This window comes from Muntiacus reevesi, chromosome 4, assembly GCF_963930625.1.
Source record: "Muntiacus reevesi chromosome 4, mMunRee1.1, whole genome shotgun sequence".
Taxonomy (NCBI): domain Eukaryota; kingdom Metazoa; phylum Chordata; class Mammalia; order Artiodactyla; family Cervidae; genus Muntiacus; species Muntiacus reevesi.
In genome coordinates, this window is record NC_089252.1 from 56,678,680 (window position 1) to 56,822,858 (window position 144,179).

Below are 144,179 nucleotides of genomic sequence, written 5' to 3' on the forward strand. Positions count from 1 at the left end.
GAGCTTACCCAGGTCATTTATGATTCTGCCACAGCCTTCACTTTCAGCTTGTGCTAAGCCTAGAACTTGGGGAAAGCGTCGGGTCTTCTCACTCTTCCTACCGTGGACTTGTACATGGTTTTCTAAATGTCTGGTGTATGACAGTGCATTTCAGTGCCCTAATTTCCCATCAGAACTCTCTCCCCAACTTTTTCTTCCACACTTCCCCAGAACATCTCTGTTCTTTGCTACATCTGTAATCTATTTTCTTAGGCAATAGCTAGTTATTCATTTGCCTTACAGTGTCACAACGAATATCCTCTGCATAACAACTTTTCTGCCCTGAGAGGGTTCCTAGCTAAATAAAACAAAGCAAGTGCCTGTCTCAGTCCTTTAGACAGCCCCCAAGCAAGTCAAAATAGGCAAACGTAATTCTTCATAATTTTGTTGATCCCCTTGGGCCGGGAATCATGGCCCACACTTGGAACATAGGTTTTCCAAGTCCCAAGATCACCTCTAAGATGGGGAGCGGGTGGGGTATGGCAAGTAAAATGCTGTAAAGCTTTCTTGATTTGGCATTTATCTGATTGCTGTTAACCATTAGCTACTTTCCAGCCTTCTAAGTTGATTTTTATAGCTTCTGCTCAGTTTTTGGTGTTTCTGTAGAAGAGTGAGCCTTTGAAATTACCTACTGTATTATTTTCACCAGCATTCCAGAAGCATCATTCTGAATGCAATATTTGCAGGGAAACATTTCTGTAACTCTACAATGATAGTGTTTTTAGTATAACCAGATTTTAATATCACAATGACCACAATGTCCTCCAATTACATGTACATCTATATTAAAACACTTATTGTATGTCTGTATTATTATAGAAATGGTTGCCAAATTATTCAAATAGAAGATTGGAATAAGCAGGTAATGAGCTATTCTGCTACCAAAAATGAGGCAGCCTAATTATGGAAGCGACGTAGAAAACCCCAAAAACCCTGGGTTCTGGTCGTAGCTTGTAGCTTAGTGCGCTGTTTGACTCTAACCTAGCCCTTTTCTTTCTCAGACACTTCACTTGTAAAATGAAATTATTGGATTTCCTGATCTGAGAAGCCCTTCTCAGTTCTAATTTTCCATTGAGTGTCAGAAGAGAAGATGCAATTCATAGTTTTAAGCTAAATATGCTTTACTACATATGATTTATTTAAGTGACGATGGAGCAAACTTACATATAAATACACATGTAGTAGTTTGGGTAGAGAAGTTCATGGCATGTCTTCATACGCTTGTTATAGAAACTGGGGTTGAATACTAAATGTTGCCTTGAGTACATTCAACATATTTTCTAGTAGTCTGAAATGAATATTTTATTTGAACTGTCAATATTAATTAAAAACAGGCCACATTTGCATTTATAAACATAGAAAATATATAAATAACAAATTTTGAAAGATTTAAAGAAGTCAGTGGGTTTTTTAAGAGAGAGAACATGGAAATGTGGCCTCATTAAAGTTAACTGATATAAAATTAAGAAGCGAGCAAATGCCTAGTCACTTTCAATTTTTTTCTTATTTGAAATTGAACCTTTTATTCCGTCTCCTGAAGTCCAAAAGGATGATTCTCAGATTTGTAGATGTGTAAAATTCTATGGGCTTTTCTTCCCGGCTTATAATTTATCAGATAAAAGTGTGTTAACTTAGAAACTGAGCTCTGACTGCACAAAGTTCTGCAAACTATGAGAGCCTCAAGCTTGATGGCAGTCTGCCAAGTAAAGTAATATATAAGTTATAGAATTTAGTGAGGAAATTGTTTATTTTCAGAACATTTTCTGAAAGTATGTGCTTCTTATATACGTAAGATTACACCTAAGGAGACGTTCTTAAGGGAAACAGATAATTAAAAACTTGTATTCCACATCAGTTTTGCTCACAGCTGGTATTAAACATAGAATAGCATCAAAAAAGTTCCCACCTTTTTCACTCCAATATAAAATGAATACCAGATTGGTCCTTGCTGCAAGATTTAGTCAAATGTGAAGCTTCTTTAAAACACAAAATGGATTCCTTTTACGTCTTTTTCTGCTCTGATTGCTGTGGCCAAAACTTCCAACACTATGTTGAATAGTAGTGGTGAGAGTGGGCATCCTTGTCTTGTTCCTGATTTCAGAGGAAATGCTTTCAATTTTTCACCATTGAGGGTGATGCTTGCTGTGGGTTTGTCATATATAGCTTTTATTATGTTGAGGTATGTTCCTTCTATTCCTGCTTTCTGGAGAGTTTTAATCATAAATGAGTGTTGAATTTTGTCAAAGGCTTTCTCTGCATCTATTGAGATAATCATATGGTTTTTATCTTCCAATTTGTTAATGTGGTGTATTACGTTGATCGATTTGCAGATATTAAAGAATCCTTGCATTCCTGGGATAAAGCCCACTTGGTCATGGTGTATGATTTTTTTAATATGTTGCTGGATTCTGTTTGCTAGAATTTTGTTAAGGATTTTTGCATCTATGTTCATCAGTGATATTGGCCTGTAGTTTTCTTTTTTTGTGGCATCTTTGTCTGGTTTTGGAATTAGTGTGATGGTGGCCTCATAGAATGAGTTTGGAAGTTTACCTTCATCTGCAATTTTCTGGAAGAGTTTGAGTAAGATGGGTGTTAGCTCTTCTCTAAATTTTTGGTAGAATTCAGCTGTGAAGCCATCTGGTCCTGGGCTTTTGTTTGCTGGAAGATTTTTGATTACAGTTTTGATTTCCTCGCTTGTGATGGTTCTGTTAAGATCTTCTATTTCTTCCTGGTTCAGTTTTGGAAAGTTATACTTTTCTAAGAATTTGTCCATTTCATCCAAGTTGTCCATTTTATTGGCATAGAGCTGCTGGTAGTAGTCTCTTATGATCCTTTGGATTTCAGTGTTGTCTGTTGTGATCTCTCCATTTTCATTTCTAATTTTGTTAATTTGGTTCTTCTCTCTTTGTTTCTTAATGAGTCTTGCTAATGGTTTGTCAATTTTGTTTATTTTTTCAAAAAACCAGCTTTTAGCTTTGTTGATTTTTGCTATGGTCTCTTTAGTTTCTTTTGCATTTATTTCTGCCCTAATTTTTAAGATTTCTTTCCTTCTGCTAACCCTGGGGTTCTTCATTTCTTCCTTCTCTAATTGCTTTAGGTGTAGAGTTAGGTTATTTATTTGGCTTTTTTCTTGTTTCTTGATGTAAGCCTGTAATGCTATGAACCTTCCCCTTAGCACTGCTTTTACAGTGTCCCATAGGTTTTGGGTTGTTGTGCTTTCATTTTCATTCGTTTCTATACATATTTTGATTTCTTTTTTGATTTCTTCTATGATTTGTTGGTTATTCAGAAGCGTGTTATTTATCCTCCATATGTTTGAATTCTTAACAATTTTTTCCCTGTAACTGAGATCTAATCTTACTGCACTGTGGTCAGAAAAGATGACTGGAATGATTTCAATTTTTTTGAATTTTCCAAGACCAGATTTATGGCCCAGGATGTGATCTATTCTGGAGAAGGTTCCGTGTGCACTTGAGAAAAAGGTGAAGTTGATTGTTTTGGGGTGAAATGTCCTATAGATATCAACTAGGTCTAGCTGGTCCATTGTATCATTTAAGGTTTGTGTTTCCTTGTTGATTAACTCTCGCTGTTTGCAGATGACATGATCCTCTACATAGAAAACCCTAAAGACTCTTCCAGAAAATTACTAGAGCTAATCAATGAATATAGTAAAGTTGCAGGATATAAAATTAACACACAGAAATCCCTTGCATTCCTATATACTAACAATGAAAAAACAGAAAGAGAAATTAAGGAAACAATACCATTCACCATTGCAACAAAAAGAATAAAATACTTAGGAGTATATCTACCTAAAGAAACAAAAGACCTATACATAGAAAACTATAAAACACTGATGAAAGAAATCAAAGAGGACACAAACAGATGGAGAAATATACCGTGTTCATGGATTGGAAGAATCAATATTGTCAAAATGGCTATTCTACCCAAAGCAATCTATAGATTCAATGCAATCCCTGTCAAGCTACCAACGGTATTTTTCACAGAACTAGAACAAATAATTTCACAATTTGTATGGAAATACAAAAAACCTCGAATAGCCAAAGTAATCTTGAGAAAGAAGAATGGAACTGGAGGAATCAACCTGCCTGACTTCAGACTCTACTACAAAGCCACAGTCATCAAGACAGTATGGTACTGGCACAAAGACAGAAATATAGATCAATGGAACAGAATAGAAAGCCCAGAGATAAATCCACGAACCTATGGACACCTTATCTTTGACAAAGGAGGCAAGGCTATACAATGGAAAAAAGACAATCTCTTTAACAAGTGGTGCTGGGAAAACTGGTCAACCACTTGTAAAAGAATGAAACTAGAACACTTTCTAACACCATACACAAAAATAAACTCAAAATGGATTAAAGATCTAAATGTAAGACCAGAAACTATAAAACTCCTAGAGGAGAACATAGGCAAAACACTCTCTGACATAAATCACAGCAAGATCTTCTATGACCCACCTCCCAGAATATTGGAAATAAAAGCAAAAATAAACAAATGGGACCTAATGAAACTTAAAAGCTTTTGCACAACAAAGGAAACTATAAGTAAGGTGAAAAGACAGCCCTCAGATTGGGAGAAAATAATAGCAAATGAAGAAACAGACAAAGGACTAATCTCAAAAATATACAAGCAACTCCTGAAGCTCAATTCCAGAAAAATAAATGACCCAATCAAAAAATGGGCCAAAGAACTAAACAGACATTTCTCCAAAGAAGACATACAGATGGCTAACAAACACATGAAAAGATGCTCCACATCACTCATTATCAGAGAAATGCAAATCAAAACCACAATGAGGTACCATTACACGCCAGTCAGGATGGCTGCTATCCAAAAGTCTACAAGCAATAAATGCTGGAGAGGGTGTGGAGAAAAGGGAACCCTCTTACACTGTTGGTGGGAATGCAAACTAGTACAGCCATTATGGAAAACAGTGTGGAGATTTCTTAAAAAACTGGAAATAGAACTGCCATATGACCCAGCAATCCCACTTCTGGGCATACACACTGAGGAATCCAGATCTGAAAGAGACACGTGCACCCCAATGTTCATCGCAGCACTGTTTATAATAGCCAGGACATGGAAACAACCTAGATGCCCATCAGCAGATGAATGGATAAGGAAGCTGTGGTACATATACACCATGGAATATTACTCAGCCGTTAAAAAGAATTCATTTGAATCAGTTCTAATGAGATGGATGAAACTGGAGCCCATTATACAGAGTGAGGTGAGCCAGAAAGATAAAGAACATTACAATATACTAACACATATACACGGAATTTAGAAAGATGGTAACGATGGCCCTATATGCAGGGCAGAAGAAGAGACGCAGAAGTACAGAACAGACTTTTGAACTCTGTGGGAGAAGGGGAGGGTGGGATGTTTCGAAAGAACAGCATGTATATTATCTGTGGTGAAACAGACCACCAGCCCAGGTGGGAGGCATGAGTCAAGTGCTCGGGCCTGTTGGGCTGGGAAGATCCAGAGGAATCGGGTGGAGAGGGAGGTGGGATGGGAGACCGGGATGGGGAATTCGTGTAACTCTATGGCTGATTCATATCAATGTATGACAAAACCCACTGAAAAATAAAAATTAAAAAAAAAAAAATAAAAAAATAAAAAATAAAAAAATAAAACACAAAATGGTATATAGTTTATTTAAATAATAAGGCAATGCACAAAAAAAGCAGTGATAGAGCTGGCTAATATAAGAGCAACCCATTTTTAAAGAATTCCTCTTATTAATATTAACAGACTCAGCTGTATGTCTATTTAGACCTCACAAAAATCATGCAAAGCAGTGTAATCACTATTTTACAAGTGAAGAAACTAAGGTTCAATGAGCAAGGTCATTGTATGAGCATCAGTACACAATTTGACAGAAATCAGAACAATGAAATGCAGAGGACCAGCCTGTGATCCAGGTTACACGGGCTGCTTGACTTTTATAAAGTGCCTTTTTTTTTTGAGCTTCAGTTCTGTACCCCCATCTATACAATGAGAGCAGCAGCACCAACTCTGTAGAATTGTCCTGAAAATTAACTAAAATTCCCATGAATGGCTTGATATATGAGAGGTACTTAGTAAATGATAGTAGTTCTTATCAGAGCAGCAGAGAGAAGAGTCAATCCCAGATTTTTTACCTTGAAAGCATTTTTCAGTATGCCATTTTGCTTTTTCACTTATAAACAAAGCAACAAAACAAACAGAATCCCAGTTTTGCTGCCCACTACAAGGTCACATAGGTGGTGGCGAGGTCGCTAGGCTTGTCGCTGGCAAAAGTATATTCTTTCCTTAGCCGGTTCCCATAGGAGTTAAACATCTGTGTATGCTTGGAAACTTAACTTCTCTAAGACATTAGTTCTTGTTCTGTAATAAGAGGCTGTAATAGGATTTTCCTTGGCCACCTAACAAAGTTAATATAGGTGTGAAATAAACATAAGAAATATTAAAATACAAGGTATATAAAATAAGGAATTATTATACAATAATCATAGTTACATAATTGTTTTCAATTTATGAAAATTATACATTTTTCACTTAAATTTGAGACAAAACATGAACTAACCAAATATGAGAACCAAAATGAAAAGCATTCATTTCGCTAAGTGACCTTTCTTAAGTGTACTCAGCTACTGATAAGAGTCACGTTTATTGAGTACTCACATGGGCAAGCGCTGCTCTAAATGTTGCTCTAAATGGTTTATATGTATGTGTTCATTTAATCGTATGCACATACCCTTCTAAAAACCCGAGTATTTAGCTTTCTCTTATAAAATATCAATGAAACTTGGTAAGAGTTGTATATTGTAGCATGCAATGGCTTGTTGCATCTAGGTAGTAGTTTGAGGAACCAGAGCTGGGCCTGATTTATTAGTCCTATTGAGGTTACTTTATAAATTGACATCAAAGGGGCACCTTTCTTTACATGAGCCAAGATCTTTCTCACTCTCCTTCTAGAGTCCATCAAGATAGATGCCGACGGGTCACAGAGAGGTTCTCCAGACATATGAAGCAAGCATCTGAGAGCACAGTCAAGGTCTCCATCATCAATTTGTTTTAATGACAACTTTCTGGCTGAATGACAATGAATCCCAATCACAACTAAATTTATCTTCAGGATTGCAACCACAGGCTTAAACTTGTGGGTCGCTTTAAAAAGATTAGGTTCTGCAATTTGAAAATGTGTATTATCAGAGGTAAAGTATTAACATTGGCTATCAAACATGATTTTTATAAGTTATAAGGCAGTTTGAAAAAAAATTTCTAAATGTAATTTCACTATAATGGAAGCTAGACATACTTATTCATACTTAGGCAAGTTCCTGAAGGTCAAATGAATTGTTTTTTCTACTGTGAGAATATGGCCTCTTTTAACTCAGCAGCCTGGAAAAATCAAGACCAGGATTTAATCTCCTATAGTCCAAGGGCAAAATATGATTTAGTAAGTTTTAAATGGAGGTAAAAACATGGGAAATCTCTTCTCATTAGATCAACAGAGGTTGGACTATCTATATTCTTGCCTTAGTAGTTGCCTCTATGCCCATCTGTCCATCACTCATATTTTGGATTTCTATCATGCACAAGATACATACAGAGATCTAAGTGCTGAGAGGTTCAAACAAGAAATTCAATGCCCTGCTTTTCAGAGATCTGGTAAGGCATGGAAACAATTGGGCCTAATACCACCGCACTCTCTTGATGATATGATTTCACAGTTCCTCAATGTGAGTTCAGTGTTCAGAATTCTAATTACCTAGATACCATGGTATATCAATATTGTTTTGTCTAATAGAATATATCACTGCTTCTGTTATGGCTCTTAACACTCTCTCATATCCTTAATATTTATTTATTTACATAAATAAATATTTTTAGTTAGTTCATTTATTAGCCTGCAAGCAGAAGGGGATTCATTTTTGTAGTTCCTAAAACAATTATCCCAATGTGCACTGGAGATACTAAAAAATGATTTACTCAATTAAAGAATGAAAAAAAAGAAACTAACTGAATTTAGGTTAAATTTGTTGCTAGTAATATAATATTTATTACTGCTACTACTTAATTCTTCAAAGGTCATTTTTAAGTATATAAATTAAAATTTATTTTATACCATTTTCCTAACATTAGGCTCTAAATGTGAAATATTTTTCAAGCTTGAATTTATAATGCAATTGTTTTTAATAAATAATTGATCAAAGCACACATAATGGCAAACTTAGAAAAAATATGCTCAAATGAAAATTTATTGACAGTGCATCTACTAATGAGATGGATGGAAGATTATGATACCTGGATGACTGGAGACTTCCTTTGATATTTTTAGTTACTCTTTAGTTTGGTATTTTCATACCATTATGCATCATGTAGTACTACTCAGAATGGATAATAGTTTGGGCTTTCTTTTGTTTTTATTTTTTTTAATCCAAAGTCTACTCATTTTATTTAAGGCTGATGAGTTTTTTATTTGATCTGAAGAAAAGCCAGAGTATTGGGCTGATGAGTCTAAAAGTTCACGGGACTCCCCTGCTGATCCAGCAGTTAGGACTCAGCGCTTTCGCTGCCGGTGGCATGGATCTGATTCCTGGTCAGGGAATTAAGATCCTATGAGTCACACAGTGTAGCCAAAAAAATAAATAAATTAATTAAAAAAGAATAATAATTTTATGCCAGAAAAGCTAAGAAAAGTTTTGTGAGAATGATTTTTTTAATATGACAAACATGGTGAACAATACATAAATCTGGTTGAATATGGGGTAAAATTTACAGATTGTTTCATGTGAATCAAGAAGTAAATTTTTTTTCTAAAGGCAGTTCATCTATTTCCTCATATTTTCACAAAATTATAATTAATTTTTCACTCAATTAACAGGAAATTATTACCATGGAAATTTGTTTTCAGTCGCTCAGTCACGTCTGACTCTGTAACCCCATGGACTGCAGCACACCAGGCTTCACTGTCCTTCATCTCTCAGAGTTTGCTCAAACTCATGTCCATTGTGGTGGCGATGCCATCCGACCGTCTCATCCTCTGTCATCCTCTTCTCGTTTTTTCCAGTGAGTTGGCTTTTCACATCAGGTGGCCAAAGTATTGGAGTTTCAGCTTCAGTATCAGTCCTTCCAATGAATATTCAGGGCTGATTGCCTTTAGGATGGACTGGTTGGATCTCCTTGCAGTCCAAGGGACTCTCAGAGTCTTCTCCAACACCACAGTTCAAAAGCACCCACAGTATTTGGTGCTCAGCCTTTTTTATTGTCCAGCTCTCACATCCATACATGACCACTGGAAAAACCATAGCTTTGACTATACAGACCTTTATAGGCAAAGTAATGTCTCTGCTTTTTAATACACTGTCTAGGTTTGTCATTGCTTTTCTTCCAAGGAGCAAGCTCCTTTTAATTTCAGGACTGCAGTCACCATCCTCAATGGAAATAACAATCCTCAAAAACATGCACAGACCTACCTACACTTTTTGATCAAAGAACACCCGAAATTATTTTGCAGCACATTTACTTTTCATATAATTCCCTGGTGGCTCAGATGGTAAAGAATCCACCTGCAATGCAGGAGACCTGGGTTCGACCCCTGGGTTGGGAAGATCCCCTGGAGAAGGGAATGGGAACCCACTCCAGTATTCTGGCCGGAGAATTCCATGGGCTGTAGAGTTCCATGGGTTCACAAAGAGTCAGACACAACTGAGCGACTTTCACTGTCATATAATGGAACGCTGTAAATGTTACAAAAATAGAAGGTAGAAATCTCTTGGGGGAGATGCTAGGTTTTAGTAATCATTGCATTTTTTCAACAGAGTCACAGAGAAGCAAGCCCAGTGTCCACATTGGCTCTATTCTCTAAACTTTATTTTCTGATCTTAGAAGTTGACTTAACAACTATTGAGGCAAAGCATTTTGCCTCAAACACTTCCTTTTTGCATTTATGTGTACTAGTGCATTTATCTTTTTCCAGTTATATTGAGATACAATTGACATACAGACTTCCTTTGCTTTGTGAAAGTCTGCTTTCTGCCACTTTGCTTTTATAAAAGACCTACCTGTTTTCACTAACTGAAAGAAATTCAAAGAGCATTTTCACTTTTATGAAAAATAGCATTTGTTTTGCAAGAAGCCGTTACAGAGGCAGCATGCACCATGAGCCTTAAGAGCAGCACCGCCAAGCTCCTTCCCCCCGAACCACACTCGACGTCTCAGCCTCTTAACATCAAGCCGCCATTGCTTTGGACTGCCTGTGAGCATCTGTGTTTCATCTTGATATATTCTGTGCGTCCGTTAGCAAAATGTGTCCTAGGGTAACTGATTGCTTCTGTGCTTTATGCGATTTTGGCTATTGAAAAATTTCACAGGAATGCTCTACTTTTGGATAGTGGGGAAAACCTGTATAATATTGTAAGTTTAAGAAAAAAGAAACATGATATTTGAGACACATATATTGTGAAGATCATCACAATACTGTTAGTTAACATCTCAATTCCCTGACATAATTACCATTTGTTTTTTGTGATGATAACATTTACCATCTACTCTCTTAGCCACTTCCACGTATATAATACAGCCTTATTAACTATAGTCATCATGCTGTACAATAGATCTCCAGAACTTACTCATTTTGTAACTATAAGTTTGTGCCCTTTGACCAACATATTCCAATTTCCACCATCTCCTAGTTTCCATCTCCTTGGAAACTACCATTCTGCTCTGTTTTATGAATTCAGTTGTTCAGATGCCACATATAGGTGATACCATTCAGTAGATTTTTTCCCCTTGTTTCACTTATCATAGTGCTCTTGAAGTCCATAATGACACAAATGACAGGGATTACTTCTTTCTCATAGATTCTGCCTCTACATATATGTACCACATCTTTATTCATTCATTTATAGAAAAGCACTTGGGTTATTTCCGTATCTTGTCTATTTCGAAAATTGCTCTGATGAACCTAGACTGCAGATCCTGATTTCATTTCCTTTGGGTATACACCCTGGATATATACTCTGATATTTGGGATCAGATCCTGATTTCATTTCCTTTGGATGTACACCCAGGATATATACTCTGATATTTGGGAGCCCATAGTGACTCTGCTTTAGTTTTTCAAGGAACCTCAATACTGCCTTCCATAGTTGCTACACTGATCTACATTCCCACCAACTGTGCACAAGGGCTCCCTTTTCTCTGCATCCACCCCAGCATTTATCCTCTCTCGCTTTTAGCATAATAGCCTTTCTAGGAAATGTGAGCTATTGTGGTTTCAACTTTCATTGTGGTTTTATCTTGCATTTTCCTGATTAGTGATGTTGAGCATATTTTCATGTATCTATTGGCCATTTGTATGTCTTCTTTGGAAATATATCTGTTCAGTTCCTCTCCTCATTTTTAATCAGATTGCTTGGTTTTGGGTTATTTAGTTTTATGGGTTATTTATATATATATATAGGATATTAACCCCTTATCAGACACATGATTCACAAATATTTTCTCCCATTTTGTAACTTGCTTTTTCATTTCGTTGACTGTTTCTCTTGCTGGGTAGAATCTTTTTCTTTGAAGTCTTGAAGTCTGTGTAGCTGTCTTCAGATAATAGATAGGTCACCTCCTCCAATTGTTACTGACTTAGTTTCTGGAGAGGAGTCCCTTCCTGCAGCTCTGCTGGGGATTCTGAGGCTTCCTCAGACCTCCTTGGAGTAAGCCTGGTCCTCGCTTCTCACTCCTTCTTCTGCAGTGAGCCGGGTGCCTTCTCTCTAGCCTGCAACACCCCAGCCCTGCGCCCACAGCCTCCAGTTTGCCTTCCCAAGGCCAGAGCCAAAGCTGAAGCTTGTGGGTCGTCTGTGGCCCACAGACTCAGCCAGCTTTTTGAGCACATTTACTAGTCCTCTGCTGGGTATGGGGTTTGATTTTAACTCTTACCATCTTGTGGCTTCTCCTTTGTCCTTGGACATGGGCTATTTTTTTTTTTTTTCCCCCGGTGGATTCCAGCATCCTCCCAAGGATGGTTGTTCAGCAGCTAGTTGCAGTTTTGGTGTTCTCACAAGAAAAGATGAGAACACGTCCTTCTGCTCCACCTTCTTGACTAACACCGATTCTTTACAGAGCTCCAATCTCCGTCGCCCAAGGTCTACAGCGTTTTCTAAGCTTTGCTGCCTGCCGCCTGGGTGCGGGCGGGCTCAGTGCCCTGGGAGACAGTGAGCGAAGGAGCTGAAAGAGAAGGGGAGGGCCGGCAGGGAGGCCCCTGCGGGGAGCGGGGGTGGACAGAGTCCTACAGTGGAAACCGTGGTTTTCCCAGTACGCAGGTACCAATGTGGCAGTCAGACCATAAGGAAGGCTGAGAGGTGAGGAACTGGTGATTTTGAACTGTGGTGCTGGGGGAAGACTCTTGAGAATCCTTTGGATAGCAAGGAGACCAAACCCATCAGTCCTGAAGGAAATCAACCCTGAGTATTCATCGGAAGGACTGATGCTGAAGCCCCAAGAGTGTGGCCACCCGAGGCGAAGAGCCCTCTCACTGGAGAAGAGCCTGATGCTGGGAAAGACTGGGGGCAGGAGGAGAGGGGTGACCGAGGATGGGATGGGCGGATGGCGCCACCGACTCGGTGGACGTGAGTCTGCGCCAACTCAGGGAGGTGGTGAAGGGCAGGGAGGCCTGGACGCTGCGGTCCACGGGGTCTCACGGAGCTGGAGATGACCGAGTGACCACAGCTCGTCGTCTCCAAAGCGCGCTCTCCTGCCCTCGGCGGTGTCAGCGCGGAGCCCGCCGGCGCGGGCCCTGTGGGGCCGGGCGGGCGCGCAGAGCCCTGGGGGTGCCTTCGGCCACGTGGGAGGCTCCCTAGGGGGGACCTCCCCAGGGCTCACAAGTGAGCTGCTCAGCGGAATCCTCGATGCGGTTGGTAGGGTCAGCCTCCCTTTAAAAGCCTCCTGAGAGTCCCGTCTACAGTTCTCCAGCCTCTCCTGACCCCAGTCATGCAGCTCCCGGCTCAGCGTCGGGGAGAGCTGGGCGGGCCTCTGGGCGGCTTCCTGCGGAGCGGGGTGGCTGCGCTCCCCGCCCTGCGCTCGCTGTCCTGGCAGGAGAATCGCAGGCCCAGAGGGTCCTTGGAGCCGAGCTGTGCCGTCTTGAGGGAGGGGTGCATCGGTACCTAAGTCTGTTCCACTGCCCTCGCCATTGTCCAAACTCAATTTTTTCCTTTCTCTTTTCCTTTTCTTTTCTCTGCTCCAGCGGTGTGCTAAAACTTCTCAGCTAGGTATCTGGATTTCTGTAAAGGCGCTCCCACCCGCCAGTGACTTCCCGGCGCAGTGTTCTGGGCGCCCAGACGCAGCCAAGGGGGGCTGGAGCTGGTCTGAAGCTGCTCCAGGGCCCGCCGCTGGGCCCAGGGTCTGCGCCCCTTACCCAACTCTGCTGGACAAGCCTCCTCCGAGGCCCTTGCTGCTCAATCCCAGAAAGTCTCTTTTGTCCACGGAGAGCTGCCACATTGCTGTTGAGGGTGTGAGTGAGGGACGTCTTATTTGGCCAAGTTGCTAATGTCACCGTGTGAAAGACCATCTATTTTTTAAAGGACATGTTTAGCGCTTACAACTCTAGACAAAAGAATGATTTGAAGGCAAATGGAGACGCATGCTATGGAGCATGTCGTGGGAGCTCGGGCTCTAGGGTCTTATGAAGGGGTAATCCCCATGATCTCGGGGTCTTCAGCTTTATATACTTAGGAATAAAAAAATAAACCCAATGAAGGAGGCATTCTGCTGGGTGACTGGGCGATTTCATTTATTTCCACCCAGCAAATCTGTAAGGGAGGTGTCACCTCAGGATGCATAGATTAAGAACCTGAGATTCCTATAGCTTGCCCACTACTCAAGGATATGTAGTGAAAGAAGCGGAAGATTTGGGATATAAACTTGGACTCGTGCAACACTAAAGCCACTTTTCTGTTTTATGAAAAGCTGTATGCGTGTGACTTGTCTGGGGTAGAATGGCCTCCAGGGGAGTGATGTCTTTTTCCTATCAAGAGGGAAAATAAAAGGATTTTTTTTCCTTTTTTTTCTTAAGGAGGAAAATCAGACAAGTAAGCCCTGTACTGGATAGCCGTGGCTTCCTCTTCAATTTGAGTTCTGTACCCAGCAGCCGCCCAGGTCATCTGTATAGTGCAGTCTCTTCCCTAACCTACTGCCCTGGGCAGCCACCACTGGGACTGTGCATTAGACTCTTCAGGCTCTTAATGGCTGGCCTGTATCTGTGGTTTCTAATTCCATGCACATGGATCAGCCATTTACTCCAACTAGAGTTTTAAACCCCTTCAGAACAAGGTTCACTTTTTTACTGACTAATTTTTAAAATCTTAGGGAGCTTATTTAACCTTTTTCTCAGCTTTCTCTTGTAGCACTTCACAAATGCCATCGAGAAAGCTTCCGTGGAGGCAACCAAGATCAGAATGACTTCTCCAAAATGGGCAAAAACTTAATTTGCTGCAACTTCTTTGCAATTTCAAGGATATTTTCTAATTTACATTGTAAGCATAATTGGGTTGCAGAAAGGCAGAACGTTACAGCCTGAAACTTCTTGGCAACTTTTGACAAGCATTTCTGCCACATTTAGGACAGGACCTTAACTTCTAAAGTGTGGAAACAGAGTTGTGGAAAAGCATTGTGATCTCCAACATCGACAGAACACTTAGATAAAAGATTTTGTGCCATTTTGTGGTGCATCTGAATTCCAAAAGGGAAAAGAAAGACCTGGCTATCAAAATTATGAACATGGGCGCACTGGTCTCAGCAGTGGGAACAGAAAGGAAAACTAACTGCTGAAGAAGCCTGAAAAAATGACAAAGCTGCTTCTTGAAATTAGTGGTCACCTATTCTTGTTCTGTCTTTTTTAACTAAGTCAAACCTCTATAGCTCAAAGCAATGTGTGTGACTGGTTCCTCACTTCCTTAAATAGCACTTGCAGTGAGTGATAATGTAACAACCCAGGGCACGGTGTGAACAGTCAACTAGAGAATCATTTAAACAAATGGATTTGTAAAACATGATTGTTTTAAGCCTGACCGTATCAGGATGGCAGTTTGAATTAAACATAAGGTGACTTCTTTCACCGAATCAATAAGTGCAAATAACATCGCTGGCAACCATGTTTTATTTCACAGACAAAAATGGTTCTTAACAGCTTTCCGAAGGCTATGCTTCAGCCACCTGCTGTTTAAATTGTTTGCTTTTTCTTGCAAAATTTGTTCTTTTGCAACGTTAAAACAGGCAGATTTGCAGTCAGCTCAATTGGGACTAGAGTCCAAGGATGTTTGAAAGGCTCTTTTCTTAATGAACATTGTACCTTCCTACACCCTTCCTACTGGCAGATCTGCACTGGGAAGAGCAGAGATGTCTGCCTGAATAGTTTGCCTAAAATTCTCACTAGTGCCAGCTGACTTGCAGCCAGAGGTAATTTCTACCACTTTCACAAAGAGAATCATCTAGTGATCCACATGGATCACATGGAAACTGGTTTTAAATAAACAGTTTATTGATAATTCATAGATTCCATAGTAATCCAGATTAGTAAGAAATTCGGGAAATAGAAGAGATCCACTCTGCCCTTGTCAATTGCTTCCATTTTGTGAATAAAATAGAGATCATTATAACATTTTTCTTCATATTGTTATTGTGTGTGTTAGTCGCTTAGTCGTGTCTGATTCTTTCAGACCCCATGGACTGTAGTTCATCATGCTCCTTTGTCCATGAAATTATCCAGACAAGAATAGTGGAGTCCATTGCCATTCCCTTCTCCAGGGGATCTTCCTGACCCAGGGATTGAACCTGGGCCTCCTGCACTGTGGGCAGATCCTTTACCATCTGTGCCACCAGCGAAGTCCAATATAGTTATTAGGTATCTTAAAAAGAGAAGTAGTGGCCTTGTGTGCAAAAATGCCCGCAGCTGTTTTCAGCTTGTAATGTTGAATTTCTTGAAGTATACTCCAAAATGTATTTATCATCTTTCTTTGGGTGGCCAAATTCATAGAAATAAGTTTTACTGATTTTCATATCTTATTCTAATCTTCCATTTTTCTTAAAAATCTCAAAATGAATACCTGAAAGAATGAAGTTACTGACCTGATGACATCACTAGCGGAAAATAAAGAAAACCCACCAGAGGGACTGCTTTTTCAACATTAATGCGCATTAGAGATGAATCATTCTCTGAGCGTTTGGTTTTTATGACCTGGAAGCAATGTGTGTTTTCTGCAGAGTATAATCAAGACACTTAAAATTTAGTCTGAAAAATAAGTAGTATGATGAAACTGTCAGAGTATTAAAGAATAAATCTAATACTCAGTTCATAAATATTTCATGAAGGTTGATGTAGTTCTTTTTAATAGCTAGTATTATTTTAGAAAGTTGAATAAAATCTTGAAAATTACATAGTAGAAATTCCACCACCCACTAAATAATCTTATCTCTGATGGTTTCCCAGATGGCTCAGTGGTGAAGAATCCACCTGCCAATGCAGGAATACAAGAGACGTGGGTTCAATACCTAGGTCAGGAAGATCCCCTGGAGAAGGAAATGGCAATCTACTCCAGTATTCTTGCCTGGGAAATCCCATGAACAAAGGAGTGTGGTGGGCTACATACAATACAGTCCATGGGATTGCAAAAGAGTTGGACATGACTTAGGGACCAAGCAACAACAGAAACCTTATCTATTCCCCTAAAAGAAATTCAACAATTTAAGATTAAGTTTAAATTTTAGTTTTAGACATATGAAATAAAATACATAGAATAAGATATATATCTGGGGAAAACGGTGACTCAGCATGGTAGGAAGTATCCTAAGATAGGTTCCCTATAATTCCTGCCTTGGGTGTTTAAGTCTTGAAAGATACCTTTCCCTTGAGTGTGTCTGAGGCCTGTGAATTCCTTCTGGCCAATAGAAATTGACAAAGGTGAAGGGATTTTGAAGATGAATACGGTTCCCAAATCAATTGATTTTGAATTAATCAAAAGGAATATTTTCCTGGGAAAGCCTGACTTAATCGGGTGAAGATCCTTAAAAGAGGATTAGCTCTCTTTGAGATGAGAGACTCGTGTTGCAAGCTCAGTCAAGTACGTAGCCGCACTAAAGACTGCAGCTTTCAAGGAAATACAGGCAGCTTCATAAAGCAACAGCCAGCAAAAACGCCGGCACCCTCATACGGTCACGAGGAGGTAATTTCTGCCAACAACCTGGGTGACCTTGGAAATGGATTCGTTCCCAGTCAAGCCACTAGATGAGAATGCAGCCCATTCAACAGACTGAGTGTTGCTTTTCAAGATAATAAATCATTAGAAGACCCGGTTAAGCGGTGCCCAGGCTCCTGACTCAGGGAAACTGTGAAATAATAAATGTGTGCCGTTCTGAGTCACGAAGATTGTGCTAATTTATTATGTAGCAATAGAAAAGGCCTATACTTTTATAAATATCCTTATATTATCTGCCTCCAAAACATCTCCCTTCCCCCAGTCACATACATTGACACAATGGAACTCAATTTAAATGCCCACACGATTTTTTTTTTTTTTAAGGAGTTACTTTAGTTAGTGGTAGAAACTTTGGAAGGTACCAGTCACAAAACATAAAATTTAAGAATAAATACTACATGAGCTTTAAAAGGTCTTCTGTATTCAGAGAAAATAGCAAAAGACCGTGTTTAGATTTTCTTCCTTTGAAAGAAATGCAGTGATATTGGAAATAAGAAAGGAGGATTTAAACATAGAGCTTAATTGAATGACCAGGCGCTGAAGTGAAGGAAGTAGGTGAGGGAAAGGAAATTATTTTGTCACAACTGCAGTCAGTAACCACAGCAATCGTGTGGACACTAACGCTGCCTGTGACAGTTTCTGCCTCATGTGACAGAGATATCTCCTAACATGCAAGGCAAGACCAGGCAGACTCACCTTGAAACAATTTCAGGCTAGACTCAAACAGAACTTGACCCTTGTATACAGCCTTCACAAAAACAGTAAAGAAACAGTCATGCAGAGTTGAACTCCCCCACTTGGGATGACCCCAGTCAGTCAGTTCAGTCGCTCAGTCATATCTGACTCTTTGCGACCCCATGGACTGCAGCACGCCAGGCCTTATCCATCACCAACTCCCGGAGTTTACTCAGACTCATGTCCATTGAGGCGGTGATGCCACCCAACCATCTCATCCTCTGTTGTCCCCTTCTCCTCCAGCCCTCAATCTTTCCCAGCATCAGGGAATGAGTCAGCACTTTGCATCAGGTGGCCAAAGTATTGGAGTTTCAGCTTCAGCATCAGTCCTTCCAATGAACACCCAGGACTGATCTTCTTTAGGATGGACTGATTGGATCTCCTTGCAGTCCAGGGACTCTCAAGAGTCTTCTCCAACACCACAGTTCAAAAGCATCAATTCTTTGGTGCTCAGCTTTCTTTACAGTCTAACTCCCACATCCATACATGACCACTGGAAAAACCATAGCTTTGACTAGACGGACCTTTGTTGTCAAAGTAATGTCTCTGCTTTTTAATATGCTGTCTAGGTTGGTCACAGCTTTCCTTCTAAGGAGCAAGTGTCTTTTAATTTCATGGCTCAAGTCACCATCTGCAGTGATTTTGGAGCCCAAACATATAAAGTCTCTCACTGTTTCCCCATGTATTTGCCATGAAGTGATGGGACCAGATGCCATGATCTTAGTTTTCTGAGTGTTGAGTTTTAAGCCAAATTTTTCACTCTCCTCTTTCACTTTCCTCAAGAGGCTCTTTAGGTTTTCTTCATTTTCTGCCATAAGGGTGGTGTCATCTGCATATCTGAGGTTATTGATATTTCTCCCGGCAATCTTGATTCCAGCTTGTGCTTCGTCCAGTTCCTCCCAAATTCTAAGTCTAGTGCTTTACTCATGCTCCAGCTTAAAACTTGAAAGAAAATTATAGCAGCATCTAGAAGATTTTTCAGGGGACCCAAGGAGAATTCATGCCCACTATGTTGGGATAAATCCACGTTGTATTCACCTTTCAAGAGTGAATGATAGGTAGGGTCAGAGGGCTCCCTCCATCACTGGACCCCTCCATTCTTACTGTGGCTTACAGAATCCTACCCACTAAGCCTCTCTGTTACACTTTCTATCAGGAGTTCTGTCACATAATTTGTTTGACTTTATTCATTACTTTGTTTACTATTGAATATTTTCTTCTTTATTATCTGTTTCACTAAAAACATCAGTTTCAAGAAGAAAGCTTATTAATGTCCTGTTTAACACTGAACGCGCTTAGCACATAAGTGGTGCTCAATTACTATTATTTATTATTAAATAAGTTTCAATTATGCATAGAAATAATATTTATTTACATATGATATACCACAGGCAGACCAGAACATTGCAACATTGAAAAATGAGCCATTATGATACAGATTGGAATTTAATAGATTGCTAGGCTGAACACAGTTCAGATTGCTAGCTAACTTATCTCATTCACTTTCCATTTATTTTGATTGATAGTTTAGCTATCTATTGGTATACGTGATATAGTAATGGGTATACTGTCAGAAATTAGATCCAGACCTGATTCTGGCAACAAAAAGGTACTGTCTTTTGAAATAAATCTGTACTTCCTCGAGTATCTATTTCTTTGTCAGAATATTCCAGTGAAATGAAATCATCTTACTTTACTCACAATGCACCATAAAATAACTTTCCATGACAAAATAACTTTGGGAAACCCATAAACCAAGTTTCCTGTTAGAGATATTTGATTAATATTTAACATATTAAAGGTCTCGAGAAACCCAGAATAAGATAACCTTACATTTTTATTACCATCAATTATCTAAAATTATGTGAATATTAAACCTTTTACTTTTCTTTATAAAATTTCCAGGGAAGTGGATAATGCTTTTTGGTAATCCTGGACCACGTAGTCTTTGGATTTTTTCAAATAATTTTCACATACAATGTGGTAAAAATATGTCATGGGCAAATTAGAAGCATTTGAAAATTCTGACAAAATGAAGTGGTTGTATTTATATTAATAAATAAATGCATATAAATAGTATACTTAATAAAGAAGATATTTGCTTTGTATGATTGTTAGCGCCATTTAAATAGTTTCTAAATATGAAAATATATCTTCCATGAGGAAAGTTTTCAATAAATCCTATAAAGGGAAGTAGATCAGCCCCAAATTTATGATTAACATGAAACAAAGCTATACATTTCTGACAAAAATTTAAAAAGAAAAATTCTTTGACTTGAAATTTTGTGAAAAAAATATTTCTTTTTAAAAACTCTTGAATCAAAAAAGAAACCAAAATAAAAATTACATCATATATGAAATGGCTAAAATTATGCACACAAGAAAATCCAGAGCCTCAAACTAAGGAAACTAAGTAAAAAGATATGTTAATTAAAAAAGAAAAAAAGAAATTATACATTCCCCACCCAAGAAAGTTAGAAAAAGAACAAGCAAAATGAAACAAAAGAAATGAAGCAATAAATGAAACAGTAAATATGTAAGCAGAAATAATTAATCAATAATATCAAACAAATATACTCAGAATATGTACAATGAGATTCATGTTGTTTTTATGCCTGCTAACACAACAACCATTTTGCAGCCCATGGATCAAGGGTCATTTTAACGTTCAAGTGTTATTATTTTTAAAAAAAATTGTATAAGGCTAAAGCTGCCATAAATAGTGATTCCTCTAATGAATCTGAGCAGAGTAAATTGAAAACTTTTCAGAAAAGGTCTACCATCCTAGATGCCACTTTCAGAACATTCCCGATTCATGGAAGGAGGTCAAAACATCAACATTAACAAAGGTTTGGAGAAAGTTGATTCCAAAACCCTCATGGATAACTTTGAGGGGTTCAAGACTTCAGTCATGGCAGTAACTGCAGAGGTAGTGGGAAAAACAAGAGAACTAGAAGTGGAGCCTAAAGACATGACTGCATTGGTGCAACCTCATGATAAAAATTTAATGGATAAGGAGCTGCTTCTGATGGATGAGCAAAGTGGTTTCTTGAAATGAAATCTACTATTGGTGAAGATGCAGTGAAGACTGCTGAAATGACAACAGAGGACTTAGAATGTTACATCAACTTAGTTGATGTGGCAGTAGGTGTTTATGAGTATTGAGTCCAATTTTGAAAGAACTTCTACCATGGGTAAAATGCTCTCAAGTAGCATTACCTGCTACAGAGAAATCATTTATGAAAGGAAGAATCAATCTGATGCACCCAACTTCAACACTATCTTATTTTAAGAAATTGCCACAGCCACCCAACACCCAGTCTTCAGTAAACACCACCCTGATCAGGCTGCAGCCATCAACATCGAGGAAAGACCCTCCACCAGCAAAAAGATCAGAACTTGTTGAAGGCTCAGATGAAGGCTAGCACTTTTTAGCAATAAAGCATGTTAAAATTAAGATGTGCAAATTTTTAGACATAATGTTATTGCACACTTAGTAGACTACAAAATAGTGTAAACGTAACTTTCACATGCAGTGGGAAACCAAAAATTTGATGTGACTTCACTGTGGTGGTCTGGAACCAAAGCTGCAGTACCTCCCAGGTCCGACTGCATGCATTTATATGTGTGTCTTAGTCACTGTCCCTTGAAGTCAGTGACTGTCATATTTTCTTCTGTTTTCTAGTGACCTGCCACAAAGTTTGGCTCATTCTAAGGATTCAATTCATTTATTCATTCATTCAACAAACACATTTTGAGTTTTAACCTTGGTTAGTGCCTCTTGAGAAACCTGTATGCAGGTCAGGAAGTAACAGCTAGAATTGGACAAGGAACAGCAGACTGGTTCCAAATAGGAAAAGGAGTACGTCAAGGCTGTATATTGTCACCCTGCTTATTTAACTTATATGCAGAGTACATCATGAGAAATGCTGGGCTGGAGGAAGCATAAGCTGGAATCAAGATTGCCGGGAGAAATATCAATAACCTCAGATATGCAGATGACACCGCTCTTATGGCAGAAAGTGAAGACGAACTAAAGAGCCTCTTGATGAAACAAAAGAGGAGAGTGAAAAAGTTGGCTTAAAGCTCAACATTCAGAAAACTAAGATCATGGCATCTGATCCCATCACTTCATGGCAAATGGATGAGGAAACAGTGGAAACAATGGCTGACTTTATTTTCTGGGCTCCAGAATCACTGCAGATGGTGATTGCAGCCATGAAATTAAAAGACGCTTACTCCTAGGAAGGAACATTATGACCAACCTAGATAGGCTATTAAAAAGCAGAGATACTACTTTGATAACAAATGTCCATCTAGTCAAAGTTATGGTTTTTTCAGTAGTCATGTATGGATGTGAGAGTTGGACTATAAAGACATTTTATCACCAAAGAACTGATGCTTTTGAACTGTGGTGTTGGAGTAGACTCTTGAGAGTCCTTTGGACTGCAAGGAGATCAAACCAGTCAATCCTAGAGGAAATCAGTCCTGAATATTCATTGGAAGGACTGATGCTGAAGCTGAAACTTCAATACTTTGGCCACCTGATGTGAAGAACTGATTAATTTTAAAAGACCCTGATGCTGGGAAAGATTGAAGGGGGGAGGAGAAGCGGACAACAGAGGATGAGGTGCTTGGATGGCATCACCGACTCGATGGATGTGAATTTGATCAATCTCTGGGAGTTAATGATGGACAGGGAAGCCTGGTGTGCTGCAGTCCATGAGGTCGCAAAGAGTTGGACATGACTAAGCGATTGAACTGAACGGAAAAGCATCTAAAGCCTTGTGGTCAGCCAGTTCTCTGTTGCAGTTCTTCCTGCCAAGTGAGGAGAGCTCAGAGCAATCTGGGGAAGGATGTCCATCAGAATTCCAAGAAATTAGGAGACTATCACAGGTGGAGTGAAGTGTCGATCATGTTAAAGGATGGGGTTAGTGAGTGAGTTGAACACCAGACTAGGCAGAGGAGCCAGTTCTATCTAGAGCATGGACAAAATCTCCTCCAAGAAATGGCCAGTAAGTCTGGAGGTTATAGGATGGCTTCAGAAGCAGTCTCCTCAAGATTGGAAATGTTTGTTTCTTTAGCATAATGTTTCTGTTTTAAGCATAATAACTAGAATCTCTTTAAAAATAAGTCCCATAAGCATGCATTTGAGTTGTATGGCAGAAAGTAACACAACATTGTAAAGTGATTATGCTCCAATTAAAAATAAATTTAAAAAATAGAACTCCCTTACCAATATGGCTCACTCAGTCCATCTGGATGAGGAATGGCACTAACAGCCTACCTGGCTTTCTCAGGAGAAGAGTCACGAAGGGCGTGGCCGATCACAATTGGCAATGTAATTCTCCCAGTCCTTTAGATATCATGTTCTACAGCACAAAGATTGAGAACCATTCAAGGAGATGTGTGACCTAGATTGTGCACACATTGGACAAGCTTCTCCAAGTCTGCCGCTTAGATTATAAAGACCATCACAGATGCATCAAGCTCCTTTATCCAATTGGTCCAATGTGCTTCTTAGTTGAGAACCCTCTGAAAGTAAGAGAGTCCTGTTTGATTCATTAGGAAAAGACAAAAAGCTACAAAAAATGTTTTTTCCAAAGTTTTACTTTAAGTGGAGCTGTGCCCAATGACTCACTATTATTCGGAGTAAAGGGAGCACGGGGAGCCGTCAATCTCTAGACTGCAGAGCTATTTGAACGACCCAGGAGGGTGATGCCTACTTCGGAACACAATGGCATTTTCACTAAGATCCAGTCAAGGCTCCCGTTACTGTTCCTTTCATCTCCCTTATATTCTTCGATTCCTGCCATCCTTGAGTGTATCAGAAAGTCCCTCATGCAAAAAAAATATGTATATATAGTACTTTTATTATTTTATTCAACTCACCCCAAAATAGTGCCTGAGATGTGAAGTTAGTTTTTAAAAGAAGTCAGAAATAGTGTGAATATAGAAATACATTATATCTGAAATAGTTCACTGTTCTGGCATGAAAAAAGATCTCACTAAATGTTTGTTGAATGAATGGACATTAATTTGTTGGGAAATCAGCTGAGCCCTTCATACAGCCTTTGAAAAGTAAACAAAAATAAATTTCTCTAAACTTGCCTGGCATTTAAAGGCTTTCTCGGTTTGTTTACATGACAAAAGGGAAGATGAGTATGACGTTTGTTATCTCCAGATAAGCTAGATTCGCAGCCCTGTGCCCAGAGACCACTTTATTTCATTTTGAAAATTAACCCCAAGGTGGCTGCCACCAGGAGGCACCATTCAGGGTAGCATAAAAACCTAACTTTTCAAACCTTTCTCCATATAAGTTTAATGAAGAGAGACATGAAAATTTACTATTTGCTCGTAGGGTTTTCCCTAGAAAATAAATGTCTCTGATGACCAAGATGTCAAAATATATGTATCCCAAACTTCAATATCTACGTTTACATCTTACATTAAGAAAATACCATTTGAAGCAAAGCGATAAGAAAAACTAATATCAAAGTTGAAAGAGCTGCCATGTTAAATTTGTGTTAGAACTGCCTAGGGCTTGTAAACCAAGACTGCATGGGGCTACCAGGAGCCCCTTCCTTCCTCCTGTCTAAGTTCTTCTTTCCATCTAGCCCTATGGGTTCCTGGCTCTATTTTTAGGATCATTCCCAGGGTGTGTGATGTGTGTAGAGGTTTATCAGTTCAGCGTCCTCCAAATTTCCATAAATCCAGGATTCTCTTCATTCAACCAAACCCCAGCGAGGCCCTGGCTTGGCAGCTCAGCTCATCACAACGCAGGCGTTACCTTCTGCTGGGCTCCAAGCAGTCGCTATGCCGCGGAGTCACCTTGACACCTCAAGAGCCAACTCTCCTCCCTGTGTTAAGAGTCACCCAGGGAAAACCAAGCCAGGGGTCTGTAGAGACCACGCCCTCACACGTCTTTCCTCTCCCCGGGGCTTCCTCTTCCATAGGGCTTCACAGACTGGGCAGAGTCAGCATTCCTCTTATTCCAAATTAATTGCCAACCTCTCTCCTCTTTATTAACCTCTCCTGCCTGCCTGACCAGCATGATAATGTGGTTATTCACCATTCAGGAAATGTCAAAGCATTGTTGCCTTTTACATTCGTACATTTTTAACATTTGATGTTTTAAACACTAAATATAATTTTGCACACTAGCTTTCTCACTGTGGGGGAGGCCTTCTTCTGATAGACAAGCGAAAGAACTCTGACCCAAAGAACAAATGTTTGTAACAGAACGCAGTTGAAGTTTAATGGCACTCATATATTTGCCTTGCAGCTCAAATTGAAGTGCTTTATCCCAAATCATGCAGCAAACTAAGTCCGATTTCCTAAGATTCTAGTTCTGTGTCTTTTCTACCACACAAGTTGAACCTCTCCATAGTTCATTAATTTTTTCTTGAAGAAAAACTAAGTGCTTAAGCTGTCTAGCACAAAATGAACCTGTTTTCAAATTGCCTTCCAGGCCAGCGAAGAATATAAGCAAACTCAAGAGCGAAGACCATCTGCTGGCTGAGTTCTAAGAGATGGGCATTCTAGTTCCGATTTCATGTGCCCTCCCTCACATTTAGTATTTGACCATTTATTTGATGATCTTGGCCTCATTTTCCAAAGAAGTGTTAGATTAGGTTATCTCTGTGGAGATTCTCAATGAGACTATCCTGTGATTCTCTACTATTTGGCATAAACACTCTTGTGAAAGCAAACTATGGTTAAGCGATGTTAACTCTCCCCCGGCACTGTTTAATGTAGGATGAGCAGAGTGAGAGCTTACTCTATGCCTTTACAACTAAAGAATTTGACTTCTCCATGTCCCACTAAGGAAACGTAGTAACTAATATGCGTTTGATAAATATGCATGAATAAAGGGGAGGGAGGAGTAAAGAAAAAAGAGAAGAATGGAAAAAAGTAAGCAAATAAGCTGCTTTTCTGTTCAAAATTGAGAGCATCTCCTATTCATCCAAACTGTAAGGGGCAGACTAAATTATCATCTGTCTCTGGAAGCTAACAGCCTTTACAATTCATTTTCACTGGCACAGAAAAGCCCCCAACCTTCATTCTAGCTTTTTTTTCCCCTCTCTTTAAATTACGGTAGTAACGTTTTCCTCCCAAGGCTGGTTCTCCTCTGCACTCTGAAGCCCTGTAGTTACTCAGGGTAATTGACTGCATGCCAGCCTGAGATAGAGGTAATGTTAGGTCAGCAAACAAAGTCACATATCAAACTAAGAAGGTGTTATGGGACAGATCACATTTTAATCAGTCGGCGCTTAGATAAATGCAGGAATATTGATAGCATTTATGGTTTGTATAACAGCCTGTGGTGTGACAGAGCAATAGCACTTTGAAATATAGTCAGTGGATGTTAATTAACGGTAAATCAAAATGGAACTCCTGTGGCATTACATGATGTCCATGTGAATTCTCTAATAATTTATAATGCTCGACGTGATCCCACAGCATGTGACAAGGAGTGTGATTATTTGTGGCTCTGCTTGATCTGCAGCATACAATTTACTTTGGAGGCCGTGGGACTGTTGCTAATGCATACCCTGTTACAGGAGTATCCTTCTGCAGAATCAAGATATGGCATCAGTTGTTCAACTGGAACATAATTGTACATTGACTAACCAGTATCTCACAGGAAATACATAAATACTTTTTTTTCCAGGAAATAATAAGTTGAAAGTAGTTTCTTAATTACTAGTTCATAGCTGCCTGGTCTCAGATGCCATGATTTTGAGGCCCTAATGCTCTAATCTTAGACTAATTGCATCCTTGACATCTAATTGTTCTGTTCCAACCCTGACAGCCACACTGTTCTTTCAGATGCTTCCTGGGGAGGTATGAGAGGGAAAAGCAAAGAAGAGGTTTATAATAGCAGACTAAAAAAATTTAAGGATATGTAGCCCCACTCCCAAAATTTCTCAAAGCCTTAAATTTCAGGAGTAGCAGAAGCATGCCACACTGTAATGATATGTTTTCTTCACGTTATTAAAATGCTCCCACCAGTGTTACGTTAGGTGACTGACAAATGAGTCCAAAAATGCTAGAAAATGCTAATTGGATTCAACTGGCCTTTCTTTCTTTTTTTTAAAATTTGTACCCAGAAATCAACTGTTCTTCATCTACTTGTAAATATCCGTTCCAAAACTATGAGAAGCAAATGAACAATCTTCAAGTAAATGATGCATGCTTTATCCAGAACCATCTTCCATTTCCCTGCCCACTATCCATACAAAAAACTTGGAGTTAAAGAGAGGGGCAGAGGATTTCAGGGGGTGTGAAGGACTTCATTTGCCTCTTTCAATGCAAAACCAACAGACCCTTAGCCTGTGGGAAAAAATACAAATTTCTTCCTTTTGAAAATATCACAGAAGCAGCTGCTCCTCGGCTATTTTGAGTGTATTTTCTGTGAACAGCTTGGAGCTGCGATATTGTATACGGTGGACGGTTGGCAAGAGCCTGGTGGTGGGAGGGGAGCGGGAACGCTGAGAGCCGCACGCTCTGCGGGCCGACACGCGGGGCCGGGCTGCGGGGAGGCAGGGCTGCGGGGAAGGCCGCGCTGCGGGGAGGCCGGGCTGCGGGGAAGGCCGCGCTGCGGGGAGGGCCGGGCTGCGGGGAAGGCCGGGCTGCGGGGAAGGCCGGGCTGCGGAGAGGCAGGGCTGCGGGGAGGGCCGGGCTGCGGGGAGGCCGCGCTGCGGGGAGGCCGCGCTGCGGGGAGGGCCGGGCCGCGGGGAGGGCCGGGCTGCGGGAGGGCCGCGGTGCAGGGAGGTCGCAAAGAGTCAGGCATGACTGAGCGACTCACACTTTCACTTTCACTATGCTGCTGTTTGCTGGTTAGTCATAAGTTGTGTCTGACTCTTTGCTACCCTTGGACTGTGGCCCACCAGGCTGCTCTGTCCTTGGCATTTCCCAGGCAAGAATACTGGAGTGGGTTGCCATTTCCTTCTCCAGGGGATCGCCCCAACCCAGGGATTAAACCCGCATCTTCTGCTTAGCAGGAGGATTCACCTGGGAAGCCCTAAAAAATTATAAAGCTTTCTTCTTGTTTAAGCAAGAGAAGATTGGTCTTGTTGTTGTCACTTTGGGCAAATCCATAGATCTGAAGGTGGAAGCAACTGTTGGCACGTTTGGGGCTACAGTTCTTACAAGAATCCCTCTAAGATCCATCCATGAAAACGGGTATATTATTATCTACCTAACTGAAAAGTTGACATTAAAAAAATGAAGGAATTTGTATATAACAGGAATTTAAGACATGCTAGTTTTTAAACTCATTATTACATGTCAGAGCTGGCCAGGGCTTTTCATCACAGGAGGTGGAAAACTACAACTAATCTCAACAGTCACAGACTTACGAACAACACATTTCTTTTCACATTTTCATCATGGGAACTTTTTAAAGACGATTCACAGAAGATGACTAATAAACTGTAATAATTTGCCACCTTCAGAAATGTACATATCTGGCTTAATCTTGCAGATTTTAAGAGAACTTCCAAAGGATTCATGATAAATGAGTTCTTATATTAAGTTGAGTTAGAATAAATGGAACTCATAATATTCTGTGGTAGCACTATTGGTATACTATTAAATTGCTATATAGACTTGGACCATAATTTAACAGGTTTGAAAGCCTGTAAGGATATAGGGGGGAATATGTACTTTGACAGCATATTAAAAAACAGACATCACTTTGTCACCAAAGTTCTGTACAGTCAAAGCAATGGTTTTCCCAATAGCTATGTACGGATCTGAGAGCTGGACCACAAAGGCTGAGCACCAAAGAATTGATGCTTTCAAATTGTGGTGCTGGAGAAGACTCTTAAGAATCCCTTGGACTGCAAGGAGATCAAACCAGTCAATCTTAAAGGAAATCAACCCTGAGTAACTCTTGGAAGGACTGGAGCTGAAGCTCCAATACTTTAACCACCTGATGTGAAAAGCTGACTCATTGGGAAAAACTTTGATGCTGGGAAAGACTGAAGGCAAAAGGAGAAGAGGGTGACAGAGGATGAGATGTTTAGATAGCATCACTGACTGAATGGACATGAATTTGAGCAAACTCTGGGTGATACTGAAGCATAGAGGAGCCTGGGGTGCTGCAGTTCATGGGGTTGCAAAGAGTCAGACACGACTTAGTGACTCAACAACAATAACAACATCATGTACGTTTACGTATGTGGTGTTAACACTTTTGTGGAACAGGAGGCATTTAAAAGATAATTCCATGATTTTCAGGATGTGAAGGAAAACAACAACAACAAAACTCTACTGAGCAAATTCTGAGCATATATATACTGAACCCATGCAAAGAAATGGATGTTGGTTGCTTTACTGCAATTATCTTAGGATGTGTTGTTATTAGAGGTATGGAGGGGGGTTTCTATATTGGATTATGCCTGAGGAAACATCACTTCAGTCTACCCCAAACTGTAATATGATTTCCATCAATCAAGGAAAGCTTTATGTTGTGCTATATTTAAAGGTGAAGAACCTTAAGAGAAAAAACATAATGCCCTTGAAGGAAGGATTTTCTGATAAGACATTGTCTTTTGATGAAAAACAAAACACAAGAAGACTCATCTCACAGTGTTCACATTGCTTATTTAAAAAAAAAAAAAAAAAAGGAAAAAAATAGAACTGAGCTAGACTCTTTACCCTCCATATCGACTCATAAAGGGAATTTTTATTCTAAGCAATGTTGAATATCTGACAGCCTGACATGCATAATGAAGGACAGCCCCAAATTTGAAGGGATACAATAGATTAATGATGAGAGAATGGGGAGGAAATCACACTTTTTGCTATTGAGAAGAAAATGCCATGTCAGAATAAGAGTCATCCAAATGGACAAATATGAGTAAAAATATGAGACACAAAGATAAGGAAGTCAGTAAGGAAATACATTTGGAAATACATAGTTATTTGGAATGATAATGCATCAAATAATTATGGGAAGTCTAAAAAGTGAAAATTACTTGAACTGCGACTTCAGAAATATCACATGAAGTAACTGTTACATGTTAGTGTCATTAAATAAGCTAATCACTTGCTACAGTTTTTGTTTTAATAGGTTTTAATTTTTAGAGCAGTTTTAGGTTCATAGCAATACTGAGTAGAAGGTACAGAAATCTCTCATATACCACCCCCGCCCCCCACCAAATGCATAGCTTCCTCCACTACCAGCAATTTTTAAAAAGTGTGTGTGGGGAGAGGCAAAATAATCACGCTTGAGAGGAAAATAATGAACATTCAAAAAACTTGGAAATAAGTGAAGCCCACAAATAGATGGAATTAGTCATCTGTATGAACTAACACAGGCGATCTTCTGAAGACATGTCATAGAGAAGTCTATAAAAATACACCACCACACGGGATAATAACCAAAGCATAATGTGGACACAACCAAACAACTGAGAAAAGTTTCCCTTCACTTTTCTTTTTCTCACACAGACTTTCATCATACAAAGTATAGGACAGGCCCCTCAGGTAACCTAGAAAAAGAGGAGCTCAGGTAACAAGGATGATCAATCTGCTTCTGATACAGATGGTGGGAGAAGGTCCAGCCGGGGGGACTCGAGCACTTGGCGAGTGAACACAGCTACCAAAGCCATTACGTCCTTCCAGCAACTTCTTCCTGTGGCTCCATGTTTGGCATAGACACTTCTAGCTATAGCTGACTTCTGATACAGACTTGGAGATGATAAACTGACCACTGCACACAAATTTGCAGCCCACTTTCATTTTTTTATTATGTGTTCATTATTTGCATTCGGATTAAAAACCAGATCCTTTTCACTTACCTTCTATATTTTTAGCATCTTTTTCTAAACTTAACCTAATATTTATATGTTGCCTAAACAAAAACAACAAAAAGTAAATTCCAGGAATGCTGTTTTTTTTTAAGGATGGCTCCTATTTAGTTTGAAATTTCCTATTTGATAATATTCTACTTGCATTTTTCAAAGGCTATGCTGTCTTTCTTGCTGAGCTTTACAAAAAAAACCCAAAAAACTGAAAGATTGCTAAGTATTTATATCAGTCTTATGGCTTATATTTTTTCATTCAATTCTCGTAACAGTTCTATGGATTAACTCTTAGTTTTCTTATTTATAAATTAGAATAATGAGTCCCAGAACAGTTAAATCACTTTCCTTTTTTCACATATTTATTATAGTATGGCAAAATCAGATTTAAAATAAGGGTTCTATTATCTAATGTTCAATATAGTTTTATTCTGTTTCTTCTATTCTGTTGCATATTTAAAAGAAAAAAAACCACTCCTTCACAAGCCCTATGGAAGTTGCTCTTTGGATAGATTAAGGCTTAGTCTTTCTATTATGGCCTAGGGCTTAGAGATTTGCATATAAAAGCATTGTCTATATAGAAAAATTTGAATGATTTCACAGAAACCCTTCCAGTACCGAAAAATGAATTTAGCTGGATCAGAGTATACAAGGTCAAAATACAACAGCCATATTTGCCGTGTTAGAGCTTGGCCACTTGGAGGTCCTACTAGATGCACTGGCTGTTAGACACTGCCGCTCACCTTTGCCTCATCAGAACGTGATCATCTCCCAGATTTTGGTATCTCCCAGAATTGTTCAATTTAGGGTTCCTAGTCGTTCCCCCAGCCTTCTAAATGTGCTGTTTGGTATTCAGTTAACAGAATCAAGGTAACTCAATGACATTTCCTGGAGTACTTTTCAGCCACCCCAAATTTCTATCTTATCAGTCTTGACAACTCATCAACAGCCCTAGGCTCTGACTAAGATCTCCCCACTTGAAATCTGATTCAGTAAATGCCTCAAGACATAAAGCTGGGATGATTGTATGACTCAGCTCACTTTTCCTTTCTGGTAGGGATTATGATTATCCACATCTTTGAATGCAGTCATTTGTTATTTTGTTCAATTTTCTAGATGATTTATGAAAGAGAGGAAGATTCAATCCTGATTTCGTCATCATGGCTAGAAACAAAAGCATAAAATTTAATTATCATATTCAAGCAAACCGATCCATTATAGTCTAGTGCAATTCTAGTGCAACACAATATAAGATTTCAAAGACAATTAATGACCTCGGGTTTACTTTTGTCTTGTGTGAGTTATGGGAATGGAGAAACTGAGATACTGGTTTTGCTGGTTAGCTTAGACTGCGCTGTGTTATTCTTAGTGACTCATTCGCGTCTGCCTCTTTGCGACCTTTGCGACCCACGGACTGTGACCCGCCAGGCTCCTCTGTCCGTGGAGATTATCCAGGCAAGAATACTAGAGTGGACAGCCTATCCCTTCTCCAAGGGGTCTTCCCAACCCAGGAATCGAACTGGGGTCTCCTGCATTGCAGGCAGATTCTTTACCAGCTGAGCCACCAGGGAAGCCCTAGATTAGCCTACAGCCTTTTAGTAAGGAAAAGAAGGGGTCTACAGTGGGGCAGCGTGTTTTTAAAATCTTTTCATGTTGATGCAGTTTCAAGTGAGCGGAAATGATACAAGGAGAATCCAAAGAAGCTCTGTTTACATATTAGTTCTCTATGTTACCTAACCAATCACTACAGACTTAGCACCTTGAAACAACATACATGTATTTCTCAGTATTTCTATGCATCAGGAGTCTGGCCACAGGTCAGCTGGCTCTTCTGCCCAGGGTCTCAGCCCAGGTGCCAGTCTGCTCCCTTCTGGGGTGCAGCGTCATCTTCTCTTGCGTGCTTGCTGGCAGGATTCCGCTCTTTTCAGCTAAAGAACTGAGCTCCCATCTTCTGATGACTGTCAGCTGAAGGCTGCTCTCGGCTCCAAGAGCCCACTCTCCATTCCTTGTCAAGGGCCTTCTCAAACCCTCTCTTAACTGGGCAGCTTACTTCTTACTTACTTCTGCTTCTTTAAAGCAGAAGGATCTGCTCACCCATTTAGATCAGACCCACCCACAATAATCCCCTTTTTGATTAATTTAAAGGTAACTGATTTGGCATCTTAACTGCGTATGCAAAATCTTTTCATCCTGACCAGATAGAATAATCTAATCCTCGAGTGACATCTTCATGGTCACAGGTCCCACTCACGATCAAGGACAAGGAATTTACAGGACATGTATAATAGAGAGGGGATATCTTGGGAACTATTTTGGAAGCTCCCTATCACAATACCTTTTTCACATTTTGTCCATTGTAACATTTGCCACATTCACATTTGCCTTTGTTCTGTTGTGTATATGCTTCTATACACAGGGATACCTCATTTTTCCAACTTTTTTATAAGGGTAGTTGCTTTACAATGTTGTGTTAATTTCTGCTTTGCAACAAAGAGAATCAGCTTTGTGTGTGTGTATAGACAGATAGATAGATAGATAGATAGATAGATAGATAGATAGATAGATCTGTTGTAGAAGGAAATGGCAACCCGCTCCAGCATTCTTGCCTGGAGAATCCCACGGACAGAGGAGCCTGGAAGGTTACAGTTCATGGGGTTTCACAGAGTTGGATACAATGGAAGTGACTCAGCGCTCACAAACACACACAGGACGTACACGTCGACTCCAATCTCCCAATTCATCACACCCTACGCCCCGCCCCACAATGCCCACACGTCTGTTCTCTATGTCTTAGGCTCATTTTATAATTTTTCACTGTACTGTGTTTTAAAGATACTGCAATTTTTTAAAAATTTAGGTTTGTGAAAACCTCACATTGAGCAAGTCAACCAATGCCACTTTACAAAAACATTTGCTCACTGCGTGTCTCTGTGTTTGGTAATTCTCTAAATATTTCAAATTCTTCATCATTATTATTATATTTGGCCTTGGTCATGATTTTGAACCGGTTTTACAGCTTGCATTTTTTGTGTGTCTTTTGGCAAGTTATTTACCATGTTTAGCATAAACTTTTAGGAGAATGGTTAGATGAGATGAATAAGACTGTGAACTTTAAGGGCATGTACATAAAAGACATTTAGTGAATTAAGCTACAGAGTTATATTTTTAAAAATCTTAGCAGAAAAAATAATCAACTGGATTTGCTGCTTAAATAAGAAATTTTTAAGTATAATATTGATACGGCCAGTTTGTTCTTAATTCCAGACAAGATATCCAATGCACAGACAAAACAGATGTTCATATACTGATCCCAGCATTCATGACTGAACCTGCCAGCAAACAGCTAACCCAAGAGCAAGCTCTTGTATTTAAATACTGAAAAAAAGTTTCCAACAGCTGATGATGTTCTCAGGTCAAATACTGTTTCTATAAAAATTATGTGAAATAGTAAAAAAAAAAAAAAAAGAGGCATAAATGAGAAGGTAATGAATTTGCATCATTGTGTATGAAAGAATCAAGAAATAATGTGATGTATCAAGTAGCGGAAAAGAAGTCTGCCTATTTGGACTTAAACATTGGTATAAAAGCTACAGAAATTGCTACAAAGAACATTTGTGACATTAGTATTGTTGTCACACCATCTCTCACACTTAAGCTATCTCACTCAGCTACAAAGAAGCAATTTTGTAATAAAAAAAAAAAGAAGAAGAAGAAAAGCAAAACTTGGTTCTTGCAATGCTAATTAAAAAATAGTGTTAAAGAAGTGAGTTAGTATGACTGAAATCTTGCTAGTACTTCATATCATTTTCAAGCATATAAAAATATAGTACCAGTTCTGTAGCAAGATGATTAAAGCATTTAATTTTCAATCAAAATTTGCTTAAACCTGATGCCTCAAAAAGCTGAATGGTATCTAAGTGTTACTGCAATACAGATGTTCTAAAAATTTTTGCCAACTGGTTATCAGCTGTACTGATGTAATAAACAAGCATATCATTTGGTGAATGGCAAACAGGAAAGGTGCATGAATTTAACAGAAGTTACAAGAAACAGTATTTTCAAAAGATTTAATAATAATATCAGTAGGCAACTATACTAGGAGGTAGGTGTGAACCTTGGCAGGATGGAGGATTGAGGAGAATATGGACCGGGGGGAATGGCTCAAGAGGACAGCTCAGACACGTTTAGAGCTGCAGTGATTTACCCGCGAGTGTTCACAGACCTTTTAAGATGCTGGAATTCTGGTTTAAAAAAAAAAACTCCATTGGGCACATTTAGAGGATGAATTAAGGTATTTTTCAAAGGGCTGATGATGCAGTGGGGGAGAAAAAAGAACTTTTTATCTAAATGAATATTCATTACTATAGGATTTTTTAAAGCTCTGGACTAAAATTCAGCTAGTTTCTCCAAAGTGTAGATTTGGTTTGAAGTAATGACAAATGAAATCAGGCTGGCTCATCTTTCATAACACTCCTCCATCTGTCCTTTTCCTTTAGACCTGACTGTCTGTACCTGGATGCCTGTAATCCTGGGAGATAAACTTGGCAGACCTTAGCACATGGTTTTTGAAGACAGAGACGCAGATGCATCATCTAAAGTGGAATCATAATGTGAGGAGAGAGGCTGACCCTGAAATGAACTCCAAAGACTGCCAGCCTTTCTGCTAGAGAAGATGATGCTAGCAAAGAAACCTGGGAAGGAATCACCCAAAATGGTCAGTAGAAAGTCAGGAAATATGTGGGAAATGGACTGAAATACTAAAAAAAAAAAAAAAAAAACAACTTTCCTTTGAAAAATATCCATAAGATTTGGTTATACTTGCAAGAATAGTTTTGGTGAGGTGTTGGATGCAAAAGCCAGATTGATGGTGAAACGCTTTTAGAGTGTATACATGCACGGCCCTTTTCAGGGGATTTACTGGAAGGAGAGGTTCAAGGAAGTGGATGTAGGCTGACAGACAGAGCTTGGCAGGGAATATATTGATCAGCACTGCCAATTATTACATAAATAAGAACAAGGCTTCCCAGGTGGTGCTAGTGGTAAAGACCCTGCCTGCCAACGCATGGGGACATAAGAGATAGCGGTTCAATCCCTGGGTCAGGAAGATTCCCCTGGAGGAGGGCACGGCAACCCACTCCAGTAGCTTGTTTGGAGAATCCCAAGGACAGAGGGGCCTGGCGGGCTGCAGTCCCTGGGGCCCCAAAGAGTCAGACACCACGGAAGCAACTTAGCGCGTACACGAGAACTAAACAGTGTCCGCTGATTGCCATGACAGGTTAGGGTTAGGGTTAGGGTTAAGGTTAGGGTTAGGGTCATTTCAAGGGAGAGTAGAATGTGGATATCGACTTGCCAGGGGTCACCATGATATGGAGGTATAATATAGGTCAGTTATCAATTTATTACCTCTCAACTTCATTCTTTTCAATATAGTCTTTGAAACATGCACCAGCATTTCTTTAAATACACCTCCTTTAAGTGAGACCAACACTAAAGTTTCTCAGCAGAAGACGCCGGAAGGACACTGTTAAAGGAAGAGGGTCTCCTACAGTTCTTTTCAGAACTCACAGGTGGGCTACGGGGGTGTGGGGACAGCAGGTGAGGCCTGCCCCTGCTCCGGGCCCAGAACCTGCTCCCTCTTAGATCCTGCCACCTCAGCCTCGTGCTAACCTTTTCGTGGCCCATTCTATCAGAAACCAGGGCGCCGTGAGCTCAGAGGGCCTCCTCCCATCACCGGCTCAAATCCTCACTGCTCACCCTCTCTGCCGCCGTTGCTGACCACCTGCTCCCCTCCTGCACTCGGGAGGGTGAGTGTATTAGTTCTCTCCTCCTCTGTAAGACATGACCACAAACTGAGTGGCTGAAAACATAAATTTGTTATCATAAAGTTCTGCAGATTATCAAGGTGTCAGCAAGGTGGATTTCTTCGGGGGGCTCTAGATGAGAATATGTATCTCTGTTTTTATTATTACTCTTCAGCTTCTGGCAGTTGTCCACATTCCCTGACTCACGGTCCATTTCTCCATTTTCTAGGCCAGCAGCACCACAGCTCTCGGATCATTCTTCTGTGGCCACATCTCTTTCTGGCATGATTCTCCACTCCTAAGGCTCCATTGGACTACACTGGGCCCACCCAGATAATCCAGAATAATTTCTCCCTCTCAAATTCCTGAATTCAATCACATCTCCAGCGTCCCTTTTACCACGTATGGTCACATATTCACAGGTTCAGAAATTAGGATACGGCTCTCTTTAGAGGGGTTATTATCCTGCCCAATACAGTGGCTTATCGCTATCTCAGAAACTCCAGATCAACTCTGCCCTGGTTAAATCAGCAAGCTTCTCTGCTACCTGATAGGCTTAATCACACCTCTTCCAATTATATTGACCTATGTGTGGGCATGCGAGGTCACTTGCTTGATTCTTTGCAACCCCATGGACTGTAGCCTGCCAGACTCCTCTGTCCATGGGAATTCACAGGCAAAAATACTGGAGTGGGTTGCCATTTCCTTCTCCAGGGGATCTTCCTGACTCAGGGATCAAACCTGCATCTCCTGCATCGCAGACAGATTCTTTACCAGATTACCTAACTGAGGGAAGCCCTCAATTAGGCCTGATCCCTTCCTCAATTGTCCTTCTTGAGTGCGCTCCCTTAGCCCTAGAGAACCGTATAGAGTTTTCTTTCATTCTACATCACAGCCTTATTACAGTCACTGCTTCTTTATAGTTATCTTATCTTGTTTAGTCTACTGTATGCTTTCTATCTTCTGATTGGACCTGCACTGCTATAGCTTATCTGCATATATTTTGCAAAGTAATCTATAAATCGAAAGAAAGTACTAACACTAAAATAGGACAGATCTTAGTTTTAGTTTGGTTTGCTTTGCCTTGAGGAAAAAATGTAGCATTCTAGCAAGTTGAAGAAAACAGTAAATAAATAGGATGAAGGTATGAGAAAAAGAGAGTCTTGAAGATGGGAGAAGTTAGAATCTATTCTAGAAGTGGAAAACACTGATGATCAACCATAGGAAGCCTTTGTAAACTTAAAGTTTCTAGGCCACCTTTTCATTCTGACTTAACTGGTCTTGACTTATTTGGAGATTCTAATTTCATTGGCCTTGGGTAAAGCTCATGTATCACTTTCCTTAAAGGCTAGTGGTAGGAAGGCAAGAACGGGGTAGCTATAGGTGAGTGTGCAGACATCAAAGACTACACTGCTAATAAGGCCCCCTGTGACTACTGCCGTTGTCTCTGAGAAATTGAGGACGACAGTGCGTGTTGACAGCGAGGCAAGAAATGTGAAGGGGATTTGGACACTTGCTGAGAACTGCCTATACACCCACTGTGTGTGAAACTCGGTGTTTAATGAGATGGATTCAAAGAAGCTTGAGACGTGGTTCTCGGCCTCTTAAGCAACTTGCTCTTTGGTTGGAAGACTGGACAAGATAATAAGAACATGAATAATAATTCCAAGCAGAATGTGTTCAGTTTATAGGAAATCGTACAGGCAATGAAAACAATTGGAGTTTAGAAGGGATAAAGGATGTGGTTGTGCGATAAAGATTTCAAGATGTGGAACTTAAGATGTGGGCCTTGTAAGAAATACAGGAAGAATGGAAGCAAATATCCTTGATACAGAGATGGATGTGTACTCCACTGTAGAGTTTATGAGCAGATTAGCTTAGCTAGAGCAGAAGGTTTTAAAGACAATAATGAGAGAGGCTGAATATATTAGTTTAGGTCAGATTTTGTTTTTATGTAAGAGCTAGATGCAATATATTAAGGCAGGCTGTAGATAGCTACACTAAGGAATTTGGGTTTTATATTGTGGGTGAGGAAAAGCCACTGGAGTGGCATCTTCTGGTCATCCCTCCCTGCCTCCTGAGACACTCTAGTCAATATTGATGGTGTGCTGAAAATTGCCCAGGCAGCCTTGCTGTGGGGGCCCAGTGACATGAGGCATGGTTATGAGTGCATAATTAGCCAGAACGTGTAACTGAATACAAAATGTATACTTCAGAATACTGTGGGTCAAAACACAGTGAAAACGCCTTAATACAGTTAAAGGCTATAGCAGTGTGGAGAATGGTTTGGAGCATCACATAAGTTTTCCCACTCTTGTATCGTGTCTGTCTTGCTCTTTAGCTTTATGTGAGGCTTTATTTTTCTCCTTCAATTATCTCAGATAAAGTAGATCCACAAAGCGGGTTACCCTCCAAAAAGGAAAATGGATTCAGCCAAAGCAGTGAAGCTTATCTAGCCTTTATCAAGCTTTTGGAAATCCATAACGACTTTTTATTTCCAGTCTAAAGCGAGAACTCTTGACTTCCCTATTAAGAACAAAGCCTGGAGGGTTGCCCAAAGAACTAATGCTGACACAGGACAGGGGAAGCAGGATGTTATTTAAAAGAAAGATCAAACCCACGGGAAAAAGGAAATTCCTCTGGAATTGTGAGTGGGGGCTAGTCAAAGTGGAGGGAAGAGACAGGTAGGTTTGAGATGGAAGAGTCATGATCACCACTAAAAGTCCATTTGGGATGGAATAAAAGCATCCAGATAAGTCTGGGTGAATCTGAAAACATCAGACTATGCACTTGTTCTCCAGGTCTAGTCTAGGGATCCTAGAAACCTTTCAGAGGAATTCTAAATTTGAAGCATTATGTACAGCATGCTATGAAAATGGAAGAGGAGAGATGGCTGACTAAGATTCGGGGTGAGCCTGGAAACAGCATTCTTTCTCTGGTTTTGTTTATACAAAAACAGTGATCTAAGCACCAGGGTACGCTTACCTCTGAGAGTAAACATATATTTTCCAAGGGTAATAGTTTTGGAAAGTTTACTTTAAAGTAAAATAAATTTTCAGACACTTGACCTCCAAAGGTATTCCTTTCAAAACTGTGCTTATGTGAGAATTTACCAAGAATTCATCCTTACCTTTTTACAAAATTATCATTAATTAAGTTATTATTAATTTCCATTAATTCATCTGCTTTACAAAACAAAAACATACACTTTGGTACATTGCCCAAGTTGTAAAAACTTACAGGACACAAAACAAAAAGACAATTAATTCCTGTTGAGAAAGTAAATGCCTCTGATAATTGAGTTAAAAATACTATTTTGTAAATCAGATGGTGGTCCAGTCTTTATGTTCAAAAATTCAGGTAGAATCTATAGAGTTTTGTCAGCTTTTAGGTTATTAGAAATACTCTTGGTTAAAGATCACTTTGTGAAATTTGACATGTAACTAGGACAGACATAGAACAATTGAATGGCATTGCTACAATAAAACCACTATTATTTCCATAAAATGTGAATTCTTGCATGTGGACAAGATTTCTGAACACTTACATTTGCAAACATTTTCTTTAAATGAATAGAATTGATTATTAGTCTTGCTTTTTTCAATTATTTGTAATATTTATCCATAAAGTCTTAAAATAAATAAATCCTCTTTTCTTATGGAATGGGCTTTAAACAAAATTTTTACCTAAATTTTGTAATATATTTGAGTTCTTTAGGTTAACTAGATACTATTAATAATGTTCACTTCAGTTGCTCAGTTGTGTCCGACTCTTTGCGACCCCTTGGACTGCAGCACGCCAGGCCTCCCTGTCCATCTCCAACTCCTGGAGATCACTCAAACCCATATCCATCAAGTTGGTGGTGCCATTCAACCATCCTGTGCTCTGTCATCCCCTTCTTCTCCTGCCTTCAATCTTTCCCAGCATCAGGGTCTTTTCCAATGAGTCAGTTCTTCACATCAGGTGGTCAACATATTGGAGCTTCAGTCTCAGCATCAGTCCTTCCAGTGAATATTCAGCACTGATTTCTGACAAAACGTGGTCCACTGGAGAAGGGAATGGCAAACCACTTCAGTATTCTTCCTTGAGAACCCCACGAACAGTTAAACACAAAGAAACACTTTTTTATTATTTGGAGCTTACCGTCATAGAAACCAAAAAAAAATTGATTTCATTTTATAGAAAAAAATATAGTAGGGTGAACCAGATTTTCCAACATGAATGCTGCATAAAAAGCCATAGGAAGCCTCAGTGTCATATAGAAATAAGCACATGCTTGCTCATTCATCGGGAGCAGTTGGAGGTTAAATGACAAAGGATGAATGAATCTTTAGAACCAGTTTTGCACTGCAACAAGGTGTTAATTAAATGCATTTATATATATAACAACAAATTCTAAAACAAAAGTCAAATGCAAAACCACAGAGGTAAACGACAAAGATAGATTTTGTGACTTTCTTTAAAGAAGAGTTTGTTCAACGTTTTTAATATGGATGATGGTGAGTATATTTCAAATCATTTTGAATTCATAATTCAAATCATTATGAATTAGATTACACTGGATGCATTTTTTTAAAGTGATATACCCATTCTATTTTTAAATGTCAATATTTACAACTAAACTTGAAACTATTTGAATTTATGATGAAATGAAACTAAAAATATGTGAGTAGTAAATAGATTTTCAAAATTATTTTTGGGGATATGCAGGCAAGATAAATTGAGTTCTGCTGATAATGAGCTTCCAGAACTAAGGGGAGTGTGGAATTCCTGAAAGACTAGCAAATGGCAAGAAGCCTGAGTAATAGAAAGCTTATCAGGTTTGGGAACCTCACAGTAACAAGCAATGATGCGAGCACGCTCACTGGACACTTACGGTCGGTGTAGCCCAAGCTCCTTTGTTTTTGGTAAAGACTTGCCAGCAGGACTTCTGTGTCCTGTGTGGAGAGTCCTTCTACTAAATCCAAAACTCTAGACATTATGGCATAGCTAGAAATCTAACACCAGAAGTTCCTGAATTAGACCTTAGGTCTGGGTATACAACTATAGTTAGAATTATAGGATTAAAGATTGAGATAGGAAGCACATAACACGGTCTATAGGTTGGTAAGAGAGAAAAGATAAACAGAAGGTGGTTTCATCATGGAAGCATATTCTCTTTAAGGTTAAAAACGATAACTTATATAACTTGCCAAACCATATATCAAAGTTCAGGCCAGTTCATGCTAGTCAAAACATGGCAGGAAAGGCATTGAACAAACAAACCAAGTCACAGAAATGGATTCAGTGAGGACCAAAGTCAACAGCTAGAAACCAGGAGGAAGAGTGTCTCACCAGAGGGTGGTTGGAGACCAGGGACACAGCCTGGAGGTTTTGTAGATCCCCCTGCACCCTGGAAGCGTCCTGGCAAAGAGGAAGCGCAAAGGAGATACTTCGAGGAGTGGGCTACCTTCTGAGTTACGATCCACAAAGACTACTACAGCAGAAGAGAGTAAGATGTTTTAATTAAAAAGGAAAAGTGGTTTCTGACAATCACATGAACGTGTGCTTGAGAAAAAGATGTGCTCCGTTAGAGGGAAACTCACCCCCCGTAGTCTGTACATCTGAGCCGTGGAGTCCTCGGATTGTCGCTGTTGTTCTGTTGCGAAGGCGTGTCTGACTCTGCAATCCCATGGACTGCAGCACTCCAGCCTTCCTTGTCCTTCACCATCTCCCGGAGATTCGTCAAATTCACGTCCATTGAGCCGGGGATGCTATTAACCATCTCATCCTCTGCCACCCTCTTCTCTTTTTGCCTTCAGTCTTTCCCAGAATCAGGGTCTTTCCTAATGACTCAGCTCTTCACATCAGGTGGCCAAAATATTGGAACTTCAGCTTTAGCAAGCATCAGTCCTTCCAATGAATATTCAGGGTTGAATACACTGACTTGTCCACAAATAACAATAAAATTTATGAGTAGTGTAGCGACACCTCCATACATTATAAAATGCCAATCAAAATTTAAATAGTCTACTTTACATAATAATTTAGAGATTTTAAGATTAATCTTACAGCATTTTCCTTCATCTCTTTTAAAATGCTTGAGTATTTGACAGAAACAAAAGAATGTGTGTGTTGACTCAAGGAAATGGTATCAGTGTAATGCAATTCAGAAAGACATATAATTTGGAGGGGTAAAAATCATCCATCCAGATAAGAGATTTTGTATCAAGTCATTCTAATCTATAATGCCTAGATTGTGAAACTCTTTCATCTGCTCATTTTATGAATGTCTAATGTCTAACTCTGATGGAAAAACTAAATTACACAAGTATCAAGATTTGTTCTTGCCTGAAGCAAGCAAATTAACTAAATGATTTCTCAATTTTCCTTCCTAAGTCCTATGATTTTAATGAGGTGCAAACGACGACTAAACACAGAACGTGAGGAAGTGCTGTCAACCTTGAGTGTTTTCCTTTAGAGATGTAAGTGGCTTCAGAGCCTTATAGAAAGGGAAGTGTGACCTTTTATTGAATCACTGAGGCTCCTTACAAGTATTCATGAGGCATGTGCTAAACCCATTAAAGCAATTGCTTAGGCCTCCTTCTCATGAGGTCAGAAAAACAGAACAGAGTGTTTTCCAGGACTGGTTTCAAGAAGGGACTCAGAAAAGGATATGCTAGGGTAAATGACTAAAGGGTCTATGGCAGTCACCATGCAATCAAGAGACAGAAATCCTACTAGCTCTTTTAACGGAGAGGATTTAATAGTCAGAATTAAGTCAGTATAAAGAATCATTACCTATACTAACTGAAAAGGCAAAGCAAAAACAGAGGGGATAGCGGTAGCAGGCACAGGAAGCAGCTAGAGTCACCCTGAGAAGGGTCCTGGAGATGCGAGGGGCTGGAACTGGACCTTCCGGGAAGGGATGCTGGGATGCTGGTCGGCGGCGGACATGTCTCTGGAGCTGCATTTTCAAGTGTTAACGTACGTTCCAAAATGGAGGTAATTGCTGCTTCTCCAGAGAAATGCTGCTGTTGGGGTGAGCAAGGAAGACTGGGGGAGTTGGGGAGATGTTATTTAAATAAGGGAACCCACTCGCAGCGAGGAGATAAATAAGCCCTGGAGCTCTAAGGCACAGCCTGGCGATCATGGACGACGATCCTGTAACACAAGCTTCAAAGCTGCTAAGAGACTAGGTCTTAATTGTTCTCTTCACAAAAAAAGAAATGATAATTATGTCATGTGATGCAGTATTCGCTAACCCTAGAGAGGCAACCATATTGTCATATATAAATGTGTCAAATTGATCTCTTGTACACCTTAAACCTACACAATGTTTATATGTCAATTACATCTCAGTAAAGACAAATTTTTTAGAAAACAAGAAACAAACAAGAACATGCCCCTTCTTCCTCTTCCAGCTTTGAAGTCTTCCTTTAACACCCTAATGAGCAGAGTCTTACTGTTTAGTCGCCAAGTCGTGTCCAACTCTTTGTGACCCCGTGGACTGTAGCCCTCCAGGCTCCGCTGTCCATAGGGCTCTCTAGGCAAGAAGACTGGAGTGGTTTGCCGTCTCCTTTTCCAGGATCTTCCTGATCCAGGGATTGAACCTGTGCCTCCTGCATTGGCGTTGGATTCTTTACCACTGAGCCTTTTACAGGAAGATAATCGCAAAACACAAATGCAGTTTCCAAAGTACCAGCTCCAGCAAGACAAACTTGAACACAGAAGCCGGGATTTGAGGCCAAAAGCCGATAGTCTAATAATTGGAACAGGTTAAAAATTTAAGGACAGCAATTTGTCAAATATATAGAAGATAAAGCTATGGAAGTGTATATCCAAAAGATAAAAACAAAAGTACCAGATAATGTGTGAAACAGTAAATCCCTAACATATATATGAAATTATCTTTTTAAAAGAAATTGAGATTTTTTTCTTTTGATGTGGACCATTTTTAAAGCCTTTACTGAATTTGTTATAATATTGCTTCTGTTTTATGTCTGGTATTTTGGCCACAAAGCATGTGAGATCTTAGCACCCTGACTAGGGATCAAATGCACACCCCTTGCAGTAGGAGGCTAAGTCTTAACCACTAGGCCACCAGGGAAGTCTCTGAAATTATCTTTGAAAGAATACAGGCATACCTGCTTTTATTGTGCTTTCCTTCGTTACACTTCACAGATACCCTGTGTTTTATAAAACGGAGGTTAGTGCAGCCCTGAGTGGATCAGTGCCATCTTTGCAAAGGCATTTGCTCACTGTCTGTCTGCGTCACATTTTTGTATTATCGCGTCATGAACTCTACAGTCCTTGGGATCCTCCAGACCAGGATGCTGGAGTGGGTAGCCTTTCCCTTCTCCAGGGGATCTTCCCAACCCAGGGATCGAACCCAGGTCTCCCACATTGCAGGCGGATTCTCTATCAGATCAGCCACAAGGGAAGCTCAGTTATCCCATTATTTCAGACTTTTTTCCTGATTGCCATATTTCTTATGGTGATCTGTGATCAGAGATATTTGATGTTGGAAAAGATTATTATTGAAAACAGATTATAACTTGCTGAAGGCTCAGCTGATGGTTGGTGGTTTTTAGCAATAAAATATTTGCTAATGAAGGTCTATAGCTTTTCTACATGATGCTATTTCACACTTAATAGACTACAATATACATATTATAATAATAGACTACAATATAAATATAACTTTTATATGCACTGGGAAACCAAAACTGTGTGACTCATTTGTTAGGAAATTTGCTTTTTTGCAGTGGTCTAGAATTGAACCTGAAATGTCTCTGAAGGGATGCCTGTACGTAATTCTGGTTTATAAAAAGGTACAAGCTGGTGATGATCAAACATAGTTTCTATATATTTATTTATATTTATTTATTTAGTTAGTTTCTATATATTTAATCAGAAAAAGATGCTGATGTTGGGGGTGAAAATTCAGGTGGGTGGGTTTAAAATATACTTGGGGCTCAGACTGGCTCCTATGGGGGGAAGGAAGAGGGACACTGATAGCACTTCAGCCTTGGTTCTCTAAGACGGTCCAGCTCAGGAGCCAGTTTTTGGCACTAAATATGGTACACAGAGAGGTGGAAGATAATGAGTAAATCAACCGCTGCTGCATCTTCCAGAAGTTGACAGTCCAGCCAAAACTTAACCCAAGCGTTACCTATGACTCCTGCAGGGCTGCAGTGTGGACACAGTTCTCTTTAGCAATAATCTGATACCCAGGTGGGAAAGAAGAGAAGCCACATACACCGCATTTTGTGCTAATGGTCTCCTTCACTTTTCTCGATCGTTCACACCACAAACCACTTGCCAAAAAGGTTATAATCAAAATGAAGATCTAAACAATGAAAAGAAAGCATGCTTTAAGAAGACGCAAAGACATTCTCTTCAGACTCATGAGGATGGTGAAAGTTAAAGAGTTAAGAATCGTTCTCAAAATCACAGAACTAAAAACTATGATAGAATTATAGAACCCTAATCCACTGACCCTTAAACCATAGTAATTTTCACTGCACAATGTCACCTCCCTAATATCAATATGAATGATTTTTTGTGGTTCCATGAGTCATGCTGGAAACAGATCAGAATTATTCCTTAGAATCAGGCACAAGCTAAATTGGATATTGCTATGACATGGGCCATTTCCACTTGGCCCCACACCCATGGCCAAAGAAGGCCTGTTTAATAGACCACATCTGTTGCCATCCCCAGAACCACATGCATCACTCTGATTCAATCAATAAAAATCGACTTAAAGAAGGCATATTATCAAATGCCATTTTCAGGATACACAGGGAGTAGGAGAAATTTTAATTCTTTTAGAAAAACTATCACCAAGTCCTGGTGGGCTACATTCTGTCGGGTTGCAACGAGTCGGACACGGCTGAGCACACACACACGCACACGTCACCAGGTCCTAGAGTGCCAGGGATTAATATGATCAAAAGGACTTGGTCCCAATTACCAAAGAATCCACGTTCTTATTGGGCTGTGCCATCAGATGAAGATGCCCTGAAAAGTGTCAATGTTCATGTCAAGATGGACACAGATCGCTGTGAATTGGGAACCAGAGGACTCAGGAGATTTGTGTCCTCCTTACACAGGGACACTCATCTTATTTTTTCCAGCTGTAACACATACCAAAGTCAGCATGCTTACCCATATGTAAGCACCATAAAACAGCTCCAAATTTAAGGAACATTTTTTTAAGTTGGATGACAGTTGATGTAACTCCCAAGCCAAGCAGAAGACTTTCACATATAGATGAATGTTCTCACACAAACCTTGGGATTAGGTTGGGTAAGCCACACGCAATAGAGTTATCTTCCGTTTACAAAGACTTCTCCAGTGTGTTTAATGGCACAAAATATACTGTAGACTGGTCAGGTCTTGGGGGGGTGTGTGTGTGTGAGAGAGAGAGAGAGAATCAACACAGGCTTCTAAGGCCCTGGCAAAAATTCAGGGACACAGTGGGGTATAAGAGAAAGGAGGCTTAGACAAAGAAAATTAGAGAGAAGATGGGAATAAGTGATCAGTCAGGAAAATGCATTTAATCTTATGTACTATTGCTAAAATCCTATGAGGCATATGAAAAAGTAAATGAATAACTGGGAAATTTTAAATATATATTGTATGTACCTCAAAGTATATGTTTGTGTATATATATATATATTTATATAAATACTTACACATATACATACACATATGTATATATATTGAAATAGTCACAGAAATTAATAATGTTAGGTGACTCTCTAAACCCCACCAACTGTTAATAGATATTCTAGATAGATAGATATGGTATCACATAAAAGTTTCATGTCCATCTACTGTGAGAAGCTTTGCTGTTAATCTGGGGGTATTCACAAACACCGCAGGTTGAATCCTGGGCAACTGCCTTTTTAGTTCCAGTTTTCAATAAGCTCTGAGATGATTGATCACTAGGGCCTTTTGTTGATAAAGGCAGTTCATTCCGTGCACCCTCTAATTAATTAGCTTGCTTTCTGGGCTATTAATGGGAGCACAAGTATACCCATTCTCCCTCCGGGAGTCCTCTTGCATGCAGCCTTTAAGAAGGAGTGTCCACAGCCCTGTAGGGTGGTGGCTCTTGGCGGTGCTGTTTGGGCTTCAGTAGGAAGCGGGGGATCTTCCCAGGCAATCAGGCATTCCTCTTGCCACCAAAAAGAAAAATAAATATCTGCAGGACTGTGTGTCTCCTGAACTGACTATGGTTTCACTGCAGTCTCCATCTGAAGCAACATGCATTTTGTCAGGCTGAGGTTCAGCCATTAGGTTGCTAATCAAGTTAACAAGTGCTGTGTGCAGCTTAATTTGGCAACAAGCTAGCCTACAGATTGTTCAATGAGGAAAGCCACATTTTGGGGATGATTCTGTTTTTAAGCTTGGAATTAAACAAAAAACTGTAATAATCCCTATAAAGGGACATCTGATGTATGTGTTCAAAATGCAGAATAGGAGAATATAGTGTTTTGCATGTTGGAGACACGTCTTTTATTTACAGATTTACTGCACAGTGTAGCTGAAACAAGGGGGCAATTACCTATGTGCATTTTTAATTCATCATAATTCAAATAAAATGTATTTCTTTGCCCAGTGCATTTCTTCTTGCAGCTGTCATTCTGCCCAGCTCCAAATTGACTTGTAGTAATGAGTTTCCACTGCAGTGGGCTAACTGTGGGAGTGATTTATCCTTTTGTTTCCTCTGTTAATCAGCCTCTCCTCCAGTGTCTAAGGGCTAAAAAAAAGAAATTTGATGGTTCGTTTATTCAATAAATGTTTACTGAGCATCTATTGTGCCATAGACAGAGCACTAGGCTCTAGGGACTCAGAGGAAAAGATGTGTCTAGTGGGATCTGATAGAGGTTCTGGAAGAATAATCATGCGTATGTTCAATCAAAGAAAAAAATAGTTTGGGAAGGAATATACATGGAATAAGATCTTGGAGACCAACATTTAGGTATATGGTCTTTAAATATGCCTAAACTCAGTTGCGAAACAAGGAAAGAAAATGAAATAAGCAGCTTGTCTAATACCCCTGGGCCTCATTTGTTCATTTCTAAACTGGAGGGTTGGTCTATCTGTTAAAATCCTTTTCAGCAGTTCTTTTGGATAATCCAAATTCTCTCCTGATCTAACTTCAACCAAATATTATTGGGTTAATCAAAAAGTTCTTTTGGTTTTTCCATTATATCTTAAGGAAAAACCTGAATGAACTTTTTGGCCAATTCAATCCTCAACTAGAATGCCTTTCTCCTTTCCTCCATTTCTGTAAATTAAAGACTACTCAGTGAAGAATATAGTCTACTTACGAAGTTGGATCGATTTCCTACTTTTCATTAGTGTATAAGTTATATAAGATGGTACCACTGGAGGAAGTTAGGCAAGGAGTACATGGGATCTTTTCATGGTATTTTTGCAGCTTCTTATGAGTAATTATTTCTTATAATGAGAAATTTACTTCTAATAATGCAATTATTTTAAGACAAAATGTTTGTTTAAAAGACAATGAAATTTACAACCTACCTCAAAATTGAAATCAAAAGTGATACTAATCTCTTTTCCTCTTCCCCCTGTTGTAACGTTCTGACTACATCACAGTTAGTTACAAACCTCCCTGCCTCTCTTGATTTTAGATTCTGAGAGACAGAACTGCACCGTATTTATTTTTGTATCCTCCGCAGACTTTAGAATATTTGCTTTTCTAACCTAGGTTCATTCAATTAAATTTAACAAACTGAGTTCAAAACACTGGTTAAAACATGTCCTTCATCTCTTATCTCATCAGGGAAGCTCTGCCTTGCTTCCTGCTTCCCCTCCCGTGGCATTCAGCAGAATCTGTATGCAGAACGTGTAGGGGCATATGGTTCACATACTCATTTTCTCAAGGTGCCTACCAGTAAAATGTGACGGGTAGTAACACTCACCTGGACACCAAGGACAAAGAGAGTTGATTAACCAGTGTGGTAGAATATAGTACATTAATAATGGAGCATGAGAAAAATGAGGGTTATATTATATAAACATTCAGGTCTGGCAATATCCTCTTTTGGATTTGGTTTTCAAATGAAAGAGAATTCAAATCAAGTACACTCCTATTTGGTTCTGAAGATGCTTTCTCTAGTGTTTTGAGATCTTGTCGCTCCGCCTTTCATGTTTTTATACATTCGTATATCATGTGTATTCCTAGAAATCAACACAAGAAGGGGTGCTGAAAGTTTACTGCTATCCACCTATAACTTGTATTTGTAAAAACTAGTGACAGTTGGGATCAGTCATCTCTAGCTGCTAAGATAAAAATTGCTATGTCTATATATTTACTTATTTGTTAAATGCAGTTCATTGCAAATGATTAAAATGTAATTTCAGTAAAATTAAACTGAGACTAAATTTAAAAAATTAAGTCAGTGGCAACAACTATTTGAAAGTATAGGTAAGCTATTGAAAGAAAAATAAATAATAATATCTGGGATAGAAAATTGGCAAAGCTAATAATTTTTAAGTGTTTATACTGTATAATTTAAAATGGTATTGGTGCTTGATTTTCCCTCTAGGAATAATTGGTGAATGTTTAGGAATATCCTGTTAGTGCATGCTAAGTCACTTCAGTCGTGTCCAACTCTTTGTGACCTTGTGGATTGTAACCCACCAGGCTTCTCTATCTGTGGTATTCTCCAGGCAAGAATACTGGGGTGGGTTGCCATGTCCTCCTCCAGGGGATCTTTCCTATTCAGGGATCAAACCCATGCCTCCTGTGGTTTTTGCATTGCAGGCCAATTCTTTACCACTGAGCCACTGGGATATCCCAATCATGCATAAATAAAAAGAATGTAAATTTTAATGGTTATTTCCCCAAAATATTGAGAAGTATAACTATAATCAAATTTAATCAAAATTAATAAAAACGTAAATAAAAACTATAAAAAATATTCTGTTATTTATTTAATATACAAAAGGCAATTGCTTTCTAAATACAGCAATGAACAATTGGGATTTGAAATTAAAACACAATGCTATTTAAATGAGCAGCATCACTAATGTAAATCTTGCAAAAGTGTCCATATATTACATTATAACTTAAGGAAAATGTTAAAGGATAGAAGTCTTCTGTTCACCACAAATAGAAAGTGAATTCATTCCATCGACCTCTTTATAATAAAATTAAGGGTAGCCTCCTGATCCACACACAAATCCCAAGTTAAATGCCTGGTAAATAACCCTGGTTCTGTCTAAGGGAACCCACAGCCCTCTGCTCTCAGCGCTCACAGCCAAGCAGGGGCCCACTCTAGTCTGGCAGACGGCTCACATTGTCCCATTCCAAGCCAACCAACAAACCACGTTCAACTCTCTGATAACCTTTGCCTCTCCAATCACAGCGAGTCTCAGACGTCGCTGGAGATGAAGAGCCAACAAAACTCTAACATCTTCTGCGTATAAAGACTCTAAGGCCTAGACCTACTCTATTTTGCTACCCAAAGAGTAGGACATTTTCAGGTGCAGAAAGGAAGAGAGCTGGGAGATGTACAGAAAGGAGGCGCCGGGGCTCAGGTGACATGGCTAAAGTCTCGGGTCAGTCCACGCCTGACGCTCCTGACCTACCCAGGGACTATTCTGCTACCTGAACGAAGAAGTCCACTTTGTGTCTGTCAGTGTAGATGTGTTCTTCTCTTACTTGCTATCCAAAATTGCTTAACCGGCAGCACCCTTCTATATAGTAAAAGAAATGTGTCAAGAAATTTCCATTCCTGGGACGGGGAGGGGGGGTACAAGGAAGAAAAAAGCGTTTGCACAATTAGTAAAAAATAAATAGACAAGTAAGACAAATGAACAGTTTGGATCCCAGTAAAGATGCCTTTTCAAATTGGTTGTATGGCTTTAATGACCACATCTGGATTTTAAGCTCCTAAGACACACCGTCTCCTAAGCGGCATGGTCTCCGTGGTGGGTTGAAGCTTCATGAGCAGTGAGGGAATCTTGATGCTTCCAGGGGGTGACCTTGATGATGAACATAACACTTTTGAAACTCAGCTCTCTCAACTCTGCCATGAGGATAACATCATTTCCAGGCAGGGTTTTTGTCAGGATTAAATGAGATGAGAAGTGCTTCAGCATCCTTTTTATTATTAGAAGCAGTGTGTGTTTTACCTCAAAAAGAATCACTGTGTGAGCTGAACTGGTCCATGGCTTCAGCAGCCTGGGATATCTTGTGTCACAAGTGGGACTTGAGATTGTTTTCCCCTGTCTGGGGCATTTCTCTCGCAGCATTTCCTTCCTCTCTCAGAAGAGAGAGAGGTCTGGAGAGCGGGTCTCAAGCACGTCCACCCCTTTGCGGCGGCGGGCCGGGCTCCCCGCCTCCCCCTGCCGGGACCGCGGCTCCGGCCGCAGCGCTCCTTCCCGGGCCCCCCGCGCGGCGCGGGCAGGGGCTGCCCCGGCCTCCGGGCGGCTCCGCACCTCGGGGCTGGCCCCGGTCATCCGCTGGGCCCCGCGGCTCTGGGTGGCGTGTGGGTCGCTGTCCTCCCGCCGCCCCGCCTCTGCCCCTTGTCCCGGCTGCTCCCGGCTCAGGCCCTGGGCTGCCCCTCTGCCCGCCTCCACGCGGACTGATTCTACCCCACGGGCTGGGTAGGACCCAGGCGCCGTTTCCTCTAAGCCTGCAGCCCAGGTTGCAGTTCATGAAACGCCAGTATGCAATTTTGACAGAAGAAGCTTACCACAGTCTCAGTCACTGAAGAAGCTCTAGGCGATATTTCTCTATTTGTATATTTCCATTCTGCATTACAGCTTTCTCCTCTAGTATAATGCGTGGCCATAAAGTAGTGTGTACAAATGGGGTCCAATTTATTTTTTCCTACAATAAATATAATGTTTTATTATAAATTGCTGCTGGTGTAAAATTTTACCTCTTATTAAAGCATACTTTATTATTTCTGAAGTTGCCAAGGTGATCTTTTCTTATTTTATATAGTCAATAACTTTATTTTGCAATTGACAGAAATAATTTCAAACTGGGATATAGTTCCTCCACAAAGCGAATAAATAGTATTTTCACGTGAGTAAAGAGAAAGAATAGACCTCGGATAGAAGTGGAATAATAGAAAGGAACATGTTTCAATTTTATATCTTTCTGTCCACGGCACAACGTTTGACTTGTCACCTTCCTTTTATGTTCACCATCTGCATACTACTACAGCACAGGAAATGTGAGGAGTCCAGGTCGTTTGGCTTTATAATATTAAGTATGAACATAACATCTCGATAGAGTGAGTCTGGCCTGGGACAGTAGACTAGAAGTCATATAATTTCCATCTCCTAGTCACCGTTCATTTGTTATGACCTTGAGCAAATCATTTAACCTTTCTATGCTTCAGACTTTCCTAGAAATAGGATAATACCTATTCCCATCACAAGTGCCTATAGAAAAGATCAAAATTAAAGCTGCCTGGCATTCTACATAAAAGGGCTTTAGAAAAAAATAATCCCAGGGCAGTAATTTGCAAACAAACCCTATCTACCTTGGCCACCACCTTTATACATGCAGATTCCTTGTTAATTGCAAGGGAGGGAGACAGATACAGAACTATAGCTAAGAGCTCAGACTAACACAATCATAACAGCATCTATCAAGCACTTCACTGTGTGTCAGGCCCCGCTTTAAGTGCTCTACTATATTACCTTTCTTAATCCTCACACTATCTGAGGCTGTCACTCTTGTTAGTTCACTTGAGAAAAGTTAGTCAGTTGAGAAACACCAGGCATTAAGAGGTTAAATAAATTACCCAAGATTATACAGCTGTCTTGGAGTGGAATTACCCCACATTTAACTCTAAAGTTAATCCAGAGCCTCAAAGCCCCAGGTCACCCCTTGGGGGCACAGCCACCCCACTCTGTTTAACACGTCTCAGGATCACAATAGGTCCTAGTCTTGCCTGGGACTGGTACCTAACTGGGCTCTGTTTGCCTAAAAAGCTATAAACCATCCAGAGGAAAGATACATCCCAAAGAAAGTGATAGCCAAAGAACACAGATTTGGAAAAACTCAATATTGGAAGAGACAGACTATTTTTTTCAGCATCATGATGCCTGTGACTTGGACTGTTCTCTACAGGCCAGCCACAGTTGCTCAAGGGATAATTACTAAGCACTGAGCACCTACTGAGTTCCAGGTACTGTTGTTTTTGCCGATGAAGACATCAATGAACAAGAAGTACAGAGTCCCTGTCTTCAAAACAATTCTTCCTTACTGGGGCTAGTGAGGAGAGAGTAACAAACGATAAACAAGCAAAAAAAAAAAAAAAAAAAAATCAATACTAGCGTCATTTCAGATATTAAATGTTGTTATGACAAAGACATGGAAAGGGTTTTTTTCTGAGTCCTACGGAGACAAGACAGTAAATTAAAGGAACTGGTTTTTGGAAAGCCAGCAAACACTTTTGGAAGCTGATTTCGTAATTTTTATAATAGTGGTAAAAATGGGAGGGTAAGGTTTTTACCTTAGCTGCTATGGATGTGGAGCAGCAGAAACACAGTAGCCTAAGCCACAAGCTAGATCAGCCTTCACATTTTCATCTCGACTGTAGAATTTACATTGTTCGTTATTCTAACAGAAAGATGGGTCAGCAACAGGAATAAGGAATTCACCAAAGAAATCAAATATAATAAGTCACACTAATCCCTCTCCCCCAAAGAGGTGCTTGCGCTGAAATCCACCTGAGTTGAAGAGTACACACATACATGGGGGATAATCAATCTCAACCATGGGGTCAAAGCAAGACAATTGGACCGGGGGCGGGGGCGGGGGCGGGGGGGAAGACCCAGAAGACTCAGTTCAGTTAAGGTCAGTCGCTCAGTCGTGTCCAACTCTTTGCGTGCCAGGCTTCCCTGTCCATCACCAACTCCCAGAGCTTATCCAAACTCATGTCCATTGAGTCGGTGATGCCATTCAAACATCTCATCCTCTGTCGTCCCCTTCTCCTCCTGCCCTCAATTTTCCCCAGCATCAGGATCTTTTCCAATGAGTCAGCTCTTCACATCAGGTGGCCAAAGTATTGGAGTTTCAGCTTCAGCATCAGTCCTTCCAATGAACATTCAGGACTGATTTCCTTTAGGATGGACTGGTTGGATCTCCTTGCAGTCCAAGGGACTCTCAAGAGTCTTCTCCAACACCACAATTTAAAAGCATCAGTTCTTCAGTGCTCAGGTTTCTTTATATTCCAACTCTCCCATCCATACATGACTATTGAGAAAACCATAGCTTTGACTAGACAGACCTCTGTTGGCAAAGTAATGTCTCTGCTTTTTAATATGCTGTCTAGGTTGGTCATGGCTTTTCTTTCAGTCTTTTAATTTCATGGCTGAGGTCACCATCTGCAGTGATTTTGGAGCCCATAAAAATTAAGTCTATCACTGTTTCCATTGTTTCCACATATATTTGCAATGAAGTGATGGAACCAGATGCTATGATCTTTGTTTTCCGAATGCTGAGTTTTAAGCCAACTTTCTCAATCTTCTATTTCACTTTCATCAAGAGGCTGTTTAGTTCTTCACTTTCTGCCATAAGGGTGGTGTCATCTGCATATCTGAGGTTATTGATATTTCTCCCAGCAATCTTGATTCCAGCTTGTGCTTCATCCAGCCCAGCGTTTCTCATGATGTACTCTGCATATAAGTTAAATAAGCAGGGTGACAATATACAGCCTTGACGTACTCCTTTCCCGATTTGGAACCAGTCTGTTGTTCCATGTCTGCTGGGAGCCATTATGGGAGGTCCCGCCCATGACAAGGTCATGAAGAAAATACCGGGCAGGCAAGGCCGTCCGGGACCCCATCCATGATGAGGTCACGAGGAAAATACCTGACAGGCAAGGCCGTCTAGGATAAGGGACCCTCCAGGTTGGCCTCGGCCTCTACCCTACTCTATATCCTCCCCCCTTTTCTGCTGTTGTTCTTGTTTGCCCTGTTACAGATTCTTGTGTTGCCTGCCGAGAGCTCTCCTGCTTCTCTTTAACTGAATGAGGACCAACTTAAAAGCTAATTAATAAATCTCCTGGATGCTGGTCCTATGAAGGGGCCAGGGATGAAGGAAATGCTTCAATTCAAACCCTTTTGCTGGCATTCTGGCTTGTTTGATAAATGTGTAATCTCATTGCACAAAATGCTCTTGATTGTTCTAAACATCCTAAGCACAGTACGCTAACAAAAGAAACTATTAAGCATAGGCCCCTCCGCGGGGTGGGAAAAGCTCCATAAATATAATAGTTACAAATGTGCCTAATAGAAAATACTTTAGATAGAGATTAGCTGGCAACTTCTTGCAGGTGGTTAACTTTTAGATTAAGAGCCTGTTTTGTGCCATATCTGCTGTTTCTGCAGTCCTTTGCATTTTTGTTCTGTAAAAATGTAATCCTATCTAGTTCCCATAGAGATGACGCTTATTAAAAAAAAAATAGATTAATTATAAGAAAACAGGGTCAGCTACTGAAGTTGCATAAGTCACACCAGGTGCAAGCCATAAAATGTTAGCAGGCCTGAAGGCCAAATGATAAGAAAGACTCTTGTGAACGAAAAAGTCTGTGGGTGACATCCAGTTTCTGTTAAAGGTCAAGTTGCTGTAATGTTTTGAGATGCCCTGTGTGTAAGCAATGTGCACTTCCCCCAAAGATGCTGTTAAGGGTAAAAAGGGGCCGAGCGAAAATAAACTCCAGACTCAGCCCCGGGCTTTGTCTCACTGTCTCTCTCATTCGCCGACGCCTTTCATCCTGAGGGTTCCCCTGGATCCTGCTGGGGCTGGACCCCGACACATGTCCAGTTCTAACTGTTGCTTCTTGACCTGCATACAGATTTCTCAAGAGGCAGAAATGGTCTGGTATTCCCATCTCTTTAAGAATTTTCCACAGTTTATTGTGATCCACACAGTCAAAGGCTCTGGCATAGTCAATAAAGCAGAAGTTAGATGTTTTTCTGGAACTCTCTTGCTTTTCTGATGATCCAACGGATGTTGGCAATTTGATCTCTGGTTTCTCTACCTTTTCTAAATCCAGCTTGAACATCTGGAAGTTCACAGTTCACATACTGTTGAAGCCTTGCTTGGAGAATTTTGAGCATTACTTTACTAGCGTGTGAGAGGAGTGCAATTATGCGGTAGTTTCAGCATTCTTTGGCATTGCCCTTCTTTAGGATTGGAATGAAAACTGACCTTTTCCAGTCCTGTGACCACTGTTGAGTTTTCCAATTTTCCTGGTATATTGAGTGCTGTGCTTTCACAGCATCATCTTTTAGGATTTGAAATAGCTCAACTGGAATTCCATCTCCTCCACTAGCTTTGTTCATAGTGATGCTTTCTAAAGGTCACTTGATTTTGCATTCCAGGATGTCTGGCTCTAAGTGAGTGATAACATGATTGTGATTATCTGGGTAGTGAAAATCTTTTTTGTACAGTTATTCTGTGTATTTTTGCCACCTCTTTTTAATATCTTCTGCTTCTGTTAGGTCCCTACCATTTCTGTCCTTTATTGAGCCCATCTTTGCATGAAATGTTCCCTTGATAGCTCTAATTTCCTTGAAGAGATCTCTAGTCTTTCCCATTCTGTTGTTTTCCTCTATTTCTTTGCATTGATCACTGAGGAAGGCTTTCTTATCCCTCCTTGGTATTCTTTGGAACTCTGCATTCAAATGGGAATATCTTTCCTTTTCTCATTTGTCTTTCACTTCTTTTCACAGCTATTTGTAAGGCCTCCTCAGACAACCAACCATTTTGCTTTTTTGCATTTCTTTTTCTTGGGGATGGTCTTGATCCCTTTCTCCTGTACAGTGTCATGAACCTCCATCCATAGTTCTTCAGGCTCTCTGACTATCAGATCTAATCCATTGAATCTATTTGTCACTGTATAGTCGTAAGGGATTTGATTTAGGTCATACCTGAATGGTCTAGTGGTTTTCCCTACTTTCTGCAATTTAAGTCTGAATTTGGCAATAAGGAGTTCATGATCTGAGCCACAGTCAGCCCCTGGTCTTGTTTTTGCTGACTGTATAGAGCTTCTCCATCTTTTGCTGCAAAGAATATAATCAATCTGATTTTGGTTGAACCATCTGATAATGTCCACGTTTAGAGCCTTCTCGTGTATTGTTGGAAGAGGGTGTTTGCTATGACCAGTGCATTCTCTTTACAAAACTCTGTTAGCCTTTGCCCTGCTTCATTCTGTACTCCAAGGCCAAAGTTGCCTGCTACTCCAGGTATCTCTTGACTTCCTACTTTGGCATTCCAGTCCTCTATAATGAAAAGGACATCTTTGGGGGGCATTAGTTCTAGCAGGTCTTGTAGGTCTTCATAGAAACATTCAACTTCAGCTTCTTCAGCATTACTGGTCAGGGCATAGACTTGGATTACTGTGATACTGAATGGTTTGCTTTGGAAACAGAGATCATTCTGTCATTTTTGAGATTGTACCCAAGTACTGCATTTCAGACTCTTGTTGACTATGAGGACTACTCCATTTCTTCTAAGGGATTCTTGCCCACAGTAGTAGATATAATGGTCATCTGAGTTAAATTCACCCATTCCAGTCCATTTTAGTTCACTGATTCTTAAAAGGTCAATGTTCACTCTTGCCATCTCCTGCTTACCCTTCCAATTTGCCTTGATTCATGAATCTAACATTCCAGGTTCCTATGCAATATTGCTCTTTACAGCATTGTTTATTTCCATCATCAGTCACATCCACAACTGGGTGCTGTTTTTGCTTTGGCTCTGTCTCTTCATTCTTTCTGGAGTTATTTCCCCACTGATCTCCAGTAGCATATTGGGCACATTTCCCAACCTCGACAGTTCATCTTTCAGTGTCCTATCTTTTTGCCTTTTCATACTGTTCATGGGATTCTCAAGGCAAGAATACTGAAGTGGTTTGCTATTCCCTTCTCCAGTAGACCACGTTTTTTCAGAACTCTCCACCATGACCCGTCCATCCTGGGTGGCCCTACATGGGCCCATAGTTGCATTGAATTAGACAAGGCTGTGGTCCATATGATCAGTTTGATTAGCTTTCTGTGATTGTGGTTTTCAGTCTGTCTGCCTTCTGATGGAGAAGGATAAGAGGCTTATGGAGCTTCCTGATGGGAGAGACTGACTGAGGGGGAGACATCTTGTTCTGATGGGCGGGGCCATGCTCAGTAGGTCTTTAATCCAATTTTCTGTTGAAGGGCGGGGCTGTGTCCCCTCGCTGCTATTTGACCTGGGACCAAACTATGGTGGAGGTAATGAAGATAATGATGATCTCCCTCAAAAGATCCCAGGCATGTACTGCTACGCTCAGCGCCCCCGGCCCTGCAGCAGCCACCGCTGACCCACGCCTCGGCCGGAGACTCCTGACACTCACGGCGAGTCTGGGGCAGTCTCTTGTGGGCACTGCTCCTTTCTCCCGGGTCCTGGTGCCCATGAGGAAGTCGGGAAGACTGCCCCCTTACCAATGACTTAAACACTTATCTTAAAGTGTTCACAGGAGACAAAGTCCAGCTATTTACCCTGGTCATGCTGTTATTTCCATCTCTGAAGTATAAGGTACAAATACACTTGGAGGCTACTTGTAAGTACCTAACCTGGAGCCACCTACCTCTGTCTCAATGAGGAGCCACCATAGGGATTTAAGTAGACAAGTGATATGACCAAAAATAATGATGAAAATTGCAACTAAGGCTCTGCCTTCAAGAAGCTGACATTCTAATAGGGGAAACAGATACTTTCAAATGTAATTGGGGGAAGGATAAAATATTTTTGGAATAGTTTGGTAACATCTCTAAATCTGAAATACATTTGCATCCAGCAACACTTCATAGAAATTCTTGCATATGTATAATGATGCTAATGTTATTGAAAATTTGAATAAGCCTAAATGTCTATCAAAAGGATATCAAATTAGACAACATAATAAAACCATAAGATGAAATATAATGCAACTATTATAAAAGAATAAGCTGAATCTGCATATATTACCCTATAATGATGTTTTTAAAACAGCAAAGTTTGGGGTTGTAGATATAATTAAATCTCATTTTTCTTAAACATATATCAATAAATTAACAGTTGACCCTTGAACAACATGGGTTTGAACTATGCAGGTCCGTGGGTTTCTTTCAATAGTAAATACTACAGTACTATGTGATCTATGGTTGGTTGAATCTACAGAGGCAGAACTGGGAATACTGAGGAACCCAGTTACTCATGGAGGAACTGAGGATAGGGAGGGCTAAGTTACATGTGGATTTTCAACTGCATGGATCATCTGTGTCCCTAATCAACCCTTAAGCCATGACGCCATGGGACAATGGCCTACGGTATGTATACCTGAATGATTTGTAATTTAAACACTCCTATTTGTGCTAGACTTCATTTTAATGATTATTCACTAAAATATGTTATTTATCAGTGAAGGTATCAAACACATGCTAGATATATAGGAGATATTTTAAGGGAGTATGCATTTTTTACAATAAAACAATAGAAAAATACATTTTTCAAAGCATAAGGGATGAGACAAATGGACAGACAAAAAGTTACACGCTTACTATTTTTGGTCAGCACATTTTTCCTCCATTAAAAATTAATGACACCCAGTGGACAAAGAGTAACCAATTCAAGTTTACATGGGTAAAGAACGCATTTCAACTTTTTATACAATTTGTTATTATTTATCTTATTAGTATTTATTCTAATATAGTATGAAATATTTGCAAGTGATATGTTTCTATTTGTTTTAGACCCTATGGACCCGAGGGCAATGATTGGTTCATTGCCAGCAGACAGTACATGATTGTTGAATCATAAGATTCTCATTAAAGCTGACTTCTGATACTTTAAACTCAAGAAATCAGCCTAGAAAAGTGAAAAATGGCTGAGGACATATGAGAAAGAGGCAATGTCCAAGAATCCAAATTTGCCATCTAAGAGGACATTCAAAGTGACTGCTAACAAAAATGATCATGACTGCAACTCAATCTGATCTCTGAAATAGCATTTCTCCAGACATCACAGAAGAATTTCTTTAAGAATAAAATCACAGCCAACTAAGATCTCATCAAGGAACTCTAATGCCCATTAGAATCATTTAAAATGCCCTCAACTGAAGCCAGCAAAGCATCATTTAATTATGCAGGGTTTCTGATTGCTTATCATCAACTCTGTCCTCATTCAGCTCTTCACCCTGTATGCATCTCCTCGATGGAGAGTTCCCATCAGTCTGAAGAGCAGCTTTTATAAAGGAAGACATGAGCGGGCCAGAGAGGGGGAAGATTGGTTAGAATCTGACAAGAAAAACTGGACAGAGAGCAGGTCTTTGCTCTGAAATTCTTATAATGTTGCCTTAGTCACCAACTTGTTTACCTAACAGTCAACAATTTATAAATTTTAAATCTCACTTCTTATCCTAACTGATAACAAGCATTACATTTCAGGTGAGTAAGACATAAAATAGTTATATGTTTGGGGATTGAAAGGAAATGTACCAAAAATTATTGATTAAATAGGAATTTACAGACACACTGAAAAAGTTCCATAGTCTTCTTCGCATAGACTAACACAGAAGTTATTTTGTCCAGTTTTCCTAGGAAATACGCCTTGCATTTTGACATTGTAAGGTAGTAACTCCACTGTAGAACAAAAGCATAACTTATTATTTGGGGATAACCTTGAATCATGTGGCTTAAGAGTTCTCTGTGCTTCCCAGGTGGAGCTAGTGGTAAAGAACCCACCTGCTGATGCAGGAAACATAATGAGGCGTGGGTTCAATCCCTCGGTGGGGATTCCTCTAATATTGCCAAATGAAAGTTATTAGATTAATATTCAATTTAACATTGCATTAAATGTATTGTTCGTTATCAGTTATGCAATGTAATGCTTGTTATCAGTTAAGATAAGAAGTGAGATTTAAAATTTGTAAATTGTTGACTGTTAGGTAAACAAGCTGGTGACTAAGGCAACATTATAAGAATTTCAGAGAAAAGGCCTGCTCTCTGTCCAATTTTCCTTGTCAGATTCTAACTGATCTTCCCCCTCTTTTGCCACTCTGATTTTAGTATTTCAGGATCTACAAGGATCTAAATTTCAATATCCCCAGCATACTGAGATTAAATACCTTGGAAAGACTATATATATATATATATATATATATATATATATAGTTCTTTAGACTGAAAAAGGAGCAAAAGATGCATAGAAATCCTCATTTTTTAAAAATTTTTGTGATATGGTGTATATTTCTTCCCTATAAAACAATTTAGGATAACTATGGACAAGTCAATTCAGGTAGCTTTTCAAGGAAACACGGTAACTCTGTTTTCAGCACAGATCCACTGGAAGCCATTGACGATTGATACTTGACAACCTGAATGCACTTCCTGAGTTTGAGCAGGTGCGGGTTTCACTAGGCATACTCCACACGTTAAACAACAAAGCCCTCCTTGATGTGATTACACTTTTTATTCTGTGATTGCTACTTCCTGATCAGAGACACATTCCGGCATAAAAAAGTGCGGTAGAATTACCATGGATTATGTACGAAATTGTTGGGGGGAGGGGAGGAGCACAGAAGACTCTCCAATATTTTCAGTTGACGTGGGGTGAATGACAACTGCAGGTGGAACTCCATATAACAGAGGATTGTGATTAATACATTGTGTTCATCTAAAAGGAAATGGGGGCATGGAGTATAGAAGTGTATTTTTGAAGACATTGTTTGAGGGAAGGATAAACTGCTATAAAATATGAGGCCCTCATTATTTGAATATGCATCATTTGAAGGGTAGAGGCTGAAAGAAAGAAGTGCCATGAGGGTGATACTCAATTTTTCTGTGAACTTACAACTCTTCTAAAAAGTAAAGTCTATTTTTTAAAAAAACATTAAGGTGATACCAAAAGTCACATTATAAAACAAGATGTCATATCTGATTCCACTTTAAATAAACACACATACACTCATGATAAAGAAAACTGAGTTATTGACATCAAAATATAGAAATGATAGGATTAGGAATAAATATTATTTTCTTCTTTTCCTAATTTTCTAGAACACTTTCATTAATTTTAAAATAGGAAATTTATCAAATAAAAGTGCATTACCCCTGAAACTCTCTAACAAATGCCCTCATCATCGCTGACTCCTTAGAGCTGTGAACTGAGGAATATATGACTTTCTTTTCCTCTTTTCCCTGATTTTTGCTCCCCACTGCTTTTTTTGTTTTGTAAACAACCAATATCGTAAGCATTTAAGCATTTATAGAGCCACCTAATACGTTCTTGTTTCAAGAACACAAAAGAAAAAACAGAAATTTCTAGCATTCTGGCGAGGAAGTCAGAAGTAGCAAATAACTAACTAAGGGCCAGTTCAGTTCATCCTCTTTGCAGCCGAGCCGCATTACCTGAAACAGCAATTTACTCTTGCATGAGCCCGTTAGATGAAAGTCCTCAGTTTACAAGGAATGTCCCCCAGTGATTCGGAGAACGATGTGGTTAGCCACAGGCCGGGAGCAATGGTGGGTCTACATGATTCTCCTCTTTAACCAGGGGCATATTTGTAACACCTTATTTTTTGCAAATAGCTGCTCTTTTTCTCATTTCTGAGCAGAGCACAAGCTGATATATATTATGGTCCTTCGAGGGCAACATACTAGGTATTTGTCCCTGAAGTTCCTCTATCTCTTTGGCAAATACTGAGAGATTTGAATATAGCTGGTGTGTTGTCTAGTGCATTAAGGGTCTTTGTTTCTGTTTCATTTTTATGTCATTTTCGATGTTGTACTAAATAGTGCCAAGTTACCTGAATCTACAGCTGCATTTTTTCATATAGATCACTTTTTCCTCATACTTGTTGTTCAGTCGCTCAGTCGTGTCCGACTCTGCGACCCCATTGGTGTCAGCACACCAGGCTTCCCCGTCCTTCACCATCTCCGGGAGCTTGCTCAAACTCATGTCCAATAAGTTGGTGATGCCATCCAACCATCTCATCCTCTGTCGTCCCCTTCTCCTGCCTTCTATCTTTCCCAGCATCAGGGTCTGTTCTAGTGACTCAGCTCTTCACATCAGGTGGCCAAAGTAATGGAGCTTCAGCATTCAATGAAGTTTCAAGATTGATTTCCTCATATTTAGAGCTCTCAACTGCCCATCTCAATTGCTCAATTGGTAAATCCTGACCAAACTACTAATTATTTCCTCAACATCTTGAGATTTCTACTATAATCTTTATCCCATGACCACCAATGAAAGCCCACATTCATCTTCTGGTATTCAAATTTTTTTCTCTCCCCAGAGTTCTTTTTCACCCAAATATCCCACTGCTCCAGAATGAGGAATTTCTGCTTTTGAACAGCCAGACTATCTACTCTGTTGTCAACATGACATCCACATCCCATCCTTTGCCTTTACTCACAGACAGTTCTCCTCTCTTGGCCATCTTTGTACAATAGAAGTTGAGCCTTGATCCTGACTCCCCGTTAATATATCTCACTTTGCATCCCTGAACAGAACACATTGCTGAGGTTAAAGACAAAGATTAGACTAGAGGCATTCTGGTCATTGAATTTTCACACCTTAAGAAATGCATGAAAATGAACAACACTAATATAAGATCTTCGGGAATAAAGAGAACAGGGAATTCTAGATCATAAACCACTCTCCTTTCTCTGACATGTGTAACTTTGCATATTTAACCTCCTTCAATTGACCTTACAGTTTAAATGTATGCCACATTTTTCAAGAAAAAATTTAGACCAAGAGGTACTTTGTGGTATGTTTCAAGAGATATTTAATAGGAATGTACTGTTATCTATTAGGAATAATTAATTCATAGCCAGGGGATAATATTCACACCTCTACTCTGAAGAAGGAATCCACTAAATAAGGATCGTGAGTCTGTATCCTTCTCCATCAATTGAAAGAGAAATTAGGTAATGTCCAATTAAGTCTTTTTTGGGCTTTCTGCCGGGATATCAATTGAATAAGACTTTGGGAACCTGTACGAAATTAGTGACTGTAGTATCAGAAGAGTAGACCCATTGCAGGCACTTATATTTAAATATAATTAAGTAGATCATACAACTAAGAGATTTGTCTAAAAAATACTGACAAAAAGCTACCTTTGATCTTTGAAGTGAACTGAAAGTGTACTTGCACATACACCCACAGCACAAAAAGATACAGATGTTTTTCATTAATATGCAGGTTTGGTGTTGGCTGATAATCTCTCCTATCCTGGTATTTGGAATGCCTATAGCAAGGTGGAGCTGGGGTAAATTTCAGCCCGATGTTTCCCTATTCTATACTGCTACTGCATACATGTCAATCGCTTGCTGTATGCCAAGCGCTATTCTACACCTGGAGTGTTCTATATTTCTCTACTCACTGAACTCTCATATCAATTCTCCATTTTATAATAAGGAGACTCATCACTCTTAGTAGCCCAGAAGCTCTTAAATGCGCTCTGGTGCCCGCAGAAAGTCCACGGGGTCTCTTTCAGGCCTATGAGACAAGACATTGGAGTCTTTACTTTCAGCTGTTTCATCACGCTTGGGGGCAAAAATCCTGACTTCATCTGGGGGAAGTCAATACAAGTCTATCTAGCTCATCCCACTCCACCCACATGACACATTAATTACTCAATAAATGTAATGCATTGTACTGAACAAATAAATTAATTGAATACATGTTAATACAGGGTAGGATTAAATTTTCTGAATCCAAACTCAGTTTTCTGTGGTTTCCAGCTCACAAAAACTGAAAAGGGTATACTAAGGTCATCACTGAGAAAGCAAGTGCTTTAGAAGCAAATTTACCTATCCCTCACTTTTCCCAGCATCATCTCACTTTTCTTTCCAGGGGCAGACTTTGGTAGAAATACTGGAAGGACGTTGGCAGGAAGGAGTATTTGTCGAGCCATTTCTATCATGGACAGTTCAATCTCAAATGATTTATGAAGTTTTAGTTGTTTATTGTACACAATTGCTTTATTTGAAGGAAATTTCAGTCCAGGTGGATTTATTAGAGCCCTCCTTAGATTAGTTTGCTGGCAAGAAGGGGCTTAATTTCCCTGAGAAATGTTTTTGATTGTACTCCATCCCAGAAGTCCTATACAGTGTATAAAAATTGAGGGGCAAACCACTTAGGACTAGCATATGAATGTTAATCTTTACTATCAACAAAGAAGCAAAATAAAGGCAACTAGTGATTACATAGGTAATTATGAAATCCATCCAAAGATTAAAGAGAGTAGTCTTCTGAGAAAACAGGTCAAATTACACCTGAACATATCCTCAAAATTACTCCCCAAAGAAAGCTGTTTTGTAATAATTTTTGGGGGTCCCTCAAGAAAACGGTGAGCCTTCACCCATTTCTAAATTTTTCCATGATCATAGTTTCACATTAACAGTTACTCCTCATCGTATGATTATAGAATTTTAGAACTGGCAAATTTATACACAAAGAAATGGTTCAGTGACATCCTCTACAGTACCCAGCTGAGAGCAGAAATCCACCCTCTCCTCACGTGTTATTTTCTCTGAGAATAAGGTCATCCCAATTAACACAGAAATGCTGAGACAGAAGGTCAGTCAAAAGAAAGCAAGCACACCTTGAGAGTGTATCAGTGAGTATATTATTTCTAATTAAAATAGATCCTTTCGTTTATCTGGTCTTGTCATACTTTTTCTAAATCATTGCATTGTTCACAGCTCATTAATCAGTATCAATGTATTATTATCTAATAATAATGGAAGCAAATCTAACCATTTTAATTTTCAAGGATCAGGCTAATCCAGCACTCACAGTTTTTGTAATTGCTTCACTGCTACTAAGAAGAGTGGTCGTGAATGTTTTATGATTATAATCTAGTTTAATTGAATTGATTCCTTAAACTAATTATGTGACAATGTTTATTGTTATTCAGCATGTCACTACACAGCTTTGCACAAGCAAATAAAAACCACTAAGTTAGCAGAAACGCTTTCTGATGTCACTTTTTAAATAAAACACAAAGTATGAAAAAGCTGAAAACTTCAGAGTACTGCAAACTTTGGAACTAGTCTTGATTTCCCTTAGGGAATAAAAAAGAAGTTATATAAGTCTGTACACAGTTAAGTAGCCAATTTTGCTCTTATCAAATACTGATATCAAATGTGCAACCCCGCAACAGTGCAATTCTTAAAATCTGGAAAGGCAAAAAGAAAAGGTTGCTCCTTTTGTTTATCAGGCAGATATATAGGCAGATATATTTTACTTTTCAAAGAAAAATAAAATAAGCACACCAATGTCTATAACAAAAATATAAATAAACATGCCTGTATTCTCTGCCCAAATGGTGTTCTAGGGGACTAGAACGAAAACATGAGCACTGCTAACACACATGGAATGTTTCTCCACAGACTGTCTGCGCATGCAAGTGGCAGAGCAAAATGACGGACTGCACCTTAGAAAATAACAGAAATGTAGCTCCAGAAGCATGCTGACCTAAAGAATAGTTGTAACCGAAAAGTTGGGCTCATGTTTCATTCAGTGGACATTTTTAGGACTTCAAGCCCGGGAGACAGCGTCTTGAGTAACCCTGCTCCGGAGACGGACGCCAAGAGGGGAGCCAGGCTATGGAGAAGGTTTGCAGCAAAGGGTGATGACACCAGGTATCCCGAGCTGAGGAATTTAGGCTTTTGCACGTGTGGGAGGATGCAGGAGTCTGGGCTCACCGCGGTCATCCCTCTCATGCGCCCCTCCGCTATGGAGGCCCGTTTCCTGTGTTTTTCACGTCCTGAGCTCCGTGGGGCTCTCTAGAGGGCGAGCTGCAGCCTGAGGATCGCGGGACCGCAGGCACTCTGCTCCTTCCTGCGTGCCCGCCGGCTCCCAGCGGAGGGCCACAGTGGCTGATGCCCGGGGCATCCTTGTTTACTCACATGGCAGGAAATGTTCCATTTCTCAACTATAATGTAGCTACTGTCTGAAGACAATCATCTCACTTCTGGGAAATTTATATTAAGAAAGTAATTATACAAATTATACAAAATAAAGCTACATAAGAATGCCAATTGCAATGCTAACTACAATTTTGAAAGAAATTGAAACATTCTCCAGTAAATGAGCAGTTCAATCAATTTTGGCATAGAAGATCCATTGGTGTAATATTATTTACCCATTCTAATTATAATTATAAAGTCGATGTGAAAACAGAAAACTTTAATAATTAATGTGAATTGAAAAATACAGGATATATAAAAGGATTATAGTGATATTAATTTTTTTTTTACCTGGAAAAATTGTGAGAAGGATTCTACATAAACAGTACATTTGATTACGGCAGTAAGAGTAATGAGGACTTCATTTATCCACAAAGCAATCCTGTATTATCAAAGAGTAAAGAAAATAGTTGGAGTATAAATTCCAGAGTAAGGATACATAATTCAAAACAAGAATTCCATAATTTAGAAAAGAATTAGCAAATTTAAAAGGTGTAACAAATACAAGTGATTTGCTTTTAGTTTCAGTTCAATCACGTAACCTAGAATTATTTGGGGAACTATTTGTACCAATAGGAAAGTGGGAAGATAGCCTTCTGCACAGGACTACCTGTTAAAGAGACTGCTCAGGGCATCACTATATACTCTAAAAATAATAGGTAGTACTGTTGAACTTGTAACAGCATCTTTTGCTATGAGACATGCTAAATTGCCTGCTTTTTATTGATGTGTGGCATTGACTATTTGAGGTATCATTATCTTTCACTCATCTGTTAATCTCCTTATACTTGCTTTATCAAATGTAACTATAAAACACCCTTCCATTTCTTGGCAAATGCCGAGTATGAATCGTTACTTACACTAGCAAAAACCTAAAGGCCACTGTGAACTCAGTTACAATAAAGTGAAGTATCTAATGTAAAATGTTAGTACTTTCTGGTGTCCCTCTAATACTGAAGTGATAATACACCCTTGGGCTGTTTTATGAGGTATTAGTTTATCTACAGAATAGATAAACTGAAAGAATGAAGGTTAGAAATTTCATCCTGTTGGTAGAATTGGTTTGTAATTTAGGAAAAGTGCCGCAGAGCACACGCATAATGCTTTGTATAGACACACTTTTCCGCATGTGCTATCATTGTCCACTAAATTAAAAATTACTGGAAAATTAATATTGCTTAAAAACACACGAAGAAAGTTCCAGTTGAAAAGTGAACCCCAAGTGACCTGTAAAGAACGAATATATGACTCATTTGTAATTGATGTGCTGTGCTGTCTGAGTGGCTCAGTCATGTCTGACTCTGCGATTGCAGGGACTATCACCATCCAGGCTCCTCTGACCGTGGACTTATCCACGCAAGAATACTGGAGTAGGTTGACACGCCCTCCTCCAAGGGATCTTCCCAAGCTAGTTCTCCCACATTGCAGGCAGATTTTTTACCATCTGAAGCACCAGGGAAGCCCAAGAATACTGAAGAGGGTAACCGATAACTTTCTCCAGGGGATCTTCCTGACCCAGGACTCGAACTGGGGCCTCCTGCATTGCATGCAGATTCTTTACCAGCTGAGCTACCAGGGAAGTCCTTGTAACTGATAGTGCCTGTCAAATTTAACCATGTTAACTGATGGATTTCCTTTCCTCTGTAGGTTTAATCCTGCCGTTTTATAGTCCCTACTTAATCAATTACAAGAAATATGAAATCATCCTGAATGCTCCTTAGAATAAGCAGCAACTAGATTAACACTTGTATAAACCATATGCCAACAGCTTGATTCTGTAGTGTGGTTAGAATTTCACACAAATTGGCTCTTCAGTAAAAGTTTCACTAAAATAAACTTCACTAAAATTCTCATCTGGAAGTTTCAGAAAGGAACAGCATGCCAAGGAGAACACCAGTCATAATTACTTTTTGAAGTAACTTTGTATTTAAATTTACAGAAAAGCTGCAAAGATAGCACTGAGAGCTCCCATACAGGCTTCACCGGTTTCTTCCGTCGTTAACATCTCACTATCATACATTTGTCAAAATTGAGAAGCCAACATCAGTACCTCACTATTACCTAGACTCCAGACTTCTTTTGCATTTCACCAGTTCTTCCACTAACGCTGTTCTTCTCTTTCAGGAACTGATCCCAGCATACCACACTGCATTTAGTATAATTGCTTTCAGTAAGAAAAAAGAAGAGGTGCATGTAAATTATTTAATTACAAAGCAAAATTCTCACATCACCGATTTTCCTGCTTCATTTTGCCTCTTTCCAGCTGAACATGTAGTAAACTCACACTGTAAAATTTCAATGGCAAAATGAAAAATGTAATGCTCAAATTATACGCAGATCATATTTTCAGAGCCCATTTGCACTGTCTAGAATACTAGGAAAAATTTTATTACTTTTTTTTTTTTCCCCAAATCAAAACTGCTAAGTTCCTACCTGCAGGACTAGCTGGCATATCATGCTATCAGGTCTAAACAGGTGTAACCTGGTAATACCAGGTATTACCAGATATATACCAGGTATAAGCGACTCTACCCCTTGAATGTTCCCCCAAAACACACTCCCAGCTGATGTCTAGTCCAATGAAGAAAAGAATTGGTTGGATTTTCATGGTCAAGAGACAGCAAAAGAAGGTAGATTAGACCTCAGTGCAAAAAAAAAAGGAAGTCGCTCTATGTCAGGAACATCCAATGATAACTATTCTTATATGTGATTAGATAGGTTTCTAATTAATATGTGTGCTTGCATGCTAGGTCACTTCAGGAGCGTCTGACTCTAAACCACTCTATGGACTGTAGCCCACCAGGCTCCCCTGTCCGCAGGCTCATCCAGGCAAGAATCCTGGAATGGGTTGCCTTGCCCTCTTCCAGGGAATCTTCCTGACCCAGGGATCTAGCCGGGTCGCTTACATCTCCTGCATTGGCAGGCGGTTTCTTTAACCACTAGCACCACCTGGGAAGCCCCTAATTAACAGATTCAATGACAAAATAAGAATCACAATCTATTTACTATATTTGTAGTTGGCATTTTAATAGTTTATTAAAATATAATTTACATACCATACAATTCACCCATTTTACCGTATTTATTATTATATTAATATTTTTCTTGGCCATGCAGCATGGCATGCAGAACCTTAGCTCCCCAACCAGGGACTGAACCCGTGTATTTGCATTTGAAGCACAAAGTCTTAACCAATGGACCACCAGGGAAGTTCCATAATTCACTCATGTTTTGCACAATGCAATAGTTTTAGGTATATTTACATAGTTTTATGCCTTTCCCTGTGATAAAAGAGCATTCTCAGCGTCTCGGAAGAAGCCCCACGCAAATGAGCCGCGGTCCTCTCCTCCGACATGCTGGCCCCAGAGGGCTAGAGCAGTGAGGGCTCGCTGCTGGCGGAAGGAAGCCCCGGGCTCTTGGTCATGCCCGGCTAGAGTAGATTTCTGCAGCCCAGAGCCCAGGCGGTGGTGGGAGATGACGGATACCCATGGTCTGCCCTCCCTGGGGTTGCACGCGGACCCGGATGGGAGCTGTGGGGAGAGACCGGCTCCAGGGCCCTGAGCACAGGCCCCGGAGCTGAGCGGCCAGGCTGGGGTGGAGGGCGGGCGGGGAGGAAGAGGGCCTCTCAACGCAGCGGGGTCTCACTATTCTACCGGGGGCTCACGCGTTTTCTTGAATAAGTATACCTCCGTTTACTGTATATCCTGCGACATTTTCCAGCACCTTTAAATGGTTTTTGTGCTTGTGGCTTTTGAGAAAATAGTTACATGAGAAAGAACAACATGCTTTGTTTTGTTGTTTAACTTTCAAATGATTGGGGCTTTGCTGTTTTATCTTTTGATTTCTCATATTTCACTTTATACAGTTTTATTTTACTTTGATTTAAAATACTGTGGCCTTTAAAAAATTAACTTTAGGTCTCTTGCCATCTAGTAAATGATTATTTTTGGAGAGAGTCGGGGGCAGGGAGAAGAATGAAGGGAGAAACAAGTTGTCCAAGAAAGAAGAAGAAAAGAACACCCAAGCTGGAAGACACTCACTGAAGAATTGCTGTTCATGCTAATAGCAGGTTTCATCACCACAAACTAAATTTAAGACAGTTTTAACAAAGGCTTGCTTTGCTAACAAATCCTCACCAAGAAGCATGTCATCTATGAATGACAGCATCAATTTCATAGAAAATTTATGATGTATTAAATAGTGAAAGATAATTTTCTTTCTAGCCTTTATTATTATCATGAAGAAGCACAAAACCATGAGAGAGGATGAGAAGGTAAAAGCTATCCATTGACATGTAGCTTTTTCTACCGGTTGAATTATTCCAGCTGATAACATAAATGTATTTGCACAGTTATGTATTATTATTGCTTTGTAATCTACCAAAGGATATTACTGTGCAATGTAAACTGGTATTAAACTACTCACTATATCAAGGAAGACATTTATATACTATACCATGAAATGATAGATACAGCAAGTTAGTTACAATGGTGTTAATAAGCATATTATTATGTAAGTATAGCTTTTTGTTCAAAGAAAAACAGGAAAAAGAAGGAATCATCTCACAAAGCACTCAAAAATTGTTTATCTCTTTTTAATGTTATGGGTTATGAAACAATATGGTCTTTCTTAGGCTTAGAATCATCTTACCCCTTAGAAGAACATGGTAGGAGAGACTAGCAGTATTGAGCCCCGTGGACCCAAAGTCCAGTGCTCCATGTTACTATTAAAGATCATTCGAAGCCAGAAGCTTCTTGGCCAAGTGGCCAAGGGAATAACTTCCTTTGAGAGTAGGGAGGAGGGTCACCTGCTGATTGAGAGAGTCCCCCTGGGTGTAAAAGGGGAAGTTATAATATTGTCTTTTGTTGCTTTTCAAAGATACAGCACGAGAAAAATGAGTGTCATTTTTGTTTCACGGATCTCAAGATAAGAACAATGTAAGTTGAAGGAATTTCTAAATCTTTATAGTAAATACCTTAAAATAAAAATTGGAAATACGGTTGGTATGTTCAAAACAGGCAGAATAACAGAGACGCTCAGAGGATAGGCTCAGGGAATCCAAGTCTCAGCTGGTATCCATCACAGTGTGCTGAGGACAAGAAGTCACCCTTCTATGCTTTCGTTTTGTCACCCATAAAATGGGGCTATTAGTAGGCTTATTCTAATGGTTAAATAAACCTGCCCATGTAAATTTATTTGGACAGTTCTATGAAAATGTTAAGTACTCAGTAAATCATAATTGTCAGTATCATCGTCATCACTACAATTCTTCATCAACTACCACTAAAATTCTTCCTTAATTAATCAAATTTTTAAAACAAAAAATTTAAAATATGAAGCAAATATCCCCTCATAGAGCTACACCTAGGAAGGTATTTCAGGCTCATATTAGAAAAGAACAAATATTATATCTGTCCAGTATTCCCTCAGAGTAATCATCTTGGAATCTATAACTCACTCTAAACTTAAACACCTAGGTTCACAAAATGCCAATTATGAATGAAAATTAAATGTCTCTTAAAATAAACACTCCATGGTCTGTTTGACCTCTCTCAGAGGGCACCAATAGCAAAGAAAGAAATAAGGAGAGAGGAAGAGTCCTCATTCCTTGGTTGACGTTTTTCTCTTTGAGAGTAAAACATACTAAGAATGAAGGTCTTAAACTATATTTTAAAATATTATCATGCAATATTCTAGAGCTGCCTGCAGAAACATAAACAAGTATATAAAAAGTCACATAGAGACACATGTCTTTTTCTTTATTTTTAATCTCTCAGTCATGTCCTACTCTTTATGACCCCATGGACTGTAGCCTGCCAGGCTCCTGTCCATTGAATTCTCCAGGCAAGAATACTGGAGTGGGTAGCCAATTCCTTGTCCAGGAGATCTTCTCAACCCAAGGATCAAACCTGAGTCTTCTGTGATGCAGGCAGATTCTTTGCTATCTGAGCCGCCAGGGAAGCCCCTTTCCTTAGAAATGAAGAGTGTACATTCCACAAGATTTCCTTCTTCCACCAGTGCTTGTTCTGTCAAGTGTCATACACCATCCTGCATCACCCTCCAATCCACTGAGAGAAAACACGGTGATATATTGTAAGTCACAATCATACGGAGATCACACGTTCCAGGATTCCTACAGAACTCTGTCACGTGGAGGTTTTGTCCTGTGTGTGTGTTGCTCACCCATACTCTTTATCATGTTCCCTGAATCCCTAAGTGCCTTTGCTGAGTCTAGCCTTTAACACTCAAAGGTCATTTTATTCCTGAAGAGGTTACTAATCCCTTCTCAATCTTCCCTAGATGAATCTACCCTCAGAATATGCTGTACATTTTTCATCATGGCACTTAACTCTTGCATTATATTATTTATTTACATACTAGATTCCAACTAGACTCTGGACTGTTTGGAGACAGTAACTCTATTCATCTAAATGTCTATAGGACCAAGCAGAGTAAATGATGTATATGACATTAAAAACTGTTCATTCAATGAACAAATTAGCAAATGACCTTTTTCCTCTTAAGGTGTTTGAAAGATTCTGGAAAAGGAAATTTACATTCAGTGCTGTTTCTCCTAACTGAATATTCTCTTTTAGCATTTTCCTATGTTCTAATTCTCTTGGTCATTTTGTTAGAATCAAGTATGAAGGTGAGAGCACCTGTATGTCAGGAGACTGTGGCAAACTATTGAGATATGAGGAGCCTTTAATAAAATCAATCACACAGGAAAGAAAGAGAATATTAAATTGAAGATGTATTTTTAACATCTAACTCACTCACACAGAAATAAACTCTAATAAGGTAACAGGCATGAAATATGCTTTATTTCTTTGTTCACTGTGTGTACATCTGGAACACAATATCTGTTTTTAACCACATCTGTATTCATCTTCAGAATTTTATGTGAACTAGAGAATGAGTTGAGAATTCCTGAAATAAGAATTATAGAGTAAGTCTAAGCATCAATTATATACAAGAACAATTACAACTATATAGTTCCAATACTGTGCTTTGTCACTCCGTCGTGTCCGACTCTTTGTGACCCCATAGACCATAGCCCACTAGGCTCCTCTGTCCATGGGATTCTCCAGGCAAGAACACTGGAGTGGGTTGCCATGCCTTCCTTCAGGGAATCTTCCCAATTCAAGAATCGAACCCAGGTCTCCGGCATTGCAGGTGGATTCTTTACCGTCTGAGCCAAGGATATGGGAGTAGGTAGCCTATCCTTTCTCCAGGGGGTCATCCCAACCCAGAAATCGAAATATGGTCTCCTGCATTGCAGGCAGATTCTTTACCAGCTGAGCTACCAGGGAATCCCATGTAGTCTCAATATCCATCTACAATTCTTGCTGAAGAGCAGGTTAATGACAGGAAGTAGGCATAGTCAAGAAATTATCACTTCTGTTTGCTATGTTCTGAATTGCTCTTATTTTAATCTTATTGATCCTTCTCTGGTCCTTCATATCCTTTCTTATTTCACGTGGTTATGTGCAGGGATAATTGCTTCCTTATGTCAAGCTCTTTATTACAGAAAATCCTTGTTCTCTTTGCAATTGCCCGAAGTTAAGATGTTTTCAGTGCATGTTTTTCATTAATTGTATTTTAAAGAGTTTGTCTACAACACTGGCTAAGTACCTGCCATCATGTACTTTTAGCTCAGTGACAATGTCTTTTTCCATTTGCTTTGCCCTGGAACTCAACCTCTCATCTATGTGTTTCTTGTCATAAACTTTTTCATTCTTACGCAATAGAGACAAGAGATCACTTTCTTTTTGTCAGAAAAATTAAATTCCAGATTTATCAGAAACATGGACACTACAATGGTTCTTGTAAAAAGTCAAGTAAATGAGAATATCATGCCCATTAGATATGCCAACTACATCAGACCAAGCAGGTCTACTAATTTTGATGTTGCCTTTTGAGATTAACTGGTTGACTTCATTGGTCTGACACCATAATTTGAAAGTTTTAACCAATAAAAAAGAATGTGTACATAATTCACTATAAAATAGGGCACCAGCAACAGAATTTGGGGGGCATGACAGGACAAGAGCTACCCGTCTTAGAAGTCACATCTGGCAGGGATGTATAGACAAGTGCAAAGCTGAGAACACCCTAACGGTTAGAAGACCAGTTCTTACAGATCTGTGGCCAGAAGGGATGGTCACGCCACGGTACCTGTGTTGCTGGAGTTTGCCTGGCTTCTGAACCTCTGTCTTTCAGCACTCCCCGGAGAGCACAATCTACAGCGGCATGTTGGGTCCCCACACTAGTCACACTGCTGACGACTCGAGGGCTCAAAGGGCCTCACCAAGCACAGCCTTCATTGTCTCTCCTGCCATGCTTCCTGACCGCATTTTAGGCTTTTCTTTAGAAGACCGCACTCACAATAATTCCAAATCAGCAGGCAACCCACATGTAAAATAAAACTTCTAAATCTGAGATCTGAGATGATTTCTTTTTTAAAAGGCAAAATGGAAAACTCCACAGTCCTGTCATTCCTCTATTAATGAGCACTGGATTCACAGCTCCAGGTTCTGTAAAGCTCATTTAGATGTGTCAGCGAGAGCCAGCGCCGTATTAAAGGTCTGAACAGGAACAATAATTAAGAAGGCTCAATGCCAATTCCCTTTCATCTTTAACTGCTGCTACGGTTCATACACAACAAATACTAAAAGGTCATCAGAACTCATTTTATAATGACTGCATATTTATATTTCTTTTTTTTTTTTTTTCCTTTATAACAAAGGTAGTGACAATAGGCTGAAAAAAATTGGATTTGGCCATGGGGAATACAGAACTTGGAGAAGGAAATGGCAACCCACTTCAGGATTCTTGCCTGGAAAAGTCCCATGGACAGAGGAGCTGAGCGGGTTACAGTCCTTGAGGTTGCAAGAGTCAGACACAGCTTGCCAACTAAACCACCACTACCAGTACAGAACTAGCCCAGGATAGAAAGAAAGTGAAATCTCCAGTGCAGGACATTCAGGGCCACCTACTCTTTGAGAATCCCTTCAGAGCCCTACAAGAGGCAATTTACATCATTTAGAGGAAACGCTCTTAATATCAGGAAATAATGCTTATATCTCACTTGATGTGTTTCTAGCTTGGAAACTTGACAGAGAACTTATTGTCCTGGTGGCTCACTGGTAAAGAATCCATCTGCCCATGACAGAAATGCAGGAGACATGGTCTGATTCCTGGGTCGGGAAGATCCCCTGGAGAAGGAAATGGCAACCCACTCTAGTATTCTTGCCTGGGAAATCCCAAGGATGGAGGAGCCTGGTGGGCCATGGTCCATGGCGATCCCAGAAGAGTCTGCCGTGACTGAGCATGCACACACACATGCATGATCTCAGAGTACTGGTTTTCTCCTCTATAAGATGGGAAAACAATATCCAGTAATCTTTGCCATAGGATTTATCTCCTAGGATTACTATGATGATAATATGAATTAACTCATGTTGAAGTGTTTTAAAGAGTTAGGCACATACTAAAGGATAATATGTGTTATTATTTAACCTTTTCAAATTTTCATTTTCTTTCTTATAAAAAGATTTCTATCCCATAGTAGGGGATATATTTGACATTTGTTCTTTGGTGGAGAAGAGGACTTAGGCTGATTCATCCATGCCCCTCTTGTGATGAATGAAAAATGACTGAAATCACTAATAGGGAACAGAGTTACTAGTAACTAGTTTCTAATACTGAGTTATTAGTACTGTTAGTACTAGCCACAAAAACAGGAAAGGTGCATTGCTATAACCATGTCACTGAAATTAATGAATAGGTGTATCATTTTTATCTATTTGGCAGTCAGAATGGTCTTCTCTGAACTGAGTCCATCCTCTTCCGACTCTCTAGTTTCTCAGCTGGACTAGTTGCATTGTTGTATTTGACATGGCATTCCCACTCAGCATCCAGAGGGCTGTTTCCAAGCCCTGCATCCCTGCGTCTGCCCCTCCCAACCCTCCAGGAATGCCCAGATCACTGGCCCGTGTCTCCCCTCATCTCCTGCAGGGCGCCTCCTCTTTCATTTGGCTTCATGCCCAATGACCTTGCGTTTCCTTTGATGCTCAGCCAGTGTCGACATAAGGGTCTTTGCACTTCCTGTTCCTTCTTCCTGAAAACCTCTTTCCTGATCTCAAGGCAAGAGCCAGCTCCTCGGAATGATGGCCATCATTGCATCACTATGTCTAAAGGAATGCTTTTCATCTACTGCCCCTTATCAGTTCCCTGTGTATTCCCTTCCCAGAAATCATCAAATCAGCCAGTGCTGTATATATTTATGTATTTTCTTCCTCATACACTGGAAAGTAAGTCTCACAAAGGCAGGTATCTTGCCCACATTATTCACTATGGCCTAGAATGTGACCAGCATGTTACAGGAGTGTCATGACTATTTGTCCAAAGAGTTCTAACATAAGAAGTGAGAACATTTGCTTAACATTTTAATGTCTATATCAGTGTCAATGAGAAAATAAATACTCCCCTCTACAAACTCCATCTGAGGAAAGATTAAGAGAGCTGACTATTTCAAAGTCATTGATATATTTCTGTGTTTTATATATAGCTGTTGTTATTCAGTTGTTATAGTCGTGTCTGACTCTCTGTGACCCCATGAACTGCAGCATGCCAGGCTTACAGATGTCTGTATAAACTAACTGAGTGAAATAAAATGTGAAAGTAAATGATTCTTAATTTGAAGTTGGAGTAATAGGCTAACTCATACAAGTACATCCACCACTATTGCTACTAATATGCAGAAAGAGCACTCATAACAGTCCTGCATGGATAAAGGGTAGCTTGTACACCGTCATCACCATCACCATTAGGAGTACTTCTGCTCCTATAAGTTATTTGCTGCTGTTGTTGAAGCCATTCATTACAAGTTTTATAGAAATATCCTAGGAAAATGGTGTTTTATGAAAAGAATGCCACTGACTTTCTTTGGTCAGTAGGTGACAGCGTCTAGACTCAGGCCTGGTTGATATTAAAGATAGCCCTCTTAGCCAAGCTGAGAAATCCCCTGAGTGTGAAAAAGCGCCAGTACTATGCCGTGGAACTGTCCTTGACCCGATCACAGTGTGAAATGGAGACCTGGTTTAACTCTCTGCACGTGTATACAGTATAGTGAATTATACATACAAGTTCTCTCAGTATCTGTGAACAATGATGTCTGGAAAGTGGTCCCTTTGGTAAAGAAATGGATAGGCCACAAACAAAATCATGTCCCATGCCTCCCAAGGATGATTTCAGTTCCCCAAATGTAATGCTTCTAGGTTAAAAATAAGTTTCCATTTCATTTTGACAACAAAAAGAGTATTGAATGAAAAAAATGCCTCCTAACAATGCTATTACTGTAATTATTTTACTTTAGGATGGAATTGTATGTTTCCCCTGATACAGATGGGTACTTACTTACTTTGTAGCGAAAATCTTAACAAAAGATAAAATTCTGTCTTCAAAGAAAGGTGGTAAGATTTCCCAAATGGTCCTTGAACTTGCCTTGTGGCTGTTTTATTTGGTACTGGGTACTTTCACATTTTCTACTTTTTCTTTATTAACATGTACATTGGCTCCCTCCTAGCAAGAAGACCCTAAGCTTTTGAAAGGCAAGCATCTTCGGCATAAAGAGGACTTTCGGTGCATTTTTAGTTAGAACCACATCACCACTGAGATATTCTCGCAGTCATTGGATTCACCATTGAAGTAGATCTTGATGGAGTTACTAAGTGTTTTACAGAACCTAGATTTTTCAAAACTGTTTCATTGAAGTATAACAAACACATGGAAGAGGCATGCATCATAAATGTACTGCTTGATGGGTATTTCATGAGGTGAACATACCTAAGTAAAATTAGCATTCAGATCAAGATGCAGAACTTTATCTGTACCCCCAGATGCCACTCTTTTGTACCTTCCAGGGCTTCCCTTATGGCTCAGCTGGTAAAGATCCACCTGCAATGCGGGAGACCTGGGTCCGATCCCTGGGTTGGGAAGACCCCCTGGAGAAGGGGAAGGCTGCCCACTCCAGGGTTCTGGCCTGGAGGATCCCATGGACTGGAAGAGTCCATTGGGGTCGCCAAGGGTCGGACACGACGGAGCCACATTCACCTGCACTTTCAGTCTTCTCTGACTTTTAAGATCAACCACTTTCTCTAACTTCTAACATCTTGGATTACTTTTCCCTTGCTTTTGAACTTCATGTGTAATACATGTTCTTTTGTGGTGAGCCCTCAGAACTGTGTCTGGGTGTGACATCCTCACATTGTTGCATAGAGCTGCCATTCAAATCAAAGATTTGTAAATGTTTTATATCAGACAATGAAAAACCAGGATTCTACAGATGACTCATTTCATTGTCATAAACTCAGCTGATTATCTTTCAGTTCAGTTCAGTTCAGTCGCTCAGTCGTGTCCGACTATTTGTGACCCCATGAATTGCAGCACGCCAGGCCTCCCTGTCCATCACAAACTCCCGGAGCTTGCTCAAACTCATGCCCATCGAGTCGGTGATGCCATCCAGCCATCTCATCCTCTGTCGTCCCCTTCTCCGCCTGCCCCCAATCCCTCCCAGTGTCAGGGTCTTTCCCAATAAGTCAACTCTTGATTATCTTTAGTCAAGAAAAATCTATGCCATCTTGCCCATCCATTACAGATTAATGACTTCTCCTGCCCTTGTTAACCTAAACGTGTGTTTTTTTCAGTGTATGCTAACATTTTTGACATTGTGTCCCTTCAAATTCATGTTTTGAAATCCTAACCCCCAATGTGTTGGAATTTGGAGGTGACCTTTAGGAGTGATTAGATCATGAGGGTGGAGCCCTGTGGCTCAGTGGTAAAGAATCCCCTGCCAATGCAGGAGGAGACATGGATTCTTTTATCCCTGGACTGGGAAGATAACCCTGGAAAAGGAAATGGCAACCCATACCAGTATTCTTGCCTGGGAAATCCCACAGACAGAAGAGCCTGGCGGGCTACAGTTCATGGGGTTGCAAAAAATCAAACACAACTGGGCAACTAAACTACAACAACAACAAAAGAAACTCTAGGTCCGCTTGCCCCTTCTACCATGCTGGGATGCATCATGAAGGTGGCCCTCTGCAACCAGAGAGCCCGCTCCCATCAGAAGCCGACCATGCTGGCATCCTGATCCCAAATTTCGAGCCTCCAGAACAGTGAGAAGTAAATTTCTGGTGTTTATAAGCCAGCCAGTCTCTAGTATTCTGTTTGAGCAGCCCAAACTGACTAACACAATGGTAGAAGATGTACTGAGATCTATATTCTTATCTTTTGCTCTCCTAGCAGACAAGTGGAAAGAAAAAACATTGACCAGGGAATCCCTTGGCGTCCAGTGGCTAAGACTCCACACTTCCAATGCAGAGGACAAGAGTCTGATCCCTCATCAGGAAACTAAGCACCCAGATGCGGCATGGCATGGCCAAAAGAGAAAATAATAATAATAATCATTAACAGTTAAATGTTTAAAGAAAAAATAGACCAAATGTTGGCATTTACTAGAGATGTCACTTATGCTTCTCTATTCTCAAAGATTGCTAAAAATAAACATGTGTGCAATTTTCCCTCAAATGTCAATAATCTTAATGTTATTGAAATATTGTGTTTTTCTGCCTAAGTCATTTGCTAATGCATAAATCTAGAGTCCTTTGAGGAAATCAGAAATGCACACTCTGCCCCTCAGTGACCCATTTCTATATATGGATCTCTGAACTGAAATGAACCAGGGATCAGGGCAAGAGAAAGACACTCAACTAGAGCATGCTGTGGTGATTTCACAGCTGCAGATGCTCAAGAGCACAAATTATTCCAGCTAAGGCTGGCGTTAATCTAATCTCAAAATCCTTGCTTTGGTTCCGCTTGTTTACAAGAGCACCACAATTCCAAGATTTGCTTTTAGCCAATTTGCCCCACTTAGTGAAAAACCATGTCCCCTTTTGGGGGATCTGTTCCACCTGAAATTCAGAAGTCATGCTCATCTAAGGACCCTCCTTTTGGAACGTACTAAGCTTATCTGCAGCTTTGCAAATATATGCAGAGGATTTGGGCAGCTCTTTCAACTAAGTATAAGCTGTGTTTTGGAAACAAATATAGCAGCCTTCACAAATGTTCACTGTCCCTTGAGACAAACAAGTGAAAAAAAACGATTATTCTTTGAAGTCAAGTGATATTTTGATGTAGATTTTCACTCTGATTTGTGAGAAACAGACAGACCTTGGCAATACAAAAGAGGTTGCATTTACATACTGCTTCCAGAAAATTCTTGAGAATGAAAAATCATCACAAGAATATAAAACATGCAGGCCATAGACTTATCATAAGCACTGCAATCAAGTTGACTGTTCAGCAATCCATATGGAAGTAAAGTATGCACAATGCATTTCAGAGAAAGACCTTTGGTCATGCTTCCAAACAGCCAGAGGAACCAAACTGCTTGACATTTTCCATACAAACTCCACTTTGACGTCTTTTCCAAGTTTCTTCCTCTAGGTAGATTTCCCTTCCATAGGAGTCTATATCCTACCATAACCTAAGAATGACCTCATATTTTACACACTCTCTCTGAGTCTTACTAAATGATCACTTTATTTAATAATCTTTTCAACAATTATAACAATAACTGCTATGGTCTGAAATGTTTTTGATGTTTTATGATACCATAAAACTGACAGAGTCCCTTGGACAGCAAGGAGATCAAACCAGTCAATCTTAAAGGAAATCAACCCTGAATAGTCTTTGGAAGGACTGATGCTATAGCTAGAGCTCTGATACTTTGGTGACCTGATGTGATGAGCTTACTCACTGGAAAAGACTGCCTGGGAAAGATTAAAGGTCAAAGGAGAAGTGGACGGGAGAGGATGAGATGGTCAGATAGCATCACCGACTCAGTGGACATGAGTTTCAGCAAACTCTAGGAGATAGTGAGGGACAGGGGAGTCTGATGTGCTATAGTCCACGGGGTTGCAAAGACTTAGCGACTGAATGACAGCAAAATTAATAGGTTGAAATCCTAATGCCCAGTGTGATGGTATTAGGAGGTAAGGGCCTTTGGGAACAGCTTAGGTCATGAGAGTAGAATCCTCATGAGTGGGACTGGGGCTCTTACAGAAAAAGACCTCACAGAGCACCCTAGTGAGCCTCCTCCTCCCTACTAGTAACCCCCTAGAACCCTCCTCACCCTACTGCCAGGTGCGGAGACCCGTAGTCTGAAACTCAGGCGAGTCCTCCCTTGACCATGCTGGCATCCTGATCTCAGACCCCCAGACTGTAGAACTGGAAATAGATTTCTGTTGCTTATAAGCCACCCCGTTTGCAGAATTTTGTTATAGCAGCCCAGAGTAAGAAAATAACTAAAAGAACAGCACTCACAGTAGATGCCTCCATTTTTTTGAGCTTCTCATATGTCTCAGAATTTTACACGTTGTATAGAGCAGTGCTCATATCCCCTGGTGCCTCAAACAGGAAAGAATCTGCCTGCAATGTGGGAGTCCTGGGTTCGATCTCTGCCTCAGGAAGATCCCCTATAGAAGGGAATGGCTACCTGTTCCAGTATTCTTACCTGGAGAAGCCCATGGACGGAGGAGCCTGGTGGGCTACAATTCATGACTATCCAAGGCTAATTTCTGAATAAAGATGTAAAGTCTCACACTGGGCTTTCCTGGGTAAGGCCCTTCTTAACTTGGAAACATTGAGGAGACCTGCTCCCTTTAACCTCATTAAAGCTGTGCCTTCTTTTTAAAAGGAAATATTGCAAACTATGCACACTATTCCTGTGTTAACAAATAGTTTAACATTATAAGAATATCCTATCAGTAGACGTCTCACATCGTCCACCAGTTCCTAGTCTTGCAGGACATCATCTGATCGGTGTCTCAGTTCTTCTCTATCTGTGGTCTCCTTCGTTTCCCTCCTGCCGTTCTGTGTCACATGCTTATGTGTGGACGTCTGTGTGTGATTCTTTTCTTCAGTGGCCTAACAGCCAATAATTTTCATTTTTATCTGAGCTTTGATTCGCACTGTGACATTTCTTACAGGGTTCTGTTAATCCTGCTATCAACCTCTCGTTACTGTGTTTTTATTTTCTTCTCCTACATATTTTCCTCTATTCTCATGTACAGTTTCCTTTTTTTTTTCTTTTTTTCTCTCTCTCTCGGAGGAAGAAAGAGGCCCTTCTGCTCTTGAGGCCCCCAGCGCGGCTTCACCTCCTCCTCCGATCGTAGACTATTCGAGCGTGGCATGGCTCAGCAGCTGTCATCACCAGGTCTCCGTGCCTCCTTTCCCAGCCCTTCCTTGATCCATTAGTTGACTTGGAGGACCACACTAAAAGCACTCCTTGGAGTACGCAGTGGTTCTGAGTTCACCTTCCAACCACCTCTCAAAGCAATACGATTTTTCTATTCATTTTCTGACCAGAAATCAAGTTATTTTAGAGAGAAACAACTGGTTTTCTGGCAGAGGACGCCTTTGACTATTCTTTCCAAAAATTAAACAAACCCAGATTCCAATTTGTGTCCTAATCTCCTTACCCTTAGGATTATCAGACCCCCAGTGGTCCCCACACTGTCCTTGAAATGTGTCGGGGAGTCATTTCTGAGGATGTAGCAGCCGGTCTTTAACTCTTTGCTATGGAATCATGTATTACGGAACATCATAAAAAAGACTGAATTGGTCATGTTAGCCAAACTTTAGGTCAGACAAAGGTTTTGTTTTTTTTTTCCTGAATTGTTAGAACATTACAAAGATGCTGATCTAAATAACAATGGACTGAATATGCCCATTTTAAATGCATGAACCATTACCCATCAAGAAGCATAACCTAACTCACTATGATATAAATAGTATTCTGAATGAAAAATTGCCTTATATCTTTAGGAACTTGAAAAATAAAATTGTGATATGGTAATAAACAAAATTAAAGAGCAAACTCAGTGAAAGCAAGAACAAGTTTGACTCCTAATTCAGGAGGTAGATTACTCAAAGTAGATGCTGTTAGAATAAGCCACACACAGCAAGGTTAAAGGAGATAAGAGTAGATCTTATCGTTTGGAACTTAGTTAAGTGCAGAGATTCAATTATTACAAACAGACCTTCCACGTTGCAGATGATGAGAAACAATTTTGAGGCTCAATGAACAATGTGAATAACTTTACAAAAGAGAATATCATTTTGAATATAATAAAGGATTCAATGAATTCAGTGATTTTGGACAAAACATCATTTTTGATGATTAGTGGAGCATGAGCTATGCATGAAAGAAAAAAGTTTACCAAATTCATCCAAAATATCATGTTTCTTAGACATTTATTGCTTTCTGTCACTTTAAAGCAAAGAAAGTATTATTTGGAAAATCCTTGTGGTTAAAATGGCCATTCAGCTTGTTAGAATGACCATTGTTATTACTGAGAAAACAACTTTCCTGAAAATAGATTCACACAGAGAACAAAATGATGCACACTTTTGAAATGGGTTGCTTCCACTCCGGATATGTTAGCTGAGCAACTGTGTACAGAAATAGGATTTTTTTCCCCCATTTTAAAACTTAATTTTCTTGACAATTCCGTAATGATCAACACTTTATTCTGCGCATAGCAACTTTATAACATAGGGCTTTGTATGGCTTGACTTTTCTCAACTGCATTGCATTACACCTGAATCAACTGAATTGTGGCTGGGACAAAAGAAGTCAGTTGGTTTCCTCAATTAATTTTGCATGTGCATGGCTCCCTAAGGAAAACTAATGGTCTTCCAGCTTATCTAAATAAAGGCCAGTCAACACTGTACATTGTGCTCAACACTGCATGCTGAGAAAAATAGAATTTGTGAGTCTTAACACATAAGAAAACCCTATCAAGCAGATGTCTGATAGTTTCAAAGAAGTGTTTTTAAGATATTCACAAGCTTCATGATATATTCTAAGAAATCTGATGGACCTATTCATTGTGTCAACAGAACTGTGGATCCCACCTCTGCTGCTGCAATTACATGATCTACAAAGTTTTCATTTAAAACGGTGGTTTTATACTTTATCAGTAAAACCCCAAAGGTGTAGGATAAATTTAAAATGAGAAAAAAAAAACTACATATTCACAAACTGAGAGCATCTCCATTTTTTAAACAAACCTCAGCAGGATTTGCCAGAATAAGGCAACATTTTAAATACCTGAGAGGATGTAATTAATAACTTTAAATGTGATTGACGAAAATCTCTTGCATTTATAAACCTCAGATGCCACTATGGTAATTAACTACTCTCTAAAAGGAAAATTATTGTTATATGCATATCAAGGAGAAAAACTTTAAATAAATTTTCTCAGTGAAACTACTTGAATTTCAACCTCATTGTCATTGTACATTAAAAAAACAAAACTAGCATGTTATCAATGCTTAGATTCTCTTTACCAAAAGGTATTTTGCAATGAAGGAAAAATATTTTACAGTACTATAATTTACTGAAATAAATTATTCTCCTCCTTTACAAAAAGAAATTCTATGCCATCTACATATCTCATTAATTTTACAAAGTAAACAAGTAACCCTAGAAATTTGTTGGGGAAAAAAAGAGAAAGTTAAAGCTTATCAAAAATATCTTTTTTCCAAGAACAGATAACCATTAAGTTGACATATTCTCTGTAATATATTATGTATGTAACACCCTGTTCAGCTGGTTTTTATTTCAGTGCCCTTATCTTTATAATTACATAGTATCACTGAATTATTCTAGTGGTCTTTTCTAATATTCTCTTATCTTTGTAAAACTCTGAAAGATTTTCAAATACAGCAACTATATCTTATTGAAACTATAACAGTAAAATGTAGTTTGGTATAAACTAATATAGATTTTATCACCTTCCCTCTTGAAATCACCAATGAGACATATAGAAAACAATTATTCTTTTTCAATGTCAAAGTTCACAAAACTGTTGTCTGAATTAAATGAAATGTTTTCAAACACTTAGTAAAGCCCTAGAAAAACAGTAAATAGTCCAGATACCATAGTTTCTCTCATTCTTCTTCTCTTTATAGGCAGAAATCAAGCCCCTTTTTACGACCCTACACTCATACTTCACACAGAGCATACTTCATACAGAGCATAATGCACAAAATGTCCTGAACAAATATCTATCATTACCAAACTTCAACCACTATCCAAAATTCTAGGGATGGAGACAAGAAACAAAAACCATGTCTGGTTTTAATAAGCCTTGCTTCTTGCCTTAATTTGGGTGTGGATACCATTCAATGATGCCAGAAATCTAAGAGGCAATGTTCTATCGGATCACATCAGAGTTACAATGCAAACTCCATCAGGATTCAGGTGTTTTTTTTTTTTTTTTAATGAACTAGAATAATGCATACATAAATTAATTTCAATCTGATTAATCAATAAGACTGATTATGAGGAAACTGGGGAAAATATAGCAACTTAAGGAAATAGTACAACTGTATGTGGCCTTGACAAAATGCTTGTAACCTTATTACAATTATTTAAAGTTATTGGTCAATATTGCATTGAAAATTATTGGTCAGTGTTGCATTGAAACATCTTTGAAATGTTTCATACCACTCTCAAAAGACTTTATTCAAGTCAGAAATGCATCTTTAAGGTGTTCAATACTTGAGTTAAAAATCTTGAAGTTTAAAAGGCAGTGTTTTAGGTTTCCATGGAGAAAAAGAATGTGAGTCTGTGTGTGCAGAAAGAGATAAAGAGAAAGAGAGAGAGATTTATTGTAAGGAATTGACTCATATGACTATGGAAGTTAAGATAATATCTATAGTCAGCAAGTTGTATACCCAGTAGGGTCGAAGGTGTAGGTAGTTTCAGTACAAACACTGGCAAGATCAAGAATCAAGAAGAGCTGATATTTCAATTCCAAGTTTGATGACAAGGAAAAAACACTGTCCCAGCTTGAAGGCAATGTGGCAGGAGATACTCATGGGAGGGTCAACTTTTTGTTCTATTTATACCTTCAGTTGAGTGGATGAGGCCACCCATGTTAAGGAGGATAATTTGCTTTACTCAACTTATTAAACAGATTTGTCTCATCCAAGAACGCCCACCAGACACACTCAGAGTAATCTATAACCAAACGTCTGACGTTCCTTGGCCTAGTCAAGTTGGTACATAATATTAGTCATTGCAAGCAATCTCTTATTCTATTATCAAGTGCCATTCTTCAGCTTTTCCCTTACTCTCTCACTCCTAAGAAGAAATCAACCGTTAGAGTTTTTGAGGACGGAGGCTCCATAATTTCTATTTGTCTCTATCTGGGGTCTGAAGCTAGCAAAGATTTCAGTGTCTAGTTGAATACCTGGGGCATATTTGGGATGGGCTTTTAAATGTCATTTCTAGTTTCTGAAATAATTTCATATGAAATGTGTTAAAATAATTGTCATTAAATATCAAATACTGAACTAAAATATGTTGATAACCTATTCATGAAGGCTTCCAAGTTTCAACACAAGAGTTTCATCAATGGGTGAGAAAAAGGTCAGACAAGTTCTCAAAGAAATTCTGGGAGTTGAACGTAATGGGGCCCACCCAGCTCTGATTCAGTTCTATAGGACCTGGCCTACAACACATCAGTGTTGAAGAGGTAAACTTCATAGCTGTTTATATTTTACATGAATCCTTTGTACTTCTTCAATCACATCACATTGAATCAATGAAATTTAATCTACTGACTTGTCAGTAGCCAATCATATTCTTTCTTGAGAATTTTAACTAAGAGGGCTTCCCTTATAGCTCAGTTGGTAAAGAATCCGCCTGCAATGCAGGAGACCTGGGTTTGATCCCTGGGTTGGGAAGATCCCCTGGAGAAGGGAAAGGCTGCTCACTCCAGTATTGTGACTTGGAGAATTCCATGGACTGTATAGTCCATGGGGTTGCAAAAAGCTGGACATGACTGAGCGACTTTCACTTTCACTTTTTCAAGAGTAGAAAGCTATGGGTCTTGAAAGAGCTTGAAGACTAGGAGCTAAGTGGTTTCTTCATAATCAATAGCAAAGAAGTGGCCATTTTCTTTCAGGGCTCTCTAAGTTCTGGTCTCCTGGATTATTCCTGGTAATTCCAGACTAGTACTAGGGCCCTTGCTGTGTGCTTATGTAGCATGTCCCCTATAAACATGTATAATTGCTTTAGTGAATTATTTAATATTCTTATTTTTTCTTGTTTATGACTTAATCTTCATCTAGCCCTAAACTGAAAGCAATAGTAATGGCATACAAATATGTGATAAATGGATGAGTGAGTGAATAAATAACAAATAATAGGCTAATTGACAGGCATGAAAAAAAAATGAGAAACAAGATACAATGTGAACCCATAAGCACTGACCTTTAATTTATCACTGAGTTTACTGGTTTCCTGGGCACCAGTTTCTAAGAAGCTTGGTGCATTTCATCTGATTGACATGTTGTTCTATAGTCACACAGGGCTTCCCTGGTAGCTCAGAGGTAAAGAATCTACCTGCAGTGCAGGAGACCCAAGTTTGATCCCTGAGTTGGGACAATCTCATGGAGGAGGGAATGGCTACCCACTCCAGTATTCTTGCTGGGAAATCCCATGGACAGAGGAGCCAGGCAGGCTAAGAGTCAGACACGATTGAGCGACCAACACTTTCACTTTCTATAGTCACTAAATTAAAAGTAAGATTTGTTCACAGTTTGGGTTTGTGTCTATGCCTTAAACCAATATTCCATGGCCAAGATGGAAAGGTATCAGGAGGCAGAATGGCCAATTATTACAGAATCCTCTTTTTCCCTTACAAGAAAAAACAAGCAGTTGGAAAGGACCAAAATTCAGCCTTTCCTTTAAGAAAATCTGCCATGTGTTAAAGATAATTGATATTTTTTTCACTATCAAAACAAAATATTATTTGGATAGTGCATTTTATGCAAATAAACAAACAGAAATGAACCTCTGAACACTCCCTGTCTTCTAGTTACATGGCTGCAAGGCAGCCATGAGAGTCTTTCTCCGTGGGAAGTCACAAGGATCAAGACACACTGAGGAGTTCTTTTAGAAAAGTTTATGCTAGAAATATTCTTTCTAGATGTAGATTTACTGAAAGTGGTCATGCAGGTTATACAGGTAAGCAGGGGCTTCCTTAATGGCTGAAGTTCAGGAAGATACTTCGGAGAAGGGAATGGCTACCCACTCCAGTATTCCTGCCTGGAGAATTCCAAGGACAGAGGAGCCTGGAGGGCCACAGTCCACGGGGTCACAAAGGGGACACGACTGAGCGGCTAACATCAACACACATAGGCAAACTTTCCTTCTTTCATTATGCAGTAGATGCTTCTGGAGTCAGAGTTCACAAATACGAAGGAAGGCACGCTGGCCTGGGATTGGGACGACTGCAGATCTTCACAAATGTAAGAATGGGGTCAACATCAGAACAATGGGAAGAAGCAGCAAGCAAAAGAAAAAACAACTCCATACTCTGCTTCTACATATAGACCTCTAAAATGTGATGTAATAAAAGTGGAAATATCAGACAATATAGCTTCCTGGAGGTGAATTAAAAATTCCCCAACACTACTCAAGTTCAACAGAACCTAAGAAAAATCAGTATCCCATTGAGAAAATCAGCTTTAGTTCAATTTTTCAAGTAATTTTAATTAGTAGGATTTTTTCACTTTCAAATAATGGCAAGTATATTTTCTGTTAACATATGTATACCCTTTTTTAAGCAATAAATTAATTTATTCTTAGAGATGTCTAGAGGAAATAAACTATAAAAAGCCTATTCAAAGAATATCTACTCTCACTTAAAGCAAGGATAACATTTTAAAAAATAAACTGTATTTTTCCAGAGAATGACAGTAAGTATGCTACACAAATGTATCAATTATGCATGTCTTTGTGCCCTATTAGCCTGCATTATGTTGTCTTAAATACCTAAGCATCTTAAAATCCCATTTTAGAAGTGTCTTAATGCAAAACTAAGTGTCTTAATGCATGAAGCCCATGATTAACTATTTTCAAACTTAATTTACAACAACAAGCATATATGCGTTGTAGATTATTTAGTTCAGCACCTCACATAGTTCCATTAAAATTAGTTACCAATAAAACATGGCATATTGAGTTTCAGAAGCTATTAGGAAAGTATTCATAGGCCCCAGAGGCATTCAGTTATTTCTTTTCTTTAGCATTATCCTGTGCCCCGTTAAGGTGAAGAGTTATTAGAATTGTTACTCCACCACCACAGAATATTAGGTTTAAGTATTACAGGGAAAGATCTGAGGTCTAACATGTTCTGGGAAATTCATAAATCCTGCTCTAACAATGAGGTGTTACATGAGGGAACTATAAATGCATGATATGTGGGATATTCAAATGAGAAATATATCAAGCTTATCTAGGTCCATCCTTAAAAGAAGCTCAGCAGATATCAAAAGCATTTGGAGCCATATTTTCCCAGTATGCAAGATACTCACTAAAGATCATTAAGACTTTCACTGGGATGGCATTTAGTACACAACAGCCTTAATATTGCAAGGGGGTACTCTAATGTGGGCTTCTCAGGTAGCTCAGTGGGTAAAGAATCCGCCTGTAGGAGATGTAGGAGACACAGGAGACCCGGGTTCTATCCCTGGGTCAGGAAGACCCCCTGGAAGAGGGCATGGCTACCCACTCCAGTATCCTTGCCTGGAGAATCACATGGACAGAGGAGCCTGGTGGGCTACAGTCTATGGGGTCACAGAGAGTCAGACATGACGGAGTGACTAACACTCTAATGTACAGAAATGGTTAATGTACTTTTCAAGTGTATGTTTTGTTTTGTTTTAGTTTGTTTTTTTTTTAAATAAAAAGATACTTTATAAACCAGGAGACTCTGATCAATATCTTTAAATAAATTTTATATTATCCAAAGCCTCTTCTAGAGTGGTAATAACTAAAATAGTTATTTTCTTGTCTCATATTCTCCATGCAATTTAATTTAAATTCATTAATTTTTAAAATTTTACTTTAATTTTATAATAATTTTCAGCCTATCATGGTGGATTTTCAGCTATTTAAATATGTAATCTCTATTTTTCTTTGTCTCTAAAGTTGATCCTAAGACTGACAACACATTTTTAAAGCTGTATCATTAAATATTATGCTCGTAGTACATGAATGTATACATTTCTTATTGCAAAATCATACTTAACAGAGTCAGTTCTGTAGAATGAGCATTTTCTTTAACATACATGTAGTTAATTTGTCTACAGTGATATGTGTGTGTGCTCAGTCACTTGAGTCGTGTCTGACTCTGTGTGACTCCGTGGACTGTAGCCTGCCAGGCTCCTCTGTCCATGGGACTCTCCAGGCAAGGATACTGGAGTGGGTTGCCATTTCCTCCTTCAGGGGATCTTCCCGACCCAGGAACTGAACCCATGTCTTTTACATCTCCTGCATTGCCAGGTGGGTTCTTTACCTCTAGTACTACCCAATGATACATGCTAAAGTAAAATATAAAAGCTAGGTTTAACCCACAAAATGACTGTAGATGAACCAGTCAAGCTTGATAAACTAATTCAACTAATGCAAATTATTAAATTACATAAAAGTTGATTCTTAGAAACATAAAATATCATATGGAAACAAACAATAAAAAGAACTACTATTCTGTTAAAACTGAAATTAATGATAGCTAATATTTCAGAGGTGCAGACATTTCATGTGCAGGGTACTTATGTCTGGAACATTAGATTCTTATGTGATTTAAGCCATAATATAAATAAAATACATTTTATCCATTCTGAAAAAAAAAAGAAAGAAACATTATTCTTGATATTAATGTGGTATTTATTTTACCCCTAAGAATTTGACCAAGAATTGTTTTTTACTTAAATTCAACAATTTTTGAACATGGCTTTAGCCATATTTCAAAAAAGAACACAGTGCAAAATTATAGCCTTTCTACTATAATGATTTAATATGAATATGTAATCTCAATAGTCCTAAACTTATTAATTGCCAGATTGGATAACAGGTCAACTGAATTTTGCAATGATTCTCTGTTTACCATGTTCAAGCTTTTTCATTGAAACAACTGAAATTAAAAAAAGAAACTTTTTTGTAGAATTCATAACTGGATGAAAATTTCTAGAAAGAATGTAGAAACAGACATAGGCACCTCAAAGCTCATGAAAATATTTTTCTTTGCCCTTGGATATTTTGGAAAAATTCACCACTATAAACCTAAATTTGATATTTGTAATAAATTTATCTCAGTTAATTATTGTTTCAATAGAAGATAGTGGCAAATTTGCTCTATAATATCTAAAAATGCATTTTAAATTATTTCAAAATTGCATTTTATAAAGTATGCTTTTTTCTGCAAAGTAGCCCAAAACCTTTATTCAAAGCTTATTTTTCAGGAGTTAAAGAAGCAGATTTCATTTCTCCACTATACACCAAAAATAATATAGTTCACTTTTTTCAGTTCACTAAGGTATAGATTTCTATGCCAAATATAACATTCAGAAATGTATTATTTCTCTAATTTTCATAATTTCAGGAAACAGAAAATTTTACAAAGCTTGGTCTTAAGAAAGAGTAATGATAAAATAGATTTTATTTTCTTGGGCTCCAAAAGCACTGTAGGTGGTGACTGCAGCCATGAAATTAAAGGATGCTTGTTCCTTGGTAGAATAGCTATGACAAATCTAGACAGCATATTAAAAAGCAGAGACATCACTTGGCCAACAAAGGTCTGAATAGTCAAAGCTGTGGTTTTTCCAGTAGTCATGTACAGAAATGAGAGTTGGACCATAAAAAAGGCTGAGCACTGAAGAACTGATGCTTTCAAACTGTGGTGCTGAAAAAGACGCTTGGGAGTCCATTGGACAGCAAGGAGATAAAACCAGTCAACGCTAAAGAAAATCAATCCTAAATATTCATTGGAAACACTGAGTCTGAAACTGAAGCTTCAATACTTTGGCCACTTGATGTGAAGAGATGACTCACTGGAAAGACCCTGATGCTGGGAAAGATTGAAGGCAGGAAGAGAAGGGGACGACAGAGGATGAGATGGTTGGATGGCCTCATTGACTCAATAGACATGAGTTTGAGCAAACTCCGGGAGACAGTGAAGGACAGGGAAGCCTGGTGTGGTGCAGTCCATGGGGTCACAAAGAGTTGGACATGACTTAGTGACTGAACCACAAACAGTCTCAGCTCACATATTTTGTATTAATTTTTAAAAGATGCTCAAGCACAGAAGGAGTCTATATTTGACGAATGTCACATAAGTTGTGGCAGACCTAGGAAGAAATAGATGTCAGGTGATTCACTTGTTTACTTGTCAAATGTGACAGCTAATAGATGTGTGCTAATAGACTACTATAGATGTGTGAGATGCACCAGTGGACAGAACGGGCAAGAACACTGGCCTCTTGGAATGCACATTCTAACAAAGAGAGACAGAATGCCAAGAGACACAATAAATATACAAACTATATTACATATTAAAGGTTATCAGTACTGTGGAAAATAAAATATAATGTGAAACAAGTTGAAAGAGTAATGAAAAGAGAGGATAATGGCAATCGTAAATATGCTGTTAGTCTAAATATCATTGAAAAGTAAAGAGTAAGAATAGGAGGTGAGGGAATTAACCTTGACGGTACACATGAGGATCTAATTCTGCAGAAGAAGCATCACTTTAAATGATTCCAGGCTGGAGCATAAGCCTGGGCGCTTGTGGGATTGCCACGAAGCCAGGGTGGGTGGAGCAGGGGAGAGTGTAGAGCAGAAGCTGGTTGGGTCCAGATGATACGAGGCCCTGTGGCTCATGCATATTATATTATATCATGCCCCATGTCATGCTGCAGACCATGGGGTCACAAAGAGTCAGACATGGCTAAGTGACTGAACTGATGTCTCGTGCGGGATCTTATTTTGCGTGAGGTGAGAAACCTTTGGAAGGAATTGAGCAGGGGAGTAACATGATATGAATTTCATTTTAACAGGATCCCTCTGGCTGGCCTGCTGAGAAAAGCTTAAAGAGAGGCAAGAGAAGAGGCAATAAAACCACCAAGAGACAACACCTATGGTCCAGGTCAAAGATGATGGCAACTTGAACCAAGATGGTAGCCGTGAGATAGTGAGAAATGCTTGAATTCTTTCTGAAATGAGCAGAGCCAGTATAAAGGCAGAAGCTTAGAAACATGACTGAGTCATGTTCAGATGCCCCAGACCAGCTGAATATGCTGGTGTGCCTTAGGCTGTTGGCTATATCGAAATGTTGGTTAGAGACATAAACTTCAGAGTTGTTAATTTAGGGATGGTATTTAAAAGCATGATACTGGATAAGTTTCACCAAGCAGATGAACATATACAGAAAAGAGAGGAAACCCAAGCTTCAGTTCATTGGTTGATGGCATAGGTTGCCAGAACCATTCATCAAATGTGAGAAATCTCCTAGAGAATACTTCTCAAAATTGCACATCTGATCCCTCTGAATAAAAAAAAGAAAAAAGAAAAAAAAAAAGAAAAAAGCAGTTTCAAGGTAATGGACATAAAACAACTGTGTCAACAATAGTAGCACTGTTTCATGACTAGTTCAACAAAGAATACAGTAAAATGTTTTCCTGCTTTTTCTCGGGCCACACCTGGATTAGGTTCAATGGGGTGTTTACTGCTTCATTGGTATCAAGTGCACTGAGAAGGCGCCGCAGAAATGCGGCGTGGAAGAGTCTAACAGGCAGGACAGCACCAAAGAGAAATCAACTGATGCATCAGTGGGCAACAACTGAAAACACCCAAAATTATTAATGGGAATACATAGCTTCCTTGGTTCTTATCCAAGTTTATTCATACAGGAAGTTGAAAAGACATGGGGAAGAATAAGAAAAGCTAAATGTATATATTAAAATACTGAAAAGATTTAGAAACTATTCATCTTCAGAAGTTTGGCTAATTACATTATAGTTCATTTAAAAATAAAACGAAGGTTGTCAAGAGAAAAAACAATGCTTGTACAGTGCTGTTTAAAAAAAAAGAAAGAAAGAAACTAACTCTAAAGTTTAGATGAAGAGGCAAAACACCCAGAGTAGACAACACAATATGGAAGAAAAGCAAAGTTGGAGAACTGACACCACGCAAAGTCAAGAAGTACTATAAAGCTACAATAACCAAGACAGCATGGTATTGGCAAAATAGATCATGGAACAGAACAGAGACCCAGAACCAGACCCATGCAATTACAGTCAACTGATCTTTGATAAAGGAGCAGAGTCAGCAAACTGTAGAAAAGACAGTCTTTACAACAAGTGATACTGGAACAACTGGACATCCACATGCAGAAAGATTAACTTACACAGAACTTACACTCCTTACAAAATAACTCAAAATGAATAATAGACCTCGATGTAAAACACAAAACTAAAGTCCCTCGAAGATAATATTGCTGTTCAGTAGCTCAGTCTGACTCTTTGCGACCCCATGGACTGCAGCATGCCAGACTCTCCTGCCCTTTACCATCTCCTGGAGCCTGCTCAGACCCATGTCCACTGAGTCGTGATTCCATCCAGCCATCTCATCCTGTGAAAACTTATGCGACTTTGAGTATGGTGATAATATTTTAGATACAACACTAAAGACATGATCCATGGTGGAAAGAATTAATAAACTGGACTTCACTAAAATTAAAAACATCTGTTCTGCAAAAAATGTGAAAAAAATAAAAAGCCACTAGGGGAAAATAATTGCAAAAGACACATCTTAGAGAAGATTATTATCTAAAAGATACAAAGAATTCTGAAAACAACACTAAGAAAACAAACCACCCAACAAACAAACTGAACCAAGACCTTAATAGACATGTCACCAAAGAAGATACACAGATGGTAAATAAACCTATGAAAAGATGCTCCAAATCAAATGCCATCAGGGAAGTGAAATTAAAACATCGGAAATCCCACTACACACCTATTAGAATTGCAACATGCCCCCCCCCAAAAAAAACCAACACTGACAATAGTAAATGCTAGCAAGGATGTGGAACAACAGGGATTCTCATATACTGTTGGTGGGAATGCAAAATGATACAGCAACTTTGGAAGTCCGTTTAGTGGTCTCTCATGAAGTTAAACATATCTGTGCCATACAATCCAGAAATCATATTCCACAGAGTTGAAAACACTTATCCACACAAAAATCTGCATGTTTACAGCAGTTTTATTCATAAATTCCAAAATTTTAAGATACATAAATGTCCTTCAGTAGGAAATGGATAAATAAACTATGGTATTTCCAGGAGATAGAATATTATTTTACACCAAAAATGTGAGCTATTAAGCCATGAAAATACATGGAAGAACTTTAAATGCATATTTCTATTTGCATTTGAAATTTGAAAAGACTACATACTCTATGATTTCAACTACATCATGTTGTTGAAAAGGCAGAGCTATGGAGACAGTAAGATCGGTGATTGCAGGGGATATGGAGGAGGAATAAACAGGTAGAGCATCAAGAATTTTTTCAAGCAGTGAAAATACTCTGTTTGATATTATAAACATGAATATTACACATTTGTCCAAACCTACAGAAGGTACAACACTTAGAATGAACCCTAATGCAAACCATAGACTTTAGGCAATAATGATATATCAACATACGTTCATCACTTATAACAAATATACCACTCTGGTAAGGATGCGTGTAAGGACAGGGGGCTTATGGGAAATCTCTGTACCTTTCTCTAAATTTTGCCAAAAAACCTAAAACTGCTCTAAAAATTGTTCTTTACCAAAAAAAAATCAAATATATATGTTAATAAATTACTTATAAATTTATACATAAATTATACATTGATATAAAATAATTGGAAAGGAAGCATTACATTAAAATGAAAACACAAAATAAATCTGAAGGATGTTAAATTCAAGTTTAATTCTTACTCATTGTTACTTTTCCATCACAGGTCAGCAGAGGTACTCTACTCATCACAGAGACTAGAAATTACCAAACCAGAAAAATATTAAATTAGTCATTATCGTGGAGGGTGCAATTAGGCCAATGTTCTCTTATGTTGTTGATGTAAATGTGGCTTGGGAAAAAGCAATTTGTCTCAGAGAAGCAAACAGAGGGAAGAGCCACCATCTGTTCCAGAAAGAAAAAGAGGGCCCTGGAGGGTCTCACACCAGCGATCACACGTCCCAGCCCGGAAGTGGCAGCAACTTCACTCAGCACTCATTGTTCTGGACCTGGCACATGGCCCCACCCAACCTAAGGGGCCAGGAAGTATAATCCTACCTCGCTCTCAGCAAGCTGAGAACCGATGACTATCTCATATCTTTCACACTGATATATAAGAGCTTCCAAATTATTACCTTGATAAGTAAAAAATATAAAGATTTTTTTTATCTAAGTAAACTCTCAGAGACCGTAACATGAGACTCTTCTGACATAAACGTATCTTCCCCTGTCGTGTCCTCTCTGCTTTTCTCTCCTCCTCTCCTCACTTTCTTTTCTCCTTCCCTTCTGCCCTTTCTTCTCTTCCTACTATTTCTTATTACACGTAACCTACAACCAGAAGACACTATGATCATATACAGAACAGAAGCTATTGCCTTCTTCATTAATTGAATTCCATGTTGACTGTATTTAGTGATTCTTCTCATTGTCGGCTGAAGCTGGCTCCCGTCATTCATCAGAAGAGAAAATGAGAAGTGAATGTCACTGCTGACAGCGGAATCACAGCCTCAAAGTGTAGTTCTCAGAGTTGCTGTGTGACATTTAAAGGAAAAAGGAATTTCAAAGATATATTACCAGATGTGACAAAGATGTCTCTACCTCCCGTGTTTTGTCTCTATCTCTCATTCTACAAAGTACTGCAAAATGAATCTTCTAAAAGCACAGTCCTGATCATGTCATCACTGTACTGAAAATATTTCAACGTATCCACATCCCCTGCAGACTAAATTTGATTTCTCGGTTTGACATTTAGTGTTCACCGTAACTTGGCCGTAACTCAGTTGTTCAGTTCATCTTTCTATCGTTTTTCTGTTAACATTCCAAGTTCATAATAACTGGCTGCCCCCAAATATGGCTGGCATTTTCCCATCTCCATGGCTTTATTTATGCAATTCTCCCTGATCAAATCCCCTTGTCTCCAAACTCATACCAATTCTTGAAGACTCAGCTAGAGGTTTGCCAATTCCATCAAATCTCCCAATATCTCTAGGAAGAAATCATCCCCATCTCCCATGACTTTCACAAACCCTTATACTTACAACTATAATATAGGGGAAAACCAAATTTTAGAAATGTTTGTGAAAAGTTTCTCACTCATATTAATCACAACTAGCTTCAGAAACTCTTGGTAATGGGGTTTTAGCAAAGTGATGAATGATGATTAGTGTTTTAGGAATACTCTTCAAGCTGAGTTTACAAGAGCACAAATATTTCATTTATTTTGGAAAACTTGATAGGAAGATACTAAAGGGGGAAAAGACCAAAGTCACCCAAAATTCCTACTTGTGGCTAGAGGATCACTGCCTCTACAAGAACAAGGGAAAAAGGTTTTGCTTGACTTGCTTTTCAATCCCTCAATGAAGTATTCTTTGAATACACACACATGATCATATCAAGAACTGTCAGAGAAAACATTTGACAAAATCTAACTCATTCATGATAAACACTCTCATTAAACTAGAAATAGGAACTTTTTGAACTTGATAAAGCCTATCTGAAAAAATTCTACAACTAATATCATATTTAATAGTGGAAAACTTGAAGCTTTCCACTAAGATCAGTTACAAGGAAAGAAAATTCCCTGTTACCACTCCTTTCAACATCATACTTGCTAATGCAATAAGGCAAGGGGAGAAAAAATTGTATACTGACTCACAAACTGTCCCCACCCCCCAACCCTGCCACAGATGACATATCATCCAAGTAGAAAATCTGAAAGAATTGACAAAAACACTTCTGAAGCTAAGTGAAGGCAGCAAGGTTGTAGTATACAAGGTTAGTATACATTTGCTTACCTACATACCAACAATGAACAAGATAATTTGAAATGAAAAACACAATACAACTTATGTTAAAGTCTCCCAAAATAAAATACTTAGATATGAATTTACAAAATGTGCAAAATAGCTATATGAATAAAACAACAAAACTCTGATGAACAAAGTCAAAGAATGAAATAAATGGAGAGATATTCCATGTTCATGGACAGGAACACTCAGCATTATTCAGTGGCTAATTCTTCCCAACTTGACTGACAGATTCAGTACAATCCAAACACAAATTCAGCAAATTATTTTATGGATATGATCAAACCGATTCTAAATTTTATATGGAGAAGCAAAAGATGCAAAGTAACGAACACAATATTGAAAGGAAAGGCCATTGTTGGTGGATTGAAGCTACTCAAGTTCAAGACTTACTGTAAAGTTTGTGTATATATATATATATATATATATAAAGTGTCCAGTAAGAGTCTGTGATAGAAAAGAAAAGCTCAGCCTACTCTGGCAAAAAACAGAAACATACAGGCTGACATATTAGGAAACAAAATGAGTACAGGACCCCAGAAATCAAATCATGTCACTGTATCTGTCCTTATTTCTCGACATTTCTTTCCTCGGTGAGGACTTCATTCTTAAAAGAAGCACCAGTTCACATTGGAGCTGAGATGCTTACATGGCTACCAGCAATTCCAAATATATAATATTCTGTTCTCTACACACTGCATTTGCAGTTCACTTTCTATCCTGGCCTTGGAAAGTCCTAACCTGGCACATCCTTTGGGTCAGAGCCCACACTCACACACTTGGCTAGGCCCCTTGGACCACATTCTGACCTTGAGTTGAGGGGGTGAGGCAAGGTGCCCTTAACGATCGGGGTTTGCTTGATAGGCGGCAGGAGTAAGACTCCTTGCTGACAAGTCTAGGATGAGGGGCCTCTGGCACCTGGGGCTTGCAGGTCTTTCTCATCCCAGTCCTCCCCTGCTAGGCCTCCTAGAATTCCTGAGATCTCACAAAATTGGTCATAGCAACAGAGCTTTGAGCCTGATTCTTCCATTCTCTAGGCACCTCTAGCCCTAATGCTCAGCAAATCCCATCCTATCCTTCCCCTGCTTTCTATCAGGACCAACACTTATTCCTCCCACAGGCCTACAGAGCCCAACTCTGCAGGCTCCACCTGCACCCTGACGGCCTTCCTGGGAAACCTCACATTCCGCCCAGGAACAGCACCAGGAGCAGCACCACAGGTATCCTCACCGTGTGTGTTCCCTGGTGGAGAACATTCCCTGGAGAAAGTTCCCTGACAGAGGGGCTTGGGGGAGAGAGTGAGCTCCCCATCACAGGGTTGTGGAATTGGGCTGCGTCAGAAAGAGAGCAGGAAAAAAAAAACAAAAAAAACCACACACCTCTAGATAAAGAAAGATTTTTTTTTCCTTAATAGCTATAGCAGACAAATCTCAGAGAAGAATTTGACTGGTCTAGCTTGTTCACACAAAACAATAATTTTATTATGGGAGGGAGGACCTCAAGGAAGATTTAGATTAACCAAGATTGGGTTAAGGGAATGGGAGACAGATAGGGACAGAATGGATAACCATTCCATTAGGAAAAGGAATTTTGTTATCAGAAAAATGAGGAAATGATTTGGGGCAAACAAAAAATGATATTTGTACAAAATATCTGTATGTTAATGTGCATTACACATTAGTACACACATTTTATTATTTTTATCTTATGTGTATATGTACATGTGAAAGTGTGTTATGTATCTAATTTTCTTATTTTTCTAGTTGTTTGAGTGTTACACATTTGGCTTTAACGAGTTAGTTATCCAGAGTTAACCCAAACCGGAAGGTCAAAGGAAACACGCCCAAAAAGCCTGCCTTCAGTCTGACACTAATTGCAAGCCTGCGGTGCTGGGCTTAGTCACTAAGCCATCTCTGGCTCTTTGTGACCCCAAGGACTGTCTTCAATGTCCAGAGGGTCTTGAACACATATATTGAGTGACTGACTGTTAGCCTCCAGTCTTCCCAGGGTTCAGGCTAACACCTTTAACCTCCTGTTGCTGCTGTTTAGTAGCTAAATTGTGTCCCACTTTTTACAACGCCATGGACTATAGCCTGCCAGGTTCCTCTGTCCATGGGATTTTCCAGGCAAGAATACTGGAACAAGTTAGTGACCAATTCCTTCTCCAGGGGACTTTCCTGACCCGAGGATCAAACCCATGACTCCTGCATTGGGAGGTGGATTCTTTACCATTGAGCTACATGGGAAACCCCTAGAAAGTGAAAGTGAAAGTCGCTGAGTCATGTCTGACTCTTTGTGACCCCACGGATAGTCCATGGAATTCTCCAGGCCAAAATACTGGAGTGGGTAGCCTTTCCCTTCTCCAGGGGATCTTCCCAACCCAGGGATTGAACCCAGGTCTCCCACATTGCAGGTGGATACTTTACCAGCTGAGCCAGAAGGGAAGCCCAAGAATACTGAGGTGGTAGCCTATCCCTTCTCCAGGGGACCTTCCTGACCCAGGAATGGAACCGGGGTCTCCTACTTTGCAGGCAGATTCTTTACCAACTCAGCTATCAGAAAGCCCTGACTTCCTGAGTTTAGTCTCCTGACTAAATACCTAATTTCCAAAGATAATGATATGATGTGGCCCAAACCCCTCATCATGAACCATTGTCTGTCTTGTGACCAAAGCCTTAGGCCAAAAAAGATGCTCCTACCATGCAGGCAATTCCAGGAAACCAGAGGTCACCTGGGTGAGCAGCCTAGGGCAAAGGCCAGAACTCTCTTTGGGTAAGGTGAATTCTATATAACACGGCAGTATTTTAAGTGCCAAGTCCAGACAATGCCAATGGACTTCACTGAAGTAGCAATTTCATTTATTCTCTTAAATTATTAATGAAAAATTGTACTTTAAAAAGCTTCTCTACTCACATCTCTGGTTATTATACAATGAATATTTCTTGCTTTACTCCAATTTTTCTGGTGTGTAAAGAATTAATGAGGCAAAGCTCACAGATGGATGTTCATATTTATTAGTTTTTGTTCTTTTGCTAAACATGTCCTGTGTAATCTTTGATAATCGCTCAAGTTATTGAAAAAGAGTTTGCACAGCCTTAATATTATTTGCTTATTAATCTGTGACAAACCATAAAATTCGATATTTTCACCATGACTACCTCACGAAATTTGCTCATGTTGTCTCTGATTACAGTAGCAGCACACCGCCAATGCCAGCAACCTGTAGCAGTGTTTCAGGGAGAGCCGGATGGAAACGCCTTTGTTTTCATTTGAGACTTCCGGAAGACCTGAAAATGCTCTTCCACATCATAATCACATCCTTTGATCTGAGGATCTGCGTCTGTGCATATTCAGTCCCATCCTGCTGAAATGAAACACACCTGACACCTACCAGTAAGAATCTTTTTGAGATTAACGTCTATGCTGGAGATCTAAATTGTCTCTAACAGAGGCTGAAACTTCCTTTAAAATTAATACTTTAGCAAACTTGAGTGTATAAACCCTCAATTTGATCAAGTCTGGAGGTACTTTGGCTACTCTGAATTTGACCAAATGAGACCACAGTACACCGTGGATCCACAGAATGAACCATTCAAATATCAACCAAATTCTCTTCTCCGATCTACCTTGAGTTATCTTCAATTTCCACAGTGCTTTCCTAGAAAACAACAGAAACTTTGTGTCTTAGGGTTCTTCTGGTTTTTAACCACTTTTGGGTCACAGACTCTTTAGACTATAACAAACCCGTAGAACTAATTCTAGAATAATGAGGAAACAACAACTCAAGAGCAAAAACAACAAAATGTAATATAATTCCAGGGGGATTCATGGGGCATAGTTTAAACATCCTGCTCTAGAATTTTTTGGCCATTGGCCATTGCTACATTAGTCTCAGATAACATACTTCTATCTAAGTACATTAGGGAGACAAGTATGAACTTTTTATTTATTTGGGAACCTTCTCCTCCTTATGTTGTAGTTATTCCATTGCTATCCCCTTCTTTAGTCCTCCCAGGTCCTCTACGCACCTTTTTAAGTTGAAACCAGTCGCATTTCCCTTAACAAAAATCTATGGTCACATTTGCTAAAGTTACTGTTATCTGTATAAATATCACATTGCTCAGGACGTAAAACCCAAAGGGAAAAGGAGAGAAAGTAAGGAGAAAAAATCCCAGCACACACTATGTGAAGAAACCTACTCCAACACCAGAACATTCAAGAGCTGATCAGAATTAAGAACCACTATCACCTGTTCAGTTCAGTCCGGTCGCTCAGTCGTGTCCGACTCTTTGTGACCCCATGAACCGCAGCACGCCAGGCCTCCCTGTCCATCACCAACTCCCGGAGTTTACCTAAACTCATGTCCATTGAGTCGGTGATGCCATCCAACCACCTCATCCTCTGTTGTCCCCTTCTCCTCCTGCCTTCAATCTTTCCCAACATCAGGATCTTCTCAAACGAGTCAGCTCTTCGCATCAGGTGGCCGAAGTATTAGAGCTTCAACTTCAGCATCAGTCCTTCCACTGTCACCTGAGTCTCCCTTATTTTGACCCACCTTATTTGTTACTTGTAATAGTAGCAAGTTTTCTTATTTAAAATAATAAGAATCAAACAGATTAATACTTTTGATCTGAATAACATATTTCAGTGAAAGTCTAATGCCCTTTGGATCTCTGTGTTTCAGTTTTGTTTTTAAAATCTTAGCCTGCATCCTGTCCATACTGAGAAAAATACATTGCAACTCTGTTACTTTCTTCATAGTGGGAAATAACTGAGGTCTGGCAATAGTTATCACTGGGATCATTATTTAAAGTCCTAAACACTGAAGTTTGGTTCCCTTTACACAGTCATTGTACCTAACATACAGTCAGGTCTTAAAACTTCACTTTAAGAGTAACTTTTGCAATTTTGAAAGGCACTTCTAAGGGGGATGATACATCTATGTAAAAAATTCCCCAGTCCAGTTACTCCACATACTCTAAGACTGAGAGATTATATTACTAGATCTTTATTGAATAGGAAAATGCATTTTTCCTTCTGTGTCTTCTTTTACTAAAATCAGGATTTCTCTAAGCAGTGGTTATCATAATATGGGAGAACACGTCTGTGCCTCACGGCGTATGACACCCCAGGGCGTGTTTATCCCCACTCTGCTTTTACGGCCCACGGCACTCCAGGGTGCAGCGAGCGCCTAATGGCTCTAGAAGCATTGCCAGTCATTTTTACCACTTAAGACAGCTCCTATCCTAGAGATGATTACAAGTTGGATGCTATTCTGTTCTTCCCCCCATGGCTTATCCTAGCTCATTTAACCATTGTATGTAGTACCACAGTCCTGAGACATGTACTTTCTGATCAGAAAGACGGCAATTTTTATACACACGAATATACCATATGTTCATGTTTCATATTCAGATTTCATAGTTCACTCAAGGTAAGTCAGATCCCAAGATCTAAAGACAAAAGGTATGAAAAGCAATACTTCTCTCAAGATCTCAGCAGAAGTAACAGTAATGCTTAAAGTGTAACAACAATAAAAAAAAGCTTTCTTAGGATAGAAAGGAAGCATCAGCTCAAATCAGCGTTCAAGATTGACAGCATGACAAAGATTTCTTTTGTGTTTTAATGTTATTGCCGTATTCTATGGGGCAACTTCTATGGACCACCCCATGAGATTTGTTAGATAAAATTATATATATATATATATATATATATGTGTGTGTGTGTGTGTGTGTGTGTGTGTGTGTATGCTATGTATATGGCTATATAGAGAGAGCTATTGGTATATTGTATGTATATATGCTACATATGTAAGCAAGTATAATTGCTATTTTTTTAGTGGTATTTCTAACTTAATAGTAACAAAGCAGTAGTAAATTATAATGGCATCTCATACACTTGAAAGAATTATTCAGGAATTTAATTAGGCTGTTTCATCAAAATCTCTTCAGTCAAAATGGTGTGTCCTATGCCTTAGAGATAACTAACTACTTTCAGCCTCACATTTCAGTGATTCAGGCTTTAAGGTATAATTTTTTTTTCAATGTATAATTTAAAAGAAAAGACGATGTCCAACTTTTACAAAATCTGTCTTCTTTTCTGCAGTAATTTAATTAACAGTTTCTTAAATTTCACATTATTTAAGCTAAATGTCCATTTTAATAAATGCCCAGTCTGCATCTTTACTGCCATTTATTAGTACACATTGAAAGTGTTAGTGGTTCAGTCTTGTCCAATTCTTTGCGACCCCATGGACTGGAGCCCGCCAAGTTCCTCTGTTCATGGGATTCTCCAGGCAAGAGTACTGGAGTGGGTTGCCATTTCCTCCTCCAGGGGATCTTCCTGACCAGAGGGTAGAACATGGGTCTCCTGCACCGAAGCGGATTCTTTACCGCTGAGCCACCATTGATGACCAATGAACGTAAATTAAAATGTAAATTAAATACTAAGGGGCATGTTTCAGCCACCGAGCCCAATGCTTAGCTTTTCAGTCACGTTCTTAATCCTCATAGTGTGCACTTTAGGGATGTGCATAGGGTCTGATGGTTGTGAATTTTTAGTATAACACTCAGGATTTATAGAGCATCAACTCTCTGGCTGAGTTAGAGTCAACTGTGGTACTATGCCCATTAAAATCCAGAACAGTGTTAGATTTTTCTGAGTTTCATTATAGCTAATATTGGACATGTATTAGTAGTAAAGATATAATTTTTAATCTGATTGATTGAGGGATTAGTTGAATAATGGACATTGACTGTGGTTGAGAAAAGCTAGCAAATAAATGAATACTAACAAATGAAGAGTGAACTTGACTGTTTCAAACATTGTATTAGGATGACTGAAAGGAAAAGTGTCCTTGGAATCTATGATATCTCTAGTGGTTTGCAGGCCAAAGAAGCAAAAAGAGAATAGTTAATGGCTAAAGAGAGACCAAAGGACATTATTGCTCATGTTTGGAAACAATTTTGTGGAAGGATCCCAGAATAATAATATCCAACATCTTATTCACCAAAGTACATTCTTTATCTAATACAGGGATTAAATAACATTTAAGAAAGTAGACATCTTCCCCAAAAGAAAAATAAAAAAGTTTACCTGCCTATCTCATGGTTGGCAGCCAACTAAAGGAGAATATTTTTGGCAACTTTCAGATATTTTAGAATTGGAAGCAATGCTGAGATGATCCATTTAAATACAGTATGTAGGTGACCACTTCTCAGATTTAATTTATATATTGTTCTTGTTATCTATTTCCATGAGCTTTGACTCTCTCCCTCTTCCATCCTTTTTATTCTTCTTTTCTGAAAATCAGCCTCAATATTGGACATATATTGAGAGTCCTTTGGACTGCGAGGAGATCCAACCAGTCCATCCTAAGGAGATAAGTTCTGGGTGCTCACTGGAAGGACTGATGCTGAAGCTGAAACTCCAGTACTTTGGCCGCCTCATGTGAGGAGTTGACTCACTGGAAAGGCATTGGGGGCAGGAGGAGAAGGGGACGACAGAGGATGAGATGGCTGGATGGCATCACCGACTGGATGGGCATGGGTTTGAATAAACACCGGGAGTTGGTGATGGACAGGGAGGCCTGGCGGGCTGCGATTCACGGGGTCACAAAGAGTCAGACACGACTGAGCGACTGAACTGAACTGAAGTTTCAAAAAACAAAAGAAGTCAGCAGGAAAAGGAGAAACAGGTGAACCCAACCACTTACAATGCTTGAACTCACAGACTGCTCCTACAAGGAAGGAGTGAATAGTTGGCGCTAAGAAGAAAACACTGAAAGCTGGGTCAGACCACTGCTAGGACCGTATGTTTCCAGTCGCTGACATGTACCTCACTGGTCGTCGTGCTGCCCGGCCCCGCTGCCCTGCGCCGGGCCCGGTGGGAGCCGGCCTGGGGTGCGCAGGGCCCGGCCCCGGGGCGGCGCTTGGGCTCCATGCGCCGCCACAGCTCGGGCAGGCGGAGGCCGGAGCAGAGCCGTCTCCTCTCCTGCGGGTAACAGCCCTGGGCGAACAGCCAAGTGGCTCTCTGCAAGAGACGTGAGGATGGGTAAAGTGCTCATGAAAGATTCTTCTGAACTGGTTCATCCCTGAAGAGTGCACAAGAGAGCTCCTCGATAGGACCGAGCCCCACGCGCGGTGTGGATCAGTCCAGCCCGAGTGGCTTAGTGGCCCTTTTGCTAGAGCGCTTCCCCTTTATGATCAATACATCTCATAGAACTGGGTATTTGTACTTAGGGGACTTTTCCCAGTGAGGGAGATTCTATTCTTATCACCTCCTTTTATGTATGTGCATAAAGAGAGATGTTTGTGAGTCTATAAAAAGTACCCTTGATCTTGTTTGATAGACTGTGTCCTCCTTGGAGCCAATAGCCTGTCAAGTGGTGACTTTGCATTTGCAAATGAATGGCAGTATGTGTGCCAAATTCCCTGCCCAGCCACAAAAGTAACAGGAGGAGAATTTTATTTCTGGAAGAGGATTTCAAAACAGGTCAGTTCTCATTCACTCCTCAGCGGGTGCTGCTAAAATCTAGAAGATGTAAGACACGGCCGGTAAACACAGCGGACAAAACAATAGTACATCCATCAGTGCCTAGAAATAGGCTTTGAAATGTTATTTATTACCCGTTTTCATCAAATATGCATTACTCTAATGATCAGCATATTATGGAGACAGGCATTTTAGAGACAAATTATAAAATGGACTAAAAAAGATTGCTATCATCTTGGCAAAGAAGGGCAGTTTAATTTTTAAAAATCATATAATTGTTATGGAAAAGAATCTGTATAAATCAAACATTGCCGAGAGACAAGATTTTAATCAATCATGGCAACCCTCTAGAACTTTCCACGCAAAACCATATAAAGATGCAAAATAAAGTTAAATTTTAGACTGTTACCGTCAAGAGCACGCTTTATCACTGAAGTTCTGCTTTATTTATTTGGATGATACTGGTGTGAACTGATTAAAAGAACCAATATGAAAGAGACTCTGAACTCTTGTTTTCAAAAATATTTATAGGTTGGCACCTGGAGGCTTGCAGTAGTTCCTGAAAAGTCAATACAGAAGTCTCGCGCAAGGTCCTCTGTTCTTCATTAGAGAAACTGACCGCCGAGAGGAGCCCTCTGGTTGTCTGACACCAGGACAAGCCGCGCTGACAAGCGTTTCTCGCTGAGGCAGCCGCGCCGGCCCAGCAGCAGCACAGCCTGGATCCTCATCGCCTCGGGCTGCGCCGCTGGCCGTTCCTGCTGCCCGTGCACCCTCACGGCCTGCCGAGTGGCCTCTGATCTACAGCCACCCCTGGGCTCAGCCCCGTGTGCACCAAATCTCATCCTTCTGCGTGGGCCAAGCATGTGACCCTGTTCAGAATCCTGCTACTGATGTTCATTTTCCTCCATCAGCTAAGATTGAGAACGAACTGTTGAGAACGAACAGATACTGTGCCTTCAGTGTGGATCTTCTCACTCTCGCCCAGTCATGGGGTTTCTGACCTCTGGCAGACTGTCTCCAGCTGTCCGGAGGACATCGTCCAGGACAGGAAGACGCCTGAGGCAGGTTGATGGTGGAACAAGTGTCAAGAGGTCACGTGGGGTCATTTTGCTGGAGGAGAGAAGCATCTGTTGTGGGAAATTTCAGGACTGGGCTAAAATAAAGAAAGGTAATAAAGAGAACTAGCACTGGAACACCCGGTGACCAAAGGAATATGACAAAAGAATCAGAAAGACAGGAGGAGAAAAAGAACAATTAACGGGGTCATCCAGATGTTACGCTTCAAAAAGTGTGCACACAAAGAGGAGTGGAACTTTTAGCAAGAATAAGGTCAGCACTTTTCCTTTCTTGCTATTATTATTTAGTAGACAGGTTTTAATTTCTAATTCAAGATATTTTGAGTTTCTGTATCTTCGAGGATCACTTGTTGATGAATGATCTGTAGACTAGTCAAAACCCCATTTGCTTGTTCCTTCTGATGTCCTCTGTGTTATATTTTCATCATAATTTTCTTTTACTTAATTAAACCTTCCATGAAGCCCAAAGTAAATTGGAAAGATTGCTGAAATTGGGCCATTAATGTAACTTCTAAGCAGAGGCAGTCTGCCAGAATTGTTTTTTTAAAAAAATCTAAGATAAAAATAAAAAGGAGAAGGAAATTGATGCTAGGCTTTTGGGAAAAAAGAGAGTACACCTCCCCTAAGAGGAAAAAAAAAATAACTAAATGAGGGAAAGTAAAAGGTATCTAACTACTTAGAAGGCAGAGGGAGGATTAATATAAAATGAACCAAAGTAAATAAGTAAATAAACAAGTAAATAAATAATAAAGTGAACAGAACCTAGTCATAAATTAGCCATGGAGCTCAGAGGATTCAAAGCAATTATAGTAAAATACATAGCCAGAGTCTAAGCGCCCCTATGACACAGGATAATTGAGCATGAACACAGTTATATTTACAGTGAAGTAATTAATGAAAGACATATAAGGCAATTATAGTAGTCAGGACGCTTTTTTACTCCCATTCCATAAAGTCAAATGCAGAGGACAAGCAGCAAGGATTAGTCCCTCAGGAAACACCCCTGAAACCAAGGAAGTGTGCGTGAGGTTTGGATGCTAGACTAGTTGCATCTGGCAGACGTTTGGGTTGTACTTCCCCGTGCCTTGGAAAGACTTCAGTAGTGCAAGGGATGGTCTTTTTTAAAATCTACTGACAAGTTGCTCTAGAACCAGAAGAAGTGAAGGATAAAGCATCTGCCTCACCACCCAGATAGTGATTTGATCAGATGCTTCAATGCCTCATGATACAGCGTGCATTCTCAGTCACGTCCAACTCTTCACGACACAGCGGACTGTAACCCGCCGGGCTCCTCTGTCCACAGGATTCCCAGGCAAGAATTCTGGAGTGGGTTGCCGTCTCCTTCTCTAGGGGATTTTCCTGACCCAGGGATTGAACCTCTGTCTCCAACATCTCCTGCATTGGCAGGCAGATTCTTTACCGCTGTACCACCTGGTAAGCCCCATGACATGATAAAACAACAAAAATTTTCTTAACAACAACAACAAAAATAAATAAAAACAACAAATATTATCTCATTAAAAGTTAATAGAATTTTACTCTAGAGCTGTCAGAGTAGCTGGTATTGGATGAAAACTCCTGCCAATAAGATTACATAGACACTGGATAAAATGAGAGAAAGAAATGGTCAGAAGCAAGAAGAAACTGGAAGAGAGTCAACCTTTAGCATAGAAGCGTTCACGTGGCAGCTTCAGCTTTATGAAACGTCTCATGTGAGGAAGTCCTCGCTCTACAGTGTGAGATGTTTGGACCTTAGGTAGAAACCATGGGTCTTACTCCCTGGGTTTCAAGACTGTCACAGCACCTAGAATCTATTAAAGGGAACCCTGGAAAAGAGTCATCATATGAGGAAGTACAGAATTTTGCATTTAAAATCACCCAAACCCTTGGTTGACCTCTGCTCTATAAACAGCTCAGACTCCTAAGTGTCTTACAAAAACTGACAAACTGTTAGAAAGTTTAGCTGCTGCCAACCATAAGGGAACTAGCTTTTAGAGTTTGAGTCCAGACAAATTCACTCCTGATAAAACAATTACAAACGTTCTCCAGGAGAAGATAACATAATTACTCTCTAGAACACTTTATACACAATTTTCTGTTTATAAAACAAAAATTCCTAGATTAGAAAAACATGATTCACAATGAAGTCAGACATTGCCTTTCAGAAACCAACTGAAATATACAGGGAGGTCAGAATATAAAGCAGATATTATAAATTTGTTTGAGGACTCAGGAAAATATAGAGCGAAAAAACAGAGTATTTCACCAGAGAAATAAAAACTGCAAACAATGGAGACCCAATAGTACAATATGAGAAATTTTAAAAATCAGAGGATGAAGACAGCCACATTCAGAAGAATGAAACTAGACCACTATCTTACACCATACACAAACATTAACTCAAAATGGATTAAATACTTGAATGTAAGACCTGCAACCAAAAATCTCCTGAAAGAAAATATTGATAACTCATTGACTTAATGTCTTGGCAATCATTTTTTTAAATTTGATATCAAAAGCAAAGGAAATTAAAGCGAAAATGAATACGTTAGACTACCAAAACCAAAAAGTTTCTACACAGCAAAAGAAACCATCGACAAAATGTAAAGGCAACTCACTGAATGGGAGAAAATTATTTGCAAACCATATTTATGATGAGATTAATTTCTAAAATATAAAAAAAAAATCATACAACTCAATAGCAAAAACAAACAAACAATCCAATTAAAGCATGGGCAGTGTATCTAAATAGACATCTTTCCAAAGAAAACATACAGATGGCCAACAGGAACATGAAAAGATGTTCAATGTCACTAATTATCAGGGAAATGCAAATCCAAATCACCATGAAATATCATCTCACAGTTGTTAGGATGGCAATAAATAACACTTGTTGGCAAGGATGTGGTGGAAAGGGAACCCTTGTGCACTACTGGTGGGAGTGTAAATTGGTGCAGGCACTGTGAAAAACAGAACGGAAGTACCTCAGAAAATTAGAAAACAGAACTACCATATGATCGAGCAACTCCACATTTGGGTATTTATCTGGAAAAAAACATTAATTCAAAAAGGTAAATGCACCCCTGTGTTCATCACAGCATTATTACAGTAGTCAAGATAGGGAAGCAACCGAAGTGCCACTCAGCAGATGTGGCATATATTAAAAATGGAATATTGGCCATTAAAGAGGAAATCGTGCCATTTGGGGAAAAATAGAGGGATCCTGAGGGTATTTCACTAAATGAAATCAGACGGAGCAAAGACAAACACCACGTGACCACATTTATCAGTTCAGTTCAGTCGCTCAGTCATGTCCGACTCTACGACCCCAAGGACCACAGCACGCCAGGCCTCCCTGTCCATCACCAGCTCCCAGAGTTTACTCAAACCCATGTCCATTGAGTCGGTGATGCCATCCAACCATCTCATCCTCTGTCGTCCCCTTCCCCTCCTGCCCTCAGTCTTTCCCAGCATCAGTGTTTTTCCAAATGAGTCAGCTCTTCACATGAGGTGGCCAAAGTATTGGAGCTTCAGCTTCAGCATCAGTCCTTCCAATGAATACCCAGGACTGATCTCCTTCAGGATGGACTGGTTGGATCTCCTTGCAGTCCAAGGGACTCTCAAGAGTCTTTTGCAACACAGCAGTTCAAAAGCATCGATTCTTTGGTGCTCAGCTTTCTTTATAGTCCAACTCTCACATCCGTACTTAACTACTGGAAAAACCATAGCCTTGACTATGCGAACCTTTGTTGGCAAAATAATGTCTCTGCTTTTTAATATGCTGTCTAGGTTGGTCATAACTTTTCTTCCAAGGAGTAAGCGTCTTTTTATTTCATGGCTGCAGTCACTATGTGAAGTGACTTTGGAGCCCAGAAAAATAAAGTCTGCCACTGTTTGCACTGTTTCTCCATCTATTTCCCATGAGGTGATGGGACTGGATGCCATGATCTTAGTTTTCTGAATGTTGAGCTTTAAGCCAAATTTTTCACTCTCTTATTTCACTTTCATCAAGAGGCTCTTTAATTCTTCTTCACTTTCTGCTGTAAGGGTGGTGTCATCTGCATATCTGAGGTTATTGATATTTCTCCCAACAATCTTGATTCCAGCTTGTGCTTCATCCAGCCCAGTGTTTCTCATGATGTACTGTGCGTATAAGTTAAATAAGCAGGGTGACAATATATAGCCTTGACATACTCCTTTTCCTATTTGGAACCAGTCTGTTGTTCCATGTCCAGTTCTGGACATGTTGCTTCCTGACCTGCATACAGGTTTCTCAAGAGGCAGGTCAGGTGGTCTGGTATTCCCATGTCTTTCAGAATTTTCCACAGTTTATTGTGATCCACACAGTCAAAGGCTTTGGCATAGTCAATAAAGCAGAAATAGATGTTTTTCTGGAACTCTCTTTCTTTTTTGATGATCCAGCAGATGTTGGCAATTTGATCTCTGGCTCCTCTATACATACAATCTAAAAACCAAATGAACAAACAAAACAAATTTCAAAGGTACAGAACACAAACTGGTGATTTCCAGGAAGGAAGGGGGCAGGGGTATAAGAAATGAGTAAAGGAGTTGAAGTGATGCAGCCTTCTAGTTATAAAATAAATAAGCCACAAGGATATATGTATGCATGGAAATTACAGCCAGTGCCATTGTAGCATTGCATATTTAAAAGTTGCCAGGAGAGTAAACCTGAAGAGTTCTCATCACAAGCAGAAAAAAAAAAAGTAACTTTGGTGCAGTGACAGATGGTAACTAGACAGACTCACTGCGGTGATCCCGTCACAGTGGACACAAATACTGAATGCTCACGCTGCGCACCGGGAAGGAGTATTATGTTGCATGTCAATTTTTCCTCAATCATAATAAAATCAGTGGGTGAGATTAGCAGAATGTTTCATACGGAAGACATAGGATCAGTGAACCTGGAGACAGATCAGTAGAAACCATCTAATCTGAAGAGGAGAGAAAAAGGATTTATCATCAGTGACGAGAGGAACAAGACCGAGCAGTCTAACACATGAGTCATTAGAGTCACGGAAGGAGAGAAAAGGGGACAGAAAAATATTTGAGGAAATAATGGCAGAAAAGTTCTCAAATTTGTTGAAACATAAACTTACAGTTTGATGAAGATCAGCAAAGCATAAGCATGATGAATACAAAGAAAACCACACGCAAGCTTACAAACTGCAAGCAGTCAAGAAAAAAGGTTGGGGACCATGATATGAATGACTGTTTTATGTGCAAAAAGAGCAAGGGGGTATTGGTACATTCTCACAGCTAACTGAATTATACATGGAGATGTATGCATTTCATTCTGTGTGCATTAAACTAAGACACTAACAGACACTGAATTACAGTTTGTAGGTTTGCTTCTTTTTCACAGTGGTATGAGTTTGAAATTTAAAACCTGTACTCCATATACTCTAGCTTCAACAGAAGTGTAAGTATATTGAGGATAGTGAAAGCTAGGTTTCTCATTGTTGGAGAAGGAGTTACAAACGTGGAAAGACAGCTGACTGGAATGCACTCTACAGGGCCGGACTGGAGCAGGAGACATCAGTGTAAACCAATAAATATATATACACACACAGAGAGAAATACAAATCTTTATCTATGTAATAAGTGTGCACACATATACATGCGTGTGTATATAGATATGGATGTCTATGTATCTGATATGTCTGATCATGTGAGTGTGTGTGCAAACACACACCTGTACATATCTATTTCCTAGGCTCTCTGATGAAGGGGCCTAGAAGCAATGGTCCATTGGCAGCACTGAATATACCTAGCACCCAAGTCTTGGTCTCTATGGACCATTCTCTGCTGAAATAAAGCAGAGATACTTTTTTCAGAAAAGCCTGCAACCTCTTACTTCCATAAAGTAAGGAAGTGCTGAAGGAACGTTGGAGGTGTACTGAAAGAATACAGGCCAGTTTGAAAGAGATTCCACTGGACAAATTTCGGACAATTTGGATGTTAAATATTGATTGAAATGGCTTAAATCCCATTGAATAAAGTAGAGATTCATACATCCATTTAGACATAAATAGAGTACATAAATAGATGGGAAAGTTCTTCCTTAGAGTAGATATACATATATATTCCACTGGACAAATTTTGGACAATTTGGATGTTAAATATTGATTGAAATGGCTTATATCCCATTGAATAAAATAGAGATTCATACATCCATTTACATATAAATAGAGTACATAAATAAATAGATGGGAAAGTTCTTCCTTAGAGTAGATATATATATATGTATGTATATATATGATGCTTAAACTAGTGTGCAAAAGTTTAATGAGAAACAGGATGTTTCTATAGCTTCAAAGTATTGTCCTCTCCATCAATCGCTTATTAATTCAAAGGGAAAATGGTAGAAAACCTTGGCAGACTGCACCTTAACCAAGAGAGAAACCACAGTAGCACAACCTCTGATACGGCGCGCTGAGAAGGGTACAATGAACTTCTGCGATAGCTCTACTGAAACACATCATGCCGATTTCATTATGGAGACACCAAACAAGCCCAATAGAGGAACATTCTACAAAACAACTATGTAAAGATATCAACGTCAAAAGGCACAAATAAAAAGAAACTGTCCTAAAGGAGAAGAGAGCCGTGAAAAGGAAAGGAAATGCACTACGCTTCCTGTACTGAGCTCTAGACCAGGGGAAACAGAAAATAGCTACCAAGGATATGGAGGCAGCTGATAAAATTTGAATAAGGAAAATAGACTGTATTTTATCACCATTAAATTCCCTGATTTGATCACTGTACTGGTTTTGTAAGAGAATGCCTCATTTATCAGTAAATAGCTATGTCTCCAACTTACTCTCATAAGGTTCAGAAAAAGACATAAACATATAAGGGTCAAACACATATACAGCTAATCCTCATTATTCACAGAATCCAATTCCATGAATTTGCCTACCCACTATATTTATTTGTAACTCAAAAAATCAATGACCACAGTACTTCAGCCATCATTCATAAGCATAGGCAAAGTGGCAAAAAATCTGAGTCTCCTGACTTGCATGTTCCCAGAGGAGGCAGAACAAGGTTACGCTTGGCCTTGTTTCAGCCCTCATGTTGCAAACACATGTCCTTTGCCAGGTCTATCGAGTGTCACTATTTTTTTTGGCATTTTTTAAACTTTTTTTGGTGATTTTAATGTTTAAAATGACCTCCAATCACAGTGCAGAAGCGGTATTTAGTGTTCCCAAATTCGAGAAGGCTGTAATGTGCCTTAGAGAGAAAACACGTACCTAAGTAAGCTTCTTTCTGGCATGAGTTATAGTGCCCTTGGTCAAAAGTTCAATGTTAATGAATTGACATTGTTGATTATATTGATTATACTGTCAATAAATCAATAAATGTTTTAAATAGAAATATTTATCATTTATATATCAAATAAGGTCTCTTTAAACAGTACACACATAAAACAAAGTTATGTGCTGCTCACTTGATTAAAAATGGTTGTGACCAGAGATCCAGAGGAATATAATCCTGCATTTCTCTAAGAACAAGTATTCAGTATTTGCTAATTCAGTGCTCCTGCCAGAGTTACAGAATATAGCTACTGCAAATAAGAGGACTCCACTATGAACTGATTTATGATACATACATACATACATACAGATACAGATGTATAACTGAGTACATAGATGTGTAAACACAGACAGCAAATGGAACAAGAAGTAAAAATTGCTGCTGAATCTGGGGGAAAGGTATATAGGAATTCTTCTTAGTAATCTCACAACTTTTGTGCAAGTGAAAAATGGTACCAAAATACAAAGCTGCCAAAATATATGATGGATAATAAATTAGCACAAGATGCTCCTGCTTACGAGAGACACACATTGGTGTCTTTTCCTCAGAAACCAGAAGTCTATAGGAATACAGCCATCCATGTGGTGTCCTGTGGACAATTAGAGAGAGACATACTGGTTTAGTAAAGTCTAGGCACCAGGAGACATAGGCCCATTCATGCAGTAAAGATGAACTAACCAAAAGACACAGAAGAGAAACCACGATTTTTTTAAGTAGCTATTCGAGCTCAGGAAGTGTGCAGCCTGGCCAAGACACAGTAAGCCGCAGGGTAGAAGATGACATTAGCCCTCAAGAAACCGTGTTTTTGTTGGGGACCTGCTACAGAAAGGGAGACTCGCTCACAGAAAGAAGGTTCGCATTCTGGGAAGTGGGATTTCTTTATGGTCAACTCGGCTTGGCCTGTTCAAGTCCACTGGCTTAGACCGGAGGAGTTCAGTTCTGCTGAAAGGGCTCTCTTCACTCGCCCCTCCTGCTGTTCCTGGGTGGCAACCAGGAAAGGACTAATCTCAGATAGGCTGCGGATTTTACTTTTAATTAAAATATGTTCCTTATATTACGGGGCCATTAGTTCCTGACATTAGATTCTACCACTCATTTCTAATATTAATGGATCTGGGCTCTTAGCCCTTTCAGCTATAATTTTAACATTAAGGCCCATATTTTTTAATATGAAATACCTGTCCTTAAGAAAACATAGCTTTATAGCTACACACACACACACACACACACACACACACACACACACACACACATATAGCTTCTATGATGTCAAACATCTGACTTTGAAAAAGAAACCTAATACTGATACTTTGGCCACCTGATGCGAAGAACTGACTCATTTGAAAAGACCCTGATGCTGGGAAAGATAGAGGGCAGGAGGAGAAGGGGACAACAGAGGATGAGATGGTTGGATGGCATCACCAACTTAATGGACATGAGTTTGAGTAAACTCCAGGAGTTGGTGAGGGACAGGGAGGCCTGGCATGCTGTGGTTCATGAGGTTGCAAAGAGTCGGACACAACTGAGTGACTGAACTGAACTGAACTGAATACCGATATTGTTTTCATTGTTTTTATTCGTTGTTTTCATTTTTATTATTTTAATGGCTATAACTCAGATAATCACATATTGATTTACCTATCAAATTTTTGGGGAAAAAATAACAAGGTAAAATACAAAAATTAATAAAGTAATTCAACTTATCTATTTAAATAAAAATAATTGTATTGACTATAGTATTAATAATATAACTGAAGGATAGACATAGACTTAGGACTTAATTCAATATGATGAATGTTTACTGAGACTTATTTTGTGCTGGAAGGTTCCTATCTTCAGGAAGCTCATACAAGATACACACATATACACACAAATCACACACGGTCATGACCAGTTATATCACAGTTGACGGAGGTTGCAGTAAATATTGGGAAGAAAATGAATATTTATTGATCATTGATAATATGCTTACCACTGCGCTGGCTCATTCCATCTTTACAAAAACCTCCTGGGTCCATATTTTACAGATATCTTTTGAAGCTCAGAGAAGTTATATCACCTGCTTATAATTAGATGGCAGAGCTAAGATTCAAACTCCTGTTTCCAATGACTGTTCACATCTTTGTTTTAATATTTTAATACACTATTACATGAAAATGAAAGTACAAATGAAGGAGCAAATAATTCTACTTTAAAGGCTTAAGGAAGGTTTTTGAAAAGTGACATGGAGGCAGTCTTTAAAAATTATGGTAGAGACTCCCCCGGTGGTGCAGTGGTTATGACTTCACCCTTTCAATGCAGCGGGTGTGGTTTTGATCCCTAGTTGGAACTAAGATCCCACATGATGTGTGGCACAGCCAAAATATAAACAAATAAAATTTTTTAAATAAAAAAAAAAAACCAATAGATATTGGTATCTGTTGCAAGACATTGGTAAGTTCAGTGGCTGTGGTGATATTAGATACATATGCCCAAGGTAGTGTGCGTTTGGGAGACTATGGGTAATTCTGAGTGGATTCTAAGGTTTCTAGCTTCAGTGATATCATCTATTAAAGTAGGAACCACAAAAGTAAAACAGGTTTGTGGAGCAAGATAGCTCACTGAAATGACTAATTCACAACCAATTATTATATCAAGATATTATTTTTACCCAACTTTAATGGTAAAGGAGGAGATAATTGGACAAAAAGAAAAAGAAGAAAATTGAGCTTTTGTAACCTGAGATATGTGTAAACCCTTGGGAATATTTGAAAACTCTATAATGAAACGCTTTCTACCTAAAGGTGAAAAAAAGTGTTTTTCAACAGCACAACTATTTAGCCAAAATTGTTTTATCTTTTGTTTGTTCATTTTTTTCCCCACTGCATGCTGGTAAAACTGTCAGCAATTAATTAATGTCTTTTGAAGTTTCAGTCTTTACAGACTGCAAGAAAACATAGTGGGAATCATTTAGAGCCAAATAGCATAATGATGTGCCCCTAGATTTCAAACTCATGGTTGTGTAAAACGCTTGTAGCTGTCCCACTGGGGTGTTTAAATTTTTGTAGATGCTCTCAAAACAATCCCTTCAGATCCTGAGTTAATTGTCAATCTTCTGAGTCTGGCCCTTGATCAAAAGCACTGGGGACACGCGAGCAGAGGCTCCCGCCTGGGGTTAAAACCCCAGGGGCTGTTGCGCTGGGATCCCGCGAGTCGGCAGGTGTCCGCCCACCTCCTGCTGCCCTGGGAGGCACCCACCTGATTACAGTGTAAGCAAGGCTTCCCAGGTGGTGCTGGTGGGGAAGAGCCCATCTGCCAGTGCAGGAGACATAAGTGACAGGGGTTCTATCTCTGAGTTGGGAAGATCCCCTGGAGACGGGCATGGCTGCCCACTCCAGTATTCTTGCCTGGAGAATCCCATGGACAGAGGAGCCTGGTGGGCTGCAGTCCACGGGGTCACAAACAGTTGGACAGACTGAAGTGACTTAACATACACACACACACATGGGGGAGAAAGTTTTAAAAAATGGAAAACAAAACTTACTAAAGCAAGAATAATATAAGATTACTATTCTAAACCAGGCTAATATTTTGTTTAAGCCATCATTCTTTAACCTAACAAGTAATATGTGGGGCAGGGGAGATATAGTCTTTCCCTCCTCCCCAAAGAACAACCTCACCTGGTTAGGTCAGGTTTCTAGAAGCCTCTGGAGCTTCCTAAGGTAATAAATTCCCTGGATTCCCTGCCCACTGTGTAAAGCAGTACTTTCTTGTCATTTTTTGTAACTCACTCTTCTAGGTTTCAAGAGATGTCTCTTATATTTAATATTCCAGGAACTATCAAAGCCTGAATTCACCTGACACTTGGATTTCAGTTATAGGATCATATGAACTTTCAACCCACATCTGTTCAGCACTGACTCTCAATTATTTTGCTTGTAAGAATGACTCTACCATTTACCAGGTATGTGACCTTGGGCTAGCTACATTAATTTCTCTGTGTCTTAGCTCCTTCATCTTTAAATACATTTTAATAGTATCTGTCTCAGAGGATTATAAAAAAATTAAATTATTCAGTGTGTAGAAAGACTTTAGAGTATTTCCTGATTTCTCTGGTAAGCATTCAATTCTTAACTAATATTTTCATGATATACATGGACAATGTCTAGATTTAACACGCTGAACAGTGCTATGTTTATAACACCTCACATTTACCAGGCACATATATTAAATCTTTTGGTTCTAAAACTTTATAAGGAACATACTGCTATTGTCATTACCATTTTATATATGATAAAACAAGTCAAGGCAACTTAAGGAAATTGCCCAACATCACACAGATCAAAGTGGCAGAGATGGGATTAATCCTAGGTTTGAAGATAGATTATACTTAACTATCGTTATTTTGTATCCTGTAATGATTGCTGGGAAAATGTTAGTTATTATTTATTTAGTCTTATAAATGTTGCTGCTTGTGATGTTATTGACCTTCATCAATTTAGAAGAATCTAGCTCAGGGGAACAACGTCTGAGAAGAGGAAGCAAAGTGCATCTTTCAACAGCATCACGAGGACCGAGAGGGCGGGACCCAGGTCCTCTTCTCACTCAGCATCGCGGAAACTGGGAGGACTGGATATAGACAGGAAGTCAAACCAGGTCTGGCTTTGATTGTGGTTGAGTAGGCATTCACATGTGCAGGGGTAAACAGTCATGAGCATCCTCATATTTCAGTAAACGCCCTTAACTCTCAGGTGAGACTGTAAGACGTGGGCGGAGGAGGGGATGCAAAGGATGACCAGATCAGGGCCGCAGAGCAGCTGGCTGGAAGACATCAGTGGGAAATAATGGTGCTTTGTGAACCCGAAAAACGTCTAACCTATTTTAAAGTAGTGCCTGAGAAGTACCAGTTAAGATGGACAAAGAGATGGTATAGTGCAGGGGATGGCAAACTATGGCCTGTTAGCCAAATATAGCATGACATCTATTTTGGTACAGCTCCAGGAGTCAAAAATGATCTTTACTTTTTTGATTTTTTAAAAAAGACTATAAGAATACATTTGAGAACATATGAAAATTATATAAAATGCAAATTTATTTCCATAAATAGCATTTTATTGGAGCACAACCAACCCATTTGGTGATGTATTGTCATGTCTGCTTTCTCACGACAGCAGCAGAGATGAAGAATCCACAGACCAGATGCCCCACAGAATTTGTTTCCTATCTGGCCCTTTTTAGAAGAAGTTTGTCAACCTCTGGCAAAGGACAATGAAAGTAACTTAGTTCCTGCCAAAAAAATATTGATTAGTGTCACATGGATAAAAACCCTGCATTTCTGTTGGTTTAGGTTTTCTCACCTGTAAAATGAGAGAGTTGGCATCGGTCACAGGGGTAATCACACTAACCCTGAGGAATGCTGGGGTTGGCTAGAAGGGGTCATGAAAGGGCGAATGACAGAATCCCATAAGGAGGACCTCTGTCCTTCCTGCAGTCCCCTTCTTCAATCAGAAACATAGCTCCTGCATCTGATTTGCCTAAAGAACATTTCTGAAGAATGGACTACAGTTCCCAAAACAAAAACAAGACTTGACCACCAATGAAAGGGCCTCTAGGACTTTGAGTGAGTGGCCCTTGCTCTGCCTTCCAGCTTTCCTAAAGTGAAAGTACTAATTGCTCAGTCGTGTCCGACTGTTTGCGACCCCGTGGACTGTAGCCTGCCAGGCTCCTCTGTCCATGGGATTCTCCAGGCAAGAATACTGGAGTGGGTTGCCATGCCCTTCTCCAGGGGATCTTCCTGACCCAGGGAGCAAACCTGGGTCGCTCACATTGCAGGCAGGTTCTTTACTGTCTGGCCAGCAGGGAGACTGCTTTTCTATCTAACTGTCCCCAGTTCCCAGGGTAACAGCAGTTCTCTGCATTTTCATTTGTCAAGGCCTGTCCTAGATCAGAGCAGACAGGTTCACTTCCTCCACTGTAAAATCTGCATGCTCATCAGTGAAAAAATGCAAGCCCTATCATTCAAAACTGTGGGTCTCTACACTAATGGCAGAACTTTATTCCTGGAATACAAGCCCTTGTCCAGGTTACCCTTGGCTTTAAAATTTCTGAATGCATCAGTATGAAACCATGGTCAGTTTCTTGAATAAAAGGAAAAAGAAGTAGAAGGGACTAAAAAACTGAATTAGCTGCTGAATTTCAATGTAAAATACATGCTGGTGGTCGGTGGTTTAGTCACTAAGACTTGTCAGACTCTTGCAACCCCACGGACTGTAGCCCACCAAGATCCTCTGTCCTCTGTCCATGGGATTTCCCTGGCAAGAATACTGGAGTAGTTTGCCATTTCCTTCTCCAGTAAAATATATATGCTACCTAAAAAGTGAAAGATTTCATCAACAAAGTTGGTTGAGGAAGAGAAATATATGCATGATAATGGCTAGCAATTTCACCCTCCATTTTTTTAAACTTAACATTGATCTGATCGAACCATCGGGTGACTGGTTGTTTGCTTCAGTTCTATAATGATATATTAAAGAATGGTCTTTTGGTTCTTTGTGGGCTTCCCTTGTAGCTCAGTCGGTAAAGAATCTGCCTGCAGTGCCAGGAGACCCAGATTTGATCCCTGGGTTGGGAAGACCCCGTGGAGAAGGAAATGGCAACCCACTCCAGTATCCTTGCCTGGAAAATCTCATGGACAGAGGAGCCTGGTAGGCTGCAGTCCATGGGGTCACAAAGAGTCGGGCATGACTGAGCAACTACACTTACTTACTTACTTACTCACTTACTTGGTTCTTTGTAGATGGGTATCATCTTCCTGGATAACAAAAGATTTTGCAAAATACCTTTTTCCCCTCTTTAGTGATTTTGCACTTAGGAGCTCTATGTTATTTGTACAGACTGGTTTCCACTTAGAGATGGCAAAAATGCAGCTTTATGGTTCAAAGAGAAGCGCTTAACATGGCTTATAAAAAATGTATAGAGCTTCTCCAACATCAAATAACTCTTGGAATACTACAGCCTGGTAGGCTAAGTGAAGATGAAATGGAAACACACTCAAAACATACCTGAATTTAAAAATTAAAAGAGAAAAAGACTCTAGGCAAAATGCACCATGATCTTGATAAGCCCCTTATTTAAAAAGTTATTAGAAACATTTTTCTAAACACACCATAACCAGGATTTATCCCTTTGGAATTGTTCAGTGGGGGGAAAATGTCCAAATGTGGAGATAACACACAATATTCCTTGATGCCGTGGTTTCAAATTGAAATAGTCTGCTCTGCTTTCTTTCTGATGCTCCCATGTGACCTTGCTCTGAGCTGTTAAACACTGGCCATGTCAGAAGCAGCTGCATTGCACTGGGGTGTGAAATTATCCTTAAGCATATTTGGTGGAAGAGTTAAGTTTATTCATCGTTGTCACAAAAGTAATTGCAGGGACCGTGGAGCAACCGATCGGACCTGGTGTCACTTGGACAAAGTAAGAATTCCTGGTTTCTCTGTTTTGTGAATATATATTCTGAAATGGTATTTAAAATTAAGCTTTCTATTAACAATTTTTATCAGAGATGTAGAGGATGAAAAGAATTTAGGATATACACTCAACTTCACCCCCTCTCTTACCCCATTTTGCAGCTCTCATCTCTGAGAATAGATCATGACACCCCCATCTCACAGGGCTGTCTGGAGATGTCTCGTTTAAGCATCCTTAGGAGAATGACATCACAATCATTGGGATTGTGGCATAATTTAAAAACAATTGAAGTCGGTAGCACAGATATTAATGGTTATGAAACTTCTACCACCATAATTCTACCAAGGAGTCAAGATCGGTGGACCGCTAACCGCACACTGTGGGGTTGACCTGGAGTTCAACATGGAAATCAGAACAATGGATCAGCCCCTTGAATGAAAATTATCCTTATCTACAAAGCGATACCATAGAGAAATAAGCTGATTTCTTTTAGAGAGTTGGAAGCCTTCTTTGTTCCTCTCACTGCTGATTTCCTCCAAATAGCATGCTTGAGAAGCACCAGTGGGAGGGGGCCAAGACTGAGAGCAAGACACCTGATCCTGACCCCGTCTCCGTTTCCTGGGTCTCATTTCTCCCCTGTGATAATTACAACTGCCCTGGTCCGCTAGATCCTGAAGTCTTCACCTGCTTTTATTTTGTGTTACATTTTTCTCTTGACACCTTTATTTAAATGTATGTAAATATATGTAAAGTGACAATCCCAAAGCTCAGTGCAATGACTTTATACACCTGACTCCCACCCCACCCCACACACACACAAACACAGAGTCAGAAACATTATTAGCACCGTTTTGGGGGAAAGAGATCCTGCAAGGTTAAACAACTGCTTCAGAGGCCGGACTGCTGTTGAAATCAGGTCTGCCTTCAAAGCCTACACAGGTTCTCCTAAAACAGAATCTGCTACACAAACCTGAGGCCATATTGAGAGGCTTCTCTCTGATACTTCAAACTGGGTTTATTATAAAGACTCTGTAGAAAATTTGTATTCCCCCTACACATCTGATAAATGTATGCATGCTGGAATTTTGATGACTAGCTTTAAAGTTAATATGAGCACATTGGCATGTTGCATATCACATGGATGAAAAAGCTAAAAGGAAGCGATGTCACAGTCTTAAGGTCCACGTCTGTATGCCAGTCTTTCCCCTTTACAGCTCGTTCTCCATGGAGTGGACAGATTCTCTGCCAAGTAATGTAAGTTCCCTAAACAAAATCTTCCAATGGTTTCCTGTGCGTTCCAAGCTGTGTAGAGTGGAGCGTTGGTGGTATAGTGGTGAGCATAGCTGCCTTCCCCAAGCTGTGTTGGTCGTGTCTGACTCTTTGTGACCCCACGGACAGTAGTCCATCAAGCCCCTCTGTCCATGGAATTTCCCAGACAAGAATACTGGAGTGGATTGCCATTTCCTACTCCAGGAGATCTTCCCAAACAACCTAAATCAACTTAAATGGATCCATACGTTTCTTAAGTCTGTGAAATACTGCTTTTTTCCATGCTGTCTCCTACTTCACACCTCTAAAATATTCTTTGAAGTTGGTCCGTTTTTTAATTAAATATCAAGAATGAATTGTGCTTAAAATAAATCATTGAGAAGGACTACTGTGTGCCGCTAAGACATAAGCATATCACCCTGTAAGTAATTTGTGATAAACATCCCGGGAAGAAGAAAGTTTACTACACAATGGATTAAATCAGTGTTCTCAAAGTGGTGTCACAAGACTAGCATTAGTAACCCCTGGAACTTGCTAGAAATGCACTTTTTCCAACTCCATCCCAGCCTTACTGCCCTCAGAAATCTAAGAGTGAGACCCCACTGCCAGAGTCCTGACAAGCCTTCCATTCCCAGCTGATCACAGAGACCCCTAACTTTGAAGCCACCAGAGGAGATGATGGCTCAGGTAATACTAAGAATTTAGCCATACAGGACAGAGATAACTTTCCCACAGAGGGCTTCCTTTATAGTGGGCTTTTTACTCTAATTTAAAAAAATGTGTTTTCGTTTAATGTGCATCATCTCTCTAGATGTCTCTTTTTCTTCTTCTTTTGTTTAGGCTACAAAGGGCGATACCAGTCAAGTAGTTAAAATACATTTTGGGTAAATAGGCTATGCTTACAGGATCCCAAATCAAAAGGTTAAGCTGATCATCTAATTCAATTAAACATGAAAGTGAAAAGTGAAGTTATACATTGCCCCTGTTTGCCTCTGCCTGCAGGGTAATGCCCGAATAAGCCTGACACAGAATTCAGTGTTGGGTAGTCCCACTCTGCAGAGCCATCTCTGCAATCAGGTCTAAGAAGTGTCCCAGAAGCCACTGTGGGGATTCAGAACTTACATTTTCATCTCACATCCTGGCCACCACACCACCATCATTGTTACTGCTCAGGCCCCCTAGAGCTCCAAAGTCTGTGGAAGCTCTCATGGAATAGGCATCATCAAAGCCAGGAAACCTCGGAAGGGCATGAGTTGCATTCAAGTTGCACATTCACTTGTCTTGAATTAGTCTGTGGGAGAAATGGAAATGCAGCATCCTCAAGAAAGATCAGAAAAAGGTCAATTATATCCCTCTTAAAAATACCATTTAAAATAATAAATTGTTTCCCCACAAGCACACTTCCTCATTGGCCCCTGAGTGAGCTCCCGTATTGTTTAAAACAACAACAGAGAACCTCTTCTCTAAAGAAAGACACCATGTGACCCCACAAGCCCTCCAGGAGAACAAAATAACTCGGGCGTTCATCTCGGAGGCGGGGTCCCTCCACAGTGGGGAGCTTGGCACCAGAGAAGGCATGTCACACCAGGTCCCCCGACAAAATTGCCAGTTGGGAGAGAAAGTGGCTCCCGTGGAGCCCAGAGTCACAACACAGCTGGGAATCTGAAGCAGTCTCTCCGAGGAGGCAGCTTCTGTTGGGAAGTCATTACAGAAGTGGGAGGAAACCGAAGAGAAGAAAAGAAAATTAGATCCGAAAGAAAAAAATGTATCCTCTCTTTGAGCGACACACTCACTTTGTGTGACACGGGGCCCTTTGCTTGGAGGGAACCCGCTTAACTCTAAAAAGGCCCCGTGTCCCCTCATTCCAAGGAGAACTGATGGATACAAACACTGAAAAGCAGTCCCCTGGCCAGTCTTTTCTGAGCGGGCAGCAGTTGGAAGAGTCAGTTTTTATTCATTCAAACTGTGGTTAATGGGTTCATCTGGGCTAGGATCACTCTTTTTCACTCTTCCCTTCTCTAGGTCTAGGACAAGTGATTAAAGAATCATAAATTCATTTCAGGATTCATGAATTCAAAACCTGTTAGAAGCTCAAAAGGTTTTTCTTTAAACCAACATCTGTAAGAAGTTCAATAATGGTTAGGAAACCTGTATTCTTTTCTAAGGAAGAAAGTGGTGGTAAACAAGGTAACTGTGGGCTGTGACTGTAGGGCTTAAGCCACAGTTCAAGGCTACCGTATGAAGAATAAAAACAACAAAATCAATCATGTCTTAAAGAGTGGAAATATTTGACAAAAATTTTCCAAGAAAGAAATGTCTGGTGATTCTGACTTTTTATGGTTTAACTCTAAACTCAGGAAAGAGTATTTTCTAAGAATCCTAAAAACTAAAAACCTGTTTGGGGCAATTATTTTAAGGTGACCAACTCAGAGTCCTCCTCTAAAAGCAAAGGCAGCATCAGTCACAGTATGATTCATAGGAAAGAGCATGAATTTGGGGGCAGTGAGCTCAGAATTTAAATCCAAACTTGAGTAATTGCTTCACTGTACATGTTTGGATAAGCCGATGATGTGTCTCAAGCTCTATCTGACTGATTCAACTGATATTTATTTATTTGGTGCTTATTATGTGCCACTTTTAAGTTTCTTGGCTAATAGAAAAGCACAGCAAGGATGCCCACATACTGGAGGTGGATGAGAGGGGAGATGCAATCAGAGAGCTAGGGCAGGGCCAGAGCATGTAGTAGCCTGAAGCCGTGGTCTTCAGTTCTTATCTTCTCTAAGAAAAGAGCCCTTGGAGGAAATCCATCAAAAGAGAGAGACGCTCTGCTGTGCGTTTCTGCAGGCCTGTTGTGCAGAGGGTCAGGGAAACCACTTAGGAGGCTATTGCCATGGCCAGCATGAGTGATAATGTTGTCAGGAACAAGGATGAGTGGTCACGGGATATACTTTGAAGATAGAGCCAGTATAATTCACTGATGATTCAATAATGAGTACGAGAGCAAAAAAAGAAGGCAAAGATAACTCCAAGATTTGGGGCCTTCATGGAAAAATAAGGCAGTCATTAACTGAGACTGTGGAAGGAGCAGGTTAAGGTCAGGAAACAAGTGAAATATCAAAAGCCCAGCGTTGACAGATTCAGCTGTCGGTTAGATGTCCAAATGGATATGAAACCTAAAAATAGATGAAATAGATGCCTAAGGACTGAAGCTGGAGGCACTGCATCGTTAGAGAGCAGGATAGCAAGAAAATAGAAAAATAAAGGGCAGGGAAAGAACAGCTGAAGAAAATGAGAAAGTTAGGACAGTGTAATTTTGGAGAAGTCAAGGGAAAGGAAAGAAGCTTCTGTGGCCAGGTCAGATGGAGACTGGGATCCTATCACTGGACTTAGCAACGTGAAGCCCGTCCACCAGTGATCGGCAAGGGTCCACTTCTGATGAGGGGTTTCAGTGAGGTGCTAGAATGATGGCCTGGTTGGAATATTTTCAAGAAAAAAGGAGTAGAGAGAAACTGGAATCAGCCAGTTCAGAAATCCCATTCAAGGAGTGTGGCCACAAAAGGAAAGAGTGACATGGCCGTGGTGAAAGGGGTTGAGAAGGTAAAGATACTTGGCATGTGCGCCCTGGAAGCTGGAGCTCAGAATCACATGGAGACGGGAGAGTGGGTTGAGAAATGACCCCAGGAGCCCGGGCTTCCATGAAGGTGCACCAGCCATGATGAGATCAGTCCCTCTGAGCCCAGCTCTTCCCTCTGCCTGTGGAGGGTAGAAGTCTCAGGAAGCCCTGGAGGGGGAGGGATACCGCTAAGAGCAGGACAGGTTACGGAGCCTGCCTGACCCCAGACACTTTACCCCTAACGGGATTTGATGTGCCAATCACAAACCTAGTTCCAGTCACTGTCAGCACTTGGAGTAATAAAACACCAGGAAACTGGCCTAAAAATCAAACTTCCCTGTACTGTGTAAACTGTCATGAGCCGAAACTAACTTTGGGTCCAATTAGTTTAGATATACCTCTTTCTCAAAAAGCATATTCCATGTATTACACAATCCGTTACCTCTATCTCTTATGTTTGATAAATTTATAGAGTGGTTAAAATAATCTACCTGATTGAGTATCAGCAGCTTACTGAAGTGAGGCACAAGTGAGCTCAGGAAAAGGAAGTGTTTCGCTGGCCAAGAGGATGCAGCTTCCTTAGGTTCCTTCACGTCTCCTCATTTCCGACGCCGCCCTCACTCGCTGCCTGGCCCCCTGGCGTCCTGTGCACATACCCGCCCGCCCGCTGCTGTCTGACCCTGCACTTCCCTTCCTTCTGCCTGTCCAGTCTCCCCAACTCTCTTACTCCCCCATAGAATCATCTCAGTTAGGTGTCAGGGGAAATTATTCACGTTAAAGCAATAACTACACCTAAGCAATGACAGATTATAACAATGTATACTTTGATGAAAAGAGAGAAAGATTGCTTGCTAGCTCAAATGCATTTTTACTGGATAAAAACATGTGCCTTTAGTTGAGGAGGCCCCAAGGAAGGGTTACCTACTAATGGCCGTCATCTCTTAACTGGAACTGTTCCCATTGTCATTACCCACCACAGGTCCATTTCAGCATACCGCATGCCGTATTAACACGAGTCACCACCTGCCAACGCACACCCTGAATCAGTATGCCATATTTCCTTCTAAAATACTGTTTCCTGTACCAAAACAACCATCCACTGTTCATTTTTCTTTTTAACAGCTGCTTTTTATTAGTGAGAAAAACATTTTTATTTTTAAAAAAGAAAGTGCCATCAAACATTTGGCCGTATTAAACTCCCATCTGTAAAGCACACTTCACTTGGACTATCAGCAGGGTATGTGCCTACTCTGAATTTGTTTTCTGGGGAATGGGAATTTATTCAAGTAAATTAATTTGCAAACAGATACAGCTATTTCTGGATGAATGGATTTTTCTCTTGGCACTCTGAGGTGGAGCTCTGTGGGTATCTGGGCTATTGGCACCAGTTGAAGTCCTTAGCTTGTCTGCCAGACCCATTCCTATAAAGCTGCAAGAAAAATATATGTGACAGTTTTGCAGCTAGGAACACAACTTGGCCATCTAGCTTCTATCTCCTCTAGAGTATTTAAATGGATTCTGCAAACTCGTCTTCTTAGACTCATAGATGCAACCATGCAGTTGCTTTTCTTTTTTAACCTGTCAATGTAATATTTTCACTATTTTCATTCTTCGCTTTAAATTTTCTGAGGGTTCTACCATATGAAAACAAAACTCTAGAGGTTCAGCAATATAAAACAATCCACTTAGAGTTGACCAATTCTGCAGATTCTTGAAGCTAGAGAGATTCGGAAAATACTTTGCTATCAGAGCCTATTGTTCTGAACACAATAGAACAGTGTCAGCAGATAAACTTCCCCTAGGCAAGCGAAAGGCTAGCTAGGACCTTGATCTATCAGGTTAAAACACGAACATAAGGCTTAATGGCAGTAATGTGCTTGGTTTTTTAGTTTGCTTTGAATTGTATCCTTAGTGCTTAATGTACAAACAAAAATCAACCAAAGAGACCTGAGGTAATATTAACAAAAGCATATTCATCAATCTGGAGGGAGAAATTCGGTAGAAAATGAAATGTCCCACAAGCCTCCCACGACGAGTGTATAAAATTCTCTTTCAGTAAAATTCTGTAAAAATCTTCTATGCAGTCCATAATATTATGATTCTTTGAGCATCGACCATCCCAAAACACTGATATGGCATCATCCATGATGAGTCTATGTAGAGATGTGACCTTAAAGATCCAGTAAGACCAGTCCTCAGTTCACACAAGAAAGACGTAAAATAAGGAATATGGCACCTATTTCCTGAAACTGATTTCACAAGCATCCCTTTTCTGCACTTGGCTTTAGGTCCTTAACTTCTGTCTGTCTCACTTTCACCTGTCTATAGAAGCAGAAGGATAGAAATAAATGAACCCAATGTTCTAATTTTATGGTTCAGAGCTCCTCTCTAATTTTTCATTTTATTTTAACCCCTTGTGAGATGTTCTCTTAAAAACCCTAAATTAGAATTTGGACACGAGGGCCAACCCACTAGTTGTTTCATTTTTCCCAAGTAAAGGCATGTGTGTCTCAATCGAATATCAAAGGGTTACAGAAAGTATATTTTACCAGAAGGATGCTATTTCAGTGGGTCTTCCATGGTTCAGGAAGAGGTCACCCTTATGTAGAGCTCTGGTGGGGAAGAAAAGGCAGACACTCCTGAATAATCAGAATAAGTGGAAAGAACATGAGAGCCAAGTTGAATACAGAAAGGCCCATTCGCAGCAGAAGGCAAATTTGCTTTCCCCATTAGCTGAAAAATCTGTTAGAGATTTTTCAGGCAGGAGGGAAAAGAATTGGAGGGAAAGGAAATTGTTTTTTCCTGGTTTTCCATCTGCTGGACTCCTGTTCACGGGGAAGAAAAAAATCATTATTGGGAGGAGAATGCCGGGCTCTAAATAGAAGTAACATTGACTCTGCTCTTGACCTTTCCCTCCATGTAATTTTCCCATACTCTTTAAGAATATATGTATTCTTGCCTCTATTTATAGCTTAAAGAAAAAACTCCAGGGAACTTACAACTGGGCCGCCAGTTTAGCCCTCACGAGGCCAAGTCTCCGGTGCCTATAAAACAGCTGAGTGGCAGTGGTGACCATTCACGGTTCTCTTCTTGCTGGTTGGGTCCAACACAATATATTTCAAATGCTCCCTCAAGGGGAAAAAGAATGGAGGCGGGTATAAATCAACATGAACAGCAACTCTTTAATAGTCAGAGCTTCTACAACACTTAATGGTTCCATCCTCATAGGAGAGTGGCTATTCAGATTTTTGTTAAAGAAAAAGCTGTAATACTCTCCACAAAATGGATGGATTAGTCAATAACTGGATGATCTGTCTGTGCTCACCCTGGTCATGTTATATCCCTTACCCAGCTACAAGTTATTCTTAGGATTCCAAATGATTATTCTTTAATTATTCATAAAAAAAAAAATTAAAAGTAAGACCTGTTAGCCTGTAAAACCACATGTGGGATGTGTGCATGGGTTAATCAATTCCCTTTTATTTTATTAAAAAAAGAAATCCTCATTTGTGTTTTCTTGCCTTACTTCTTAACACACTGAGTCAAATGGCTATTCAAGTAGACCCTGTAAAATGTACACATACGCAGAAAGAAATGAACCTCAATTAACATGTTTTATATATATATATATTTTTTTTTTTTTTTTGCTTATTTTTTCCCATTTTGAGCAGCAAAATATTGACTCGAAGGGTCAGGTAAGCTCTATACCTATGCTGTCCAAATCAGTAGCCACTAGGCAGATGAGACTGAAAGAGAAGGAAGTGTTAGTCGGTCGTGTCTGACTCTTTTCAACCCCATGAACTGTAGCCCGCCAGGCTCCTCTCTCCGAGTTCTCCAGGCCAGAACACTGGAATGGATAGCCATTCCTTCTCCGGGGGATCTTCCCAACGTAGAGCCAAACCTGAGTCTCTGGAATTGCAGGCAGATTCTTTACTGTCTAAGCTACCAGGGAAGGCTTATTCTGATTTAAATTAATAAAAATAAAATCAAATAAAAAATTGAGTCCTGCAGTTGCCCTAGTTATACTTTAATTATTCAGTGGCCACATGTGGTGAGTGGCTAGCACAGCACAGATATAGGAAGTTTCCATCACTGCAGAAAGTTCTATTGGACAGCGCTGCTCTGCACAATTTGAGTTTCTATGTATAGCGATGCCTAGAGAGGTTTTAACCAAGGCTTCCAGAAAGTTATAAAATACTTTGAAGAAGTATGTCTCTGCTCTCTGCAATATGATTAATACATGATTTATCTTACAGGTAGTTTTCATTTTTGAGACAAACCACAGTTGATACCTTATACAATGATATCCTTTAATTGCCTTTCATGGATTGAATTGTTTTATACGTCTGCTGTCTAATGAGTGTTCACTTAGCCTTCGTATTTGTCACCAATTTAGGTTACTGTCTCTCTCAACAGTGGTTTGAACAATAATTTAAATATTCTACCAATTTTTACTCTAATCGTTTGTTTAAAATAATGGGAAAATGAAAGCGGTTATAGTCATCTAACGATGTGCATGTTTCATGGTTGTAACACGACTGGAACAACAAGGAAGCTACATGTCCTAACATGATAAACCTTAGATTAAACTGCATGGTTTATTCAGGACAGAATGATGGAATTACATATGCAGAGAGGAGCGACTGCTTAGCTTCAGGGGACGGTATAGGAGCCCGGTGGACAAGCCCAGGGGCGTAACGGGTGAAGGCTGCCCTTGAGTCCCGGCTGTCTGACTCGGCTCCTCCATCCGCGACGCCACCAAGCATTGTGGCCGCACAGGGGAAGCGGGAGGGCGTCTGGGCTCACCTCCTCCTGACGCTCATTCTGTTATCAAGAGCTCAGTCCCGTGACCCCAAGCTATGTGCAAGAACATGTGGGGATCTAGTCCCTGTCGCTGCCGACAAAGAGGGAATGTATGTGAGGACGTACCACGCGGTTTCTCCCACCGCCTGCCCATACAGAAAATTCCCGGACGTTTTCATTTGCTGTCCGGCTTAGAGAATTCCCTCACCCCTTCCCCTAGGGGGAAACCCTCTAGTCACTGAATTCAGTTTAGGAACCCAGGATCTTAGAACAATCTATGAACTTCCATAAGGTCTAGATGTGGCTCTTTCTGGACCTGGTAACAGTTCCATTAAAAATGGAAGGTTTAACCTCCCTACATACTCTATGCGTAAAATATTGGGGAAAGGACAGAATTCATCCAAAGGAGAAGAATGAGGAGACATGAAGTCCTTGCAATTTTTAGATCGCATTGGCAGAATTTGTGAAGCCTGTGCTCCCTAACCAGGGAACCGGACAGGTTTCTAATACAGGCCCTGATTCTGCTTTCTCAGAAGAACGTCCTGGGCCATTTTTCTTTGTGACTTTCAGCTCATATTCTGGGAGGATCGTCCTGACTCATCACCCTCCTTGGCAAGAGGTGAAGAAGGGGAGATGGGGCGGGGCGGGGGGGGGGAGCAGGCTCTACTCAGGGGCTGTTCTCAGCCTTTGAAGTCTGTCTCCCGTTCACGGAAAGCTGGAGGCCCAGCTTGTTTTACATGTTGAACACAGGTCTTATCAGTAAAAGTTCATGGATTCCATGTCAACATAATTCTCTCAGTAACTTAGTAGGCATTTAACCCTTTTGCCTTCAGCTAATTGTGTATGCTGGCTGCCTCAACCAAAATTCCTTCTAAACACACTTCTTAATGGAATGCGACCAACCCTACGCTGTAGGAGACACGCGTTGCAAAGACGCACTTGTTTAATTGGATCTTCCTCCTGAATCACTCGACTCAGGTGAGAAGTTTGGCAGGACATCTGTCACTCTAAATATCTAGAAATAGTAATATTTTTTAATTATCTAGAAATAGTAAGTTTTTCCAGAATTTAGCACCCTGGATCTCTGGACTCTTCTTGTGTCGGCCTGCAGATGATATAACTATTTCCTGATTATACTCACAGTTCAGTTGAGACACAACTGTACAATTTGTACATTGCTGCAAATACACACTATTACAGTTCTACAGTGGAGCTACAAGCTCTAGAAGGTGCAAAGCCTACTTTTCAATATACAGTAGAAGCAAAGTGTCATTTAAATATTTTGCATAACATGTGCCACTATCTATTCAGTCTCTGGTATCAGTTCTTCCACTGCTTGATGTCCAGTTGCTAAGCATTTGCTAAGTATTTCAGGTCATTGTTACAACAGGACCTCATTTGCAGTATCAAATACTTTATATCAGTCAGGATTTGGCCAAGGTCACAGAAACCATTGTAGGAATTTCAGCTGGAGAGAGTTTTATTATAGGACTAGAAAAGGGAGGGGCAAAGATCAGGAGCCCAACTTTAGCAAATTTTTAAGGAGCCTGAGAAGATGCTAACAATAATGGACATCATCTTGAGAGGCTTCAGCTAGACCCTAACCCTGGGACCCATCTTGCCCTGATTGCATGCTACCTGCTTTGTGACAAGATAATCCATCCCTGACAATGATGTCCACAAAGATGATTACAGATGGATTTCAGTCATCTCTCATTAGTTTGGAAAGGACTGCTTACCACCACAGCTCTGTTACCCAGCTCTCTTGACTGCATTAACTGCAAGCTCAGTAGCCCCTCTGAACTGGTGACTCCCCTGGTCCCGAGAAGGGACACCCGTTGGAGCAGATCAGTGGAATGCCTTTCAGGCAGCAGTAGTCGGGGATGTCACTGATGGTCAATATTCCACGGGTTGTCATTTCAGAAGTGGATAGAGAAGAGATGTCCCTTTACTGATGATACTAAAACAAAAAATTGTCACTAAAACAAAAAATTGTCACTTCAGCAAAATGAACTGTTTTCTTCAAATTAAAATGATGCTGACAGTAGCCTCACAAGCTCTAGAAAGGCCAGTACTGTCACCATCACGGGATGGAGGGCTTATTAGTAGAACAGAGAGTGCTAGCGATCCAGCCTCAGCCTCAGTGCTCTGCGCCTTTTACAGAGAATTGAGCCAGAGTAATACACAACCTGGGTTCGATCCCTGGGTTGGGAAGATCCCCCGGAGAAGGGAAAGGCTACCCACTCCAGTATTCCAGCCTGGAAAATTCCATAGGCTGGATAGTCCATGGGGTTGCAAAGGGTCGGACACGACTGAGTGACTTTCACTTCACTTCACTTAATACATAAGAGTCTTATAAAAAATTATTTTTAATGCCATGATGGTGTGCCACCAAGGGACCTCATACAATCTTCTCTTCCCCTTGCCCTGGGAAAGTAACAAAATCCCAGCCATTTGTTCTACTGTCCTGGAGGCCTCATATGCTGTGGTTGGGATTCAGTTGTGTTTCCGTAAGTCTTCTTTTGCCATTTTTTTTCTCTCTGTACAAAGCAAAAGACCTTTCTACTTGTTTACAAACACACAAACAGAAAAAGAGCATCGCATTCAGTTTACAGGCAGCCAGAATTTTGCCATGGAAATAAAAGATGCAGAATGAACAATGAAACATCACTGAAGACCACTAATGGTATTTGACAACTTGCCAGAAGACAGAAGAGACATCATCCAAGGCAGAATTAAAACCCCAAACGGGCACGCTGATCCACCACAATAACTGTTCAAGCCTCCCAGAAATAAATCTGAACTAGCACACAATTGTTGGATCTGAGGTTAGCTTTTTACAGAAGTAAATGTGGAAAAGGCTTTCGTTACTCCTTTTCTACTTTTTTAACAGCACACTAATAATCAGCCCCTCGAAACGCAAACCAACAAATTTTTAAGCATGGACATAAGGAAAGGAAAGAAACTCCATAAGGGATTCCAATGAAGGACACACTGAAAATGAATGAGTTGTCCCCTTTTATCCTCTTCTCTAATATAAGAGCAGAGAGACACTCAATAAAATTAGCAGGCAGTAAATTTAGATCTAATAATAGGGAATATATCATTAGTTCCATATATGGAATTCTCTGCAGCAAGAGGTCAGGAGGCGAACACAGTGGCTGGATTTTTAAAAGGACTGGAGGATCATTTTGTGTCCATTAATAACTTCCTGAGCTTGGCAAGCAAAGATAATGAGAACGGTAATCTGGTCACTTGTATCAGGGTACAAACCAGTTGCTTCAGTTTTGGATTTAGAAGGAACTGCTTCCCTCCTGGGGCTTCCCAACTGGCACTAGTGGCAAAGTGTCTGCCTGTCAATGCAGGAGATACAAGAGATGCAGCTCCAGTCTCTGGGTCAGGAGGATCCCCTGGAGAAAGACATGGCAACCCATTCCAGTTTTCTCGCCTGGAGAATCCCACTGACAGAGGAGCCTGGAGGGCTACATTCCACAGGGTCTCAAAGAGTTGGACACGACTGAGCGACTTAGCATACATGTACACTTCTTTTTCCGTGGGATTTTCCAGGCGAGAATACTGGAGTGGGTTGCCATTTCCTTTTCCAAGGGATCTTCCTGACTCAAGAATGTACCCGGATCTCCTGCATTGCAGGCAGATTCTTTACTGACTGAGCTACGAGGGAAGCCCCTTTCATATATTAGACACCATGCAATTAAATGAGTGGGTCATGTTTCTATGTATCTTCCTCTGAGTCACAAGATTTCAAGTCATTCTTGGAGAGAAGATTTTAGGCCCACTGAATCAATCTTCAAATGCTTAGCATATGTTATATGCTAATCAGTCCACAAACCTAGGACTGATTCTTAAGTGATGCAAAATAGACATTTATTAAATTGTCTACAGTCAGTGAGAGTCGTCTTCTCATTCATTATCAACCTGCCACAGGTGTGAACAGAGCAGTGGACTCATAGCTGGAAGTTTTGTCCAAGGCACTCAAGTAAAACCTCATAGAAAATTTTCCTTTATGGGCAGCAGCGTTACTATGAAGAAATAGGAGACAATAGCTGCTGCTTTTGAGACGTTTATATAAATGCAAATCAGATGGTGCCTATGTGCTGGGCCTTGTTTATGGATGGAAGAGCTGCAGTGAATGAGGCAGGGTAAGCCCTGTCCTCAGGGAGCAAACAGCAGAAGACAGGAGGAGGATGCTTATTCTTCAGATGCCCCAAACATAGTGTTTCTTCCATTTTCAGAGAAGAGACTGACAATTCAGGTTGAGTTGTGAGCCAAGTCTTCTCTGTAACAACTGGGTGGCGTCACTGTTCTTATCAGCCTGTCTGGTTTGGGACCTGAGTTCATCACATTAAACATCAATGAATTACGACCTGAGAATAGTATAATCTGCTGGTTGTACAGGAAAGCCTTTCACCTAGCAAGCCAGGTGCTTCCAACATGCTTCGAAAAGCAGAAAACACTTGTTACCTGTGTTGACAATTTCCTACTGTCTTGTCACACCACGTCTGCAGAAGATAGCAGAATAATTTGTGGGGCTAGATCTCAAATCCATTCTTTTGTCTACTCATTAAACAAGTACTTATAATGAAGTAGAGTAAGGACGAGGGCAGAAGATAAACCCAGAAATGGAACCAGGGTTGCTAAGAGGTAATAGGAATGAACACATTGTTGAAGGTTTTATATGCCCGGCCACAGAGTTTAGAATTTACCCTACAGGTAACAGGTACCACTGAAAGTTTTGAGTTGGGTAATGCCATCATTAAATTTGAGTTATCAAAATATCACTCTGGTGGGAATATAGATCTATTCAAGAAGGGAGGCATAAAGTTTTCTTACAACGCTATTTCAGTATCTAGGGGAAATGTTAAGGACCTGAAATATAGTAGTGTCAAAAGGGGAATAAACAGAGGTGATGTCTTTAAGAGTCACTTGAGAAATGGACTCTTCATATTGTTGGGACTATTGAATATGGGGAGGGGGCTGAAAAGAAATTATTAGAGTAACTCCACAGGATCAGATGATCCCATGATGTGAGCCATAAATTCTAACCTATATATGTCAGAATTACCTGGGCATATTTATAGAAGCGCAGGTGCCCCATCCCACCCTGAGATATTATGAAAGAGCAGGATTGGAACGAAGCCAGGCGCCTGCACTTTTCACAGCTCTCACAGGGGTCGCCGACTTGGAGCCAGGACGGGAAAAGCACTGAGACAGGGACGCAGGAAGCCTGAGACCGGGCGAGGAGAAGACAGCCAGCTCTCCTCTGGGACAGTGCAGGACAGGCGAGAAGAAGAAAGACAGCCTTCCTCTGGAACAGTGCAGGACAGGCGCTTCCGGACGCAGGGCGCCGCGTCTCCTCCGCGTCCAGCCCCCTGCCTGGAACACAAGCGCGCCCCACCGGCGCTTACTTAGCAGCAGGAGCTCACACCGAGGCGCCGTGTCACAGGGACACGCGTCACGGGGACACAGGAGCGGCCCGAGGGCAGCCCAGCCGCTCGCCGGCCGTGTGACCTGGAGCAAGCTCCTCAGCCTCTGAACTTCTGCGTCCCCAGCTGCGAAGTGGAGAGTGCTGCATGTCCAGTGATTCTGAAATAGGCAACTTATATACACAAATGTATGTATCACTACATGTTATAACTAGCATGTAAATCACCTAGGATTGATCCTGAACTCAATCCATGGTAATCATTGATATACTCCCTCATCCCTCAGCATTAGGCTTCCACAGACTCTGAAGGGAGTGAGATCTTCCAGGAAAGATTCGTTGTTAAAGACGGACAGTGACATAACCTTGAAGGATTGACCATGAACAGCAAGAGGGCGAATGGGAAAACAATAAACATAAGAAGACGCGGTGGTAAGACAGAATGCGGACCAGCAATTTCAGGAAGGAAAGAGAACCCCACAGTGCCAAGTGCAGTGGGGGAGCCAAGTGGGCATCCGCTTGACACTGGATTTGGCATCCCGTTGGGCCTTGGTGACTTCAGTAATGACAGTTACACTGGACTTGACAAAGGGGGCCGAGAAACACACAGCAGTGGAAAAAGTACAAACGCCGGGCGTGCCCCTCTCTTTCAACAGATTTAATGTTCAAGAGAAATATTGAGAGTGATAGTTAAGAGGGGATCAGAGTTGAAGACATACTGCTAGGTCTTAAGGACATAAAAAAGTATCACTGGACGTCTTTACGGCTAGTCATCTACTCCATCTCCAATACCAACAACACTACCCGCCACATCTAGATCTGGTAACTACTGCTCTCCCAGAGGTGAAGGAGGAGGTGTTTGGGTGAGAGGGAGAAGGACAGAGAGGAATTCTAGAGCAAGAAGAAGTAGTTTAGCAGCGGAGGAGAGCCTGAGGCTTGGGGGAGGGGGAGTGTTGGAGGCAGTTCTCATTTCATCTCTAACCTCCGCACTGGCTTCATCTTGGCAAGTTTACAGGGAACGCTGGCCCCAGAATACACCCGTAACCCCACGATATGGGTCCCTCTTTATGGATCAAAGGGAAAAGAGAAAAACCATTTTCTTGCCTCACTTTAGTCCCTGTTTGCTGGTCTGCCCACCCTCCCCGTCTCGTCCCCCCCGATAGTCCTTGATGGATTAGTTTCCAGGTTTGGACCTACGCCCCAGAGGGAAGGTCATGAGCTTGCGGTCCTCCTTGAGTTCACAGTTCTTAACACAGCAGTTAGCACGTAATCCAGACTAAGCAGAGAGATGCCACATCCCCAGTGTTGTCAGGACTGTGGGTGACGCCAGCCAAGCAGAGTGTCAGCAGCCTCAGTCAGCTTCCACCCTGCAACCTCATCCATCCCCTGGGGACGCGTGAACACATTAAGCCTGTGTTCAGATGCCTGTACATCTCATCGGAGGGTGAGAGGCGCCTCCTACAGCACCTTTCTAATGCGAACGAAGTACGCAGAAACCAGAGCTCACAGGGGCGCTCATACACACGCTCACATCAGACTCACCCGACGCTTCCCCCATCAGCTCCTTGGCTGCACCTGAAGGCTCCTCCCGCTGGCTTCACCCGCACCTGCCCTCTCCCCTGCTCACCGAGTCGGGAAACGTCTGCTCCTCTACAACTTGCCTTTTCGATCTCCCTCTCGTGCAGGGTCTCAACATACCTCATGCCGTTGATAAATGAATCGATTTAGATTTGGTAATGACTGCTATCAAGCGAAGGAATTGTTCTTCCAGAGGACACTTTTGATGTAAGTGAGGTCACCGGCCACAGTGAGTCCTGGGAGAGTCCCCTCAGTCAGTGCTAGAGGTAAGAAGATGCTCAGAGCAGGAAGCGTGGCATGTGACAAAGGCTCGGGCGATGGATCTGTCACTCTCGAGATATAAGTAAGTAAGAAGGACATGGCAACCCACTCCAGTATTCTTGCCTGGGAAATCCCACGGACGGAGGAGCCTGGTGGGCTGCAGTCCATGGGGTCACAAAGAGTCAGATACAACTGAACGACGAAGCAGCAAATACGTATGGAAAACACGTAGTTAGAGCAACACATGCCTTTTGCCGTGAATTTAAGAAATATAAGATAAAAATAAAACTTGACCAGTTCCTACTAATCTGCAAAACCTTTTTCCTGAGAGAAAATAAAGAAAGGATTACTGTAGCGGGGCTTTGTCAACTCCCTCATGCTTCCTGTTTGTTTGTATCAATCTCCAGTGAGAGAGAAAAGAAAAGGCCAGGATTTGAAACGAGTGAACACTGAATATAAATCTGCAAAATATTGAGATATTTCTTCAGCATCTTTAATTTTCTCAGGCTCCTTTGGAAACCTTTTTGCCTTTTATTGAAAGATGTTTACCAGCGATGAAAAGGTATCATCAAAACAAAGTGTTTAAATAAAAGAGAAAAGTGAAACCATGGAAGGCTTAGAAATGTTCACACAAGCTGGGCCAAGCATGCCCACAGTGTACCCTGACCGTTGCTAAACTAATCACAAAATGGTGTTTTGCGTTGTGTCTAATGAGGTGTCCCTATAATGTTAAAACATAAAAATGAACATTTTAAGATATTCATTTTAATACAATCAATGATCCATTTTCATGAGGCCTTCCCTGCCACTCGAGAGCTTTAAAAGTTTAGATGGCGCATCGCGAAGCCAGCTAGCTAGAAAGGTCACCCTCTTGCCTTTCCAGCTCTCCTTAGTATTCAATGCCCTGGCTTTTATTTTATTTAGAAACATATATTTGACCAAAATTTTTATTCTTCAGAAATTTTGCCCCAATAAATCTCAGAAATTCATTTCCCTGAACCGTCAGGGTTTCTGCAAATAGACATATAGCACTTTCATAGCAACCTGTTGAAAAGTGAAAACGTTTCCACCTTTTTCTAAATGACACAAAACAAGCAGTTTTGTGCGAAGAAAACTCGAAGCAGCGCCTGCATTCAGGTGTAGGTCCCGGGGCCTCGGGAGCAGACCGCTTGCTGTCTGCTGTATTCCTCATGCAAGGCACAGACGGGGCAAAGCTGGTCAATGTGGTGATTTTACTTCAACTGAAACTTAAATTTATCTTTTCCTATCATCTTAATAATCAGTAGTTCACTAAATCATTATGCCATTTTAAAACAAAAAAGAGTTTGAAGGTAAAAATATCTACTATTTTGAAAAATGAACAGCTTATGATAACTATATTTAAAAGGCAGGTTTATATATTCAAGAAAAGCAGAATATTTACCAAAGAGCAGATGACTGCTCTCTTCTCTGTCTCTCATACACACACACACACACACACACACACACACACACACACCTGTGTGTTGCTTTTTCCAAATACAGAGAATAAATACTCTTTAGCTTTCCTTAGTTCTTACCACTCTAACAAATGCTTAAGGGTGTCAGTGCAGACTTAAGCACGAGAAGTGTACTCAGGCACTTCTTCTCCAAAAGAGTAGTTAGGATAATCAGAAAAGAAGAGATGGGGTCACCTCAGGGAACACTACCGTAGATGATTAGGGTCACTCACCTTCGCAATTAAGTATGGAATGAGGTACGAACTTCCACAGGCAAGAAACGTCTGCATCCCAATTTGAGCTCCCTAAGCCACACAAACTTGAAACCCATCCTAGGTCAACCTTCAATGCGAGGTCATCAAAATAATTGCCCCCTGCCAGCTCATGGCACTTTCTGGGTGTTTTTTCAGTGTTCAAGACCGTGACGTCCTTGTTTTCTTCTCCCAGGTTGGTCCAAAACTGGCTCTAATGAAGCCACCGTCTGGGTTTCTAACAGCAGGAGGGCTGCAGTGAGGAGGCCCAGGCATGGGAGACCCTTGTCTCGTTTCTAGGTCTCCCCAACACAGGCTCTGTGGCCTTGGGCAAGTTGCTTGACTTCTGACTCATTTTTAAAATGGGAATAATAATAATGGGAACCCACTCCAGTATTCTTGCCCGGAGAATCCCAAGGACAGAGGAGCCTAGTGGGCTATAGCCGATGGGGTCGAAACAGTGCTAAGCAAGACTTAGCAACTAAACAATAAACAATAATTGCACAGTTGTTTCAAGGATTGATTTGTACGATCTACGCATGTGGTCTTTCCTGGGTGACACTCAAATGGTAGCTATTAATATATAAATAGGCCACCCATTTATTACCTGATGGGAGTCTATGCAGAGGTAGACTAATGTTAAAAACCAGGCTAAGTCAATGTGCCCATAAGTTCCAATAAGTTAAAAAAAAAATCTTATTGTATAAAGATTTCTAAAGGGCTTCCCAGGTGGTGCTAGTGATAAAGAACCTGTCTGCCAATGCAGGAGATGCAAGAGAGGTGGATTCATCCCTGGGTCAGGAAGATCCCCTGGAGAAGGGAATGGCAACCCAGTCCAGTCTTCTTGCTGGGAAAATCCCATGGACAGAGGGGCCTGGTGGGCTACAGTCCATGGGGTCACAAAGAGCCGACACGACTGAAGCAGCCAAGTAAGGACACACATAAACATCTCAAGAAGCAATCATCCTCAACATTCTTATTCCTTTCTAACTTGCCTTAGTGAAGAAAACAGAAACAGTGACATGACTAAGCACCACAACCTAGAACAGGGGTTTGCAAATTAAGACGTACGGGCCAAGTCTTCCCCGTACTTGATTTTCTGAACGACAGTGTATTGGAATGGTCACAGCGGTTCATTCACGTAGTGTCTGTGGCTGCTTTGACGCTATGGTGGCAAAGCTGAGTAGTTGCTGCAGAAATGTGTGGCCTATAAAAGTGTAAGGTATTTCCTCTCTGGCCTCTTAATAGAAAAGGTTTGCCAGCCTCTGGTTTAGAACTTTAGATTAAAACACTTCTATTATTAGAGAAGAAGTTTCTATTTCCTGTTAGCCACATGTATAAGTGCAACATTACAGCAAGCAGCAATACGGAAGTCACTTACCACGTTTGTTACCCACAGAGATGTGTGGATGGACCGGAAACCGAACCGGAAACCGAAGGTGTGCAGGCGAGTCTGGGAAAGACAAAATATCT